The sequence below is a fragment of the Mesoplodon mirus genome (assembly GCF_964341445.2).
Source record: "Mesoplodon mirus genome assembly, chromosome: 3".
NCBI classification, from domain to species: Eukaryota; Metazoa; Chordata; class Mammalia; order Artiodactyla; family Ziphiidae; genus Mesoplodon; species Mesoplodon mirus.
In genome coordinates, this window is record NC_138978.1 from 22926688 (window position 1) to 23070866 (window position 144179).

The following is a 144179-nucleotide window of genomic DNA, read 5'->3' on the forward strand; positions in this document are numbered from 1 at the left end:
ATTTGGATCAATTTTATGGAGTTAATTCGTTACAGAGTTTTGGTACATTTTGAATCTCTTGAGTTGCAACCTTAGCATAAAAGTCAGCTATAACATTTCCTTGATATTCATGGTCTGATCTGTATAAGCTTCAACTTTTCTGACAGCAACTTGTGAAGGCAGTAATAGTGCACAGGATCTCAGCAATTTGAGGTCCATTTTTTTTTTTTTTTTTGCGGTACGCAGGCCTCTCACTGTTGTGGCCTCTCCCCATTGCGGAGCACAGGCTCCGGACGCACAGGCTCAGCGGCCATGGCTCACAGGCCCAGCCGCCCCGCGGCATGTGGGATCTTCCCGGACCGGGGCACGAACCCACGTCCCCTACGTCGGCAGGCGGACTCTCAACCACTGTGCCACCAGGGAAGCCCTGAGGTCCATTTTTTATAGGCATGCCATTTGATGTTAGGAATTCCCTGTTTCTATAGTATACCAAAATCATGGACTACTCCAAAAGCATACTCTCTATTGGTCATACTTATTTATAGTTTTATCTTTGGCTAACTCACAGGCTTGAGTCAGGCCAACAAACTCTGCAGGTTGTGCTGAATTAAATTGGAGAAGAACTTTCCTTTCTAATAATTCATTTGGGGTAGTAACAACATAAGAGCCTGATATTTTCCTGCAGAATTTTTGGCATAGGAGCCATCAACATAGAGTATTAATTCTGGATTGGTTAGTGGGGTTTCCTGTATATCTAATCTAGGAGTCAAATTTTGAGGAACCAATTCAACACAGTTATACGTCTCTCCTTTGTTGGGTAAAGGTAGGAGGGTAGCGGGGTTTAAAGAATTATAGCAAAGAATGCATAGGTTTGAAGAACACAGGAAGGAGCAGAATCTCATAAGATGTTAGTCTCCTGACTGAGAAGTGCTGTGAATGCTCAGTATTTAGTAAACTTTCTACAGCATGAGGAACCTGTAGGTATGAATCATTTCCCTGAAAAAAGTTCCGAGGAAGACTCTACAATTTTTTGTTGCTGCAGCTACTGCTTTTAAACAATTTGGATATGCCCTGACTGCTGGGTCCAACTGTAGGCTGTAATAGGCTATAGGTCTATTTTTTCCTCCATGTTCTTGAGTGAGGACTCCTAAAGCCAGATTGTCCCATTCATGGATGAACAATACAAAGGGTCTAGTACATTTGGGGGGCAATAATGTGGGAGGGTTTTGTAAAGCCCATTTGAGTTCAGTAAAGGTTTCCTTATGTTTTATTTCCCAAGGAAGAGATTCCTGAGTGTTATTTTTAGTTCATAGAGTGGGGAAGCCAATAAAGAAAGATATGAGACTCAGGACCTACAATATCCTGCAAGTCCGAGGAATCCTTACAGGTCTAGGATAATTTTGAATGGTATTTATTTACTTTTTAAATATTTACTTATTTATTGATTTGGTTGTGCCGGGTCTTAGTTACAGCAGGTGGGCTCCTTAGTTGAGGGAGCAGGCTCCTTAGTTGTGGCATGCGACCTCTTAGTTGTGGCATGCGACCTCTTAGTTGTGGCATGCATGTGGGATCTAGTTCCCTGAGCAGGGATCAAACCTGGGCGCCCTATACTGGGACTGCAGTCTTAACCACGGAGCCACCAGGGAAGTCCTGAATGGTATTTATTCTTTCTAAAGACAGAAAGATTCCTTTTGCAGAGAAGTCATGACCTAGATAATGAACCATCTCTTGTGGTAACTGAAGCTTATCTTGAGGCCTTATAGCCTTTATAAGCCAGTCATTGTAACAGATATGTTGAATCGATTCCTACGTATTAAATCATCTACATAGTAAATCAAGGTAGAATTTCTGAGAAATTGCAGCAGAGTGTTTAAATCCTGATGTTAAATTTGTGAAAAGTGTGGGGGAGCCTCAGTAAATCCCTGATGCATTATCGTCCGATACGACTTGATTTCTCCAAGTAAAAGCAAATAAATATTGACTTACTTTGTCCACAGGGATGCTGAAGAAAGCAGAGCATAAGATCACAACTGTAAAGCATTTGGATTCAGTTGGTATATTTGCCAACAAAGTACTTGGGTTTGGTACCCCTGGAAACGTATCACAGTGGCTCTTACTTATGGCTCTAAGGTCTTATACAATCTCCATCCCCATCTACAGGGTTTCTTTAAAGGCAAGATAGGAGCACTGCAAGAATTGATACAGGGGATAATTACCCTCTGACTTAATAAATCTTCTATTATAGGGGTGACCCTTCATAGGGCTTCAGGCTTTAAGGGGTACTGAAGTGAGTTAGGAAGCAATTTAGAAGAATCATTCTGAATTTTAATACTTTTTATCCCTGATAAAAAGTATCAGGGATTTCAGAGAGATCTATAACATCTATACTTCTATGGAATTTAGTAGTCTCCTCTGGACAATCAATTTGGGCTTGGAGAACACATAATGCTTCAGTGTCTGATGAGTCTGGAAAGTCTAAGGTTATTTCTCCTGAGGAAAATTTTATTTGGCCTTGTAATTTAGAAAGCAGATCTTTTTCTCCCCCCAAAACAAACAACTTTTTATTGAAGTATAATTGATTTACAATGTTGTGTTAGTTTCAGGTGTACAGCAAAGTTATATAACTTTTTCAGATTCTTTTCCATTATAGGTTATTACAAGATATTGAATGTAGTTCCCTGTGCCATATAGTAGGTCCTTGTTGTTTATCTGTTTATATATAGTAGTGTGTGTCTATTTATTTATTCCTCCCCTCCCCCCTCCCCCTTTGGTAACCATAAGTTTGTTTTGTCTGTGAGTCTATTTGTTTTGTAAATAAGTTCATTTGTATTTTTTTTAAAAATATTTATTTATTTATTTATTTGGTTGCACCAGGTCTTACTTGCAGCTCGCAGGCACCTTAGTTGCAGCACGAGAGCTCCTTAGTTGTGGCACGCACGTGGGATCTAGTTCCCTGAACAGGGATCGAACCCAGGCCCCCTGCATTGGGAGCGCAGAGTCTTATCCACTGCGCCACCAGGGAAGTCCCTGTATCATTTTTAAAGATTCGGCATATAAGTGATATCATACTATACTTGTCTTTCTTTGTCTGACTTACTTCACTTAGTATGATAATCTCTAGGTCCATCCATGTCGCTGCAAATGGCATAATTTCATTCTTTCTTATGGCTGAGTAATATTCCATTGGTGTGTGTGTGTGTGTGTGTGTGTGTGTGTGTGTGTGTATACATACCACATCTTCTTTATCCATTCATCTATTGATGACATTTAGGTTGCTTCCATGTCTCAGCTATTATAAAAAGTAACTAGCTATAGAAAGCAGGTCTTTACCTAGGAAATTCACAGGGGTAGTACTGCATGATAGAAAAGTATGACTTTCAGAGAAAGCCAACAGTTATGGGTTCCAATAAAGGAACTCTTTGAACTTGACTGGAAACTCCCACTACTATGATATTTTTATTACTCTGAGGAGGTTCTTCATGTATCACAGTGGTTTTAAAGTAAATAGAGTTGGGGGGATGGGGGGAAGGGAGTTCCCTGGTGGCCTAGTGGTTAGGATTCGGGGCCTTCGCTGCCATGGCTCAGGTTCAACCCCTGGTGGGGAACTGAGATCCCACCAGCCTCATGGCACAGCCACAAAAAAAAAAAAAAAGAAAGAAAAAGTAAAGTTGCTCTGGTATCTATCAACATGGTAGAAATTTCTCCATTTTAGTTTAGTTTAATTTTCATTCTTGAGTTAAAGGAATTATTGAAAGTAGCTTACTGGGCAATTTCTTGGAGCCTTATCATTGTTGACAGTCATCACAAGAATCTGGGAGTTGAGAGCTCTCTCTTATAGGGCAACTGGATTGCTAAAAGTGGCCTGTTTTTGGACTTCCCTGGCAGTCCAGTGGTTAACACTCCGCGTTTACAATGCAAGGGGTGCAGGTTCGATCCCTGGTAGGGGAACTAGGATTCCATATGCTGTGTGGTGCAGCCAAAAAAGAAAAAAAAAAAAGTGGGCTGTTCTTCCAATGCCCCTTTTGATTACAGTATTTGCAGGTATCTCTACCAATAGGGGCAAAACTTGGAGTAGGAATGGACCTCTTGAAGTTGGGTCAAGGTTGTTACAGTTGTAGGGCCATGAATTTATTTTCTTGATAGCAGCCTTTTTCTGTTCTGTTGTTCTTTCAAAATGTTCAGCAAGGGCTTCCCTGGTGGCGCAGTGGTTGAGAGTCCGCCTGCCGATGCAGGGGACATGGGTTCGTGCCCCGGTCCGGGAGGATCCCACATGCTGCGGAGCGGCTGGGCCCGTGAGCCATGGCCGCTGGGCCTGCGCGTCCAGAGCCTGTGCTCCGCACTGGGAGAGGCCACAGCAGTGAGAGGCCCGCGTACTGCAAAAAAAAAAAAAAAAAATGTTCAGCAAGATGTTGAAGCTCTGGGAGAGAAGTGGCTTCTGATTCTAATTTATGTTCCCATAAGAAACCATTGAGTTCTGGGTTAAGCCCATTAACAAAATGAGCACACAAGGCAAAACCAGTCCCCAGGTCTTTGAGACCACAATATTGTCTAAGTACTACTTCTAAACTAATTCAGAAATCTGCCACTGGTTTTTTTTTCTAAAACAGGATTGTAATATGGCCCAGTCAATTCTCATAGGGAAAATCTTGGGAACTTCTTCAAGAAGCCGCTGACTTATTTTCTTGCTCTTTTTATTCTACCTCTGGAGGCATGTTTGTTGGGGCCTTCAAAATCTTAGGCAGGGTCTTTCCAATATATTTCTTGAAGCCTATTTTGAGCATTTCCTGGACTCAGTGTTAATAAACTGGTAAAAATCAGGTAGTCCAGGGTCACAGGCACCAAGAATTTTGAAATTCTTCTATAAATTTATCAGTGGTTTAGTCCTTTTTAGGGTCTGGAAAATCATTTCCAGTGGTTCAAAGCTTGGCTCAAGACCAGGGTTTAAATTCTACTGATCCCTGGTTCATGAGAGTAACTTATTTTAAAGGACATCTGATATTTAGGGGGTTTGGGGGGAAAGGGTAAAAGATCAAAGGGGTTAGTGGGTTCAGAAATAATCAGGTTAAGGAGAATAAAGAGGAGCTGAGGGATTAGCTGCAGGTCACTCAAGTCATTCATGTCGATCAGAGCTTTGGTCTTAAGTTTTTCATTGGCTTGTGGTAATGATTCCTTTAGAAGAGGCTATTTTAGAGTCATTTTGTCTTTTGGAGGCTTCCATACCAATCGAAAATGCATTCCATTGGGTTTTTTTAAATATTTATTTATTTATTTATTTATTTATTTATTATTTATGTATTTTGGCTGCTCTGGGTCTTAGTTGCGGCATGTGGACTCTTAGTTGAGGCATGTATACGGAATCAAGTTCCCCTACCAGGGATCGAACCCGGGACCCCTGTATTGGGAGCGTGGAGAGTTACCCACTGGACCACAAGGGAAGTCCCATGCACCCCATTGTTTTTGAAAGGTTTGGGATCATATCTTTTCAGGGGTACCCCTAAGGTGGACTACCTTATCTAAGTTAAAGTTTCCCCAAAGTGACCACTGTAATTCCAAGTTACCCTATGTAGGGTGCACTCATTTTTCCAAAAAGGGACAAGATCCTGGTCATTAAGTACATATACATAAGAAGCAGGAGCTTTTGAAGGAGGTAGGGAAAGAGTTTTAGACCGGGTGCAACTAACCTTTGCCTTTATATATTTTTTGGCAGTGGCACGTGGCTTGTGGGATCTTCATTCCCTGACCAGGGATTGAACCCATGTCCTCAGCAGTGAAAGTGCAGTGTTTTAGCCACTGGATCACCAGGAAATTCCCTAATCTTTGCCTGTAGATTCCCTAAAAATGACTGTATCTATAAGAGAGTGTGGGAATTTTACTGCTATCTAGAAACCCAGGGAATCATGGGTTTTCTCCCTTTACAGACAGAAGAGTGACCAAAAAGCTTGAAGACGACACCAGTATGCACAATAAAGTCAGAGAGCTCCAGACACAAAGAGCAGAGCTTGGATCCAAGAGAGACTTACCCTAGAACTCCATGGTCAATGAGAAAACAGTGAGCACAATGGGCTTGTTAGGTACTGGCACCTGGTTACTCACCAGCCTCAGGGCTTGTCAGGGGATAGTCTTCAGATCCCACTTATGACACAAGAAACTGTGAAAAAATCAGATCAAATTAAAATGTTAAGAGTTTATTGTGCACACAAAAGAACAGTTCACAAACTGGGAGACTTCAGACTGAAAATGGCAAGAAGCTCAAAGGCATGTTTATAGGATGGCTTATAACATGAGATTGAGGAAGTTGTTTACCTTTTACAAGGATTGGTTATTAAACAATGGGGGTTTCCAAATGGCAGGGGATTGGTTAAAAGTGATTATCTTATACCATTTTAGGAAGATACTAAATTTTGGGTATGGTTATCAGAGGCATTTGCAAGAAATAACCTAAATTTAGTTTTGCTAACATTCATGAAGTAAGCTAGATTAAGTTTTGCTTACATGGCTTAACTGGCTTTGTCTGCTTGAGGGATTTTTAGGCTTAGTCTCCATTTTAACAGACCCAATTCAACATAAAAGGCCCTTCCTTACCACCTCAGCCTAAAGTAATTATTTGGTGATTCTCTTTAGCCACGAATAATTGGTACAGGAGGGGGGAGGGGGGAATCCCAAAGAGAATCCACTTAAAACAGGGACCAAAATTCCATAGTTAAGAAAGATAAAAGGACTGATTGTAGGGAGAGCCAATCTGGGACAAAGCTAAAACAAACAAAAACATACACATATACATCATAATACAATAGATAATAATTATACACAAGTGTCATTACTTTAATATAAAAATATGAAAGAATGGTGTTTACATGTTGTATAATTTATTCTTCATTTACATAAATGTTATTTAAAAATAGGACTAGTTAACAGTGACAATAACAGGACTAATTAAATAATGTATGAGAAATATGTAATAATATCTTTATGCATTACCCTCCTCTGATACAGCAATTTACTTTTTTTAAACAATTGAATATTTAAATTTTATAGGCTATATTATTCTGTATTCTTTTTTTTTTTTTTTTGCGGTATGCGGCCCTCTCACTGTTGTGGCCTCTCCCGTTGCAGAGCACAGGCTCTGGACGCGCAGGCTCAGCGGCCATGGCTCATGGGCCCAGCCACTCTGCGGCATGTGGGATCTTCCTGGAGTGGGGCATGAACCCGTGTCCCCTGCATCGGCAGGCGGACTCTCAACCACTGCGCCACCAGGGAAGCCCTATTCTGTATTCTTAAGACATAAGAACATAAGAATTTTTTAAAGGAGAATGTAAATTCAATAGGATTAATTAAACAAACATTGCTATATTTATTAAAAAATAACAATGGCATGTTCCTTTCTGCCTCATGATACAGGATCTTTTCACTCCTTTGGTTTCCTTTTCCAATAATACTTCTCTGAACTGCCTGCTGCCTTTAGGACATCCTTCTTTTCTTTTATGTAGTGGTAAAACTGAATACATCAAATGTGAAATTCTCTTTGACTTGCAGTTGTGCTCTTATCAAACCCACATTACACTGATTCATGGTGTCCGTCCAATGTGATGACATCAATCTAAATATCCTCTCAATAAAAATATTTGAGGGTGGAATACTTAGGATTTTACTTTCTAGCAACAGCAAGTTTTGGGACTTGCAGGAATTAATTTCTAGCTCTCCAAAGATGTCCATCCATTTTTTATCTACAGGCTTATTTTCGTAGACCAGCTGTTTGTCAATCAGGTCCTTTGCATCTATAAATTCATCATAGAGGTTATCCGTGTCTAAAATGTCCATCATTTTTAAACATTCTGAAGCACATTGAATGTCCTTGTAAGTTAAACCTCGCTTTCTCAGGGAAAATGGTTTTAAAGCACAGAGGTAATTTGAACTTGTGAAATCAAAATTGGATTCCAAATGAGTTATTGTTCTAGTAAAGAAGTTGAGAAAATCCTGTTTAATTTGGTTGCCGTTTTCTGGTGACATTTTTTTCAGTTCTAAAGCAGTTTTCTTTCCAAAAAGTGAGTCATTTTATCGCTGTGTGAGTTTTTGTCACAATTTACACATAGTATCAAATAATGCAGGTGCAGACAGTTTATCCTTTTCTAGGCTCCTTATGGACTCTTCAGAGATCATCAAGCAGATCTGGAGAAAAAGCATATAAATTTCGATTGTACTGTAATCCTTTTCTCCATTCTCATCTTCAACGTACTTCCAAATTAGAGGACATTCTTCTTTTCCCACACTTGGAAAATAGGATTCTATAGTAGGCCAACATTTTAACATCTTTCCTATGGCTGGCAACAATGACAGCCATCTTGTTGGCATCTGTCTAAGGAGTCTCTCTCCTTCCATTTCTACAAAGTCAAAAATCTCATTAAGTGCTTCTACATGTTTTGAAGAAACTGAAAAGTAACCCAAAACCTTCATTATGAAAGCCTCAATGTCACAGGAAAGCAAATCACACCCTTTTTTAGCAGTCTTGTGTACAGGCTGTGCAGGACATTTAGCAGGTAAGATATTTTCATTGTCTTTGGTAAGAAGTTTATAGACTGAATGGAATTTGCTGAAATTTACATCTGCACTATCTGCTGAATATGCAGACAGGTGAGCAAAGTCTAGTTTGTATTTGGACAGGATATCAACAATCTTTTGTTTTGTACTTTCTGAGGTTTCATTAAAATCTTCATAGAAATCAAGAAGACAGTTTGAAAATCCATTTTTCAAATTGAGGTACCTGAGAGCTAGGGGGAACACTTTTTATTGTCATGATTCAACACATCACTTGATATACCATAGAAAGCATGATACCAGAAAGCTGGTAAGATCTGACAGGATCAGCTCTATACTGTAAGAGGCCAACATATCATGATCAAAATCGTCCCTTTTGTTCACCCACAAGACATTTTAGTTGCAACCTCTGAATCAGGATATGCAACTTTACTCAGCTTCACAGAGCGATCAAGACAGCAATAGGACAACACATGTTCATTTCATGATATTCCCAAGCTAATTCAGCAGCTGCTATTTTCCATTGAGCACTGGTGTGTTTTTGGGAGACAAAAACACTTTGTATTGATTCAAAAGTGCTTGTTTGTCTCATCCCGGATTTGTGGGATTCGGTCCCCATATGCGTCTTCGCATCCCCTTCTCCACCATGGCCAACCCCGAATTCTTTTCTCCATATTGTGCAGTATGCCCTGTTTGGATTATTTACCTCCCTAATCCAGTAGTAAGTGTCCTTCCATCTGTCATTAAAATAACATAGCCATTTAGTCTTCTTTCTTGGTATTGTCTGGGTCATGCTGGAATTGGTATGGAACTCACTCTCATTTTCATTATCTGAACTCTTAGAAAACATGGTCACAATATTCACAAAGTTAAAAATTACACTAGCACTATCTCCATACAGAGCAAACAGTTAATTGGACTGTTAACACTCCTGACTAGAACTTAAGTTGCTCTGAGAGAAGGCTACTATGGATAAACTATGTGAACCACACAAATGGTTGCCAATATCACTGGTCAAGGGAAGGCTGACAATCACCATATTCATCTGTGGTTAACAGAAGGCAGACTATCATTGTATTCATAAAAAAGGTGTAGTCTTCAGCCTCTTTTTCGGGGGGCCATAATATGGCTTTTGCGTCCCTCCTCTCCCCTGCTAACCTTTGCACTCACCGCTGAAAACCAGGGCATTTTTTTTACCCAGGAGGGATTTCTTGGAATATGGAACTTTCAGGGACAGTTGCAATCTAGTATGGTTGGTCACCAAAAATAAAGTTCATTACTCTCCCATTTTCATGAGTGAGAGCCTTCTAGTACTTTCAGATCTGCTATTTTGACTTTAGCAAATTAGGTTTAGCTAGACTTTCTGAGAAGTGTAGTCTAAGGTAAATCAGATAAAAATGGTTAATCAAATCTTTCTGACGGTAGTTTTTCTGAAAGTTTTGTTTGGATAAATCTGGCTTACCTTGAACTTTGCAGTATCTGGTACAGCTGTTCCACAGTTTCTTTCTTTAGCTACAGGGAACAGTTCTGAGACCAGCTGGGAAGTCAAGGTTGGCTGTTCCTAATGATTTAGCTGTGCTTGCTTTTGCTATTTCTAATAGGTCCATTCTACCTACAAAGAAAACACCAAACGCTCATTAATTCTATAGCATACCCCAAAAAGGTTAAGAATGACAAATTAAGGATGCACTTTATTATAAAAGCAAGATAAAGATGCTCACTTATGTTTATAAAATACTCCACAGTCTTGTTATCCCAGTAAATGTAAAAAAGGGTGGAGACAGAAAACGCAAAAGAGAAAGGAAAATTAATACCGTTCCTCCCGCAGTCATTAGTTAACTTATTAAAAGCTGAAGGCAAGATTTGTTAAAGCTGCTCAGAGGGCTTCCCTGGTGGCGCAGTGGTTGAGAGTCTGCCTGCCGATGCAGGCAACACGGGTTCGTGCCCCGGTCCGGGAAGATCCCACATGCCACGGAGCGGCTAGGCCCGTGAGCTGTGGCCGCTGAGCCTGCGCGTCTGGAGCCTGTGCTCCGCAACGGGAGAGGCCACAACAATGAGAGGCCCGCGTACCGCAAAAAAAAAAAAAAAAAAAAGCTGCTCAGAGCTGGTAAACTAATGTTGTCATTAATAGACATTTAAAAGTTTCCATTAAGAACTGCCTGCACTAGATTCCTCCACCCTGAGCCATTTAAAGCCACAATTAATCTTTAACCTCGAGGGGTATGAATGATGTCCATTTAAAAATAGGCTATGGATTGTGATTGTATGGTTTTGTCTGCTAATCAGATAATACCGCCCCCACGGGCCTCTCTGGTGGTGCAATGTTTGAGAATCCACCTACCAGTGCAGGGGACACGGGTTCGATCCTGGTCCGCGAAGATCCAACATGCCACGGAGCAACTAAGCCCATGTGCCACAACTACTGAGCCTGTGCTCTAAAGCCCGCGAGCCTCAACTACTGAAGCCCGGGCGCCTAGAGCCCATGCTCCGCAACAAGAGAAGCCACCGCAGTGAGAAGCCCGCGCACCCTAAGGAAGAGTAGCTCCCGCTCGACGGAACTAGAGAAAGCCCACGCGCAGCAACGAGGACACAATGCAGCCAGAAACAATAAATAAATTAAATAAAATAATAAAATAAATAAATTTATTTTTTTAAAAAATAATACCGCCCCCAACCCAAAGCTACAGAGATTCCATACATCAAAAGAAATCAAAGAAATTAAATGACACAACAACCTTGGTTCCCTAGCCTACTCATATACTGTCGCCCTACATGTAAAAAGCGGTGAACCTGTGCGCCTCTCTTAAGCACAAATAACCCACCCACCTTTTTTACTTACAGGAAACGGGGTTCTGCTCTGCGACCTCTTCCTGGATCTCTCCCTCCAAGTGCTGTGTTCTTTCGGGTACACTACAGGGTCAAAGCCCTAGTACTGTCACCCCCGCGTGTTCGAGAAGGTCCTTCTGTAATACGACCTTCCCCGAGAGCGGCACTTCCTGCAGGATCGCGACCCGCTCCGCGAAGAAGACTGCGAGTGGCGCCCGTACTTTCTCTGGTGGCGCCGTCCGGACCGAGACCGTGACCTGCGCCTTCTCCCGGGCGGGCTCTGACTCCTGGACCACGACCGACTCCAGCGAGACGCTGGAACAGGAACGAGAGCGTCTGGAAGAGCGGGCGAGCCCGGCCACAAGTTCGTTCACGTAGCTAAGACATCGTTGATGCCGGCTCTGAAAACGGTCACTTCCCCAAAACCCAGAGTATCTCCTAAACCTAATCCTATCTCCCAACGATTTTCCCCGGGAGGGGATGTCTGGTAATCTGGAGACATTTTTGGTTGTCACCACTGGGGGAAAGAAGGGGATGCAGATAAACACCCTACAGCGCACAGGACTGCTCCCCGCCAAAAAACAGAATTATCTGGCCCAAAATGTCAGTAGTGCCTAGGGTGAGAAACCCTACCTTAATGCAAACGGAAAAAACAGGTCAAGTCTCAGAAGAGGGTCACCGCGCCGGGACCCTCTGGGTCGCCCAAGTAGCCCGCTTCCAGAACCGGGAGGTCCCCGCCTCCCGGGAATGACCCCGCCACTCACGGAGGCGAAGCTACGGCGAGGACGGGTCCAGGCTCTGAGAAAATAAACGGGACTTTAAAACCCCGATTAGTGCCGTGGGGCCGCGAACCCGGACCTACCTTTTGCACCACACGGGACCCATGCCTGAGATAACTGTGTGAGCGACCCCAGCAATAGAAACTTTACCACCTCACTGAAGACGGATACAGAGCCCCAACAAACGCCTTCTTTCGAAAGCTTAGGAGAAAGCAACTTCTCACACCTACCCTGAAACGCTGGACCCAAGCACCACTTCCGACGTACACATGTGAACGCAGCGCTGCGGAAAGTCCCCACAGCCGGCAACCGGAGCATGCTCAGAGAAGTCGGCGCGGTAGGCGTGGCTCTCTCTGGCCCTCCCTCAGCGAGTCCTACTCTCTCTCCGCGCCGCTCCCTCCGCCCCTTTTCCGCATGCGCAAGCGAGCTCCTGGGGCGGTGCTGCTCAATCCGGGTATCCGGAGGCCTGTGGCTGTTTTGTTTTCTTGGCTGGAGCTGGGCAAGTGCGGCGGCCCGGCGCGGCGCGACACCGGGCTCTGGACCGACTGCACGCGCGGGGCTGGACGTAAGTGCCAGGCAGGAGTGGGGGAAGGGGAGGAACTGCCGCAGGCTGGATGAGGCCGGGACCCGGGAGTGTCTGCCCGGCTGATGCTGCCTGAGTCTTTGGGTCCACCCTCTGGGAAGCTGCAGGCTCAGGCTGTGCCTTGCTGTCCACTTCCTGGCCACTTCCTGCTGACTCGTGTCTGGCCGGCGGCGGGAGAGGACGACCGCCTCCGCAGTCCGGACAGCGCCCTCCCCGACACGTCACAGGATCCCTGAAACTCAGCATGCCCCCCTACTTTAGAGCTGCAGAAACTGACACCCCGGAAGGAGTGTAAGCCGGCTGGTTCCCTGGGCCAGGGAGATGGCGGAGCCACAAGAGCTAGAACTAGTTTCCACATCTTCCCAGTCGCAGGCCACTCTCTACACCTCAGATCCCCAGAATCTGGAGGGCGGAGTTTGGGCACGAGTTGTGCGGGTAATAAACCAAAGAAAAACCGATTCGGGGCGGCGTCATTGGGGTGAACCGAAAACAACATACTGGCTTGCCGTTCCTCCCAGGGAAGAATGAAACGAGTGAATTTTCAAAATTGGACTTGTCCTAAAGGCATATTAGCACTGGGTATAATCACAGTTTTAAATTTAATTTTTAAAAGGGAGTTTCCAACTGAATTCATTGCTCTTTTTTAGGATATGTTTTTGAACAACCATGGTTGCTGGCTACAGAGTAGCTTCATGGACAGGTTAAGATTCACTGTAGGAGTTTGGATGTTTGCTTGATTATTAACAATTTACACTTAATGCAGGCTTTTTCATATTCTGAAATAGAGATCCTATGGATGTGTATCAGACCAGGTTTGTATGGCCCAGCTCTAAGGAATGTTTTATGTAAATGTCGTCTATGGTCATTTATCCATGGTAATATAGCAGTGCGTTTTCTTTCTTTCATTTCTTTCCTTCCTTCTTTAATTTCTTCCTTCCTTCCTTTCTTTTTTTTTTTCTTTCTTCTTTCTTTTTTTATGGTCTGAATTAATATTGACTTCAATTTTGTACTTTCTTTTGGCTGGAAAACATGTTAGAGTCACAGATAGAGCTTACTAAAATGAAATGGGTGTTCTTTACATAGAAATGACGCCAACAGACAGACTTGGAGAAGGAAAAAATAATGAAGTGAAGGGACGTGAGGCGGGTGCAGTGTTTAATTTCTTAATTTGAGTGTGAAGAAACATGTTCTATGACAAAATGTGTAAATTGCTAAGAGAAATATTTTTCATCTGAGGCCATGCTTTAACTCAGAACTAAAGTTTTGTCACTTGTCTCTGCTATGCTAGCGCTACTGGACTGTAAATATCTAAGTCACATAATAACTTAGTTTGGAATTAAAATTAATAATCAGTGTCAAATTTTTTCAATATTGGGATGCCCACTTTTGTTTACATTGCTTAAAATATACCAAAACCATCTTTTAAATTAAAAACAAAAAACTTAAATGAGTCCACATTTTGTTTTCCAAAGTTATGTGGAAATTCATCAAAAGCTAAATCAAATATTCTGAAGTATATGTAGCCAGATAAAGTATTTGTAACTTCACTTTTATTAAATTATTCCTAAACTGTTAATTATTTTCTAGAAACATAAGTCAGGTTTGAAGCAAGTCAATAGAAGTACTTTAGTTGGTTTTGTTTGTTTGTTTGTTTTTTCAAGTGACCTGAAAAAAATGTCTGGATTTCTAGAAGGCTTGAGATGCTCAGAATGCATTGATTGGGGGGAAAAGCGCAATACTATTGCTTCCATTGCTGCTGGTATCCTAGTAAGTGTCCTTGATAATTTGGGCCTTCGTTATTTTGGTGTGTTTGTTTTTATGTATTTAAAGCTCTGTGTGATGTCTTTAAGTAAGTGCTATTTATTTTATCTTTGCTACTGAATTTTTTAAAATAAATGTTAATATTTTGTTTTATTTACGAGAGGGTTTAGTTATTCCATTTAAAGAGTTGACATTATGGCTTGAAATTTGATTAGATTATTTTACTTTAACTGCATGAAAAAAATTGTATAGTAAGACAGTATATTTTATACACTTACTCATAGCATGGATTATGCGTCCTCTTACTGAGTACATTAAATTACTAAGAAGTGTTTAAGAAACAATCAGGTCAAAACCATTCAAGAGATATGATTGCATTTCTCCATGATCCAGCGTTAACTTTCTTCTCAATCTCATTAGAAAATAGAAAGAAAGAACTCATAAAAATATATTGCTTAGAAGTAATTTATAGTATAAAATTCTTATTTACATTACAGATCCTTCAAGGTATCTGATATTTGTTTTGTCCTCTAATGTTGTCATATGCTCTAAACAGTAAATTTTAAACAAACAAAACTCTAAGTTTCAATATGTCCTCTTTGCCTAGTCTCTGACAGTTATAATCTATGAAAAATAATTATCCTATATTTTTCCAAAGTAATGTTAAAATAGAAAACTACTGTAGAAATTCTGCTCTTAAAAAAAAAAAAGCTTTGAATTTTAGTCTATGAAGAAAATATCTTGAATACATTGAGCTAAGGGTGAAAAAAAAACAGTGAAAGAGTACTTGCACTAGCTAATAAAAAAGTCATTAATGGAGTATGGATCTGTCTGTAACCTGATAAAAATAATTTGATTAGCCTAAAATAGTTATTTTAAAATGATTCCCTGAAGATGGCAATTCTGAGAGCGAACTAGGTCAGGGTTGCAAGTGGGGATAGAGAAGGGGGTTACTTTCCAAACCTTCTAAGCTACTTGTCAGTATTTGCTTAATGTCATCTTATTGTAAGTTTCTGCTCAGGTGATAAAAAATATTTGTGCAGTTTTAATGTTTTTTCATTATATGTTTGCCCTTGATAGTGTCCAGAACCAAATGCAATTAAAATAAATTATAATTTGGTATTCAAATTGAATTTAGCATAATCTCTGAAACCATCTGTAGACTGCACTATAATTCATCAAAAGGGAAAGCAGTACTGCATAGCCGTTGTTTATTTCACAACACCAAGAGGCTAGCTAAAATTTATCAACGATAATTATTCCCTATATTATTTTGAATACTTTTTTTTTTCATTTTCAATAATATCTTCCTGGAGGCTTATAATATATCGGCAACAGGCCACTCCTCCTGTCAGCTGGAGTCTGAATCACTTTTTTCCTTTCTCCTGCCATGAAATATTGTAACTTTTAGTTCACAAAATTAGATTCCAGACTTTAATATGACAACATAAAATAATGACTGAAGTAGACTTAGAAAAGAAGTGTTAATAAATAATAATTGCTGTGGGACTTTAGGGTATCTAATCTTTCATCAGATACTAAGCCATATACTAATTATATGCAAGAAACTGCTGGAACATTTAAGAAAATTTTGGACTTTATTAGAAGGGATCTGTTCACTTAGATTCTTTGCTTGGTTCCTTTCTTTGCTGGAAAGCAAGATTCCTTGCTTTCTTTTTATCCAGTAAGATATGAAATAACTGTAATTTCTCATTTTTATGGTTTGTTTGTTTTAGTTTTTTACAGGCTGGTGGATTATCATAGATGCAGCTGTCATTTATCCCAGCATGGATGAGTTCAACCACTCCTACCATGCCTGTGGTGTTATAGCAACCATAGCCTTCCTAATGTAAGTGTCATTGTTAGTGACATGACTTACGGATTGTCACAAAAGAAAAATGTTTTACATACAGTTGAGTAGAGTTAAATTTTTTAAGTGTTACCAAATTAACATACGGGACATGGTTTAAAAGTCAAATCATAGGGCTTCCCTGGTGGCGCAGCGGTTGAGAGTCCACCTGCCGATGCAGGGGACACGGGTTCGTGCCCCGGTCCGGGAAGATCCCACATGCCGCGGAGCGGCTAGGCCCATGAGCCATGGCCGCTGAGCCTACGCGTACGGAGCCTGTGCTCCGCAACGGGAGAGGCCACAACAGTGAGAGGCCCACGTACCGCAACAACAACAAAAAAAGTCAAGTCATAGAGAAGGACTGATGAAGAAAAGCAGGAGGCTTCTTTTCTTCCTTCCACCTCTCCTCTCCCACTTCTGTCTCCCAGCTTCTCACAGCTATCCTTTTATTTCTAGGTTGCCAGTGTTTATAACTTTACTTTCACGTCAGAAACCATATACTTTGTCTAAGAGTTTGTTTATTCATCCACCCAACAAATATTTATTAAGCTTTTATATTCCCAGGCTCTGCTCTAGGTACAGTAAATACAGTATATAAAACAGGAAAATCCATGCCTTTATGGAATTTATACCTTAATGAGTGAGGCAGATTGTAACTAAAGAGAAATAAATTAAATATATAACATGTAAGATAATGATAAGTGTTAGAGAGAAAAAGCAGAGGGGGGGATATGAGATGTCAGCAGAAGGTGCAGAAATTTTAAATAGAGTCAAGGAAGGCCTTACTGGAATGTGATTTTTAAGTACAGATTTGAAGAAGTGAAGGACCTGATCATGGATATACGTAAGAGAGGATCATTCCAGACAGACGGAAGAGCAAGCACAAAGGCTGTATGGCAAGGGGACCAGCATGGCTGGAATAAAGGGTCAAGGTCATAAAAGCCAGAGAAGTCTGCGGAACTGTCCAGACTGAGGAGACTAAAGAGACAGGAAAACAAAATGTCCCTCATGGTTCTGGACCGGATCCTTTTACTATTTAGAGCATTATTGGGACAACCGGGGAACTTGGATGAGGTCTGATGGTTAGCTAATGGGAATGGATCATTGTTAATTTCCCGATCTTGATGGTTGTATTGTTCAGTAGAACTGTCTCATTTATAGGAAATATATACAAATTTCTGGGGTTATGGGTCATCATGTTGGCAAGTTTCAAATGTTTCAGGAAAACAAATTTATTTGAACTATACTTGGGACTTTTCTATAAGTTTGAGATATGTATAAAACTGGTAATACCAGAGAACAAAAGGGGTTGTTCATTCGAGGATGTGCCTAGTGGTGAAGACTGACGAGGCAGGGTCATGGCTGTCCCACAGAGAGCTGTGAAGTGTATTCAGGTGGCTCAGCAAGGAAAAAGAAGAGCCAATAGCCACTAGCCCAGGAACATCTGCATTGTTTAAAAATATGAAACTTGTTTTAAAATGTATTTGTTTTATGTACCAAATAACTTACAAGAGATCACTGAAAATGATTGAGAGTATTTTAATCATTCTTTTTAAAACTTAGATTTGAATGAATAAATTAAGACTTTATGTTGTGGTGAAAAAATTAAGGTTAATGTATTCAGTACCTACTCAATCCCTGTGCTAGGCACTGAGACTAAAAGTGAGAAATAAGATAGACACAGCCCCTGTGTCTTTCTAGCAGTAGACACTCACACACAGTTAAATGGAGATACACACACACACACACACACACACACACAGTTTTCTAACTTCTTAACTTGATGTCTTGTGAACAGTTTCCCATGATATTTTAAACTTTGCAGAGGATACTTCTAAAGAAAACAAGGCTATCTCAATTTAGTATTCTGTGAAAGTCAGCAAAAGACTTCTTATGTCTGGAACGTGTAACAGGGATTGAAAAAACAAGATTTTACCACTTGCATCTCTTCATGTTGAGTATGTCTGATGTGTACAAATGGAAAACTAGATAGGACCAAGCTAAAGATCCTTCCAATCTTAGCAAGATATAATTTTGAGAATTTCACTGTCAGATTTTAACAAGCATCAGAATCACCTGAAGGCTTTGTTAAAATTCAGATTGCTGGGGCCCATACCCAGAGTTTCTGCTTCAATAAACTTGGGGTGGAGCCGGGGAATTTTCTTTCTAAAGAATTCCCAGGTGATGCTGATTCTGCTGGTCTGGGGACTATGGCCACTGCTTTACAGGATATCTGGTTGAGGGGACTTGCCTAAGGTGTATAAACGCATTACTCAAGACTTACGAAGACTTACCTTAAATTTGCAGAACTAGCTTATTGTACCTGGTAATTTGATGTCATGGATAATTTCCTTTTAAGAGTCAGAGACCCTGATCTCTTGGTTTTATTGTATTCACACAGGATTAATGCAGTATCGAATGGACAAGTGCGAGGTGATAGTTACAGTGAAGGTTGCCTGGGTCAAACAGGTAAATAGGTGCAAACAACATCTTACTATACACCCTTAAAATGAGAATTATACATGGAAGGGCCACTTGTCTGACTCCTTCAGATCAGAGATAGGTTATAGGTTCCAAGGAGAGGTTATAGGTTCCAAGGCCTAAGGTAAAAGTCACATTTGATCAAAGATTGCCGAATAGTATTTTTAAATATATGCACAGTTTTGAATATATAACCCTGTGCAATAATATGTGGATATAAATGTATACAGAGCACAGTAAAGAACAGTATATAATAAAGAATACGTGTGCAAAATAGAATTTCTGCTACATGAGGCTGTACCGGGACTTCCCTGATGGTCCAGTGGTTAAGACTTTGTGCTCCCAATGCAGGGGGCCTGGGTTGGATCCCTGGTCAGGGAACTAGAGCCCACATGCCGCAACTAAAGATCCTGCATGTTGCAACAAAGATCCCACACACAGCAATGAAGATTCCACGTGCCGCAACTAAGACCCAGCGCAGCCAAGTTAATTAATTGATTAATTAATTTTTTTAAAGAAGCTATACCATATAAATTATTTTCTTCCCTTTTTTGCCAACCTTACTTGATTGAATTAGCATTTTGAAATAGCTTAGGGTCATAGTTTTTTGGTGTGTTTTAAAATACACAACATAAAATTTACCATCTTAACTATTTTTAAGTAGACAGTTCAGTAGTAGGTGCATTCATTTTTGTTGTGCAACTCTTAATCTTGCAAAACTGAATAGAATAATAGAATTTTAGTGCTTAGATTCACCTAGGCCTGCCCTGCTCAACTAAGGAACTCATATCCCCTGAACACCATGGCCACGTACCCAAGGTAGGCAGAATACAGGATATGTGTAGCACAGCTTCCTATAGGGTCCAATTTAGTCAAAGATTTGAGGGGACAGATATTTATTGGGCAGTTTAAATGGTAAACTTAAAATATTATATCCATACAAAAATAAACCTGGATATAGGCAAATTTCAGGTGACTATTTTTTTCTTTCCCTAATGAAACAGGAGAAACTGCAGTAGTCAGCTCTGGTCTATGCTTTCAGACTCGCCTTTGGTTCACTCTCTTTGTAGATCAACTTAAGTAGAAGAGATACAGAAATACCGATGTACCACAACCTTGTAAACTCTAAACAAAGAGATGAACGTTAGAGTTAGTGTTGGTAATAATAAGCCAATAATAGCTCGAGCTAAGACTAGATAGAGTATGGCAATCACATCCATAAATAAAATTTGTTAGCTAGCACAGCTTTGGGGGTCCAGAGCTAGTTGTATTTGTTTTAGTATCTCATCTGTGAGTAACAGCTTATTATTTCAGAACTATTTTATGTTTTGGGTATGAAATCAGAAATTTATAACATTCTATTTGCTGTGCTTTATTGAGCAGGGCAGTGTTTTTATTAAAATGTATTTGTACTAATTAAACAAACTCATCTCAGAATTCATTTTAGGCCATCTGATGACTCCATTTATTTCATATCAAATCTTCATAAATATTGTATAATGTGATTTATAAGTTGGTTGTCTTTCTCTGTTAACATAATTTTAATGCAGCTTAGTCCTAAGTGCCAGCCACACTAAATTTGAATTTGCTTTGCTGCCTGACTTGCCTGAAAGGGAAATACGGTAGTGTTTAGGTTCACATATCACTGAATATGAATTTTTTGTTAAGTATACCTATGTTATTGTTGAAGGTTCTCTTCGAGGGCTTTAAACTTTGGAGCACAATTTCTAAAAATACTTGGAGAATGAGCTTCTAAATATGGTGAAACATATTTCGTGAGATTTATATAGGAAGGGAGAGTAAAGTTTTTCTCAGTGTCATAGTTGGGGAAAGTAAGCATAGGCACTTAGAATATACAGACCAACCAACCAACAGGAAAAGGGCCAAGGTCCACACTGATGATACTCAGCACATTTTTCACTGTTCTTGCTTTAGACTTTAATGGCAACTACACATTTTTTTCTCTTTGGGTTTTTGTCTTCTTTTTGAAAAGTTAATTGAACTGACTGCTGCCACTTGAGAAACAATTCTGTTAAAATATTATTTTCCTTAAGGTGCTCGCATTTGGCTGTTCATTGGTTTCATGCTGGCCTTTGGCTCTCTGATCGCATCTATGTGGATTCTTTTTGGAGGGTATGTTGCTAAAGGTAAGAGAAAACGCAGTTTTTATTTTACTTCAATGGAATACTGAAATTTTGTGTTAAAGTTGGTTTTTTTAGAATAAAGCTTTTTTCATACTAGCAAGGCATTTGTGCCTGGGAACTCTCCTCCCCCTATCGGTATTTGTTTTGTTTGTTTGCTATGTTTTTAGTGTGCCTTTCTTCTGTATTTTCTCATCTAGAGCCTGGAAGGAATGGGACACAGCTCTATACTTTGTTCCTCTTTGCCTTCCAAAAACCTCAAAAGCAGAACACATACGTTGCCCAGCTATTTGGCAAGTTTTGACTTGCTGAATAATATCCAGGCAAAGCTCTAACATCCTAGAATTGAAATTTATTGAACTAAAGCTCCCTGATAATATGATAGCATCTTCTTTTAGACAGAAAAGCAAATTAACACTTAAGGCGTGTCTGCTATATAAGGCCAGTTTAAGGCAAGCTAGGAAAAGACCTGCTTTTGGGTCCCAGGCTGAAATTTCCTTGAGGAACCCCAGAAAAACATGAAATCCATTTAATGTTCTGGGTAAAATTGACGATGCTTATCATAGTAAAAATATAATATTAATGATTTGCCAAACTAGACCAGCAGAGATCTAAGCTAGCTCATATTTTAACATTTTATTTCTTTGAATAAAATGTAATTCTTGGATTGAAATCATTGGTTTCCTGATTTTTTTTTTTTTTTTTGCGGTATGCGGGCCTCTCACTGTTGCGGCCTCTCCCGTTGTGGAGCACAGGCTCCGGACGCGCAGGCTCAGCGGCCATGGCTCACGGGCCCAGCCGCTCTGTGGCATGTGGGATCTTCCCGGACGGGGGCACGAACCCGTGTCCCCTGCATCGGCAGGCGGACTCTCAAACCACTGCGCCACCAGGGAAGCCCATGGTTTCCTGATTTTTTATTAAAATTGTTTTAATCTTACAGATAGGAATGATAGGCAATTTTAAATATTTATATTTTGTCTTTTATTTATATAATTTATTATAAAACCATGTTCCTAAAAATGTAGAAAAGAAAGAAAAGAAAAACTATAATAATCTTTCTACTCTTAAATATTTTGGTATATTTCCGTTGGTATCTTGCATTTTTTAAGTAGTTATAATCATAGTATAAATATAATTTTGAACCTAGCCTTTTGCATTTAACATGATATCATAAGTAGTTTTCTTGCTGCTATAAAATCTATCACCATCATATTTTAGAAACAAAAATGTTACTTTTTTATCATGTGAAGTGCATAATTCTTGTTCATTGTAGAAAATTGAGAATATAAAAGAGCTCAAAGAGGAAACTAAAATTACTGATAATCCTTCTTTCCTAGATACAACTATTAATACAGAGCCCCTTTTTGTAGGAATGTGTTCATCTCATAGACTTTTAAGTTATTTTCCTAAAGGCTTCTGAAGCCAGGTTATGCTTTGAGAATTATTAGCAGCAGATCTGGAATTTTATAAAGTGGCCTTTATATAGGATCTTTATGAGTCATTCTAGTGTTAATAGTTATTTAATGTAGAATATTTAATGTGGCCTTCTAGTAGAGAAGGCCTATACAAACCAGTGGCTATGGTAATCAGATTAATTTAAAACTATTATGAGAAAAAGTTGCTATTCATCTATTCATCATGCCTCAGTTTGTCAATTAGTCAGTGATGATTAACAGTTCCAATAGTAGAAATTTATGAGAATTTCAACTTCAGTTGAGGATAAAATGGGGACAAAATGGTCCTCTGGCAGTCTTGCCCATCTTAGTTAGGGGCTGCTTTCTCCATCCAGGTGTTTAAGCCCAAAACCTGGGTGGTTAAGGCCTGTCAAGAATGACACCTCTTTCTCTCACATCCCACACACCCCAGTCCATCAGCAAATCCTGTTGATTCTGCTATTAAAAAAAAGTGGTCTTGCATCTGACCACTTTTTACCTTCTCCATGGCTCCCACCCTGGTTTAATCCATTATAGTCTGTGGCCTGATTTCTTAAAATAGCCGCCTCACTGGTTTCTGTTTCTCCCCTTCCCCCCTTTAGTCTACTGTCAGCACAGCAACCAGAAGGATCCTATTGAAATGTGTCAGCTCAGGTCACTTTTCTGCTCAAAACCCTCCAATGGCTTTTCCTCTCACCCAGAGTGAGAATCAAAGTCCTCACCATTACTGAGAGGCTCTAGAGGATCTGCACCTCCCAGCCTTCCCCTCGTACTTCTCTGATCTGTCTCCTGCTTTTCTCTCTTTGGCCCACGTGACCATTCCTCTAATGTACCAGACCACTCCCACCCCAGGGCTTTTGCACTTATTCTGCTGCTTTTGCATGGCTCCTGCCCCCACTTCCTTCTTCGTGTCCTTATGCCAGTGTCACCTTCTCATGTGGTTTTTCTGGCCACCTGTATAAAATATCATCATTCACTACATTTCCTATACCTTTCCTGCTTTTTCTCCTTATTTATTCTTGGTATTCTCTAGCTCCGTGAAGGCAAACACTTTGCCTGTTTTATGTACTGCAGTATCCTCAGCACATTGAACAGTGCTGGCACATAATATGTACTCAGTATTTGTTAAATAAATGAAGGAGGCTACCAGCGCTATACTCTGTCGTATGTATTGTGTCATTTAATGCCCACACCAACCACAGTTACCAGAAAAATCAATTATGTTAGGCAGGAAAACTGATATTCACCAGTTTATCAGAAACAATGTATTGAGATCATAAACCTCTAAATATTACAATTACTTTTACAGAAAAAGCCATAGTATACCCTGGAATTGCTGTATTTTTCCAAAATGCCTTCATCTTTTTTGGGTAAGTTTGTTTTGCATTCTTCATCCTATCTTTTTTTAAAATAATGGTTTATTTTATGTCATTTACTGTATTTAGTTGCTTAATTTCCCCCGTCTAGTGCCCCTTCCCCATGTTAGTGTCATAAAATATGAAGAATGAGACTGAGAAAGATATTTTTACTACATGGGTTGGCTTGCTGCCCACCTTGGGAACATACATCGATTTTTTAAATTGCCACCACCTCCCCTTTAACGAAGAACTGTGATTTGTGTAGATTTAGTTACATAACACTGGCACTGTTCATTTAAAATCTGTATCTCTAACAGTTGTTTTTAATGAAAGCCTGCTTAAAATCACTTCTCCTTAAAATTTTGTTTCTGAAGGCATTTTATGGTTCTTACTATCCTTGGTGTCACAAGAATTTGTGCCATTTGAGGGGTAGAGGAAAAGCCCTGACATTTTTTAATCCTTCTGATGCAATGACAAATTAAAAGATTGCTAAGACCTTAATACTTTTATCACTTATCTTTTCTAATGTTCATTCTTTCCTGGACACTTAGGGCCTGCCCTTTCCCCTATCCCTGGCCTCCCACTCAACCCCTCCCCCCCAAAACAGCAACAACAACAAAAACTTCTCTTTATCCTGTGTATCAGGAGTTCTTAACTTCCGTTCCATGGGTAGGCTTCTGAAAATTGGGAACCACCAGGTATTTCTGTATGCAAGACATTGGTTTTTCTGCTTGTTTCTGGGACGAGAGTCTGTGGCTTTCATCAGATTTTCAAAGATGTCCTTAATCCAAAAAAGGTTTTAAAAAAAACCTTTATATCCTGTATCTTCTTTATATGGTGTATATTCTAGGACAGTCTATTCTAGGACTTTTCCTTCCCTGTCCCTTCCCACCCACCTCCTAAAAGGAAATAGATGCCCCATATCTATGTGAACCACTCATGAAATGCTAACAGGTGCCCTTTAATAGTCAGCAGTTAGTATTCACACTTTTTCCATTCTACCACAAAACATTTTTACAATTTTATAAAATCAGTTTAGAAATAAGAAAAATATGAACTTACATGTGGCAAGATACACAGCCTCTTTGGGTCATACCTTGCATCTTGAAACTAGTGGAGAAAACCCAAAGAGTTTTTTTAAAATGTTAGGCCAGGGCTTCCCTGGTGGCACAGTGGTTGGGAGTGTGCCTGCCGATGCAAGGGACATGGGTTCATGCCCCGGTCCGGGAAGATCCCGCATGCTGCGGAGTGGCTGGGCCCATGAGCCATGGCCGCTGAGCCTGCACGTCCGGAGCCTGTGCTCCGCAACGGGAGAGGCCACAACAATGAGAGGCCCGCAGACCGCAAAAAAAAAAAAAAAAAAAAGTTAGGCCATTGATTTTTGTGCAGAAAATAATAATGACCAAAGTTTATTGAGCACTTTTTATGGGCAAGGCATCATCTTAGTGTTACATGTGTGTTCTCAGTTAATCCCCAACACAACTCAGAAGGTCGCTCCATTACTATCACCATTTTATATGTGAGAAACAGGCACAGAGCTCATGTTTGAGATCATGTGGCTAAAATTCAGGCTATCTGACTTCAAAGTTCAGTCTCCAGCTACTATGAGGGTGAAATTTGAAATTTGGAATGAATTTAATTGACATTTTCTCCTTTTGCTGAATCTTCAACCAGTTGCTTAGTATAACACTGTACTTGAAAAATACAAAGTGAACAAACCTCACTCCCCAGGTTATGCAAATTTGGTAAATATGGGTAAGTTTGTTATTTTATAGGGTAAGGTAGCATGTGTTTATGAGAGGGACAGTGTTGATATTTATGATTCCTTTTCCTTTCAAGCTGCAATGCTGAGGCTTGGGCATCTTTAAAGAAGGACCAGGCACCCTGAGCTCACTGCTCCAGTATCTCCACAGGGTTAGAGGTGCTTGGGGGAATTCAGTGGCCCACAACTTCAGCCAAAGGAAGGCAGTGTAACAGGGTCAGAGGCAGGAGTTAGAAAAGCTTCAGGATGGAGTGGTGGGGAGGGGATTTATGAAAACCAGCCAAGGAAGGGCAAACAGCAGCCTTCTTTATTTTAATCATTATTTTCTCTGGCAGAGGTAGAGGATAAAGTAAGTTCCACCTTGAGATGCTGTTTTTGGCAGAGAAGTTACTCTGTCACAGCAGGGAGGAACCAGAGGATAGAGAGAAGATTTGTGGGAAACTTTTATCTTTTCCAATGAGGGAAGAAACATGTTAAGTTCATATGGTAGTTGTCACGTTTCACAAAACCTTGGAAACCGATCAGTGACTTGTCATTGTCTCAAATTAGTTATAATAAATTACTTTTCTATGCAATGAGTTTGGTTAATTTCTCATTTATTACTATTCTATCTATTAAGTCTAAAAACTAATTTGGTTTTGTGAAAATACTGTAAGCAAATCGAAATTAAATTCAACTAATAGACACCATTGTTAGAATAGTTGTAGCAGGTTGCCTACCATTTTGATTTATAACAGAACAGTTCTCAGCAACAGCTTAGAAATTACTGTTTCAGAAACAGATGTCAGTACCAAAGGTGACCATCTGACAATGTAGGAGGGACTGGCTCTTGCCCAAGAAACTATTGAGATTATAGTTTACATCTGGTGACTAGTGTGCTGAAGTTACCACATCTCTTTTAAGCTCTCTGGAGAGTAGGGTCCCTAATACCCAACTTTGGTTTTTCTTTTTTTGCAGCAATAGGTTTGATATTACCTGGAAGAGCAGAGATCAAATCACTTTTTAGAGGTTTATGAAATCCTTTATAAAGAGAAATTCATATACTTCCAAGAGAGGGTATAGATGACTTCCTGGTTGCACTTTTTTTTTCCTGGTTGCATTTTTGTTTTCATCAAAAACCACTCAGGTGTTTACCTTTATAAAGGACTATGAAACCTGTTTTTTTTTTTTATTTTTTGGCCATGCTGCTAGGCTTTTGGGATCTTAGTTCCCCCACCAGGGATCGAACCTGGGCCCCCTGCAGTGATAGTGCAGAGTCCTAACCACTGGAGCGCCAGGGAATTCCCTATGAAACCTGTTTTAAATCAACCATTTTGATTGAGGGTTTAACCTTCAGTATACACTGGAGATTGGAAAACAGATATGAAAACCAGCAGATGCCATTGAAGCGTCCACTCCTCTCTTCATTTCTCCCTTGCACTTACTCCCCACATCCAAGCCCTGATGATGAGTCTGCTTCTGAATTGTTTTAAACCTGTTCTCTTTTTGTCTATTTCCATTGTTATGTTTAGTCATCCTCATCCCTTCCTGAGCACTTCACATCCTTGACTGATACCTCTCTTGGATCCAGTTTTCCTATGTCAGGTTTCCTTCTAAAACAAAGCTCTAAGCCTGTCATTTCCCATCTTAAAATTTTTCAAAACTCGTAGCTGTCTACAGAAGAGGTCACCACTAATGACCATCCAACCAAATTCTGCCCACAATTCTGTTTTATTTAGCCTATACAGTATTTTTTGTTTTATTGAGCTGACATTTAAAAATCAAGAGATTTCATCAAAAATTGGAATTTGGGGCCTTTCTTGAAAAACTGGAGGATCTAACAACCTTGGGCCCTGCTCAGCAACAATCCGCTGGAGCTAAAGTTGTTTCTTTTAATGGGGGATGCATCTATGCATAGTCCCATCTCATGCATTGCCTGGGCCTGAGTACCAGCTACCCCTTTAGTAGATCACAGTCTGGTGCCTGCCCCCTTGACTCATCTAAGGCACCGAAGGCCACTGTGGGCAATTTGCCACCCTGGTCAATTGGCTTACCAAATCCGTCCACTGCCGTTCCTCATCCTCCTTGATTCTTAAACTATACTCTGGCCATATTGGACTCTCCGCTGCTTTACTACACCACAGATATTTATATTGAGATATATATATATGTGTGTGTATACATATTCTTATGCATATAATTCCACTCTGCCCTCTTAAACTGAAGCCTTGAAGACAACTATAGATACTTCCCAAACTAAAACCTAGAGTGTAAGCTCTGTGAGGGCATTTCCTGACACATCCATCTCCTGGACTTGTCCTGAGGCCCCATGGTCTTTTATTCCTCTTTGCCTTTTGATCTACTTTTCCTTTTCCTCTCCCTGAAACATCTTCCTTCATCATCCCACTAGCTCCTGTTCCTCCCAACCTCCCATTCAAACTCCTGCTTATCCTTCAAAACTCATCTCATATTACCTCCTCTGTAAATCCTTTTCTAACACATTCAGGCAAAATAAATTCCCATATGTTCTCTGCTCCCTTAACATGTGATATATATGTGTCTCCCCACCCCCACCCCCTATACTACCACATTGTGTCATCAAGAACATGAGCAACTTGAAGGCAGGGACTGTATCTTTACTTTTATAGCCCTAGCTTCTAGCACCTAGCACCTCAACTTAAAAAAGCCTTGTTGGCCGGGGGAAAATGGCAGCAGCCGTGTGGCTGACAGGGTCTTGGTGCTCTGGCCAGGTGTCAGGCCTTTGCCTCTGAGGTGGGAGAGCCGAGTTCAGGACATTGGTCCACCAGAGACCTCCCAGCTCCACATGATGTCAAACGGCAAGAGCTCTCCCAGAGATCTCCATCTCAACGCTAAGACCCAGCTCCACTCAAGGACCAGCAAGCTACAGTGCTGGACATTCCATGGCAAACAACCAGCAAGACAGGAACACAAACCCACCCATTAGCATAGAGGCTGCCTAAAATCATAATACGGTCACAGACACCCCAAAACACACCACTGGACGTGGTCCTGCCCACCAGAAAGACAAGATCCAGCCTCATCCACCAGAACACAAGCACCAGTCCCGTCCACCAGGAAGCCTACAAAACCCACTGAAACAACCTTACCCACTGGGGGCAGACACCAAAAACAACAGGAACTACGAACCTGCAGCCTGCAAAAAGGAGACCCCAAACACAGTAAGTTAAGCAAAATGAGAAGACAGAGAAACACACAGCAGATGAAGGAGCAAGGTAAAAACCCACCAGACCAAACAAATGAAGAGGAAATAGGCAGTCTACCTGAAAAAGAATTCAGAGCAATGATAGTAAAGATGATCCAAAATCTGGGAAATAGAATGGAGAAAATACAAGAAATGTTTAACAAGGACCTAGAAGAACTAAAGAGCAAACAAACAGTGATGAACAACACAAGAAATGAAATTTTAAATTCTCTAGAAGGAATCAATAGAATAACTGAGGCAGAAGAATGGATAAGTGACCTGGAAGATAAAATAGTGGAAATAACTACCACAGAGCAGAATAAAGAAAAAGAATGAAAAGAATTGACAGTCTCAGAGACCTCTGGGACAACATTAAACACCAACATTCAAATTACGGAGGTCCCAGAAGAAGAAGAGAAAAAGAAAGGGACTGAGAAAATATTTGAAGAGATTATAGTTGAAAACTTCCCTAATATGGGAAAAGAAATAGTTAAGTCCAGGAAGCACAGAGAGTCACATACAGGATAAATCCAAGGAGAAACATGCTGACACATATTAATCAAATATCAAAAATTAAATGCAAAGAAAAAATACTAAAAGCAGAAAGGGAAAAACAACAAATAACATACAAGGGAATTCCCATAAGGTTAACAGCTGATCTTTCAGCAGAAACTCCGCAAGCCAGAAGGGAGTGGCAGGACATATTTAAAGTGATGAAAGGGAAAAAACTACAACCAAGATTACTCTACCCAGCAAGGATCTCATTCAGATTCGATGGAGAAATTAAAACCTTTACAGACAAGCAAAACCTAAGAGAATTCAGCACCACCAAACCAGCTTTACAACAAATGCTAAAGGAACTTCTCTAGGCAGGAAACACAAGAGAAGGAAAAGACCTACAATAACAAACCCAAATCAATTAAGAAAATGGTAATAGGAACATACATATCGATAACTATCTTAAATGTAAATGGATTAAATGCTCCCACCAAAAGACATAGACTGGCTGAATGGATAACAAAAACAAGACCTGTATATATGCTGTCTACAAGCAACTCACTTCAGACCTAGGGACACATACAGACTGAAAGTGAGGGGATGGAAAAAGATACTCCATGCAAATGGAAATCAAAAGAGCTGGAGTAGCAATTCTCATACCAGACAAAATAGACTTTAAAATAAAGACAATTACAAGAGACAAAGATGGACACTACATAATGACCAAGGGATCAATCCAAGAAGAAGATGTAACAATTGTAAATATTTATGCACCCAACATAGGAGCACCTCAATACATAAGGCAAATGCTAACAGCCATAAAAGGGGAAATCGACAGTAACACAATCATAGTAGGGGACTTTAACACCCGACTTTCACTAATGGCCAGATCATCCAAAATGAAAATAAATAAGGAAACACAAGATTTAAATGATACTTTATACAAGATGGATTTAATTGATATTTATAGGACATTCCATCCAAAAACAACAGAATTACTTTTCTCAAGTGCTCATGGAACATTCTCCAGGATAGACCATCTCTTGGGTCACAAATCAAGCCTTGGTAAATTTGAGAAAATTGAAATTGTATCAAGTATCTTTTCCGACCACAACGCTATGAGACTAGATATCAATTACAGGAAAAAATCTATAAAAAATTCAAACACATGGAGGGTAAGCAATACACTACTAAATAACCAAGAGATATCTGAAGAAATCAAAGAGGATATCAAAAAGTACCTGGAAACAAATGACAATGAAAACATGACAACCTAAAACCTATGGGATGCAGCAAAAGCAGTTCTAAGAGGGAAGTTTATAGCAACACAATCCTACCTCAAGAAACATCTCAATTAAACAACCTAACCTTCCACCTAAAGCAATTAAAGAAAGAACAAAAAACCCCCAAAGTTAGCAGAATGAAAGAAATCATAAAGATCAGATCAGAAATAAATGAAAAAGAAATGAAGGAAACAATAGCAAAGATCAATGAAACTAAAAGCTGGTTCTTTGAGAAGATACACAAAATTGATAAACCATTAGCCAGACTCATCAAGAAAAAAAGGGAGAAGTCAAATCAATAGAATTAGAAATGAAAAAGAAGTAACAACTGACACTGCAGAAATACACATGATCATGAGCAATTACTACAAGCAACTCTATGCCAGTAAAATGGACAACCTGGAAGAAATGGACAAATTCTTAGAAAAGCACAACCTTCTGATACTGAACCAGGAAGAAATAGAAAATATAAACAGACCAATCACAAGCACTGAAATTGAGACTGTGATTAAAAATCTTCCAGCAGACAAAAGCCCAGGACCAGATGGCTTCATAGGCGAATTCAATCAAACATTTAGAGAACAGCTAACACCTATCCTTCTCAAACTCTTCCAAAATATAGCAGAGGGAGGAACACTTCCAAACTCATTTTATGAGGCCATTATCACGCTGATACCAAAACCAGACAAAGATGTCACAAAGAAAGAAAACTACAGGCCAGTATCACTGATGAACATAGATGCAAAAATCCTCAAAAAAATATTAGCAAACAGAATCCAACAGCACAGTAAAAGGATCATATACCATGATCAAGTGGGGTTTATCCCAGGGATGCAAGAATTCTTCAATAAATGCAAATCAATCAGTGTGATGAACCATATTAACAAATTGAAGAAGAAAATCCATATGATCCTTTCAATAGATGCAGAAAAAGCTTTCGACAAAATTCAACACCCATTTATGATAAAAACCCTCCAGAAAGTAGGCATACAGGGAACTTACCTCAACATAATAAAGGCCATATAGGACAAACCCACAGCCAACATCGTCCTCAGTGGTGAAAAACTGAAACCATTTTCTCTGAGATCAGGAACAAGTCAAGGTTGTCCACTCTGACCACTATTATTCAACATAGTTTTGGAAGTTTAGCCACAGCAATCAGAGAAGAAAAAGAAATAAAAGGAATCCAAATCGGAAAAGAAGAAGTAAAACTGTCACTGTTTGCAGATGACGTGACACTATACATAGAGAATCCTAAGGATGCTACCAGAAAACTACTAGAGCTAATCAATGAATCTGGTAAAGTAGCTGGATACAAAATTAATGCACAGAAATCTCTTGCATTCCTATACACTAATGATGAAAAATCTGAAAGAGAAATCAAGGAAACACTCCCATTTACCACTGCAACAAAAAGAATAAAATACCTAGGAATAAACCTCCTTAAGGAGACAAAAGACCTGTATGCAGAAAGCTATAAGACACTGATGAAAGAAATAAAAGATGATACCAACAGAGGGAGAGATACACCATGCTCTTGGATTGGAAGAATCAACATTGTGAAAATGACTCTACTACCCAAAGCAATCTACAGATTCAAGGCAATCCCTATCAAACTACCAATGGCATTTTCCACAGAACTAGAACAAAAAATTTCACAATTTGTATGGAAACACAAAAGACCCCAAATAGCCAAAGCAATCTTGAGAAAGAAAAACGGAGCTGGAGGAATCAGGCTCCCAAACTTCAGACTATACTACAAAGCTACAATAATCAAGGCAGTATGGTACTGGCACAAAAACAGAAATATAGATCAATGGAACAGGATAGAAATCCCAGAGATAAACCCACGCACATATGGTCACCTTATCTTTGATAAAGGAGGCAAGAATATGCAGTGGAGAAAAGACAGCCTCTTCAATAAGTGGTGCTGGGAAAACTGGACAGCTACATGTAAAAGAATGAAATTAGAGCACTCCCTAACACCATACACAAAAATAAACTCAAAATGGGTTAAAGACCTAAATGTAAGGCCAGACACTATCAAACTCTTAGAGGAAAACATAGGCAGAACACTCTATGACATAAATCACAGCAAGATCTTTTTTGACCCACCTCCTAGAGAAAGGGAAATAAAAACAAAAATAAACAAATGGGACCTGATGAAACTTAAAAGCTTTTGCACAGCAAAGGAAAACATAAAGAAGATGAAAAGACAACCCTCCAAATGGGAGAAAATATTTGCAAATGAAGCAGCTGACAAAGGATTAATCTCCAAAATTTACGAGCAGCTGATGCAGCTCAATATCAAAGAAACAAACAATCCAATCCAAAAATGGGCAAAAGACCTAAATAGACATTTCTCCAAAGAAGATATACAGATTGTCAACAAACACATGAAAGGATGCTGAACATCACTAATTATTAGAGAAATGCAAATCAAAACTACAATGAGGTATCACTTCACACCAGTCAGAATGGCCATCATCACAAAATCTAGAAACAATAAATGCTGGAGAGGGTGTGGAGAAAAGGGAACCCTCTTGCTGTTGGTGGGAATGTGAATTGATACAGCCACTATGGAGAACAGTATGGAGGTTCCTTAAAAAACTACAAATAGAACTACCATATGACCCAGCAATCCCACTACTGGGCATCTACCCTGAGAAAACCATAATTCAAAAAGATACATGTGCAGTAATGTTTATTGCAGCGCTATTTCCAATAGCCAGGACATGGAAGCAACCTAAGTGTCCATCAAGAGATGAATGGATAAAGAAGATGTGGCACATATTACAATGGAATATTACTCAGCCATAAAATGAAATGAAATTGAGTTATTTGTAGTGAGGTGGATGGACCTAGAGTCTGTCATACAGAGTGAAGTAAGTCAGAAAGAGAAAGACAAATACCGTATGCTAACACATATATATGGAATCTAAAAAAAAAAAAAATGGTTCTGAAGAACCTAGGGGCAGGACAGGAATAAAGACTCAGACGTAGAGAATGGACTTGAGGATCCGGCTAGGGGGAAGGGTAAGCTGGGACAAAGTGAGAGAGTGGCATGGGCATATATACACTACGAAATGTGAAATAGATAGCTAGTGGGAAGCAGCCACATAGCACAGGGAGATCAGCTCTGTGCTTTGTGACCACCTAGAGGGGTGTGATAGGGAGGGTGGGAGGGAGACGCAAGAGGGAGGAGATATGGGGATATATGTATATGTATAGCTGCTTCTAAAGCAGAAACTAACACACCATTATAAAGCAATTATACTCCAATAAAGATGTTAAAAAAAAAGGCTTGTTGAATGAATTAGATAAAATCAGACATATAATGGTTACATGCTAAACATTGGTTAACTTTTTAGGAGGGACATATGTCTCCAAACTCAGAAGTTAAGGATGCAGGGAAGCTAGTGGTAAATAGCACAGCTGAGCACAGTGAAAGAATTTACTACCTTTGAATGATCGGTTTCTGTTCTGATACATCCCATGGGTTTTTTTCCATACAACTCATCAATTATTCTTTGTTGTTAGTTTCCCACAATTCTAAATCTCACAGTCTTTCTTTTACCAAACTCATCTAGTCATGTGATGTTTCTTATTTTATTCACAGAGGACTCATTTTTAAGTTTGGCCGCACTGAAGACTTGTGGCAGTGAAAACATCTGATTTATTACTGCAGAGAAGTCCTGCATGGGTTTGGTTTTTTTTTTCACTGCTCACTCCCAGTCTTTTGTAATGCCATTTTCTAAACTTCTTTCTGAGTGTAGTCTCAACTTAAATTTGTATAATACTAAAATCATGAGAACTCCCTATTTAAACAACAACAACAGCAAAATCTATTGTGGTATGCATTTGATTAACTTGTAAAATGTTAAAGAAAAATATTTCATATGAGAAATTTTTATTACGTTTTATCATGGTATAATTTGTAAGAATAAAAATAAATCACAAAAGAAATTATGGAAACATCTTATATGAGTATTTGTCATATCCAAGGTGCAAAACTGCAGTTAAAGTTCTCTGAAGTTTTAATGTGTTTATTTAAATGTGGCCTCTTCTGTGTCAAATGTTAAATGAAATATAAACATATTGTTGTTTTTAAAAAACTATTCAGTGGTCAGAATTCTTTCTTAGTATACTTTGTGTTTGGTTTATATGGTTATGCCAAAAATTCTGTAAATATTTCAGTGTAAGTAACTATTGAGCATCTCCCAAGGGATGAGTGAACATGTTGAAAGAGAGTAGCCCCACAATCCTGCCTCCAGTCTCCTCAAAAGTGTCCCTTCAGTGGTACTGATTGGGGGGGGAGGGACGGGGGTGAGTAATAACTCAGCTGTGATACCTGGTCCTGGTGGGACGCTGACAGTCACTCCACAGCCACCATGGAAGGAAAGAGGAAGAGGATAGGGACTTGATACTGGTCTTTACTCACATGACTAATTCTGATGTCGGTTTGATAATAAATTGGATTCCATTTCATTGTATTTCTGTACTGAACCACTAAGCTCAAGGTAGACCAGCAGGGTCAATTATAATGACAGATGTTAACTACTGGGAATTCTTAGTCTGTTCCTCTTTGGAATTCTGTTATCCCCCAGGCTCCCCACTTTGGCAAAATGGGAATTTTTTTTTTCTTTAATAAACCAGCTAACTGTGGGATACATGTTCTTCAGAGCTAAAGCTTGAAATGTTTTCTTTCATAAAACTTGCTACAATTAGCCACTCATTAAATGCCAAATATCACTTAGATTTAAATTGTGGTCCTTTTTTTAGTATTTATTTATTTATTTACATTTATTTGTTTGTTTATTATTTATTTTAATTTTATTTATTTATTTGTTATTTATTATTTATTTAGCTGCGTCTGCGTTGCGGCACGTGGGATCTTCATTGCAGCACACGGGCTCTCTAGTTGAGGCATGCGAGCTCAGTAGTTGTGGTGCATGGGCTTAGTTACCCCGTGGCATGTGGGATCTTCCCTGACCAGGGATCGAACCCTCGTCCCCCGCGTTGGAAGGCAGATTCTTTACCACTGGACCACCAGGGAAGTCCCAGTCGTCCCCTTTCTATCTCAGCCATAGTTTTCTCCCAGTGTGTACAATTTGAATGTTGCCTGCTCATCAACTATGCAAAGAAATGGCTGTGTTGCTGTCATCTCACAGCAAATCACTCCTGGTGAGGTTTTAGATCCACAGGATGTGAGAAGTGGAGGCGATCTTAGGGGTTGAAGTTCACCTTCTCTTCTTACAGATAAGGGAACCCAGACCATGGCAATTTAAATGATTTCCTCAAGGTCATAGAACTAGTTTTTAAATCTTGAGGCAGTGTATCTCCATCTTTGGCCACGAATGTCTTCCCCACAGTTAAATTCAGGATATGCTCAGGGAGTAGGAACTCCTTGTAAAACCACTGGAATAAAAGCACAGTGTCTGCAAGGGCTAAATCTAAGTGAGTTCTTAGTTTTCCCCTGTTTTATATCATCTGCTTTGCTGATGTAGATGAGTTAACTGATAGCTTAATACTTTATTAAGCGCAAGAAAGAATCTAAATTGTCAATAAAATTGAACCAAAACCTTAATTTTGTGAACTGTGTGTCTGCACCTAAGAAAATAATGATAGCATCATCTTTCATGAAACCAAACATAATTATTTAAAATTATTATAATATAAAATTATCCCGTATGTTTTTAGTCCTTTATTTTTAATATCAAATCTATCTCTGGCCTGTTTCATTGTACATGAGACTTTGCTGTAATGAGTGTTTGTCGCACACAAAAAAATGGGCAACAGTGAAAAGAAGTTGTTTTCAAACAGCCCTTGTTTTTCTTGGATGCTTTCGCTTAATATCCAACAGCCAAATGTGGAAACTGTAAAAGGAAAGCAAACATTTTTATTACAGATGAACCCTTATCATATGCTTAATATTGTACACATTGATTCTGGCTTGATCTTTTGAAACTTATGTTGCCCAAAATGTTGTTTCATCACAAAGGTCTTAGAAGTTCTTTCATAAAATCTGAATTGGAAGATCTCTTAGATAGGTAGATCTCATTTCATATAGCTCTTTACATGGATCATTAGTGGTCACCTGGCTTTTGTTTGAACACCTCCAGTGACAGGAGACTCACTACCACATGAAGTAGTTTTGCAGACAGTTCAAATTGTTAGCAATTTATACTGCATCGCCCACTGGGCCTAGTTAAATTCTTTGGAGAAGCATAGAAAAAAATCTTTTCCCTCTTCTACATGACAGTCTCTCAAGTGTTTGAAGATTGTTCTTAGGTCTCCCTTGGGTCTTCTCTTCTGCAAGCTAAATAAATCGATCCTCAGTTCTTTGGTTGTGCCATATGGTACCCTGCCATACAACATCACTGCGTGTTGAATAGCCTTGGATCACAGAATTCTAGAACCAGAAATCAGAGTAGCTAAAGTTTATGCAGTGTTTTCTATGGATCAGTGTGCTAACATTTCACACATGTTACCTCCCTTAAATCCTTCCAACAACCTAGTGAGATATCTCCATTTCAGAGATCACAGAGCTAGAGGTGGTAGAACCCAGATCTGTCTGACTCCAGAACGTCGAATTTGATCTCATTTCACAAATGAAGGAACTGAGCCTCTGCTCCACCCCACAGAAGTAAAGTGACTTGCCCAAGGGCACCAGCCTGTGGTGGGTGAGCTAGGACTCAATTCAGATCTGCCTCCCAGATAAGGCTGTTTCCACTGGGCCTCTCCCAAAGGGGAGGAATCAGCAGGCTCCTGATCTGTTTTCCTACTTTGCTTTAAAAACCGGCTCTCCTCATTTTGGCAGAACGAGCATTTTTTGGACCCTTACTGTGTGTCTAGAACGTCTATTTTAAATCAGAAGCAGGGGTGACACCAGTGTGAGAGGGCTATGCTGTTTTGCATAAAACAGCAAGAGGAACTCAACACATTTTGTCATGTTTTTGTGCCAAAACAGTGGTTGTGTTTAAATTTCTTGGCAATACAACCATGTAAAAAATAAACTGCAGGGCTTCCCTGGTGGTGCAGTGGTTGAGAGTCCGCCTGCCGATGCAGGAGACACGGGTTCGTGCCCCGGTCCAGGAAGATCCCACATGCTGCGGAGCAACTAGGCCCGTGAGCCATGGCCGCTGAGCCTGCGCGTCCGGAGCCTGTGCTCCACAAGGGGAGAGGCCACAGCAGTGAGGCCCACGTACCGCAAAAAAAAAAAAAAAAAAACCCTGCAAATACGTGTTCAGAAAGCAATGGATGACCTTGAGTATACTGCAGTCATTTCAGAATCCATCCTACATGCTTAATCCTGTCATACTGCTCACCCCTGAAACATTCATTTTATGGCACCATTTCCCCCATGTAAACCTTGGGAGCTTCCCATCACCTGAAGGATGATTCAAGTGACTCTGCCCACCATTCATCCTCCTCTTCACCAACTCGCCCCTGAGCCAGTTGCTTCATGCTTCTCCTGTGTTTGCTCTCAATCCTCCCCTTTCTTGGAATGTCTTTCACTTTCTGTCACTTAGCCACGTCCAGCAAATCCTGACCTCCCCAAGCTTGTGACCTCTGCCTCTGTTGGTTCAACTAGCAGCTACTGCCCAGGTTACTTATTTAGTGCCTAATAGATAGAGCTGTGCACAGGTAAAGATCCAGTTCTAAGTGCTTAGACCCCTGTTTTCTCTGTTTGCATCCACACAATAATCAGAACAGGGGCTTGTCCATGGGAGACTCGCAAAACAAAGTTCCTTTCTTCATTTTAATAAATGGATGTCAGTGGGTCCTTGTGCCTCGGAAACATGAAATAAAATCTATGGTTTATGAAATTGAAATTAAAAGTTGAAAGAATATATCCTCTTAGTGAAGGCAGAAGACATATGAAAAATTATAAATTGGATTTTTGTAAATCAGTATCTGGGTGAGGATCACTGTAATTTCCAGGAAGACAAAGGATTAGTACATGCAGCTCCTTAAGACCTAGAACTAAATTTTATTTAGATTTGTCTCCCCAGCTCTTCATACAATATTGATCACATATTAGATAATATATTTATGGAATTAATAATGAGTGAATGAATGAGTACATCTTAATAAAATCATCCAAGGATGGGATGGGTGTTCTTGGGGGTGGTGAGTGCCCCATCCCAGGAAGTGCTGAGCATGGTCTGGGCAACCAGTGAAGGAATGTCCCTTCCAACCCCCAGTAGTCTGCTTCTATGACATACAATAAAGGGCATTCCATAATGTTTAAAATGTCTTTTTGGATAGTTTACCAAAAAAAAAAAAAAAATCACCTCTGGATTTATCAGCTTTGGAAGTTTATATTCTTGCTTTTTAAATGCAAGCTATAAGTGTTACACTGCTGAATAAATAGTTCTACTCAGCTGTAAAAAAAAAATACATCAGAAGATGAGGGGAGAAATAACCATTCTCCAGTAGCTGCCCACAACACATACATGCTGTGTCTTTGGAGCCAAACAGACACCGATTCAAATTCCTTCTGTTCCATTTACTAGCTCTGTCACTTTGGACAAGTTACTCCTCATCTGCAGACGGGGAGACTTATTCTTACGCAGGGTTTTTGCGAGGATAAAATCAGATAATGTTGAAAAGCATCCAGCACAGAATCGGAAACAATAGGCTTGCAATAAATGATAGCTGTTAGGCTTACACATTCCTTTGTGGTTGTCTAAACCCCTAGTAATAAACTTTCACATTCACATGGCAGTTTGCATTTTACATAATGTGGTCACATATGTTATGACCCCACTTGGTCTTCAAAACAATCCAGTGAGGTAGAACGAAGGTTACTGTTCTTATTTTACCAGTGAGAGAGGTCAAGGGTCTTGCCTACATCAGACCTTGCAGAATGGTGACTAGAATCCAGGTCTTCTTGTTCCAGGGACACAATCTCCATTTCACCTGCTGCTGCAAGGGGCTAGTGTTGGGAGAGGGGGTGTTCCTCAGACTTCCTTCATTTGTTCAGCAAATATTTATTGCAACTCAAATAATTCAGCTGGATATTTGTCCTATTTGTGGTATCTCTCGTTAATGAGCAGAGTGCTTAGTATATAATAGTTGCTCAGTAAGCACTTGTGGAATGAATGGATGGATGAAGCCAGTTTTCTGAGTCTTTTCACTAGATTACCCTGCTTCTGCTAAAGGGGCAAGAACACTTGCAGGGGACTGGGAGAGACTAGCTGTTGGGAGAAGCCATATAGAGAGAAGCTGGTGCAAGATGAGGCAGATTACACACAACAACGTGGATGACTCCCAGAATAATTACACTGAGCAAAAGAAGCCAGACGAAGAAGAGTATATGCCGTGTGCTTCCATTTATATAAAATTATAGAAAATGTAAGCTAATCTATAGGACAGAAAGCAGTTCAGTGGTGGCCTGGGGATGGAACCGGGTGGAGTCAGGAGGGAGCAGTTTCAAAGAGTCAGGAGGAAATGTTTGGTGGTGATGGATATGTTCTTACCTTTATTGCGGTCATGGTTTCATAGGTGTATAAACATGTTCAATGTATCAAAATGTATGCTTTAAATATGTGCAGTTCATTGTCAAGTATACCTCTAGAAAGTTGTTTCAAGAGGAAGAGGAGGAAAGAGAGCACAGAGATGAAGGAAAGGGAGACGAGGTGGGTTTTCTCCATAGGTTCTCTCTGTTTCGCCCCTACAGACACAAATGCCAAGGCCTATAGTAAGGCTGGTTCTCTGTCCCTTTAGTGGTCAGTATCTTGGCCTGCTGGGTGGAGAAAGGGTTGGCCTCGGACTCAGAAGAACTGCTTCCACTCACAAAGGCATGATGCTGGGCGTTAGCCTGCCCTCTATCGGCCCCCACTTCCCATTTATAATTTGGCACTATGGGTCCCTGCTTGCCCAGCCAACCTCAGCATCAATTGGAAGATTACCTAAGGTGACACACATCAGAATGCTTTGTGAACTGTGAGTGTAGGTTAAAGGGAGGAGGGCAGTGGGGTTTCAGGGAATGAGCCCTGACCTCCTTTCTAGCCCAGTCATGATAACAACACTACAATGTCACAGAGACCCTCAGCAGCAGCTGAGTTGTTTGAGCTTTATGTCCCCTGACTAAATAACCCCAGACACCTATGCTGCAAGTTTTCTCATGTCCACTAGCTCTAATTTCTTCAGCTGTGCCACTCACTCCCTGTGAGAACTTGGGTACTCATGGCTCCACTTGGAGGTCTATCAAGTGAGGGGATTGGACTCTCTGGCCCTTGTGGTCCTTCTGGCTCTTGCACTGCAGGATTCCATCACCTTCACGTCGAACTGTTCGCCCGCCCACTTTGGTGACTCCAGGTGGGGAGGAGACATGTGGCCAGTGACAGTTCTCGCATCCCTGACCCTCAGTGATTTTGAGGCATCAGGGAAATGGGAACATTTACTACCTCCTCAGCCCCCCACCAACACACACACACACACACACACACACACGCATGCACACACGCTCACACACACATCTTGGATTTGTTTGTTTGTTACTTTACTCTAATAAATGCCAAGTTAACATATATACCCAGGTATCTTTTTAAGTTCATTCACTCAAAACCTTAGACATTAATAGGTTAAAACTCTTACCTTCCAGAAAGCTTGGTCATTAAAATAGTTAACCACGTGAGGTGACTTCCATATCTTGAGGTTTAAGAGTATACCTGTTTAAATTCATAATTAAATGTTACACACTTAGATGATTGCATTTGTTATCTCAGAATTAACCAAAATATTATAAGTCAACTATGGTATCTCAACAGAAATCCTCTTTTCTTCCACAACCAGGAGATAGACAAATTGAAGCACTGTCCTTCCTGGACCAGCTTAATTAATTCTATAGACATCTTTCAAAAGGAACTGGCAAGAGCAGTTACATCCAAAGGATTTAGGTTACGCAGGAGGTATATGACAGTCATGGATTAACACACTTCCCAAGATGGAACAGAAGGACCCTGTTAGACGGTGCCCCACTTAAGAGCTGATCCATTTAAAATGCAAAAGCTACCATGGAGAGCGACTCAAATAGCCACCCCTGCAGGTCCATCCTCACTGGTTCCAGTAAAGTCCCAGTGACCTCAGCTCAAGATTCCACTTGTTAGGAAAGTAGTTTATGACAACTTGCTTCTGTGCCTGTTCTTTTCACCCATCCCTCCTCCACCCAGAGAGCTCGGGCTCTATGCCTTCCCCAGTCGCTCAAAGTCTGCCAAATTTCCAGTACATAAAGTAGTGTTTACCTTTCATGTGAAGCAGGGAAATGCCATTGATAGGTTTATCTGTGTATTTTTAATGATGATTAGTCGCAATGTATTAAATAGTAAGATTAACAAGAGTAGGTGTGTGCTTATTCATATTTTCATCTTATAGTGCGTGCCTTTAACTGATATTGGCGTGTGGAGTGCAATCAGCACACCTCATTTAGCTAGAATTACTCAGAAATGATCCCTGTCGCCTACATATATTTTCCAGATAGCTGAGGCTTACTCATCTGATGCAAATCCTCTAAAATTATTATATTTTCTTGTCTTATGAGACAACACTGAACACATTTAGACTTTTAAAAAAAAATCAGAACTGTTCCTAGGAACATCCTTTTATGAAATGTGCTGTGTAACATGGAGAAGGGCTACAGCTGCTGAAGGTTACTGGCCTGTTCTCCAGCAGCCTAAGCTTCTCATGTTCTTGTGACTGGTTTTAGGAAATTCTCTTCTCCTGCTAGGTTCTCTGCTTTCACTTCTAACTTCTTCCAGGGTGCCTTGCCTCTAGAAACCTGTCCACGTCTAATCAGCTATTTCTAATCTGCCTGACCTGGGAAACCCCGTAACTATGCTTGATAAGATGGTTTCTTAAATAAGTGCATATATTATAGATGGGCTCCACGCAATGGGGTCTCTTCACATGTTAAATGCTTGGCTTTAGGGGGTCAATTTGTTGCCATCTTGGCCTCTTGGAGGCCTCTTTCCGCTTCCATTGTCCAAATCCTTTTTTATCACTGGCTCCCTCATGTGGAAAGCAACATGTGAAGAGGAAAGCTGGTTGGTCTTAACTCTTAAAGGAATAATAAGAGTGTCTTTCCTCTATTCTCTTTCTTGGCTTCAGTGAAGCATAGGAAGCCTCCACACACTGGGCAGAGTGGTAAATGGTGTGAGAGGCCAGGTGTAGGGCTGCCAGATAAAATACAAGATGCTCAGTTACTTTTGGATTCCAAATTGGGTGCCTTGTGTTTTCACTTATTAAATCTGGCAACCCTATTCAGGGTTGGACTGCTACCATGAATAGAATGTAAAGTGATGGCTGGAGACATTTTTCTTATCTGTATTTAATTAATCACCTCAGACTCTGTCCAAAGCTGAGGCCAATTGTTACATTAAAGCAATTCTAGCCAATCTCACTCTCTAAAACTCCAAACAGTACTTTCATACATGTTTCAGAGCTGAAAGGATGCCATATGATTAGTTACTATAATCATTTCATTTTACAGAGAAGCCAGCCAATGCCCAAAGTGACAAGCCCAAGTTCACACAACTCCTTAGTGTCTACTTATGCTACTTTGTCTCTTATTTGGCATTCACTCCATGCTTAGAGATACAATATATGAAAGTCTAACCAATAAAAGCTGTTTGCTTGTAGAATAACAGTGAACAGTTCTGTACAGAATACATGTTTTCACCTAGCATGTAAGACTGGCAAATTGGTATCTCCCCAAGATTCTTTGCAGGTCTGTCATATTGCAGAAGCAAAAAAACATCAGTCCTCTGTTTACAGATCTCTAATGCCTTCCCATCTCTCAGAATGATCAGGCTCCTTGCTACCACTCTATCCTCAACCCCTGCCACTCTCCCTGTCACTCCATCCACATCAGCTACACTGACATCCTTGCTGTTCCCCAAACATGCAATGCATGCTCCTGCCTCAGTGCCTTTGCACTTGCTGTCCCTTTTCATGGAATCTTCTTCTCCCAAATAAACTCATGGTATCTCCCTCGTTTTTTGCATTCAAGTCCTTGCTTAAAAGTCAGCTTCTTAGATAGGCCTTCCTTACCACCCTTCTAAAAGAGCAGCCCACCTTCACAATAACTCTACATTCCCCCTACCCTGATTTATTTCCCTTATAGTGCTTATTACTATCTGACATAGCACATATATTTTTTATTTTATTTATTTATTTATTTTTCTGTTTATGGTAAAAGCCCTCTCCCCATCTAGAATGTCAACTCGATGAGGCCAGGGAATTTGGTTCACTGCTGTATCCCGAATACCTAAGAATAGTGCCTGACTCATAGCAGATATTGAACAAATATTTGCTGAATGAAATAGTATTTAGGTGTTCTCAGGGAGTAAAAGGTAAGCTCTGTAGCATAAGGGTCTCCTTGGTCTTCTGTGCAAAATTTGATGAAATCACCAGTCCTGGGCTCAAGAGGCTGCAGTGTCCAGGTGACTTCTGAGGACCTTTCCAATTATGAAAGTTTGTAATCCTGTGTTCCTTTATTTTTTAATCAAGGTCTGGGCTCTTTGCCTCCTTTGGCTGGAGCTGAGGGGGTGGGTTCAGGGGGAAGGGGATGGGCACATACACGTCCAGGGATGGGGCAGGTGCAGTCTAGGCCCAGGCCCTGTGCCCTGGACAATGGTGGAAGAAGGGTGGTCTCATACTGACCTGTCAGAAGACCAGATCCCACACCCATAATGATGGTGAAGCTGAATGCCCCGGAGTCGGTGAGTATCTGGTAGCCAAGCCTAGAAATGACAAAGCAGAGGTGGTCACATTTGGGCATCAGGCTGCAGAGGTCACTGGGGACAGAAAAGACTGCATCAGTAGTGATGCTGTCAGGAAGGGCCACCAGGAGAACAAATGTCCCCTCCCTAGGCAGTACATTCCTGTCATTCTCCCACAAAGCTATGCAGACATGTAGAGGGGAAGAAGGGATTTCAAGATCCTCTTTGGCTTACTTTAGTTCTCAGACCCCATGAACGATGAACTAGAGTAGAAGTCAGAAAACCCAAGTTCAAGTCCCAGTTCTGTCACTAGCTGCACGACCCTAGGCACTTAACCTCTCACAGTCCTGAGTTTCCTCATTAGGCAATTAAAGATGAAGGTTTTATTTCTATCAGGGCGAGATGGAGTACAGCTTGGCCATCAGACCCATCTCCCCTGCCTGCCCCCTTGGACACACTTGCCTGTCCTCTCTCCTTCAAAGCAACCCCAGGGCTTCACTTTAAACTATTAAGCGGCCCTTGGAGGACACCTGTGTGACCTTGCAGTAGGCAAAAATTTCTTAAACATGACACACAGGAGCTAAACATAGAGGGAACAATGATAAATTGGACTATGATAAAATTAAAACTACTGTTCATCAAAAGATACCATTAAGAAAGTAAAAAATCGAGAGACTTCCCTGGTGGCGCAGTGGATAAGAGTCCACCTGCCAAGGCAGGGGACATGGGTTCGAGCCCTGGTCCGGGAAGATCCCACATGCCGCAGAGCAACTAAGCCCGTGTGCCCCAAATACAGAGCTTGCACTCTAGAGCCCGTGAGCCACAACTACTGAGCCCACGTGCCACAACTACTGAACCCCGTGCGCCCAGAGGCCATGCCCTGCAACAAGAGAAGCCACCGCAATGAGAAGCCCGCACACCGCAACAAGGAGTGGCCCCCGCTTGCCACAACTAGAGAAAGCCCGCGCACAGTAACGAAGACCTAACGCAGCCAAAAATAAATAAATTAAATAAATTTATTTTTAAAAAATCCCACAATTTGTGAAAAATGTTCTATCCAGCCTCCAAGCACAGCATCTGACTCATTTACATTCGCTCACCCAAATAGGAAATCGACAAATATTGTTTGTGGAATGAATGTAACGTCAACTGACTCATCCAATGACACAGAGCTAATAAAGCAGCTGATCCACACTTCCCAGAAAGCACTCTAACTGCCAGCTCAGTCCTTTCCCCATCTTTCCACCACATCCAGATGCCCCTCCTACGGAGGCAGCAGCGTCAGTAACCATCACAAAGAAAGGGGCCATGTGTTGGGTGTTTACTCCATGCCAAGCACTGTCCTGAGCCCTTTAATTATTATATGTTGCTGAATCTTCACAGCAGCCCTGGGACATGGATCTTATTATCCTATTTTACAGATAGAAAACTGAGACTTAAAGAGAGTTTGAATACCACGCCTAAGGTCACACAACGGGTAAATGTGACCTTGGTCTGTTTGTCCCTGAAGCCTGTGCCCTTTACTTCCAGCAGACCAGAGGCCACCCTGAGAGGGGTCATTGCTGTCACTGTGCCCTTCCCTTTGCCAGGTTCCCGCAGAGGAGAGAGGACTACTTCTTGGTCCTCGGCTGTCTCATCCTGATGAGAATGGACTTGCAGAGGGGTGCTGGAGCCAGCTCACACAGATACACAGGCCGATAGTTCTCAGCTCTTCTCAACTCCACATTCAGGGGTGTTACCTTGATGGCTTGAAATTGGCCACAGGGAGAAATCAGCAAATGCACTAAGTCAGGGCTTTGTTTCCCTGGAGAGCCAGTTGTTAGTGCTTTAGCAGCACACTGCTGGTTGACAGCTTTGCTTTGTTTTTTTGGTTTTTGTTTTTTTTTTTTTTTTTTTTGCTATAGGCCAATAGTTCTCAAACTTGAGCTTGTCTGAGAATCACACAGAGGACTCGTTAAAACAGACTGCTGGGCCTGCCCCCAGATTTCTAATTGTGTGGGTCTGGGGTGGGGTATGATTTGCATTTCAAACAAGTTCCCACGTGATGCTGATGCTGTTGAGAGCCACTGTTCTAGGAGAGCCACAGAATCACAGAATTTGGGGGATAGAAGGGTAGGTGGTCCAGAAGGTCCAGGTCGGCAGCCCATGAGCAGAATTTGGCCCACACAATGTTTCTAATGATTTTGAATCTTTTGCCAATGCTTGGGAAGTACATGCAAAACTCTGGATTTCTGACTTTTGAAAAGTCGTTAGATCTGGCAACACTTATCCTGGGACCTTGCATGGTATTAGCTGCCTGGCACTGAAGAGCAAATGCCCATAGTTCCCTCCCCTCACCGGTCTCAGTTTTAACCTGACCTGCCTGGTCCCTACAGGTATCTGAGTGTAGGACCCTGCTAGATCAACCCCTCATTTTACAGAGGGGAACTCAGGAGCCCGGAGAGAGGAAAAAGCTTCGCTGAGAGTCACACAGCTATTGAAACAGTGGCAGGCACATCATTGGAGTCCATTACAGAGATGCACTGCTTCACACAGACCATCCCCTCCCCACCCCCAAATGGCATCCTCCTCACCCCCAAGCAGCTCATAGAGGTATATCTCACCTGCTCATAGAGGATTCCTATAATTTGGGGCTATGGTCGTCTCTGTTGTTAGAACTGAGGGATGCAGACCTCCATGATTTCTTTGAAATACCTCCACAGCGATGAGCTCTCATCACCCACCGCAGGTGCTCATAACCTTTACAGCCAGGTTTCAGCCACATGACCTTGGACAGCTAACTCCCCCAAAGTATCATTTCTTAGGGAAAACTAATAATACCTCACCAGGTGGTTGTGAGGATTGAATGAGATGATGACGTAGTGATTTTAGCATAATGCCTAGCATTTAGAAAGCAGTCAATAAACAGTGCTGATTGTCATCAGTAATATCATTATTGTTATCACTAACTCAGTTCATCTGGAAAAATCTATCCCTGTGCCCAAGTCACTCTTTCATTATATGTGAGTCACATTCAGAAGATAAACAACAGGCCCCCACCGCAAAAAAAAAAAAAAAAAAAAAAAAAGGAAAGAAACAAGAAGATAAACAACTTCCAGAAGGTGATGACCAGGGTTCTGATCATTGCTGTCCATTGTCTGGGGGACACAGGATCTGACTCTGGTCCAGAGACCCATGGTCCCACCTCACTGTGTGACCTTAGCCAAGCTCCTTCCCTCTCTGGGTCTCAGGGATGGGCTGTACTCAGCATTTTCCTACATTAACATATCAAATCCTCTTAACCACACAGTACCTGGCCTCAAGTAGCATCCAACACCCCTATGAGGAGAGGAATTATCATTATCTTCATTTACCATCGGGTGACAGAGGCTCAGAGAGGTTAGGTAGCATGGCCCAGCTAAGAAGAGGTCAAGACCCCATGGCACACTTCACCACAACCTAAACTACCAGGGACTGAAAAACAAGCTCAATTGGCTTGAGCCTGATTGCCTGCTCTGTCTGCATTTGGGGAGGACTCAGGACTGTCTGCCTTTGCCCTGCACCTAAGCTGCCTGCTTTAGAAAGAAGTGGCCTGGACAGGTGATAAGTCCATACACAGTAGGGGCTGGGCAGAATTTCAGAATAAATTGGCCAACGGATATTCACTGGGGCCTCTGAGTGCCCGGCCCTGAATGTAACGCCCCCCCCTTCCCCGGCCAAGGGCTCTGGGCACACTCCTTCCTGAGTTGGATGGGGTGATAAGGGGCTGAGCCAAGTGACCTACGTGGAAACTTTGGTCCACTTGACCTGAAATGCCATCAGCACAATGTTGGTGACCCCTCCGAGTAGACCCGGCAAGCCAAAGGTATATTGCACGCCGTAGGCATCATGGAGGTCCAGCGTTCGTTGAAGACACACCTGGGGACAAACACCATTATCAGCAGATCTGCATGTGGGACTGACACTCCTTACCCACCCTTTCACAGACGCTTGGCATCCAGGGCATCCAGGGTGATGGGCATCAGGACTCAACTAAATAAGTGCTTCTCAGATTTGAATGTGCACTCACAGCACCTGGGGAGCTCCTTAAAATGCAGAGTTGGATTTGGTGGGTCTGGGGCCTGAGATTCTGCATTTCTAGCAAAGTCCCAGGTGACACCAGTGCTGGTCTGTTGTCCACACTACTCACCTTTGGGGCTGATGATTCTGTGTTATGCTAGGGACCCTCCTGTGCACTGTAGGAGATTTAGCAGCATCCCTGGCCTGTACCCTCTAGATGCCAGGAGCACCCCTCTCCCAAGTGTGTCAACCAAAACTGTCTCCAGATATTGTCAAATGTCCCCAGGGGCTGATTGAGACCCACTGGTCTAGACCAAACCTAACTGCCATCCAAGAGACCACATGGCTGATTAACAGGAAAGAATCTGACCACACCTCTAGACGCCCAGTCAGTGCTCCTTCCGTTTCATCACTTGGCCTCCCAGATGGCCGGGAGCCAACAGATGTGGATACCAATGGAAATTTGATCAGGCTAGTTCCCTCCTCAGAATCCTCATGGTCTTGGGAATAAAAATTCAGACTCTTGAACTCGCCCAGAAGGTATTCCTGAGCACCTGCCATCTCTCAAGGCTATGGTGAGAGGCACACTCCCTGATGAACTTTAGGCTTCAGCCCAATGAACATCTTTCTGTTTCCTGGTTGGGCCACATGCTCTTCTCGCCATTGAGCCTTTGACCACACTGTTCCTTCTGCCTGGAGTACATTTCTTTCCCTAGCTAATATAAGTTCTTTGTCAATACTTGGGTGAGACATTCTCTGCTCTGGGAAGCATTTACTAACCCATCTCAGGCCAGCTTAGATGTGCTCCAGTAGCAGTTAACACACTGTGTTGCATTTATTTGTCCATTTCCTTCACTACACTATAGCTTGTGAAACAGGATGACTGTTAAAACAAATGTGTTGAATGAATGAGTGAATGAATGAATGAAAAAATCAGTGAATCATCTTTGAATCCTTCCCGCAGTGATAGACTCAAGGAACCTGAGGCACAGAGAAAGTGACAGACACTGAGCCTCATGATACTTGTGATACATGTTTTTTGGCCACGCCGCGCGGCTTGTGGGATCTTAGTTCCCCCGCCAGGGATGGAACCCGGGCCCTCAGCAGTGAAAGCTCGGAGTCCTAACCACTGGACCGCCAGGGAATTCCCGTGATACACGTTTTGCTGAATATGCCCTACTTCCATCAGAGGATCTCAAAACCAGAGGAGATAAAAAGACAGGCGCTTCCACTCCAAAGATGAAAAGCAGACAACGCCATCTTTTGGTCAGATCGAACTGTTGGTAAGTTCTTCCTTATTTGGGATTGAAACTGCCTCCCTGAATATCCACGGTTCATCCAAATTCATCTTCTTGTGTCACCCAAAAGTCTATTCCTTTTTCCTCCATCAGGTCTTCAAACCTATGAAGATCTGTTGCTCCTAAATATTTCCCTTAGAAGTGTGTGATAACAAATTGGCTATAATGGAGCATTCTGATGTTACCAGTATATGTTGAATATTGAAGGAAGAAAAATCCATCCACTTAGAAGAAAAACTAAATAATCAGAAGTGGACGTGACCTGGATTATCAGCCCAGCATCCCTCTTTTGAGTGCTGCCCTTCCAACCCCCACTCACATGGTTCATGGACAGCAGACTTGCATGTATGATGTGCCCTACCTCCCACCCAGCCAAAGATGGACACATTATCCAAGCTAGACCAAGGAGCCCCTTCTCCAAAGAATTTGCAACTGGGGCCAAGAGATTTCACCTGGCTGCTCTCTTGAAGAGAAAGACGACATTCCACCATGTGGAGTAGGAGAAGAAGAAGGAAGTCTACAGAGTGAGAATAAAGCAGATGTTCAGGAAAAGCAAAAAAAAGAAGAGCAGGGACTTCTTGTGTTCCCCACAAGACTCGCATCCCTGGTGCCAGCCATTCCTGGGCTCCCAGCAGCATTCCTGTCCTTGGGTTCGGTGATACTCCAGTAGCCTTCTAACAAATCCCCCTTATTCCTAAGCAAGCTTGAATAGGTTCTGATACTTGCTCCCCAGATCTTAACAAATGCACCATCCAACTTGGGTGGGTCCCTCACCCTAGCTGTGAAGCTAAACTAATGCAGCCCTTGGCACTACAAGATGGCCCGCCATGTTCTAGGGGCCTGGACCCTGGTGGAAGCCAAAGCAGCAGGTGTTCATTGCCCAGCTCCTTACCTGCAGATACATGGCTCCCCAGATGGAGATCAGCCCAGCCACGAGACCCAGCACCATGGCAAGCCAAGGAGAAGGGATCAGGTAAGAGGGGGCGCCCACAGCCACACCTCCTGCCAGCACCGCATTGTGGATGTGAGTCTGCAAAGGAATAGCTTGTGGGTGAACGAAATGACACAGAGAGGACAGCATCTCTCTAAATTACTTGATAAGCCGGTAGCAAGACAACAGTGTAACGTCTTCCCTGCTTCTCTGATCCCGAAACTAGCCCCTCCCCTATGCTGAGAGTTCACCAACGGTCTTATCTCACCCCACTTCTCAGGCTCAGGGAGCAGTCACCCTGATTGGGAGTCATTTAGCCTGAAAGTGCAGTTACTCAGGATCCTAGCCATGCTCACACTTAGTTGTGATGTGTCCTTGGGCGCTTAACCACTCAGTGCTTTAATTTTGTCACCAGAAAAATGGGGTTTTGATTGTATCTACTGATATGGTTATTGTGAAAATTGAGTTACCATATATAAAACTCTGAGCCCAATGCCTGGCATAGAACATGAGTAAATGCCCCCAAAATATAAACCATTATTATTGTTTTTTACTATTATTATTATTGGCTACTTGGTGCCTATGTCACCCTGTATTATTGGACCCCATCCCAAGAAGCTGGCCCTTGTTCCTGGGTTATGTCTCTGCTATGACCTTCACTTCCTCTAGAACTGGGGCCTTGCCTTGCTCTTAGGCTACTGCTCTCTGCCCCTCTCAATTCTACCCAGATCTTGGAGCTCTGGGCCCTGGGACCAGCTTCTGGGCTTCCCTGACCTGATGCCTACACCTGCCTCCCTGGATGTCGCTACCTTGTCTGATCCTAGACTCCCTGTGACCATGGAGCTCACCTGTGGGGACCCTCACCTCCCCTTAGTGCTGTTAACCTGTCATCCTTGGCCATCTTCTCTCCCCTTCACCTCCGCCCCCTAACCAGCCCCCACATCTGTCTAGACTTTCCCATCATGTCTGGCTGGCTGACCTCATGCCCTGATCATCATGGGACCTTGTTTTGTCTTTAGTCTACATCTCACCCACCTCTCCCCCGAAAACTCACACACAGACTCACAGCTACGTTGATAATAGCAGCTAATATTTGCCCAGCACTTATTAGCTCTGGGCATGAAGCCCTTTACATGCCTCATCTCTCAATTCCCACTTTACATATGCGGCAGTTGAGACTCAAAAAGTTTAAGTGGCTTGGCCAAGTTCAGATGGCTAGGGAAACAAAGTTCTTTACTTCTGATTCCGTTTATTCCATTCTTGAAATTTCTTGGGGGAAGGTGAGAGGATGACTCTTTCTACCCCAGTTTTTCTCTGCTGACTCTTGCTTATGGGAGCTGGCTTTAGTAACTAGCAGAAATGGGGTTCAGACTTGGGTTTGTTTGATGTCAAGGCTGATAGATTTAATCACTCCCCCCAGAGGGCCTTTGCTCATTTGACAGTCTCCTATGTTCCAGGCCCATTTTGACAAGGCAGTGCTGATGGGCTGATGCCCCACGATGCTGCAGACAAGACCCCATCACCCGATATGTTCTTTCCCGACCTGTGGGGCTGGCACTGAGGCCGGCGGGTGGGGTGTGAATATGTGTGTCAGGCCTAGAAGACCCAAGTGCTGCCCAAGGGACAGCCCCCCTCCTCACCATGTTGATCTTCCCTTGAGGGTGAACCAAGGCTGACACTGAGATGGCTGTCACCATGCTGACAGCAAGGGCGTAGTAGGTGTTGAACAAGGCCTTCTTTTTTTCGTCCGGAATGTCCAGCAGAGCGGAGTTGAAACTCGGCCAGAACATCCACAAGAAGAGGGTGCCTGGAGGCCAGAGAGGGTCAGTGGCCGGAACCAGTATTCCTGCTCCAAAGCCTGAGCCAGGGGGACTTCAGGCAGGAGAATTCTGGACCTGGCAAGTCTCATCTCTGTCACTTTCTTGCTCTGTGACTTTGGACAAATCATGTCTCCTCTCTGAATTCTTAAGCTGGTAGGGCCCAACTAACATACTTTTTAGGTAAGAAAACTAAGGTCTAGAGAGTTGAAATCACCAAACCCCAGGCCTCCTGACCCTGGCCTGTGATGGCTTAAATGCTTATTTAAAAAAATTAATGGTATGCTTTCATTTGGCCCAATGGCCTGGTATTCAGGTGCCTGCTGGTGATCTCACTGCCTGATTTCCTTCTTCTAAGCCTCTCCCAGCCTCTAAGTTCATCACTTTTACTGGAGCTCTTCAAACTATTGATACACCATGATTACTCCTCTCTTCCCACCCCCATTCTTCCCTCCACTCCTAGGCCCGGCTTTCTTCACATGTCCAATTCTCTGCTTTATTGGATAACCTTCTTTAAACTGAGATGTAATGAGCCTCTCCTCTCCTTTGGATATTAGTGAAGAGAAGTTCCCTAGAGGGGAATTCAAAGATGTGAATTCATCAGATACTACTTGAAGAAATGGATCATTACCGAGGGGCTTCAGACACCCAGAGAAGGTTGGAAAAGGAGAGAGAATTTTCTGGAGAGCCCTTTTGGAGCCTCTTGCCCACCCCAGATCTGAGCCCACCCACGCCACCTTGTTCTCACCCAGCATGGCGAACAAACTGGGGCTCGTTGCCGTCTGATCTTTGTCCTCCGCTGCATTAGGCAGAGGCTTTGGGAGGGAGCAGGCCACAGTCAGCCCGAAACAGGCCGCAAACACGTGGATGTACATCATGCTTATGTGGTTGTCCATCTGCAACAAAACCCAGTGGGAACAGTGAGTGTCAGCATCTTCTGCCCACAGGGAGGGAACCTCCCGTGTTCCTTGGAGAAAGTTCTGGCTTCATGTAGGAGGCGTGACTTGAAGTCAGGAGACTGACCCTGCCCAGCAGCCCCCCTTTCAGAGGAGTCCTGTGAGTTGCTGTGTATTTATTCCTGACAGGCTTCTGGTTGGCTTTATTTATTCAGTTGGCCGCGTCTTGCATCTTGCAGCCGTGTCTTAGTTCCAGGACCAGGAATTGAATCCAGGCCACAGCAGTGAAAGCGCCGAGTCCTGACCACTGGACTGCCAGGGAACTCCCCTCTGGTTGTCTTTAAACACCTTTGGCTGAAGTCCACTTAGGTGGGGGAAGAGCCACACGGACATGTACCCCACTGCTTCCTACATTTTGGCAGAATTTCAAATTTTGCATAGAGTATGAGTGATATGATCTTTGCAACATGAAGCAGCCAGAATTTTTATAATACTGAACTAAAGTGTTCAGAAAATTCCAGCTATATGTTAATTTTGCTTTACGAATATCAAATTTAGTAACCCTTCATAACTCACTTCGTGGGCTACTGGTAAGTCCTGTCAGCTGTGCCTTCAACAAATATCCAGATTTGGCAGAATTTTCACCACCATGCTCCACTGACCCCCACCTTGGTTTAAGCCACCATCAACACTTTCCCAAGTTTTTGCAATAATCTTCTAACTGGTCTCCCCATTTCCACCCTTGTCCCCCAACGGACTCTTCTCCACGTAGCAGCCAGAGAGACCCTGTTAAAATCTTAGCTCATGGCATATTTCTGCTCAGAATCCCCCAGTGAGGGGGGTGGGAATTCCTCAATGTCTCCCTCAATGTCAAAGTCAGCGTTCTTACTACGACCTACAAGACCCTGCATGATCTGCCCTCCCACATCCTCTGAGACTGCACCTCCTGCTCAATCCACACACACTGTCCTTGCTCTTCCTCAAACCCACACTCATGCTTCCACGTCAGTACCACTTTGCACCGTCTGTTCCACTGCCTGGAGTGCACGGTGGAGGGAGTGGTCCACCCTGGGTACAGGCAATAAGGGGACACATTGTCTGTAGAGAATTTAAAACAATTAAAGCAACTAAAAGTCCATCTGCTTTTTATTATCATCATGTGCCAACAATTCTAAACAGTGTCACTGACACAATCCTCCTCCTGAAAGAGGCAGACCACTCCCACGGCCCTGCCCTCCGTCTGCCACTGTCCTCAGATACCCACGTGACTTGCAAACCTGCTGCCTTCAGCTCTTTACTCAAAAATTATTTGCCCAGTGAAGCCTTCCTTGGCCAACCTCCCTAACACTTTATCTTCCCTCACAGCTATTCCTGTCTGCTTTCCTCATTTTATTTTTTTCTCCATAGTACTTATCACTATCTAACACACTGTATCTTTTGCCTATTTTATTGTTTATTGGCAGTCTTTCCCTCTGGAATAGAAGTTCTACGACAGCTGCATTTTCCCACTGCCTAGAAGAGTGCCTGGTACACAACAGGCTCAGAATAAATATTTGTGAAAGGAATGAATGAATGGTAAGGAACCCTCAGTCGCACATAAAAATGAAAGTCTGTGGAATTCCCTTGTAAGAACTGAAGAAGTCTTGCATTTTTTTTTTTTTTTTCTGTACGCGGGCGTCTCACTGTTGTGGCCTCTCCCATTGCGGAGCACAGGCTCCGGACGCGCAGGCTCAGCGGCCATGGCTCACGGGCCCAGCCGCTCCGCGGCATGTGGGATCTTCCTGGACCGGGGCACGAACCCGTGTCCCCTGCATCAGCAGGCGGACTCTCAACCACTGCACCACCAGGGAAGCCCCGAAATCTTGCATTTTTAATCTCTTTCAGGTCCCCCAGGAATCCAAAAACCACATCTGGGAATCGTCAGCTTGGAATACTCCTTTCTTGAGTTGCCTCTACTGGGAACAGCTCTGGTTTCTGGCTCTAGTTTCCCCTGAACCCTTCCATGCAACGAACCCAGGCTAAATTGAAGTTTTTGAGGAGAAGCAGTGAACTCTCAAAATCAGTGCCAAACCCTCCCCCGGACCATCTAAACTAAAACATTGAAGCTGCAGAGAAGAGAGGAGATGGCTTTGAATTAATGCAGCTTTTTAAAACAACCACTATGAAAACCATAACAAAGCAGGAAAAGGCTTATAATGCATTGCCCACGGTGGGCTTTCCATCTCTGGGAATTGACCTCTTTCCTTGACAGTTTTTACCGTGGGAACCACCTTCATAGCATTTGCTTGCTATGTTTAAATGTTTAGCATAGACCACACTTTTACAACCCCATTTTGGCCTGTCTTTAATTTTTTTTAATCCCAGAAGCTTTATCAAGTGGAGACAGAGCCCTCCCCTTTCACCTGCTCAGCCCTCATCCCCGAGGTGCCTCCTCACGGCACCATCACTCACATTGAAGACTTCCTTGCCGACCATCCTTGTGGCACTAAAGGCTGTCACCTCTATCAATGTCATCAACAGCAGCTGCAGCAGGTTGACCTTCCCCAGGATGACACCCACTGAGATCAGCACAGATGTAGCGCTCATGGTGGATATCTGAATACTGGGGAGAGGGGGCAAGACAGGGATGACTGAGAAGGAAGGATGCCTCCCATTCATTCATCCACTCATTCAGCAAACACTTGTTGAGGACCTACTCTCTGCCTGAAACTTTTCAAGAAACTGGGGATGGAGTAGGAGAGCAAATAGACAAAATTTCCGCTCTCATGGGGATGGAGGCTGCCGAGTCTGGGGTCTCCTTCCTCCCCTCCCCCCCTCAGGATGGCAGCCACACTCTGATTGATCTGCATACACTCATCTGTACTGAGGATGCTCCGAAGTTCTCATAGGAATGTCTGATGGTTCCCACGGGACCGCTTCTGGGATCTGACTACTAGGATTCTGCCCTGGGCTTCTCTTCTACTGTCATCACTCACAGATGCTCAATAGAGGGCGCTCTTCACCTGCCCGCCCATCCTTCAGGCACCACCACCTTCCTCTCTCCTTTTCCCTGTAGTGGAAAGAGACTGGGTTTGGAAGTAGGACAAGCCTGGCTTCCAGTTCCAGCTTTTCCACTTGAACAGCTATTTAATCTCACTGAGCCTGTTTCTTCATCTGTAAAATAAGAAGGATGATAATACTTATCTCACGGGAGTGTTGCGGGGATTAGAAGGAATAGTCGTGCATGTGTGTCTAGCACACCATGACTGGCACAAAGAACTAACTCAGTGCTATTACTGATTCCTTCCTTCCCTTGACAAGTGAGCAAGCTTAGTGCAGGGATTCAGAAGGAGAAAACAATTTTTGTTTTCAAGACACTTATGATTAGCCTGGGGAGACAAAGCAGACATCATGACCCTGTCAATTAAAACCATCTGCAATAGCATGAGGCCAGAGGGGTTCACTGGAGGGAGAGAGCAATGTGAACTGGACTCATCAGGGAGGGCTTCCTGGAGGAGGTGGCACTGAGCTGGACAATCCATTGTGGTTAAACCAACCCACCCTCCTCTGGCACTTTGCTGAGACCACCCCTCCCCCTGGGAGTTGATGATGATGATGCTACAACCACCACCACCGCCATAATAGTGATAGTAATAATAATAATCTATTGAGCATTATGTATAACAGGCTTGCAAGTACATCACCTCATTTAAATTTTAATCCTACAGGTAGCCCTCTGTAAATGGTGCTAGGGTACCATTCAGTACCTCCATTTTATAAGTGAGGACATTGAGACTGGAAGAGGTGACTGTTTTGGTAATGGCCACACAGCTAGTTAATGACAAATGTAAGGTTCAAACCCACCCATCTGGCCTGGATCCAAAGCCTGTGTTCTGAAGTCTGGACACAGACTTCCCACTGTTTGCTGCCAATGTAGTGCCCTACTTAAGGCTCAAGGACTTCAGAGGGAAAGCCAGAGGAGGCCAAAGGTATGGGGAAGGAGCCTCACAGGGGCCAGGAATTATTTGAAATGAAGGGTCACTCAGTGCTTCACTGTGGCTGGCCATGTTAGCTTTTGGGTGAGCACTCATTTAACTGGCAAAAGCCTAATTCAAGAGATTCTGTGCCAGTGGGAGGATTTCAGACCTCAGGGGCCAGCTGGGACCAGGGAGGTATTGAGACAGTGAAGTACGGTGCTTAGGACAGTCTTGTTCAGGCTGCCAAGGTTGGAATCCTGGCTCATCACTTCCTGGCTGTGTGGCCTTGGGCAAATGACTTAACCACTCTGTGTTTCCATGTCCTCATCTATAAGAGAGGCAAGGCCTACAGAGCTGTTGGGAGGGCAAAGTGAGTCAAGCAAAGTAAGGGGGTTGGTTATTGCTATGATAGGCCCTCCAAGACCTTTTAACATACCGCCTTAAAAATATCACAACTTTCAGCGTTCTTTTTATTTTCATCTTTGTTCCAATAACCATTTACTAAGTCCTTACTATGTGAGGAAGACAAAGGAGGATAAAACTGAATAAGACAGGCCCCCGCCCTGAAGGGACTGGTCATCGGTGACTCAGGGCAGAACCGATTCAGTGCCAGGTCAGGCCTCGGGCGGGTGAGGTGGCAGGAGAGGGAGAGGGCCTGTCTGAGAGGCAGGCCTGGACACCGCCCACCAGCCCAGCCAGAGCAGGAAAGGTCAGGAAGGAGCCCATTGTTCAAATCTGTGAAGCCAGCCCCATTGGGGGTCACAGCTGGGAGGACCCAAGTGGTCAGGGCAGGGCAGGGGCGTTCACTCGGGCTGTAAATGGCCTCTTCTTGTCTTTCCGGATTGAGTCGAGAGCAAACAGATTCCTGCAGGCAGGACGTCAGAAGAAGGGGGCAGCCTGGAGATGCCTGGAGACTCAGGCTCAGGAAGCCGAAGGCTTGTGTGACCTTAAGCCAAGGCAGCAGAAACACCAGACCAGGACCACCCTATTGGAGTTCCCCCAGAATGCCCTTTGTCACTTCCCAGGTGGTTACTGGGGTTATTGAATCCCCATGGGGATCAGCTCTAAAATGGTTTAAAAGAAAAAAGGTGAAGAGATTTTTTCAGGGCCCGTGGGGAGCTGGCTACACTGGGTTTCTTGTCAGGACCACTCTGCAGTGTGTGGGAAAGGTTACAGAGTTAAAACTGAAGCCATTTCCACCAGTTAGCTATGTGACCCTAGGCAAGTGTCTTACGAGCTCTGAGAGTCTAGTTCCTTGCCTGTACGCCACATCAGACCCCTACTTGGAAGGGCTAAACAAACATTGTTTGTGAAGGGCCCAGCACAGAGCCTGGTTCATGGAGAGATATTTAACAGCAGTGCCCAGAGGTTTAGTAGGGTCTCAGAGGGGAGGGTAGAATGGCCTTTAAGGCATCCCCAAGATACCTAAGGTGGGATTTACCCATCATCTGGGCAAGACAAAGTTTCAGAATTGGATAAAACCAAAAAACAATTTTTAAAGAAATTTTACCTGGTTCCTCCTATTAAGTGTGAATGACTTTTTTTGCAGGTATGTACAACTTAATGTATGTGTGTGTGTGTGTATATATATATATATACTCTTGTTTAACTATCATACAGGATAACATAGAGAATGTTTACTGCACCACATAAATTTCTTTTGTGCCCCTTCCTAATCAGTAAACACTCGGGTAACCATTATTCTGACTTCTAGCAACACAGGTTAATTTTGCTAGTTCTTATAAAGGCATCTAAATAAATCAAAGTTAATTTAAAGAAACTAAAGACAAGCCTATTTCTTGTCCACCAGCATTTGAGGACTGAGAGTACTTCCTTCTTTTCAAGAGACTCTCTATCCGAGTGTGAGATTTCTATTTCTTTTTGTCTAATCTCTATTAATTTTTTCTTTGAACTAATATTTATTGTATAAGTTTATGAAATCAAAATCAATAAAAAAGAAAGGATACAGGGTGGGCTGTAGATCTGGGCCCCTTGTGATGTCACAGAGCAGGGTTGTCAGATAAAATAGAGGATGCCAGTTAAATTTGAATTTTAGACAAACAATGAGTAATTTGTTATTATAAATAAGTCCTGAGTATTGCATGGTGTCGGTGCTAGAAAGAGAAGGGGACAAGCCAGCTCTTCTAGAATCTGCCCTCTTGGGCCCAGACCCCCAAGGACCCAAAAGTGATCCAGCGGCCATCCAGTTACCTGGAAAGATTGAGGACCATCTTCCTAAGGGAGAGTTGGTTCAGGAAGCCATCCAGCAGGACTGTCAGCTGCACCCCGAGGGCCAGCATGAAGAGATTGAAGGCCACGCTGCTCCAGCAGTGTCTCCGCAAAGATGTGTTGAGGAAACCCAAGCCAAGGACTGCCATGATGATAACATCCTGGAAGTCTGCTCAGGGAAGAGATGTTGAGAAGGAGGAAGAGAAGCAGACAAGGTGGAGGGTTGTGTGAAATTGGAGTTTTACAGAACGGCAGCTGGAAGGGACATTAAAGATCATTGAAGAGTGCTTAGTCAAGTTACTTCCCCTCTTTGAGCCTCAGTTTTCTCATCTGAATAATGGGGATAACACAGACATACCATGCAGGTTTGAGGGAAGGTTTAACTGAGCTAATGCAGGGCCTGGCCCATAGCGAGTGCTCAGTAAATGCAGCAATTATTGTTATTATTAAACACAATGATATGAACACGTGTAGAGCATCAGGACAAGTCCTTGCACATAGTTTACACTCAGTAGAGGTACTGACTCCTGCTTTTGAGAATCCGGTTCAACCTCCTGATCATGTGTGAGAGAAAATAAGGCCACAGAAGCTGGTGACTTAGCTCAGGTCATGCAGAAGAGGGGGCAGAAGCGGGTCTAGAGGTTCATAGGCAAGAACCGAAATTATCTTCGCAGAAAACGGCTCTCTCCCTTTGACCCCTGCTGAAAGGGACCTGGTGGGGCAGCAGAAAGCACCAGAGCCACATGGGTGACCCTCCCCTTTTCCAGCCTCAGACCCTGCACAGGAGCTGCTGTGACAGATGAGCGCAAGGGACTTAGCTAATATTCAGGAGGGGACCAGCAAGAGGAAACGGGCGGATGCTTTGAATTAATTCCAGGTTTGCAAAATGGATAACAGTTTGGGCTCTGGAACCAGATAAGCTTGGGGTCATATCAGGGCTCTGGCACTTTCCAGCTGTGTGGCTTAATCTAGTTATTTAATGTCTCTGAGTTTTAATAACAGCCGACATTTATTAAGTGTTTACCAAATGCCAACACTGTTTTAACCATTTCATGTAAACTATCTCATTTAGTTCTCACAAGCATCCTTCAAGGTGGGTGCTGGTTTTTTTAAAAAATATTATTTATTTGTTTGTTTGTTTGTTTGCCCCGGTTCTTAGTTGTGGCCGGCGGTCTCCTTAGCTGTGGCATGCAAATTTATAGTGGCAGCATGCATGTGGGATCTAGTTCCCTGACCAGGGAACGAACCTGGGCCCCCTGCATTGGGAGTGCGGAGTCTTAACCACTGCGCCACCAGGGAAGTCCCGGGTACTGTTATTATCACCATTTTACAGACAAGAAAACCGAGGCACAGAGGGGTTAAGTAACTTGCTCCAGTTGGGATTTCAACCTAGACGGTCTGCTCTGGAGCCTGTGCCTTGAGCTACCACACTATCTGCCCTCCTGCTTTTCTCATCTATTAAATGGGAAAAATTATCATACCTCTCTCATCATGTTGCCAGAATCAAACAATATGAGGCACATAATTGCTCAGAATAGTAAAGACTATTTTATCAACAACCCCAACTATGTTCATACGTGTACAAATGCCTGGAGGGAGATCTTGAAGGAAGTTTTTGCCCCATGGAGATTATCTCTGGGTTTAGGAGAGTTTTTGTTTTTTAATTTTCAGTGTTAAAAATTTCTACAACCAGGGCTTCCCTGGTGGCGCAGTGGTTGAGAGTCCGCCTGCCGATGCAGGGGACACAGGTTCGTGCCCCGGTCCGGGAAGATCCCACATGCTGCGGTGTGGCTGGGCCCATGAGCCATGGCCGCTGAGCCTGCGCGTCCGGAGCCTGTGCTCCTCAACGGGAGAGGCCACAACAGTGAGACGCCTGCGTACCGCAAAAAAAAAAAAAAAAAAAAAAAAAAAAATTCTATGACCAGCATGTGGACAGTAAGTAATTTTTTTTAAAGGAAAAAGCATGGGCTTTGAGGTCAGACAGTTCTGTTTGACTCCACCTCTATCGTTCCCTATTAGGTTAAACCATATTAAATTGCCAACATTTGACCATTTTGACCTTTAAAAATGGCAGTTTTGGGCTTCCCTGGTGGCGCAGTGGTTGAGAGTCCGCCTGCCGATGCAGGAGACACGGGTTCGTGCCCCGGTCCGGGAAGATCCCACATGCCGTGGAGCAGCTGGGCCTGTGAGCCATGGCCGCTGAGCCTGCGCGTCCGGAGCCTGTGCTCCTCAACGGGAGAGGCCACAACAGTGAGAGGCCCGCGTACCGCAAAAAAAAAAAAAAAAAAAAGGCAGTTTTTATGTTTCAACCTCTTAGCTGCACGGCCTTGTGGGTTGCTTACTTTCCTCATCAGCTAAATATGGGCAATTATCCCCCGCTCGGAGGGGGCTGGGAGAGCCAGAGGAAGTAATGTTTTGTTCAAGAGCTTGGCACCATGCCTGGCACATGGAGAAAGCTCAGTAAATGGTGGTTATTCACCACCAGCGCCATTATCACCATCACAGCAATAAGAACTCACCTGGTCTCCACCCTTGGCTCTGATAACAAGGAAGCTCTCATTTCCAGATCTCTCCAAAGCCTCTTCAATTTACATTTAAATTCACTTTCATTGAAAAATATACATACCTAGAATCTTGCACATAGGACTTGGGTGGGTGTTGATGAGCCCAGGTCAGTCTGACAAACACCGGGTTATAGGAAACCTGGGCATCTCCATGGGATCTGGGGACTTGGGGAGTGGGTGAGAAGTGAACAATCAGGAGGATTCAACTTCTTTCACCTTTTTTATCTGACATAAGGGAAGGGGAGGCAATGTTTCCATCTCCTGCTTGCATCCCCTTAGGAATGGGGGTGGAATGGGGGTGGGCAGGGCATATTTTGTATAGGGGCTCGTCTTGGGATCCCTCAAATTCCTTCAGGAGCCGAGCAGGAAACTATGTATATAAAGGGTACAGTGTGTATTAGGGAGTGGTGAGGGCTATGGCCAATTGAAGACTGCGAACCCCACTTTAGATATTCAAATTCAATCTTTCCTTAAACACTGCTGTTAAAAGACTAACAAACAAACAAACAAACACATCCACCATCTTGCAGCAATGCTATATGCAAAGGGTCCAGACTTATCGAAGATTCCATGAGTAGGGGGATGCTTGCATTTTCCTCTCATTCTACAGAAGGGGACCAGAGACAGCCTGTGACTTACTTAAGGGCACACAGCATGTCAGTAGCAGAGCCAAGCTCTGGACTCCTGGTGCAGTACCCTCCCATCAGGCTAGGCTGTCTCTTGCTCTTGTTTGCCCGCAATGCACTAAAGGACCTTAGGCAAGTCCCTTGTCCTCTTTGGGCCTCCGTTTCCCTATCTGTAACACATGGGAGTCAGACTTGATACTCTGTAAGGACCTCACCGCTCTGGTGTGTTCAGAGGAGGGGGTCAGTGGGTGGGGAGAGGAAGGGCACCAGGATTATGGCAGACGTGGGACTCTAAAGATAGAAAGTCAGAACCTCTTGGTTGGGGAGCTTTATCAGGCACAGCTGCCACGCCTGCTGCCAGGTATAGGCACTCAGGACCCTCCTCCCAAGACCCCACAGTGTCCTTGAGGGTGGGGTTGTGCTTCGGCCAGGGGGATGAAATTAGGGTGGCAGTTTCTGGGAGCTGTTGACAGAGCACATTCACCCCAAACTGGTCAGTAAATAACATTTGATTTCAGGGTCCCATTACTCTCACCCCATGCATCCTCCCATTTCCTCTCCCAGCCTCCCAGGGCTCTGGCCCACCCCTGCTCCTCCCATGTCTCACGACCTGGACCCCAACTTCAGCGCTGGGCCCCAGCTCAGGGCATCCCCACTGGTGTCAGCCTCTGCCTCTCAGACCCTGCGCTGAGCCCCTCATCATCTGCTGGTCTGATAAGCTAATGATGCTAAGGTGTCCAGGGGTGATAAGGAGAGGACTGCTGCAGGGGCCCCAACAGCCGTGCCCCAGAGGGGAGTTTTACATATTGTCTAAGGCAGGCCTTCAGAAGTTTATGAAAGTCCCATGACTTAGAGAAAGTCTAACCTGGAAGTCCTGCAGGACAATAATTACCATCACTGTAACAGCGGGTACATATATGGTGCCCGGCACATACCAGGCACTCTTCCAAGTGCCTGCCAGCCTTAACCTTCAACAAGCCCATGCAGGAGGTACTATTTATTATCCCCATTTTACAGATGGGGACAGGGAGGCACAGAGAGGTGCTGTAATTAGCACAGGTCATACAGCTAGCAAATGTTGGTGGCAGAGCTGAATCCCGCCTCTCTGGGCTTAACCACTATACCATCCTGCCTCTCCATATATTCTTCACTCTTCCATAGTGTCAAACGAAGAGTGTGGGCCTCTGAGTCAGGTTGTCAGAGTTCAGAGTCTGGCTCTACTTCTGTGTACCTGCTTGCTACTCTGTAAAATGGTCTGAAACAATAGCACCTGCTCAGAGGTTTGCTGTGAGTACTGAGCTCGCTGGCTCCTTCGAATTGCTTAGCCTAGCACTGGGTGCATGGTAAGTGTTAGTAACTATTATTCCACGCCTGCCACTTGTTAACTGTGACTTCAGGCAAGACTGTTGCCCCTTCCTTCGGCCTGGCTGCCCCTGGGAGTCTCACTCTGTGTCCCCACCCACCCTAGCCTCTCCCTCTGGCCTGCAGACACTTCAGCATCGTCAGCTCTGAAGCCAGGCCCAGCTTCTGTCCCTCAGGCCCTGGGCTCGATCTCCACACTGTGCTCCCCACCACTGACTGGGGGGACCTCTGCAGCCCCTGTCAGGGACCATCCACGGAGCCCCATGCTGCCTTCCCCTTCCCTGCAGCAGCCTGGGAAAAGAAAAAGAGATCGCCCAATCAAAGGGACAGTCAAGGCTGAGATATAGAAGGTACCAGGATTTGGGGGTATTTATATGTCACTGGCAAAGCCGCTCTTGTCTTTTAGTAGCTCTGCTTACTGCTTCTAAGGAGTATGGGGGCAATTGGGTGGTAGCCACAGTGTAGGGCCCAGGATGGTCCCCCAATGTGGCAGCTTGCAAGCAGGCTCTGTGTGATAGGTTGTCAGAGTAATGGCCCCCAATGAATCATGCCTTCCAGTACAGACCCCTCCCACCTGAGTTGAGCCTTGTGATTGGCTTTGGATAATGGGACATTAGCAAACCCCATACAAGCAGAGGCTTGAAAAGCACCTGCGCATTGGGGCTTGCCCTCTCTTACTGTGGTAACTCATTTGCTGCCATGTGAAAAGTCTGGGCTAGTCTGCTGGAACCCCATGGGATAGCTGCCAGCCAGCACCAACTGACGAACGTTTGAATAAGGTTATCTGAGGCCATTCAGCCACAGTCAAACCTCCGGGCTAGAGATGCATAGTGACCCTAGGTAAAACTGACAGAAGAGCTGCATCACCAAGTACAGCCAAAATTGCTGAACCATGGAATCATAATCAGGAGCAAGTTAGATGATTTCTGTTTGTTTTTTGTGTTTTTTTTTTGCGGTACGCGGGCCTCTCACTGTTGTGGCCTCTCCCGTTGAGGAGCACAGGCTCCGGACAGGCAGACTCAGCAGCCATGGCTCACGGGCCCAGCCACTCCGCGGCATGTGGGATCTTCCCGGACCGGGGCACGAACCCGTGTCCCTTGCATCGGCAGGCAGACTCTCAACCACTGCGCCACCAGGGAAGCCCGATGATTTCTGTTTTGAGCCACTACGTTTGGGGGTGGTTTGTTACACAGCAATAGATAATGGATGCACTTGCTTCCCCCAAGCATCTCAGAGGCACCTGAATCCCAAGCCCAGAATGAACATATCATTGTTCATTTACCCCACTATCTGCCCCCCTCCCCTTGTGTCTCTCATCTCAGGAGTGGGTCCTTCATCTGCCAAATCTCACATATGAAGCCATCCTTGACTCCTCCCTCGTTTTCACCAAGAACAGCTGATTTTATCCCCTAAATAGCTCTTGAATCTGACTCTTCACTTCTCTATTGTCCCTGCCCATTTGGCCTCATCACAGGTCATCCAGGCCAGTGGTCATCAGAGTAGGGATCACACCCCTCAGAAGATGCTCCAGACAATCCATAGGGGCTGCTGGAAGAAGAGATATTAGCACTCTAGTTCTATTCATTTTTACTAACAAAATTAAGAAATTAAACTTTATTCATAATAAAAGATAATACTCTTTATCAGTCTTGGTATGTGTTCATTCTTCTAATCCTTTTGACAACTAAATAGGTACTATCATCATGTGACTGAGGTTAACACAGAGGCAGAGAGAGGTTGAGTGATTTGCCCAAGGTCTCACAGCTAAGAGGTGGCAGAGGCAAGATGTGAATCAGTCGAGCTCCAGGAGTCCTCAGACTTCCAAGAGCACTAGAGTCACTTAGAGCGCTTGGTAAAACACAGATTGCTGGGCCCCACCCTAGAGTTTCAGATCAGTAGGTATGGATGGGGGCCCAGGTATTTCTAGCAAGTTCCCAGGGGATGCTGAGGTGGCTGGTCTGGGGACCACATTGTGAGAACCATTAATCTAGGCTCTTCTACCCCTAAAGGCACTTGGTGAAGTTTGCAACTCTGCAAGCATTTAATGTTCAGATGAACCCAGGAGCCTCCTCTCACGTGCTCAGGCTGTCAGACAGCTTAGTCTCCTAGCTTCAGAAGATGTTCTAAGGGAATATTGGGCCACTGAGCAGGGGGGTGACATGTGTTTCTCGATATTCGTCATGTTGCAACTAACGACAGGGATTTGTTTTTTTTTTAATTTACCTCTATATTATGGAAAATTTTAAGCATACACAAAATCAGAGTGAGTAGCATGATGAACGTCATGTACCCGTTCCCAGCTTTGATGATTGTCACATGGGGTCAATCTTGTTTTTATTATCCTTGTTTCCTTTCTTCTTTTTTTTTTTTTTGGCATGAAGCAGACCCTAGACATCATTCCATTTCAATATGCTTCTCTAACAAATAGGGCTCACTATTTGTTAAATTGTTAAACCTGTTTCTAAATAGGTTAAAACCCACCTACTATGCTATTATCACACCTAACAAAACTAACAATAATTTCTGTATATTATATAATATTCATGTTTTATTCCAGTTTCCAGATTGTCTTAAAAATGTCTTTTTTAAGAATTGGCTGGTTTACATACGACCCAGAAATCCCATTACTGGGCATACAGCCTGAGAAAACCATAATTCAAAAAGAGTCATGTACCACAATGTTCATTGCAGCTCTATTTACAATAGCCAGGACATGGAAGCAACCTAAATGTCCATTGACAGATGAATGGATAAAGAAGATGTGGCACATATATGTAATGGAATATTACTCAGCCATAAAAAGAAATGAAATTGAGTTATTTGTAGTGAGGTGGATGGACCTAGAGTCTGTCCTACAGAGTGAAGTAAGTCAGAAAGAGAAAAACAAATACCATATGCTAACACATATATATGGAATCTAAAAAAAAAATTGTTCTGAAGAACCTAGGGACAGGACAGGAATAAAGACACAGATGTAGAGAATGGACTTGAGGACACGGAGAGGGGGAAGGGTAAGCTGGGACAAAGTGAGAGAGTGGCATGGACATATACATGGACACTACCAAATGTAAAATAGATAGCTAGTGGGAAGAAGCCACATAGCACAGGGAGATCAGCTCGGTGCTTTGTGACCACCTAGAAGGGTGTGATAGGGAGGGTGGGAGGGAGACGCAAGAGGGAGGAGATATGGGGATATATGTATACGTATAGCTGATTCACTTTGTTCTAAAGCAGAAAGTAACACACCATTATAAAACAATTATACTCCAATAAAGATGTTTAAAAAAAAAGAATTGGCTGGTTTAAATAACTTATCGTTTACAGGGACTGGATTAGATTAAGTGGATTGACAGATTGCTATGTAGTTTTAACTCAATTAACCTTCACAAAATGGACTAATGGCTCAAACAACTCCTGTCAAAAAACACAGATTGAAGGCAGAACAATAATGGCAGCCAAACATACAGAAACAAAAGAGCAGAGTGATACTTCTCCTCGTGCAGATTCTCTGTCAGCCACATTCAGAGTTTAAAAGAAAAAGTCAATCTAATCATATCTGACAAGAAGTCAAGCAAGATAATTTGAAATTGTTAAGAAGACCCCGAGGAATGGATTGCCATCCACTATCATTTATTCATTTATTTTTTTTTTTGGCTGCATTGGGTCTTTGTTGCTGCACGCAGGCTTTCACTAGTTGCGGCAAGTGGGGGCTACTCTTCATTGCGGTGTATGGGTTTCTTACTGCAGTGGCTTCTCTTGTTGCAGAGCACCGGCTCTAGGCGCGCAGGCTTCAGTAGTTGTGGCTCACGGGCTCAGTTGTGGAGCACGGGCTTAGTTGCTCCGCGGCATGTGGGATCTTCCCGGACCAGGGATCGAACCCGTGTCCTCTGCATTGGCAGGTGGATTCTTAACCACCAGGGAAGTCCCCATCCACTATCGTTAACAGTAACAATGGACCTTGCCTTAAGAGTGACTGACACCATCATGATCAGTAATTTGAAAATATTTTATATTTACTTTTGATTTCTTTCAAATTTTCTAAGCTGTGTACATGTATAATAATGTACAAAATGTATTCATGTAGCAGTACGTATAAATATGGTGCATGCTTGAATAATGGTGTGCATGATCAGAAAAATTTGAAGCCCCCTGGTCCATACTACACTACAGCCTCCACACTGGCCTTCTACCTCAAGTCATGCTCCCTTCCCCATCCCCATGCCAGCCCTGGAATGGCTTTCTCCATAACCCAAACCCAAACTGATCACACTCCTGCTTCCTATTAGATCAAAAGAATGAAGGGCAAACTTCTTACTCAGTGCAATGGGTCCACCACACCCTGCTTCCCTATTTATGCTCCCACAGCACTGCACTGTTAAACCCCAGATTGGTGCAGTCCGATGAGTGGACACACAATGGTTCCTACTGCGCTCTTGACCCTCCATTTTCACGTGGTAACTCCTACTGAGCCTCCAAGTCCTGACTGGGCAGTCACTTCCCTCCAGAGGCCTTTCCTGACATAACCGTCTCACTGCCTGGGTTGTGGGCCCTCCTCTGTGCTTCCATACAAAGTGAGCATCTGAGGACACATATCTATTATATGTTAGCAGCACAGCCTAGGGGTAAAGAAGAGGGACCCTGTACCCAAATGACAAAGTTTAAATATTGGCTCCTACGCCTACTGATTATATGACAAGAGACTCAACCTTACTGTAAAATGGGGTTGTGAAGCATCATGGTTAAGGGCATGGAAACTCAAACCAGGCTGCCTAAGTTTATTTTTTTCCCTTAATTTAGTTTTATTTATTTATTTATTTAATCTATTTAATTGAAAAAAATTTTTTTAACTTTTATACAGTAGTATAGTTGATTAACAATGTGTTAGTTTCAGGTATACAGCAAAGTGATTCAGTTATACATATACATGGATCTGTTCTTTTTAAAATTCTTTTCCCACTTAGGTTATTACAGAATATTGAGCAGAGTTCCCTATGCTATACCGTAGGTCCTTGTTGTTTACCTATTTTAAATATAAGGCTAACTAAGTTTAAATCTGCTGTGCTATTGCTAACTGAACAACATTGGGCAAACCACTCCATGTCTAAGTGCCTAGTTTCCTCACCAGAACCACGGAGATCATAATAGTACCTGTCTTGTAGAGTTATGGTAAAGCATTTAGAATAGTGCCTGGTACCTAGTAAGTTATCAATAAATATCATCCCTGATTAGCATGCGTTTGGATCTCACATGGTTTGTAATACAGGGTTGAGGGAATGAAGGAGTGAATGGATTGAATTACATTGTACCGGATTAAAAAGAATTAAAGTAAATTGAAATGAATTAAAATTGTGCCCAGGTCTCACTTGTCCAGCACTGAGAGCCCTCTCTGGGCTATAGCCCATTAAGCAGTATAGGGACTTCCCTTCCCAAGTCATCTCCTTCTCCTTCTTGCCACTGCTGAGGGCCCAGGGATGCCTTCCCTTTGCTTCCAGTTAACTAGTTAATATCAATTAGAAACAAGCAAGCGCTCAACTAGGCTCAAGTTTCAGCTTTGTCCCAGGGACTTCACTCAAGGAGGCCCTTCCATTATCATAAACAGCATATTGACCCACAGATATACTTGAAAACTCATCTGAACTTTTAAAAAAAGCAAAAGCCACACCACTGTGGATGTCTGTCTTGTTTAGAGTTGTTCTCATCACAGTCTATGAATATTTTTAGCTGCATATAAAATAACAACCATCCTACATTCCCCTTCAGCCAGAGCTTATGGCTCTGGATTTGCAGGCAGAAAGCAGACTTCCCATCCCCTAAGTGAGAGGAAAGCTTCCAAAAGGAGGGTGGCACAGAAATGAGAAAAAGAGACAAAAAAAGGAAACGAAATCCCCCAAACCCAACAACAACATGAAATTCATTGCTTTTAGGGAGAGAGAAGCGGGGGTGGGGGAGCAGAGAAGCAGAGAATTGTGAAGACCATTTGGCAAAGGGAATTCTAGGAACACAGAAAAGGAGGCCCCTCCCTCTGCCCTGACAAATAAAGGGAGGCTTCACGGAAGAGGTGATGGTGACACCGGTCCTAAAGAAGAGACTGTATTGTTGGCTGGGTCTTTGCGCAACGAATGGAAGAGGATGAGGGAACCCCTTTCCTCGGAGACTTTGTGGAAAGGAGCTCCTAGGCCCTTGGAGGACCACAGACCTCCTCTTCCCCTGCCCCTGCTATTTGCCTCTGTGACCACCTCCCCTCTGGACACTCACCTCGATAGGTCCTCATGAGCTTCTTCTGTTCCTTTACAGAAGTTTCATAAGAGGTGAAAAAGAAGAAGACGAGAATGAGAGTCACCTCCAGCATAAAGGCCCACAGAGTCAGCAGGCCCCGCACAGACTTTTGGTACTTAGAGCCCATCCTGTGTCCGTCTCTGTGCGTCAGTTCCACCAGCACCGGGCATTACACCTCGGCTCCACACCCACTCGGGGGAGGGATAGGGGAGACACCCGCCAAAGGCCTTATCTCAGGCTTCAAGGCTGGCCCTGCTGGCCTGTCTATGGAGTTAACACAGGGGCAGAGGGGCAGTGACAGGGAGGAGGAAAAAAATGCATTTATTCCAACATTAACTGATTCATTCAATCATTCATTGATTTTTTCATTCAACAAGTAGTTGCTACATTCCTACTACAGTCACTGTGCTCAGTTGAAAAGAGGGCATTCGTTCATTCAATCCCCAAACATGAGAATCCTTCTCTATCCCTTACTTCGTTTACCTTCACTATATCTTGCAAGAATGGCAAAGAATAGATCAACTCAACACCTCTATTTTACGAATGGGGAAACTAAAGCTCAGATGGGGCTTTGGATTGGCAAAATTTCTCTTTAAAACCTTACCACATGTCAGGGAGGGCACCAAGTGGGCTCTTAAAAAGGACATATTGAATGAACGAATGAATGAAAGCAAAGAGCAATGCTAAGCCCTGGGGAGGACACAGGACCCACAGAGGACTAACTCCTCAGAGCTACACAGTTGAAATTATTTTTATTTGAAACTGTATTTAAATTGACCTGTTTCTAAATCTCTTAAGGACAGGTGGGAGAAAAGAAAAGAGGCCTGGGTCCAGCTCTAGTAAAACCCTGGTGAGGCTAAAATTGTCCCCCATTCTGGTCACCTGCTCACAGAGCATCCCAGGGCTCCGCCTGGGGCATGAACACTGCAATGCATTTGAGGATGGCCACCGGCCTTAGCACGCCCAACCCACAATGGAGGACAGTCCCCTGGAATAGGATTTAGGGCACCTGAGATCTAGTTCTGACCCTGCAGCTAACTTTTCCTGTGGTCACATCCATTTGCTCAGCAGAAGATCTAATACATAGTAAGCATGGAGAAAGGGAGGGAGGGAGGAATCAAAGTTTTTTACCTTCTGCACTGGCCAGCCACTGGCCACTGAGTATAGACTGAATTTATGGGAGCCCAGAGACTAAAACTTGGCTAGGAGTAGCAGGGAGGCAGATTTTGACCCAACATGAGTGGATACTTTATTGACCATTCATGGGGTAGTGAGCACCCTGTCACTAGGGGAATGCAAGCAGAAATTGATGATTGCTTGTCAGAGATGTCTGGCATGTGATTCATATCTGGATCAAGGGAGATTTTAATCACCCGGTAGAATCTTGTCTTTTTGTTTTTAGATGAAGAAACTGAGACCCAGAAGGTCACACCCAAGGTCATACAGTCATTGACATCAGTCACTTCTTGCTCAGCACAGCTTTATTTACAGAAGTGAAAAAATTGAGAATAACCTGAATGTCCAATAGTAGAAGACTGGTTAAGTAAACTACAGGACACACAATCTGCCACCCATATGATGGTTCTGAACATGGGGGGAAATCCAGAGGAAAATGCTTTTAAGGTTTCTCAAAAACGGCACAGAGGATATGTTATTTGGTGAAAAAGGAAATTACAGAACAGTGTGTAAGTATGATCCCACTTTTGTAAAATAATAATGACACAGTATGTTAAGACATGCATAGGAAAAAAATGGCTGCAAACCACTACCTGGTTACTTTTGCTTTAGGTATTTTCGGGAACTAAAATTTACTAAGCACTTAGCATGCTAGGCACTGTCCTAGGCACTTTACATGTATGAACTCAGTTAACTAGCCTGTGAGATGGGACTATTAGCCTTTACTACAACAGAGGAAGCTGAGGCACAGAAAAGTTAGGTGACTCGCCCAAGTTAATGGGGCTAGTAAGTAATAGAGCTGGGATTTCAACTCGGGCAGTCTGACTTGTGCACGTGGGTGTTTAACCACTTAACTTTAGCCCAGATAACTTCTCAGTCTTCTTCCACTTCTAAAAGTCTAGGAATGTAGGATTCTAAGACTTCTGCTATCTCAACAGTAAATAAGGGAGTAGGTGCCCTGGTCTCTAGAGATTAGCCCTCATGGTCAGTCCTGGTTCTGATTTCTGGTCCTTTTCTGGCCATCAGCACTTCTTATGAGCTGGGTTTCCTTAAAGAGGGACTCGCCTGTGAGGGGGATAAGTGAATGTGACCCCTGTTGGCATGGGTCCTGTACCAGCAGGTTGTAAGCCAGGCAGCCCAGGGAAACCAAATGTCAGGCAGGTGAACACCAAAGATTTCCAGTGGTTGCCAGCTCCTGTGCCTGGAGCCCCTGATGGTTGCGTTTACCAGCTAGCAAATTCAGTGATGACAGCAGCTGGTTCTCACAGGGGCATCCTAACCCACTGTGTGTCCTGATCCTGCCTCAGTGAGGGACTGACCACTTGACAAGAGGACCAAGCTCCTCAGTGAACAGAAAGGCTTTTTTTATTAAAGGGAGGGGAGCCCCACAGGTGGCCTCTCCCAGAAGACTGGTCAAAAGGGGAGTTTTCTGTCTTTCTCTCTAACTCTTGCAGAAGACCCCTGTTTTCTGATGACAGTTCCAGATAGTCTGACTCCAAATCTTCAAGGCAGGGCCCCTAGTACAAAAAAGCACAGGCGATCTAGGCCAGAAATGTCATAAAGCAAATCAAATGTTAATTGTTTACTCTAGGTGGGAGGTGAATGGCTTTTCACTGAACATTTCTTTCAACTTTTTTGGTATATGTTTGAAATTTTTCATAACAAAATGTTGGGGGGAAAAGGTTCTGTGTGCACCTGCCACTCCCTATGCCAAAAGCACCCTTCCACCGAAGTATCTGCATGCTCCTGCCCTCGCTGACTCAGATCCAAGCAACAGGAGACCAGGGACTTTTGACTGTTGTATCCTCAGCACATGATGCTTAGTCCATAGTAGGTGCTCAATAAATATCTGTTGACTGAATAACAGCTGCCATTTCTGGAATGCCAAGCACTGAACCCAGCATTTTGCATACATTATTTCATCTACTCTTCCCCTCAAGCCTGTGAGTACAGGCATCACCACTCCCATTTTACAGATGAGAAAGCTAAGGCTCAGAGAGGTGATGTGAGCGCCCAAAGTCACAAAGCTAATAAACAGCAGAGTCGGAACCCAACCCACATCCATCTGACGCTATGGCTTGTGCTGTTAACTTCTTTGCAATTCTGCCTTCTATTACCTAAACAACTCACAGTCTCAATTTCCTTATGAGTCAAATAAGATGAGCTGTTTTGCTTTCCTCACAGAGTTATTATAAATGTGAGACTATGTAAGCATGCTTGGCAACCTGTGTTTTTGAAATGAAGGTGAGCAAGTGGTGCCATGACTGTGGCCTCCTGTTCTGAGTGACCAGGCTTCCTCCGGGTGTGATGAGTCAAGTCAGAGAGACTGCAGCTTTCACGTGTAATCATGCGTTTTCTGTAAAAAACAGGACTCTATGAGAATACTCACCACGCCCTCCTCACCCGAGTCAAGTACTGTAAAACTCAGTCATGAGCTGTGACCAAGGAGGTAGGTAAGCCCTCCATCTCCTCTCTGGAAGCTTGTCCACACCAAGGGTGTGATCCTGCTCTGGGCATGCCTGGTTAAAGTGTGGCTAAGTCAATAATTTATTCATTTAACAAACATGAGCATTGGAGTCAGGCAACATGGGTTCAAATCCTAGCTCTGCAAATTATTAGCTGTGTGACCTTCGGTAAGACTACCAATATCTCTGAGTCTGTTTCTTTACCTGTAAAGTGGAGAAAATCAGGGTCGATCTCACAGGATGGTTGTGAAGATTAAATGAGGTAATGCACATAAAGTGTCACATGTGTGGAAAACACTCCATAAATGTTAGCATTATTATTATGGCACAAGCTTGGCATGTTTACCATAGAAAACTTCAAAAATGCAAAGGTGCATAAAGCTTACATAAAGCACCCATGATTTCATCATCTCCCCAAACCAGCTCTACTTCTTTGTGTATATATCCTTTCAGATTTTTTTCTATTCATGTGAATTTATGCCTTGTTTCTTCCCCTACGAAAAAGGGATTATATAGCAAATGTTTAGTAACTTGCTTTTTTCATGAACAGAATATCATAAGCGGTTTCCAAGCCAGGAAAAATCTTTCTATAACACTATCATGGTGGATAAGAGCCCAGGCTCTGACACCAGACTGCCTGGCTTTGAATCCTAGCTCTATCACTTACTGTGTGACCTTAGGCAAATGACTTAACTTCTCTGTGTCACAGTTTTCTTTTCTTTTTTTAAAAAATAAATTTTTTTATTTATTTTTGGCTGTGTTGGGTCTTCATTGCTGTGCGCGGGCTTTCTCTAGTTGCGGCGAGCGGGGGCCACTCCTCGTTGCAGTGTGTGGGCTTCTCACTGTCGTGGCTTCTCTTGTTGCGGAGCATGGGCTCTAGGCGCACAGGCTGCAGTAGCTGTGGCATGTGGGCTCAGTAGTTGTGGCTTGCAGGCTCTAGAGCTCAGCCTCAGTAGTTGTGTGTGTCACGGTTTTCTCATCTGTAATATGGCACCAGTAGTAATCTCTTTGTCATAGGATTGTTGTGAGGATTAGATCAAAATTCATATGATACTTAGAGGAGTGCCTGCACGTAGTAAGTGCTATGTGTCATCATTCTCCATGGCACACTGATTTCCACAGTAAGAATGTGTGATCATTTGTTTGACCAGCCCCCTTTGTGGGATAGCTGGGCTATTTCTAAACTGTTTCTGTTCTAAACATACTATGAACATCATTCATTAACAGGGTTCTCTGGGGGATACAGACACACGTATAGGAGGTGGCCATCCAATGTCTGGATTTTTCTCTGACTCACGTGGGACAGGAACAAAGCTCAAGGGAGCTGGGCCAGCCGTGCCTGGCGGGTTTGAGGGGATCGAAGCTGCTGAAAGAGGTGGGTATGCAATTTCCTCACATGTGAAATAGGGTGTGATGATCTCTCTCCAGGCTATTCTGAGCTATTTTGAGCTCAGTTGAAGCTCACATGCCAATCCCAACCCCTTGGCCATCAGAAAGTCCCAGAAGAGGAGGAACAGCCCTGAATTCCTGTCTGGCCCTTGGCCTTTTTTTTTTTTTTTTTTTTTTTGCGGTACGCGGGCCTCTCACTGTTGTGGCCTCTCCCGTTGCGGAGCACAGGCTCTGGACGCGCAGGCTCAGCGGCCATGGCTCACGAGCCTAGCCGCTCCGCGGCATGTGGGATCTTCCCGGACCGGGGCACGAACCCGTGTCCCCTGCATCGGCAGGTGGACTCTCAACCACTGTGCCACCACGGAAGCCCTGGCCCTTGGTCTTTTGAATGAGAGCAAATGATTTCCTCTTCCCCGTCTTACTCATCTGTAAAATGGCCACTGCTGATCTCCCCTGCTTCCTGATTGGTGGTGGCAGTGTGGGGAACTGGGGAGCTCTGTGTCAGGCCTCATCTCAGCCCAGTTCTGTGCCCTTAGGATCCCAAAGGGTCCTTTCAGGTTGCAGAGGTGAAAGGCTGGAACTTGGCTAGAGCCAGAGGGGCTTGGGCTACGGTCGGTCAGGAAAATACAGGGTCCAGCTGGGACAGGAGGTGTGAGAGGAAGGGAATGGAGAAGGGCAGACTTACTGTGGCGTGTCCTAGGGCTCTTGACAGGGAGGCCTTTCCCATCATCCCACTCCAGCCAATCATTAGATCAACAATCCTTACCATCAAGAGCCATGTACAGGCACCAGAGCATCAAGGCTTCATATTGCTCAGCTTGTGACTCAAGCCAAATTCCTTTACCATACCAACTGCATGACCTTGTTTTCTCTGAGCCTCGGTTTTCTCATCTGTAAAATGGAGCTAACATGTTCTGCTTCTAAACATAGGGCTTGAAGTGTCTCCCAGAGGTGATCTTGGCACAGGGTGGGGAGGTGACTCAACTCTGGACACCAGTGAGTTGACATCTGAATTGGGACTGGAACCCAGACCTCCAGATTGCATCATCTTGGGCCAACCCTGGGATTCTCTCTGCCCTTCCTCTGCTCTCAGATAGTCTGTTGCCCAATAGTAACTCCCAGCCACACACTCCAGTAACACCCAGCCACTCCACACTTCTCCACAGCATGGAATGCCCTTGTCAGGAACCTGTTTGATGGCAGGCTAGACAGTGAGCTCCAGAAAGCTGGCATGTGTCCCCAGTGCCTCTCTCATCTTTTCTCTGGATTATTCACCTACCCATTCCACAGTGTGCCGTGGCACTGTCCTAGACGACAGGGACCCAGTGAGGAGTGGAAAAGACCACAGATATGGCCCCTAACCTCACAGAGTTGACTGTCTTAGTCCCTGGCCCAGGTAATCTGGAACCTTGCAGTCATGGAGAGGAGGGCTATTCAGGTTGATGAACCCCATGGAGTCTGGAGCCATGACCTCACCATGTACCTATGCCTTTCAGCCTCCAGTCATTGATTTAGGTTCCGCCTGTACCCTTCTCCATGAACCAACCTGCCCTGGCAACTGAAGTCTTTTTCTGTGGTTCCAAGCAGAGCATTTCACAGTGATGGACAGCCTTGGTGAAACTTTGAGCTCACAGAGTATGTTATCCTTGGCTGCCTGGTGACACTTTATCAATGTGCTGGAATAGAGGTGAAGGAAGGAAAACAAGTATACTGTTAACAGAAATGACTTGCTGTTACCTACTGCATGCCTGGCCCTGAGAGTTCAGCATCTGGTAAGCCTTCAAACAAACCTGAGTGAAAACAGAGGCTCTGAGACATACAGTAACTTGCCCAAGCTAGTAAGTGGCCAAGCTGGAATTTCAATCCTGGTGTGAAAAAGCAGATATTCTTGCCATTTCTCTAAACTGCATCTCTACAGGGTATGAATCCAAGCCCCAAGAAGCTTTTCATCTAGGTGGACGGACAAGCCTCACCCAAGAAACCACAAGTTAGGAACAATACTGACAGAGATACTCTCTGTAGGAGTAAAGGCAGGAAGGAGGGAAGATAAGGTTGTACTAGTGGGTTTAGGACAGTGAGTAGATGAGGCTTGCTTGCCTGAGGAGGCCTGGAAAATAGGGGTGGGTCCCCATTGTGACCATCTTTGGATGCCATAATAAAGAGAATGGGTTTTCTCTTTCAGGCACTGGCTGATCCTTGAAGGTTTGTGACAGTATAAAGTAAAAGAGCAGCAGTTGAGGATGACGCATTTGGTGTAAATTACAAGTTCCTTCTTGGGGCGGGTTTTTATTTCAGGGGGTGATCACAGGGCAGGGAGAGGTCCACGTATCCCAGGACAAAAGACGGCATCTGCTTCCTGTAAGTTTTTAAAATGTGCTGTAAGACCATCTAACTGTCCCACTGTTGGTGAGTGGTTAAGTTGGTACAGCCACTTGACAGGAGATTTTGCAATCATCAGAAATATTTAGGAAGGGTGCATTAATTATAGCATGTAAAAATGCTTACGTTAGGCAAAGAACAGAATACAAAATTGAATATCTAATATGATCACTATTCTGCTTAATAATAAGAACAACAGTAATAGTAATAATATATCATCCATGGGGGAAAACTGGAAAGAAAGGGGAATATATAGAATGCTAACAGTAGTTGTGTTAAGGTGATGAGACCCATGGGTGTTCCCCACAACCCAGCAACTGTGCTACATTTCCCCAGTTTTCTTTAATGACATGCATTCCTCTTTTCGACATACATTCATCTTTTTCTTTCTCTTAAAAATTTTTTTGTTGTCTTTTCTAATTGTTATTTTGCCATACCTGCGTTGCAGGGGTAAATGAACAAATAGATGCAGAGCACCTAGCACGGTTCTTGGCACAAAATCGGGGCTCTAGGAATGTTAGGTGAGAACGGTCGCTGGCCCGGCATCCCCGCATCTCCAGACCTCTGCCCAGGGGCAGAGACGCTCCCGAAGCCGACGCTCGCCGGGTGCAGCAGGTGCGGTGCCCGCAAAACCCGCCGCCCAGCCCGCCCTGTGTACGTGGAGCCCGGGCCGCACCGCCCCACACACCCCCAGCAACCTCGCGCGACGTCGCGCGCACCCACGGCGCCGCCCCCTGTGACACCACCTCAAGGAGGCAGGACTGCAGCGGCCCCGCCCCGCGCCTCCTCCGATAGGCCGCCGCGCTGTCACCACGTCGCGGGAAGCTGGCGTGTGTGTGTGTGTGTGTGTGTGTGTGTGTGTGTGTGTGTGTGTGTGTGTGTGTGTGTGTGTGTGTGTGTGTGTGTGTGTGTGTGTGTGTGTGTGTGTGTGTGGCTTTGTCATTCGTACCCCCGTCGCTGGTGTGTGTGTGTGTGTGTGTGTGTGGTTTGCTTTGTCATTCGTACCCCCGTCGCTGGCAGGCGCGGCCGGCTTGGCCGGGCACTCCAGGCTCCGCAGAAAAGGCCCCCGGCGCTGTCCGCGGCGCCTCCCGGATGAGAAGGGTGCTGTGAGCCCCTTACATAATGATGCGACTGACTGGATCACAGTTCAGCCCAGATACGCACATGCCGCAAACCCAGGCCTCGAGATTTCATAGGGTGCTAGTGATAGCCTACAATGAAAACAGCACCGTATGCTCTAATGTGGATTATAATACAATGAAATGCAATCCAATAATAATGAAATGTACCTTCTCAACAAGGCATAATATAGGATGTTATATTTATAGGGCCTATTTATAAGCCTCTATTTAAGTCTTTTCTGATAGGCTCGGACTCGGGCCCAGACACCGTAATGATTGGCGTACTCTTCTGTCCTTCAAAGAGGCGGGTTCTAGAGTCCGTTTTGCCACAGAGGGCCCTGGGATTGGCCGGCAGCGGCGTAGTGGCGCCTTCGATTGGCCCCGAAGGCCGTCCGTCGGAGCGGGGGAGGCGGGGCAGACGGCTGGCTGGTGCTGGGGCGGGCGGGCCCCGGAATTGTCATTTCTTTGTTTCCGAAGGCGGAGGAAGCGCTGAGCCCACACCTCCTCGTCCCACCCCCTCCCCCCGGGTGCTGGCTCCATGTCTGTGTGACCGGCCCCAGGGGTAGAGTCCAGGCCCGACGCGGGGCGGGCCGGCGGCGGCGGCTGAGGTGAGAGGCGGCGGCGGCGCGGGCACCCGGCCCCCCAGCGGGAGGATGAAGCGGCGGAACGCCGAATGCAGTAAGCTCCGCCGCCCCCTAAAGCGGAACCGGATCACCGAGGGCATCTACGGCAGGTGAGCGGCGGCGCCCCCTCCTCCGCCGGCGCGGGCCCCGCGGCCCCCGGCCGTCTCTGGAGGGGCCGAACCCCGTTATGTAACCCCGACTAGGCCTCACGCCCTTGCCGGGGGCTCCCCGGTGGAGCGCTGCCCATGGGGCCCCGGGCGGCCCGCCGGGGTCCGCCCCGAGGGCGCGGGGCGTGGCGAGGGCCGCCGGCAGGGCTGGGCGGGCGCGGCGGGCGCGGGCTGAGGGAGCCGCCGCGCCGCCGTTGGGACTGTCCGGGCCCCGCCGGGGGGGAGGGGCGGTGACCCCCTCTCCATCCGCGCCGCCGGGCCCTCGGAGCTGCTCTAGGGGCTGACGGGCCTCCGCTGGTCCCCCAGCCCGCTCCGGCCCGGGAGTCAACGGCCTGAGTCGGGAGGCGTGTGGACCATATGCACTGGTGCGGGGGAAGGCTGACAAAGTTGGGAGCAGACAGTGGCCCCGCGGTCCCTCTGCGGACTGGGCAGGTGGCCACGTTGCCCCCTTTCGCCTTTTACTTCTTTTATGGGATCTCAAATTTGGCACCGAGGGCTGAAGCCGATACCCCCAAATCATGGCCTGTGGCCCGCTCCAGACTCAGAAGGAGTGATGATCATTTTCTCAGCAGCATTATTTTGACAATTCCAAGCAGATAGTTTTCTTCGAACCCCTTTAAGGATTTTCTCCAAACTCGCGTGGTTTGTTGTTGTTGTTTTTAGTTTGTTTTAATTCTCCAAAAACAAAGCAGTGTCCCTTTAAATAGAAATTGAATTCAGGACTGAGGGGTAGAAGGACAACAGGTTCATGGGGCAACTTAGTGAGAATCCCAGCTTCCCTAAGCAAAATTTGTGTAGGACTGTTATTTTCTGGTTCTCACAATGTTAATTCTGAATGGTACCTGCCTTGATAAAGAAATGATTTCAGAAGAGAAGTAATTAGTTTACAAAGGAGAATTCTCAGGATGTGCGTATAAGCTTAACTGGTGTTTTACAGTTTAGCTCTTCTAGCTGTGGGACTTAGAGAAATATGTGAGGTAGCTGATAACACCCAAGTTGCCTTAGCATAGCTGTACACCTTGCACATGCTACTGTTTACACATTTAGAATGATTCCTTTCCACAAGCAGCTGACTGATGTAAACATTGGGTGTTTTTTTTATTTCAAGATTAAAAGGGTTAAGAAGTCAGTTGAAATAAAAAGTTTTTAGATATATCCTTATGTAATGAGCCACAGATCATAGGAAGAGTTCATTCATTGAACAAATACATGTACTATGTGCCAGGCCCTGTTCTAGCTAGTAAGGGTGTAGCAGTGAGTAAAACAGGCCAAAATCCATGCTGAATCAATCAAACCGGACCATTTAAACTAAAACTGTAAAAGCAAAAACCATTTTTCCTACAGATTTAATGGGTGGGGGAAAGTTCTCTTCAAGTTACACACACTATAATTCTTGAATAAAGGAAGGGTTTTCCCCCTGCCTATTGAAAAAGATTTTAACAATTTAATATTAATAGTGACACAAGAATAGAAAAAGCGTATTAAACAGAGTTGGTAGAGCAAGGACAACCGTGCTATTTGAATGGCTGCTATTTACAGTAACATATGATGATGTAGTGAGAAGATTGGGAATCCCATATTGTTTACATGTTTTCTGTTGTATTTCAACTTCTCTGGTATTTGAACAAATATGCCCAGTTTAGTACCTGACCCATAGTAACCACTCAATCAGTGTGCATCAATGTGAAGAAGTAAATTTATTGTCTAATGAAGGTCTATTATTTTACTGATGAACTTTTGGAATTTGAATTTTCTTACCCTAAAGGTTGATAGTAAATGCCCTATGCAAGTTATTCAGAGTTTCATCTGTAAAAGTTTAAAAAACCAACAGTACTTCAGCTCTCAAATATGCTTACTCTTCTCTGTTTGGCATTCTTTAGGTTAAACGTTAATAAAAAACTTACATATATTTCTACTTTCTTTTCTCCTGGAGCATCATATATCAAATGAGTGTTTCATTCACTTATCTGTTTCTTAGTTTATATTATGGAGTATTATTGTCTGAAGAACAAGACCATAGTGTTGGGTTTTTGGGTTTTTTTTTACAATTTTGTTTTAAAAAGATTTAGAAAATTTCCAATTATTTCTAAAGCAGACAGAATGACTGGGCTAGTTACAGATTAGGTGTTTGAGGATTTGTGAGTATCAAATTTCTGTTAATCATCACATTTAAGTCTACACTAAATTGTTTTTCACACCATTGCCCATTTTGTTTCTCAATGTCTGGCCAAGTTTTATCTCATTAAATAGAGAGCTTTGTTTTTTTCTCAGGCTCCGTTGACAGTTTTGATAACCATTATCTACTGTTTCACAGCATAACTTTTCATGGACTTATTATTTTCATGTTCTCAGTCTGCACAGCTCTCTGAGCTTGGCGTAGCAAGGAGGCAGCTGTGGTGAAGAGAGCACTGGACTGGGAGTGTCAGGAGACCTAGGTTCAGACTCAGTGTCCGAGCTCTGCTGTGTGGGATAGGCAGGGCATCCACCACTTTGAGCCCCAGTTCTTTCACCTGTCGAGTGAGTTTTGAGGACTGAGAGGAAATAATGTACAGTTTGTGAAACTCTATAAATTCTAGCATGCTTAATACAAACATTATTTAGCATGTAGTTGTTATCGCAGTTTACCATATTTGTTTTATTTTTAAGGAGTCAGGAAAGACCATATGTTTGGTACAACTATCAAACAAAAGTTGAGTAGTCAAAACAAGGGGTCAGTTTCTGCTTGGTCTTGCTGAAAAAAAATCCTGTTGCTGAGATGCTTTTAATCATGGGCTCCAGTCCAGCAACTGTGACTGAGGTGATTGTCAAATGATATCATTATTGTCATTATAATGGCTGTGGTAGAATTCTGTTTCAGGGGCAAGGTAGATGGAAAATGGATTTTAACATTATGTTAATATTACCTACATTTATATACGTGCCCATCATTTGAAAACTGAAATGTATAGAAATATGTTATTCCAGTCAAGTTAGTAATCAAAAATAAGAGGAAGGAAATAGGAATGGTGATTATTTTCTTTTACATTATTATGAGCTAAAATCACTGTCATTTTCAAAAAATCTGAGCCAGTATAGAGCCTGACAGAGAATAGGAATTCAGTCCTCAGTAAATGTTGAGCAAGTGAATTAGTAAATAAATGAATATAAGCCAATCCATTCTACTCATTTAAGAACCTGCATTGTTTTGGTAATTATGGAGGATACAGGATAAGACATGGTTCCTTGTCTTTCAGGAGTTTACAGTCTAGGAGGCCATAATAATGCCCAATTAAATTTGTACAGTGGTTTTGAGGTTCCAAAGAACTTTGAGTCCTGTTCAAGTAAGAATATTTTAGTTGAATTAAATTTTCCCTTGCTGTTTTAGTGGTTCACCTGATGCATTAACAATTTTGCCCTGTACTATTTTATGATGAAGTACACAGTTGCCACTATGTGAGGGAATATGTATTTTCTAACTCAAATAAAATAGATGTGAAAGTGCTTTGGAAATTATGAAAAAAAGTTATTAATAAGAGAAAGTAAAATGAATAACTCTACCTAACTATAACATTTCAGAGGTCCTCAGGTTTTAGGGCAGTGACTCTCTCCCTGTGTCTGCCTTCACACACGCACCAGACGCTCCCAAAAGTAATATCTAATTACTCCATGCAGTGATTCTCCAGGTGAAGCGGGGTTGGAGTGCTATGTAGATTTTAAAAGGCTTAAGGGAATTCCGGGTGGTTCATTCACCTTTCATCTTGCCAGGCTCCCTACTCCCCTCTGAGAATTAATGATTTTATAATAGGAAGATGAAGAGATAAGGTGCGGTGAGTAAAAGACAGAGGCAGAAACATTTATGTTTAAAGTCTCTGCCGTTAAAATTGTTCCTTACCCAAGTAAGTAATATAAGAATTTTAAGTAAGGCAGGTGTTTTAAGCTTCAGGAAATTATTTTATAGCTTTGTTACTGGTGGTTGAAGGAAGCACTCCTTCACTGGTGGATTTATGGATACCTCCTGTCATGGTGTGCGGGGTTCTCCTTGTAGTATGTTGCCTGAAGCTTAAGCAGTGTAGTACTGTACCTGACTTTTACATTTTAGGACTCGGGACTTCCCTGGTATATACAGTACCTTTCCCCATCCTTATTTCAGAGAAGAGTTTTCTGGCCTTTGACTTTCTAAATGGTCAAAGTTTACATACTTCTCAGCTTCCTAATTTCCTTTTTCAGACCCTTGTCTAAATAACCTGATCTCCAGAGATTTCACTTCTCTGCTTTTCCTGCCCACGTTAATGATGTTTCCTAAGCCTGGTTTTAGACTCCTTTGGGCTATGCTTACTAAAGCCACTGGAGGCTGGCATGACCCTTGGCTGCCTTGAGTGTACATGTGTTCTGCAACTGAAACCCCAGATACCAGTGTTGCAACCTCACAGCCTAAAAGCATTTTGGTAATCTTGGTAGGCCTTAACTTCAGCTATGCTGGACTTGACATAAAAGTGATAAATGCAGTATTGTTTTAGAGGGGTATTGGGTAGGGGGGTAAGTGCAATGGAGAAATTAGAAATTGAAATGTTTTCACTCACCTCTAGTGAGGTGTTGAGCTAAACCCTTGTATTTGTAGTTTCTGTGAAATACATTGAAACAAATCTGCCACACTGGAATTTTGTACTTAATTTTTGCTAGTAGTATACTACCTTAAAAAAAAAAGTACTTTCCTCCTGTTTTCATTTATGATTCTTCTCATCTGAGCATTCTTGGCAGTTTCATTTCATTAGATGTTTTGAAAATCCCTTTAAGTTGCTGCTATGTGTTGAGGCAGGGAAAGGAGGGAATGTGATCTATTCCAGATTATTGGCTTAAAAGCGTCCTGTTTTGTTAATGATACTCTCCTTTTTCTTCACATTGATACCTCGTGGCTTTTCTTAAACCTCACTAGATTTGGAGACTGATTTTAATGGTAGACTTAATAGCTTATTATTTTCACTTTCTTGTTATATACCTATATATTGTAGACCCAATCCATGTTCTATAAACACTTTTATTTCCAGAGTCTTTTTCTTTGGCCATTTCTCCCAGATTTCCTCCATATTAACCCTTTGGGTTTTATGTGTATGTATGTGTGTTTTGTTTTGTCATTTTCTAGGCTACCATCCAGGTGATATCCTTAGGGGGCTATAACGAGATATAACATGTATCTTGTGGAGTCTGGAGGGTCAGATAGAAATTTTATAAACTTAGTTGAGATCAAAGTGAAATACTATAATTGGATTACTTTTCTTCATGAAATTTAGTGTGCTCTTCAAATATAGTTTTTACTTTATTCTCTAGGCTTCCCAGATTTGGGTATAATTATTTTACTTGGATAGTTTTCAAGAAATAGGTCCAGAAGAAAAATAAGTTCTCTGCTCAACAAGCTGCATAAGTAGAATGGTACTTACCAACAGTAGAAACACATATCCTCTGCTGGACTTTCTTTTTCCCATCGTGGATTTCTTCAAATACCTGAAGAGTGACTATTTCCTCAAGGTCTCTCACCTTCAGGCATATGCATTCTGGTAATGGAAACTTTAAAAAATGTAATCAGCTGTTAAAGTATATTCTTTGAGGCTTTTTATCTTTACTTTGGCATTTAATTTAACTGACATCAAATTGGCCTCAGCTCATCAACCTTCTAAGATGCCTGTCATCCCCAGACTTTGAAGCCCCTTCATAGCACTGGCTTTCATTCCTTTGTATTTTTTCCTCTGCTGCCCTTAAAGATGATATGGTCACATTGACTCACGGGGTTATAACATCAGAAGTAACTTATCCCTCACCCCATCTCCTCTGTTGCCATTTCTGTTTTAGAGGTTTTGCATTTAGTGGATTAAAATGGTGCATCTAGTCCACTTCAGGTGTATCCATAGAGATCACTGACTTATTAAGGGTGCTTGGGATCTGTTTCCTACCCAGCACAGGGGAGGTGGCTAGAAATAATCTCGTTCTGTTTTTAAAGTATATTATTATATATTATTATATTATATTATAATTATATTATATTATTATTGCTCATCTTCAAAACACTTTTAAAAACCAAATAAGCTGGGCTTCCCTGGTGGCGCAGTGGTTGAGAGTCCGCCTGCCGATGCAGGGGACGTGGGTTCGTGCCCCGGTCCGGGAAGATCCCACATGCCATGGAGCGGCTGGGCCCGTGAGCCATGGCCGGAGCCTGTGCTCCGCAACGGGAGAGGCCACAACAGTGAGAGGCCCGCGTACCGCAAAAAAAAAAAAAAACCAAATAAGCTGCTCAGTACTCAAGTCAGTACTTTGCCATCTTGTAGTGAGGTCACGAGCTCTGGAGAAAATGGGGGCCATGTTCATGGTCAAACAAAAACTCCTGTCTCCGATGCGAGAAATACTAAGGCTGGAGTCTTCTGTCTCAGATGTAATAAGTATTATTTTCTTGTCTTTTTCTAGACTTGACAAACTATACCTTATGGTTCATTGTGTTTCTGGCTTTTTAAAAAATTAGTTGTCTTTTTATTTTTAAGTTACACGTTTCTCTTTTACAGTGACCATTCTATGAGTATGAATATTGTTGGAAAGCAGTCTTGAATTGTCCCATCTTTTGTGCCATAGCTATTTCTGTAAAGAGCATTTGACTTTAACATCTTTTTCTGCAGAGCTTCATAGTGTGTTTACAAATTCATAGTTTATGAATTAAGGTACCGAGTGTTTATTCTTTCATAAAGTACGTCTGCTCATTTTTTAAAAACTTGGTTCTCTTGGAGAATTAAAGAATTATGTAACTTGGGGCCTTCCCTGGTGGCGCAGTGGTTAAGAATCCGCCTGCCAATGCAGGGGACATGGGTTCGATCCCTGGTCCGGGAAGATCCCACATGCCACGGAGCAACTAAGCCCGAGCACCACAACTACTGAGCCTGTGCTCTAGAGCCCGCGTGCCCCAACTACTGAAGCACACGCGCCTAGAGCACATGCTCCGCAGCAAGAGAAGCCACTGCAATGAGAAGCACACGCACCAAAATGAAGAGTAGCCCTCGCTCACTGCAACTAGAGAAAGCCCGCGCGCAGCAACAAGGACCCAACACAGCCATAAATAAATAAATAAATAAATTTATTTTAAGAAAAGAATTATGTAACTTGAATATGTATACACAAAGGGATATAAAAAAGGGAAATAATATTTATCAAACATTTAGTAAGAGATGAGAAAGTCCAATGTGATGGATAAGCATATGGGCTTTAACAGCATATGAACTTGTGTTTGATTAATGTCCCCGACACTAGTTATTTGATCTTGAACAAGTCATCTACCTGCTTTAACCCTCAGTTTTCTCATCTGTAAAATGAAGATAGTAAATAATATTACCTACTTTATAAGATTGTTATAAGGATAATTGAGATAAGTCATGTAAAATACTTAACATAGTGCCTGACACAGAGCTGCTCAAAAAGTTGTTTGCTGTTACTACTATAATTTTATCTTCATTCTGTTATTTAGTTCCAGTAAGGATATTAGCTTCAGTTTCACAGGTGAGGAAACTGAGATTACAGGAGGTTTCACCACTTGATAGAGACCTCTATCTGCCTTACCCCAAAGTCTGTCCTCTTTTTGTTTTACTTTTTGTGCTACTTCACCCTTTCTGAATGGTGTTTATGTGTAATAACTCTTGTGGTCCTCTCAAACTCTCTACTACATGAAGGACAGGTGTCATTATCTTCATTTTTCAGGTGAAGAAACAGGTACCAGGAGTGTCTTGTGCAAGGCCATTAATCTTTTTTCCTTCTCAAAATGAGAATCTCTTTTCCATTAAATAATCCAATACAGATGTGACAACAATGCAAAATGTGATCCTGGACTGGGATTGATTGATCAATGGGTCTATCTATCTATCTCTTGCTATAAAGGACATTAGTGAGTTCATTACTGAAATTTGAATAACTTCTGTAGATCAGATAATAGTATTGTATCAGTGTTAATTTCCTGATTTTGATAATTCTGCTGTGGTTATATAAGAAAATATTCTTGTTTTCAAGATTTCGGGAGTAAGGGAACATTATATCTGCAAATTATTTTCGAATAGTTCAGGAAAAAAACTATGTATACATATATAGGGGGAGAATGATAGAAACTTGATAAAATGTTTTATCATTTGCGAAATCTGGGTAGAAAGATATAAGGGAGTTCCTTGTATTATTTTGGCAGCTTTTCTGTAAGTCTAAAACAATTTCAAAATGAAGAGTTAAGAAAATAAAAGTAATACCTGCTTGTTATAAAAAATTAAAGCAGTATGACAATGTCTAAGTATAACATAAAAGAGCTTAGTCCTCTTGCTCTGGAATGAGCACTATTATATAATTTATAAGTATGGTTTCTTCTTTGATCCATATAAACAAACATATATATTTCTTTCTTAACAAAAATAGAATTCTGTTTTACACAAAAGTTTCTTGGTTTTTCTCCTTATTTAATCATGTCCATTTCTTTACATGGAAATTTATTTATAATTTTTTAGCAGCAACACAGCAGTGCATGTAGAATTCACTCTGTTCTCTGTGGTCTCCTGACTCCCATTCCTGTGCTCTTTCAACAGTGTCTTGCAGCCTATTAGTTCTCTGTTCCTCAGTTTTCTTTCCTATAAAATGATAATAACTGCCTTGCTTATGTCATAGTTGTAAGGATAAAATGAGATAATGTGAAAGCTTTTGGAAGAGTTACACAAGTGCGATATAAACATAAGGTATGATTAGGTAGATGATTATTGCTATTAAAGATATGAAGCATAATACTTGATTCATTTATAAAATGAATTTCTAATGTTAGTACAATGTTAACACAATTTTTTAGGGCCTGTGGGTTGTCTTCTTTCTCCTGATGTCTTCTTTACCTCTTTTAATCCCAAACCCCATAGAGTCCACACTATTGAAAGTGTTTTTGAAGCAGAAATTCTAAAACTTTAAACTTTCCAGTTGCATTAGGTTACAGTACTTGTTCCTGATATCTTAATAGTCATATAGTACTTTAGAAAAATACCATACAACACAATTCTTAAAAGCTTTTTTTTTTGCGGTACGCGGGCCTCTCACCATCGGGGCCTCTCCCATTGCGGAGCACAGGCTCTGGACGCGCAGGCTCAGCGGCCATGGCTCACGGGCCCAGCCGCTCCGCGGCATGTGGGATCTTCCCGGACCGGGGCACGAACCCGTGTCCCCTGCATCGGCAGGCGGACTCTCAACCACTGCGCCACCAGGGAAGCCCTTAAAAGCTTTTTTAGTGATTTCCATTCTAGGGTTTTTTTTCTTTTTTAATTGGACATATTTCACACTGTTAGATTTGTCATTCCAGTGGCTGTGTATGTATATAAGCATGAGTGAGTGAGTGAGTGTGTGTGTGTGTGTGTGTGTGTGTGTGTGTGTGTGAGTGAGTGATTGACTCTAGAATGGTTTTCTTTGCAGTCTGCAGGAGGCCCAGAATAGAAAAGAAAAGTACAGAACAGCTTAGGTCTTCTCAGCCTGCTCCCCTTTTCTGGATTTTACACAAGGATGTGGTTGCAGAAATTAGCAGTGGTTCTAGTCTTGAGGCTCATGCACAACTTTCTGTAGACCACTATTCCTCAAATTTTTTTGTCTTGGGACCTCTTTATACTCTTAAAAGTGATTGAGAATCCCAAAGAGCTTTGGTTTGTATGGGTTATACCTAAAAATTTTACTGGATTAGAAATTAAGACAAAAATTTTAAGTAATTACTAGTTCATATAAAAATAACAATAATAAATGCATGAGAAGTGTGGTGTGGTTTTACATTTTTGCAGATTTCTTTAACGTTAGGCTTAATAGAAGATACTTTGAGGACCCCCACTGTAGTCAGAACCAGTGGCAGGAAGGCTAAATGGAGTGATAGTCTGGCATCCAGAGTAAGGCTGATAAGACTTCTTTCTTCCTAGTGGAAAAAGTGAGAACAGATTGGGAGCAGGTGCATGGTAATCCTTCAGGCAGAAGCTGTATTTGTTATCTTCGTTGGTGTTGCTTTGTTCAGACACCCTTCTTAGTCACCTGTGCATCATCTTTCCCTCTACCTTCACTCTAAGTGTGTGCTTTGATAAAAGCCCTACTGTTGGTCCTAAACATTCTTATGCACAGCAGGTCATTCATTCAACAACTATTTGTTAAGTTTCTCTGGTGTGCAAGGTTCTGTGCTGGGCATTGAGAATAAAGCAGGGAACAAAATGGGCAGCTCCTTTGTTCTTCTTGTGGACTTTACATTTAAACAATTAGTTATACAAAATGTTATTTAATTATAACATGATTCTTGTGGTACAGGATGCTATATGAACATATGATGGGGTAACAGTCTTTACTGTGGGGTCAGGGAGGCCTTTTTTGAAGAAATGACGTTCATGCTGCGTGCTGAAGGATAAGTAGTAATGGAAGTGCTTCATTTAGTTAAAGTTGTATTTAGGTTAGGATCTTGTCTGTGACTCAGAAAGAAATGTAGAAAAATGGGAGAATTAACCCTGAACAGTTTGAATGTTCCCAGTTGAGGGATGGACAACTAACAGTTTGGAGATAAGTACTGATGATCTGAGTAGATCGTTGTCTTCTTTTTGAGAAATTGTGGAATTCAGTGGAAGTTCTATGACTATGAGAAGTTTATACAATAAACCAATACTTCTCAAATTTTAATGTATGCACAAAGGGTCTAGGGATCTGGTTAATACACAGCCTTAGATTAAATAGGCCTGGGGTGGTCCCTGAAATACTGCTTTCCTAAAAAACTCATACATGATGCTGATGCTGCTGGTCCATGGACCACACTTGGAGTAGCAAAACTGTAATTACATATAATAAGACTCTAGCAGGATACCACCTGAACAAGAGGCTGGGCAAACATTCTGGAGGTGATGTCCAATAGGGAGAAGTATTCAATAGCAGTAGAGACAAAGCAGTTTGTTTCAAGAGGTATCATGCTACATACTGAAAGGTAAAAGGGATTCACAGTTGCTGTTACGGAGAGGACAGGAAAGCTTGGGATTGTGATAGATAACTACTAGCGCAGCCAGTGAAATATTCCACAGACTCATTTCTGTGGTGAGGCCCAAGTGAGCTAAATGGCCATTAGTCTGCCTAGGGAAAAGGTCAGGTACTGAGGATTGATGGCCACCCTGTGGTAATTATATGAGCTCCAGAAAATGATCTAAGTGACAGGCAGCTAGAGATACTAGAGAGAAGGTGCACTCTACATGGAAAAAGAAGAATGTTCAATACTACTTCTCATTAATCATAGGTGATGAATCCATAGATGGAGGGTATTGCTAAATAGATTCAATTTTGAAAAATGGTTGTAAATGGCAAGGGTAGGGATAGAATGGGGAATTCTATTGGGAATGGAATGGGAAAAAAGAATCTTATAGTTAATATCCACTGTGAAAGAGTCACCACCATTAAGCCTAATGTTTGCATATCTCTTCTGTATTTCACTGGCACCCAGAGTAGAAGCTAATCAGACCATCAGAAGACATTATTGGTCTGCCCTTGTTTCAATATATTATTATGGAAAGTATCTTTTTGTTGCAATTATGCTTTAAATTTTTGTTCAAGATATTTTATAGTAATTAGTAAATTTATTTGGATCAGAGAATTAAAGTAACAGCAAGTTAGCCATAAGTCATATTATGAACTATATATATAAAAATATTTTATATTTAATCATATTTTTTTCATGGTTTAAAAGAAATATTTTGGAATGTTAAGGGTTTAAAACCCTGTCTAGGGACTTCACTGGTGGCACAGTGGTTAAGAATCCGCCTGCCAACGCAGGGGACATGGGTTCAAGCCCTGGTCTGGGAAGATCCCACATGCTGCAGAGCAACTAAGCCCATGCACCACAACTACTGAGCCTGCGCTCTAGAGCCCGCGAGCCACAACTACTGAAGCCCGTGTGCCACAACTACTGAAGCCTGTGCGTCTAGAGCCCGTGCTCCACAACAAGAGAATCCACCATGATGATAAGCCCGTGCACTGCAATGAAGAGTAGCCCCCGCTCGCCGCAACTAGAGAAAGCCCGCGTGCAGCAACAAAGACCCAATGCAGCCAAAAATAAAAATAAAATAAAATAAATAAATTTATAAAAAAAAAAACAACCCTGTCTAAAATTTTCTCCCCCTTTAGAATGTCATCTCTTGGGATTTGGCAAAATCTTATGACCTTCAGAGTATGGAAGGAAAGGAATTAGTCAGGTTTTCTACACTGATGAGCAGTCATTTTAGTTTACTTGTCTTTTAACTTTTGTACATGTACCTATAGAAGGATGATAGGCATAATTTACTGATATAGAAGGCTCAGTGAATACTGAATCAGGCAACTGTCTTAAACTTTCTAAAACTCTTATTAGATTGAAATGAATCTATAAAGTTTAAAACTAGTCCTAGAGTAGAATCAACTGTTAATTAAGATTGCCTCTTGATTTTAGAGGCAGGCCCACCTAGAAGGGGAGCCTGAGGAAAGCTGAGGGTATAGCACGTGTTTGTGAAAGATCAAGTTTCCTTAGATATCTGTACTTCCAAACTGTGACTCCATAAGAACTGGGTGTCCAGGAACATCAGAGGTATGAAAGCAGCTGTTTGAAAAGAAATTAAATATATAAAAAGGAACCCCCTTGAAGTTACAGAATTGAAAATGAGTAGTCACTGTAACAAAGATGATCGTTTTTGTAATGCCTTAGGTTTAAATGATTGAGTTATTAAAAAGTATTCAACAGGTTGCCATTCTTAGGATAATGCTTTCTATACAGTGAAATGGTATGTTGCCAGCTAGATTAGGATCCTGCCATGCTTGGGAGCATTTGGGGCAGAGAGCAGTTGGTAGAACTCTGTCTTCTCCACTTGGGGAATAGTGACAGCTAGACATGATGAGGCACCCACCATGTCTTATTCGGCTACATTCCAGACACAGCCCCATGGGAAAAGGATTCATCAGAGAAGTAAATACATTTCCATGACATTTCTTAAATGCCTTAGGAATATGGATGAAAGGCTATTATTTCTTCTTTAAAACCTAGAAACAATTCTAGAAACAAGGAAAAATCCTTTTACTTTTAAAGCCAAGCTTGGAAATCTAGTTTCAAACTAGATTTGTGCTCCTGAATGCCTGCGTGGCTCAGTCGTTCTTTCTAACAAACTATGCCTTACTCTCCACTGGATCAGTGATGGATTTAATGAATGAGAATGAGAGCTCTGTCCTCATCTGGCTAACATGACTCTAATGAAATGAAACTAAAAGGTGGGACTTAAGATTCAAGCTTGTGGACTTCCCTGGTGGTGCAGTGGTAAGGAATCCGCCGGCCAATGCAGGGGACACGGGTTCGAGCCCTGGTCCAGGAAGATCCCACATGGCCATGGAGCAACTAAGCCCGTGCGCCACAACTACTGAGCCCGCATGCCACAACTACTGAAGCCCACGCGCCTAGAGCCCATGTTTTGCAACAAGAGAAGCCACCGCAGTGAGAAGCCCATGCACCGCAACAAAGAGTAGCCCCCGCTCGCTGCAGCTAGCGAAAGCCTGCGCACATCAATGAAGATCAAATGCAGCCCATAAATAAATAAATAAATAAATGGGAAAAAAAAAGATTCAAGCTTGTGTTGTGGTTTGCCTTGGGTTCCTTGATCCTACAGCAAACCTCTTAATCAAAACTTATTGTTGTGCCCAAAGAAGTTCTACCAAGAATTAGTATTAGAAATTGACCCTACTTGCAAATTATGTATCATTATGATACTGTAACATTAAGGGTCATATATGTCTGTTCTTGACATCTTTTACCTGTGTGGCTTTATAGGGCATAGAAAGAATCCTCAGTGCTGGATCCTGCTTTTGTTAATTTTACCCCCAAGAATATAAGTTTTTTTGTACCTTATTTTAATATATTTCAAAATTATTTATTAAAAGTTTTGATTTTATTGTTCATGTTGTATATTCAGACAGCTAATTTAATCAGCAATATTGGAATGCTTGTATTGCAAAACACCATGCAAGGCTGTTGCCCGAGTCAAAGTGAATTTTAGGTACTTCCCATCTGTATATCTTAGAAAACCTTTTAAAAAAATACCTAAATTTAACCTGCTCCAGAATTGACCAGATTAAAGACCTAGAATTAGGGGCTTATTAATAGGTAGAGTCTGAAAGCTTCTATTATCTATGATACAACTAATGAATTGGAATAATGGGCTTTTAGATTATATGAAAAATATATTTTTTAATCCAGGTCCTTACCTTGCTTTGAGATATCACAGTGGTTAGATATGTGTTCTGACTGGCTTATCAAGGTGTGTTTCTATTTAACATAAGTCCAGAGGGAAGTGGGAGCACACATTAACATCTCAGCTAGAGCAAGGCTGGGATCTTTCAGGGTTTTTTTCTTTAATGTACATTTTGGTACCCTCACAGCCCTTAGAAGTGATTGGCATCTGCTCCCTAAGTTAATTTCTGTCTGTTTTGGGAAGTCATTTGGTTGTTGTTTGGTTAATTCACATGAATACTATAGAGAGAGGCAAGAGGAGAAACGGGGGGGAAAAGACAGAATTCTTCAAGCATGTAGGGATGTGCATCAGGAATTTCAAAGACTCTTCAAACAGATGTTGAGGGGTGGGGAAACAGCAAATTTCAAGCCACTCAACCACGACATTTCTTCTAATGAAGAACAGCTTGAAAGCTGTAATTTTGAGAGTGTTGCAGTATTTTGAAGTCAGATACTTAGCACATTTTAAAATAGTGGTGAGATTTAAATGGGCCTTTTCCATCTTAAATGGAATTAAGCATTTTGGGTCATCATCTTATTTTGATAGTTGTGGGTCTCAGAATGAACACCAGAGCTTTTAAAATTTAGGTGGGCCATGGCAGCATCTCTTTTTGCCCTTTATCTCCATTGTTTTCATAGTATAGGAAGATATTTTTTGTCTCTTTTTATATAAAGCAGTGAATTTTCTTTTTCTAGCTCTTCACAAATGACCTTGAATTCTTTTATATTTTGCAGTACGTTTTTATACCTGAAATTCCTGGTAGTGTGGGCACTCGTCCTCCTGGCAGATTTTGTCCTGGAGTTCAGATTTGAATACCTGTGGCCATTTTGGCTTTTCATTAGAAGCGTCTATGATTCCTTCAGATACCAGGGACTGGTAAGTTTATTAATATATATATTTTTCAAGTGTAAAAGATTTATTTACCCTTCTAAGAAAGTCGTCAATAACTGATAGTGAAAATGTTTAAAGTAGATTTTATTAGCAATACTTAGGTGACTGTATTGAGTAATGGGGTCTCTGGACTGAAACTAGCCTTTAAGGCTATTTTGTCTAAACCCACTGATCAAATCATTTTACTCCCTCCTCTACCATTCCAGTGAAAAGAAGAGGAGGGAGGGAGGATTTCAGGAGGAAGACAGAGTAGTGGATAAAGCAGTAATTGCCCAGTTCTACTCTGAAGTACCTCTGGAGCCCCTATCACTGGCTTTGTGACTGGGTTCGAGTTACAGCAATGGTTCTCAGACTTTTTGGGCTCCAGATCCTTTACACTCTTTAACAACTATTGAGGACTCCAAAAAGCTTTTATTTATGTAGGTTACATCTATCTATTTTTACTATATTAGAAATTAAAACTGGAAAAAATTTTAATACTCATTTAATTTAAATTAAAAAATTAAATTTTTATTTAAAATAAAATAAAATTTAAAATAAAAATTGAATACTTAATTCACTTAAAAATAGCAATAATAAACCCATTACATGTTAATACACATTACATTTTAAATGAAAAATAACTGTATTTTCCAAAACAAAATAATTAGAAGATTGATTACATTTTTTAAAATCTCTCTAATGTCTGGCTTAATAGAAGACAGCTGGATTTCCATATCTGCTTGTGAACTCAGGTGATTACAATATCACTTATTGTGTAACTTCTAGAAGATACCACCATACTCCTGAGTAAATGAGCATGAAAGAGGCAGATAATGCCTTAGTATTACTATGAAATTATTTTACCTGGAAGACTCCCTGAAAGGATCTCAGAGATCCTCAGGGATCCCCAGATCATGTTTTGAGAACTACTGGATTAGAGCAAGGGCATAGGCCTGGGCTTGCTCCCTTGGTTGACCTGTAGTTCTGTTGTGTTCCAGAGCCACATCTTAAACCTGTACCTCTTCTACCCAGGCCTGGTGCTTTGGTCAGAGCAAATCCATGCCTTGAAAAGATGGTTTCGAGCTCATGTCCTGTTAGTAATAGATAATGATGTGTCCAGAGGAAGCTGCATTGTTAAAATTATTAACATCAGTGTAATTCTTGCCACAGTTGTGTTTCATCTGTGCTCCAACAGCCTATCCTTTAAGAATGAGTCTCTTTAGTAATATTTTGTGAGGAGAGAGGAGCCTTTTCTGTGTTAAAATTCTGTTTCTTTTAGGTAACCCACCTGTGGAGTCCAAGTAAACTCACTGTGAATCAACCTCAGTTTGTTCTGGTCCAGTTCTTCATGATTTGAGGCCATAAATAGGATTACTCTTTAATGCTAAATTAATGACTACTTTTTATATGGGTGATTTCAAATATTTAAAATTTCCTTTTGTAACTTGTTCTGTAGTTATTGCATAGCAGTTTCAGAGATTTTGTCCAACGTGCTTTTAATAATCTGTTTGAAATTAACATGTTCTAAGATATGTTTTTTATTTTGTTTTTCCCTTTAGGCCTTCTCAGTATTTTTTGTTTGTGTAGCATTCACGTCAAATATAATATGTCTGCTGTTCATCCCCATACAATGGCTTTTTTTTGCTGCTAGTACATATGTGTGGGTTCAGTACGTATGGCACACAGGTAAGTTTTAATGGTTTCTTAGATAGATAGAAATCTTAGATTCAAACTTTTTTAATGTGGTGATTTCCTTGAATAAATTATTTAGAGTTGAGTTTATGTGAACATTTTTTTTAATCCTTCAGTTTTTTTTTAAACATCTTTATTGGAGTATAATTGCTTTACAATGTTGTGTTAGTTTCTGCTGTATAACAAAGTGAATCAGCTATATGTATACGTATATCCCCATATCCCCTCCCTCTTGCATCTCCCTCCCGCTCTCCCTATCCCACCCCTCTAGGTGGTCACAAAGCACCAAGCTGATCTCCCTGTGCTATGCTGCTGCTTCCCACTTGCTATCTATTTTACATTTGGTAGTGTATAAATGTGGACATTTTAAAGATCCCTTTTCATAATAGATTATAATATACCTTTAAAATGTATTTTTTTATTATTGAATCAAAACTTTAAGCCTTTATGATTTGATATTTTGATTGTAGACATTTCAGTTACCAGCTCTCATTATGAAGATATCCATTTTTTAAAAGAAGTTGAAGCAGTTTTTATTTAGGTGGACTTGAAGACAGCCATGTGCCAAATAGGAAAAATGTTCCTTCAGCTTCAGTATTGAAAGGAATGTCAGAAGTCATTTAGTTGAACCCTTATTTGGCATAAGAGTCCCCACAGCATCCCTGGCACATGGTGGTTTAATCTCTGATTGAAAATCTAGTGACAAGGAACTTACTATTGTTGTTTTGGGGCAACTGGAATAGAAAATTCTTCCTCCTACTGAGCCAGAATTTTCCTCCTTACACTTTTGACCCAGCATGTCTTGACTGTCTTGGGACTCACTGATCACTTAGAGGATATAAAGGGCTTTCCCCAGAAAAACACATGGGAATATACAGAAAAAAATTTTTTTTAATTTTAAAGGGCTTACAGACCATCCCTCTAGTCCAAACATTGGACCCCTGCATTAGAGCCACACTGAATGAGCGTAATCTTCCATCCATGTTAACATTTCTTTAGAGCCTTAAAGACACTGTCATATCCTCTCGTCTTCTTTTCTGTAGACAAAGCATCTCCGATTTCATCAGCTTTTCCTTGTATGTTATTTTAAGCACTTGCACCATTCTGATCTCCCTAGTTCTTAGTGGCTCTCTAAACCAAAATGTACTATTTCAGGTATGTTCTGACTTGAGTGGAGCTACGTAGCCACCTCCCTTCTTAGAGCTATTCTTTTGCTATTACAAACTAAGATGACCTGAGATGTTTTGATAGCTCCAGTCCACTATGAAGCCTGCACATGGGACGCATGGGGATGTGATGATTGGCTCTCAGATTGTCACATTTCTCTGCAAAGCTGCATGAAGCTTGATTCCTAGGCCCAGCTGCAACCTGTAGAATTTTGACCTCTGTTGGAGCACCAACTGATAAAAGCTCTCTGGAGCAACATTCATTCTCTTCTCTAAATGCTATAAGGATGATGTTGTCCCATGGTAGAAGACACAGTTCAGCTCTGTTATTTAAAGTATCCACTTTGAGCATTGTTTTCTCCATCTTTAGCACTCTCTCATATCTGACTGAATTTATAAGCTAGCATGCTGGTTCCTTAGTCTGCTTTCCTCTAGTTAAAGTGATTTTCCCATATACCAGTTTTTACTTGTATTTCCTTGTCCTGGCCCTCAGTTTCGAGTGAGTTGCCATTTATACTTCTCATTCTCTCTAGGTCTCAGCTTCTTCTCTGTCATGTGAGGGTGGAGTAATCTAGACAGTGTTTAAGGGAGCCTTCGAGCTCAGATAATCTGACTCTGATGAACTATAATGATTCCATAAATTACTTTAATAATTTCTTAATAGTTGAGAAAAAACTACTCATATAACTGTTAATAGAACCTACTGGAGTTCAGTGGGTGACCCACAGGGCAGCAATGAAGCTAATGTTATAAATGATATTGGCCTCTCTTTAGCTCTAGGCGCAGAAATGCATGTTGGAATACCTACGTTATGAAGTATGTTTTAATTTGGAATGATTAGTGAACAAACAAAACTAACTTTGTGTTCTTATTAGGCCCAATAAATATGAGTGCAATGTTTATAGCTTGGGATTAATTCCTCTTTCAGTTGTTAAAATTTTAAATTTTTCTTAAGAATATTAGGAATGGTTGATGAAATTATATATTGCCACAGAAGAATGAAAATATTATATCATTAATTTTTTTCCTTGCTATTAAGAGGGAGAAAACAGGATATAAAACTGTATGTACGGGACTACCCTGGAGGTCCAGTGGTTAAGACTCCAGGCTTCCACTGCAGAGGACACGGGTTCGCTCCCTGATTGGGGAACTAAGAGCCCACGTGCCGCACAGCATGGCCTAAATACATACATACATACATAACAGAAGCCAAAAGAATACCTAAAAAAAAACTGTATCTACAACATGACTATTATACTAGTTCAAAAATATTTTCAACGTGGTTTGACTTTATTTATTTTATAGGTGTAGAAATATGGATAGTTTATCCAAATTTTTCTATTTTTTCTGTAATGTGCTTATTTTGTTTATGATAACTTTAGAAATTAATATAGGGAGTACAGAATATAAATTTTTTAAAATGCATTTTGAAGTGAAATTGAAAATGCATTATCCTAAGGGTTGCAGTTTGTCTTCCTACATTGTGAAAATACCCTTTTTTCAGTACATTAAATCTGTAAGAATGGTTGAGACCATTAGCTGTCTTCACAGAGCTTTGAGTGTCTTCTTACCTTATGGACTAGGTCTGTGGGGATTTAGGTTCTCCCTAGAAGCAGATTCATTGTTATCTCTGTGATTTGGACCCAATTTGTATAAACTCTGGGCCTCACTTTACTCTTCCATAAAATGAAAGTTGGATTAAGTGATCATCTTTCTAGTACCAAGATGCTATAATTTTTCTTGTGTTTCATCCCAAAGAGTCTTAGAAAAAAGCCATTTAGTTCTTCAGGTCACTGAGTTTTCCCTCCAGTTCTGTCTTCTGTAACTTGCTAGCTTTATATGGTCTCAAAGGAGATCTTTCCAGAGTTAGTGGATCTCATGCCTTTGTGGTCTATCTTCATGAAATATCCCATTATTGTCATGTCCTGACATAGATGGACATAGCCTACAGACTTTGATTCTAAAGCCCAGTGAAAATTATCTCATTATTTGAGTTTTATTTATTCTATTGCAAGTTGCTTTTTCCTACAATGAAAATTGTTTGTAACTATAAAAGGAATATGAGCTCGTAGTTAAGAAAAAAAAATTTTTGAGTAATACTTAAATGTCAGAAACATTTCTTAGTGCTGTAACTCATTCTTACTTAAGAATTTGTATCTTTTACATATTTTATGGTAGTACAGATCTTCATCCTTTTGAAAAGCTGCATCATATTTCATTATATAGATTTATCATAATTAAACAGTTCCTGTTGATAGGCATTTAATTCTAAATCCTAATTTTTGCTATTGCGAATAATACATTGAATATTCTTATACATTTTTCCCAGGGCTCTTTTGTATTTCTGTAGGGTAAATTCCTGGAATTGGAATTTCTGGGTCAAAGGTATAAGTATTTTTAATTATACTGCCAAATTGCCTTCTAAGAAAGTTGCCCCAATTTATATTACTGCTGAGTATGAGAAGGAAGCCTTTCACATATCTTCCCTATACTATTACCCATCTTTAAAATTTTTGCTTTACCTGATAGGTTACAATAATAAAATCTCATTTAAAAAATTTTTATCTCCCTAATCAGTAATGAAGTTGGCATCTTTTCACATGTTTTTTAGCCATCTATATTTTTTCTTTTATGACTTTTAATTTTTTTTTCTTCAGTTGACTTTCTATTGATTTGTAGGAGATCTTTGTATGCTAGGGCTATGACTTCTTTGTTTTACATATATTGTAAATATTTTCTGCCAGAATGCTTGTTTTTATTTTTGTCTATGATTCCAGGCATCTTTTGTCATATAAAAGCTTTCAGTTTGGATTATATTGCTTTTTAATTAGTTCGAAAGTCTTTTTTTTTAATTAATTTATTTGGTTGCTCTGGGTCTTAGTTGCAGCAGGTAGGCTCTTTAGTTGTGGCTCACGGGCTCCTTAGTTGTGGCATGCGAACTCTTAGTTGCAGCATGCATGTGGGATCTAGTTCCCTGACCAGGGATCAAACCGCAGGCCCCCCCTGCATTGGGAGCACGGAGTCTTAATCACTGTGCCACCAGGGAAGTCCCGAGTTTGAAAGTCTTAAAGTTACTGTAGTTGAACCAGTCTCCCAAACAACCCATCTGTTATATTAGTTAATGTTTAACTGATGCTTGTCTCTCTGCTGCTTTCCCACAGAAAGGGGAGTGTGTTTGCCCACAGTATCCCTCTGGATACTCTTTGTTTATATTGAAGCAGCAATTAGATTTAAAGATCTCAAAAATTTTCATGTAGACCTTTGTCGTCCATTTGCTGCTCACTGGTGAGTATTATGTGTATTCTTAATCTGTAATCTAATTCAGTGTTTTCAATGTAGAATGGTAATTTCAATTGTAAATTTTTTCTCAGAGATATTACATGAATCCGGAAGATAACATAACATGGTGTGGTAAAGAACATGAGCCCTCTAGTCAGGCAGATGGGTGTTTGAATCCCAGCTCTGCCCCCTAACAGCTTTGTTGCCTTTGTCATGTCACCCTCTCTAAGCCTGAGTTCTCTTACCTATATGTTGGGAAGCTGTCTCATGGGGTGTCATGGGAAAGATGAAATAAGGTGATATATGTAAAGTGTTTAACTTAATGCCAAGCACATAGGTGTCTGATACATGTTATCTATTTTTATTGTAATCAGATAATGATTCCAAAAAGTCTTAGTGAAATATATGGCTATTTCATGGAGCTTAAATGAACTTACAGTTTCCTTTGCCTATTTACAAAAGTAAGAGAATATTATTAATAATTTTTTAAGGAATATTATTTTTAACCTTAAACCATGAAACATATTTTAAAATGAGCTTGATTCTTGTTTATATCTATTGCGGAAATAACCACGTAATGTATATTTCTTTTAAATACACCAATTTTTGCTAATATATATGGCAGAAACTTAAACAAATAGGAATCAACAACAAAAAAATAGTTTCCAATATGTTTAAAGTCTTTTCACAAACAAGTGAATTAACTAAACCTGGTCAGTAAAACTTGTCACTTTAAATTTGTGGTGTGATCACATTTAGACTAATTATAATTGTTGTTTTCATGTTAATGAAGCTTAATATGAGTTTCAGCAGTGTTTTCAGAGACTTTGAAATGATATTAGACAGACTGATGAGTTGAATGAAAATATTTCAACTTTTTATCCCAGAGATTAGAGTTGTAAGTACAGGTGGTTTAATTTGTTGGTGCAAACCAATTGTTGGCACTGATAACATCAGGTACTTAGTTAAATGATTCTTGAATTTATGTTTGATAGAGTGTTTATGTATGAACTAATTTTCCAGGAATAGCTGGTGACAGTACCCCTCAGGCAGCAAAAAGATTAGTCACCTGAATTTGACCCTGCCTTCTAGTATTAAAAACCAAATGATGTCCCTTTGATTTTTTAACACTTGTAATGTTTACTTATGACCACTCATAAAATCTCTACCCTGTTAGTTCTTAAAAGCATACAGATGCCTAAGTTCTAATCATGCATAAGGCAGTTCAATGTTAATCAAAGACATTAGCCGCTGTATCCAGCAGTCCCTACGGTAACTCCTTGAGTTCATTTGAAGAATGCCAAAGTCTGATGGGCAGCCTCTTACGGTCCAGCAGTCCTGCTGTTCCCTGGGGGTTTGTTCTACGTGCCAGCTGCCTCTGATTTCCACAGCACGCATTACACACTATGTATGTGTTTACTGAATGCTCAACTATCATCATCATCTAGAATTTATTTCTTAATTTCAGTCATAGGTGTCCTCATGTGCTTCATGCACCTGTTGTTTGTTTTTAACTTACAATTACCGGCGGGATTGTCTTCTTTCTAGTATTGGGTACCCTGTGGTGACTTTGGGCTTCGGCTTCAAAAGTTATGTAAGCTACAAAATGCGGTTGAGGAAGCAAAAGGAAGTGCAAAAAGAGAACGAATTTTACATGCAGCTTCTTCAGCAAGCCCTCCCCCCAGAGCAACAAATGCTACAAAAGCAAGAAAAAGAGGCCGAGGAAGGTAGGTCTTTACTCTAAAGTCATTGACTCAATAGGTTAGTCATAATTTTGTCTGTCAGTATTTTTTTTTTTTTTTCAGAAAAGTTGCTAGGGCTCTGGAAAATTACCAAGGCTTTTCCTGTTTTCTGGTGTGCCTCTTCAGGGCTGTTGCTTTGTTTGGTCATGAAATACAGAATGTGCATGATGTTTTCTACCTAGTGTCTGAAGGCCATGTGCTTCTAAATATGTTTATTTTATTATTTTTATATATTTCATTTTTATAGCTTATTTTCTATTTTAATATTTTATTTGTTATAAATATTTTAAAATATTTATTCTCAGTAACAAAATAGTGTATATAACTATGTGTATTTGTAATTGAAGCAAACCAAGAACCAAAGTATAAGCAAGATAGAGATGTAAACATATAGAATTGTTTTATAAGTCAAAATCCTTCTGAATAGAGCAAAGATGGCTAGGTCTCACTTTAAATGGTTTGTATCATGCAACATGGATCTCAGATTGACCTTTTTCTAATACAACCTCTCTCATGAATATATAACCAATTCAATAGATGAATTGATAGCAATACCAGTTTTCTTTGGTTTGAGAAGGTCATGTTTTTAGTTGATATATGACAAAATCTTATTCTCTGGTGTGGTGCAAAATTATCTCTTCAAGTAGACTTTGACAAATTGGAATATGTAGACCTGATACAGAAAATTCTTTGTAAGTGGCCTAGTAAATGATAATAGACTTCTTATTACTTTAATGATAGAGTCCAGACAAAGGATAGATGCCCTGTATCCTAACATCACACCTTTTTGTTTCATTTAATCTCTTTCTTTGCAGTAAAATTATTAAGTTTGTTTAATCGAAGCATCTTTTAAAATGTGACCTTTTAAGAGTATGATGTGCCTGTGTCCTATCACCCCCATGATAGACAAGTTTGATTTGACTGATAAGTGAAGTATGGCTTAATTGTAAAATCCTCATACTATCTTCAAGGCCAAAACATTAATGGCTTGGTGTTTATAAATGATGGCGATTTTCTAAATGTGCAGCTTCTCAAACTTATATGGATTTGCTTCTTGAAGTTAGCATAATGTGGTGTGGTTGTTGTTTCTGAATGAGTTTGCAACTTAATATAGTGAGTTTCTGAGTGTAGATGATGCAGTTTATTGAATCAATCCATTGTGTTTTTTTACAACTAAATATTCCAGTGTGGGTTTTTTTTGCTTGTTGGTTTGTTTTTGGTATTGTAGCAGCCAAAGGATTACCTGATATGGATTCCTCAATCCTCATACACCACAATGGAGGTATCCCAGCCAATAAAAAACTCTCCACAACTTTGCCAGAGATAGAATACCGAGAAAAAGGGAAAGAAAAAGACAAAGATGCCAAAAAACACAACCTTGGAATAAATAACAACAATATTCTACAACCTGTAGACTCTAAAATACAAGAAATTGAGTATATGGAAAACCATATCAATAGTAAAAGATTAAATAATGATCTCGTGGGAAGTACAGAAAATCTCTTGAAAGAGGACTCATGCACTGCTTCCTCAAAAAACTACAAAAATGCCAGTGGAGTTGTGAACTCCTCACCTCGAAGTCACAGCGCCACAAATGGGAGCATTCCTTCCTCATCTAGTAAAAACGACAAGAAGCAGAAATGCCCTAGCAAGAGCCCAAGTGCACACAAGGACTTAATGGAAAACTGTATTCCTAATAACCAGCTAAGCAAACCAGATGCACTGGTAAGGTAAGTGTGTGTGCTGTGACCTTACCAATGCTTTCCATAAACTTGACTTAGGTCTTGAAAAACACACTTCCAAGTATGCCTGTAGGAATTGTTTGTGATCAGATACTGTGACAATTAACTTGGTGGTGTTTGACATTCAGCGTTTATTTCGCATGGGTTTGTTGGTCACCTCTGCCGTTGTCCAGAAGCATTGACTCCAGCCCTTTCCAGTGCTCTGAGTGGTGACAGTGATTACTTTCCACATTTGACAAATTTACATGTAACTTGATTCTTCTCATGGTTTTGAGAAGTACATCTTTAGTCCTTGACCTTTTCTTTTTGCGTATTCAAAGTTCTTGTGGCATAGACACAAAAAGAAGAGTGTGTGTCCTGTTCGTGCAAATCTTTGTCAGACAGATAGAAAAATGAGGGTGGGGGTGGAGAAAGTTGTCCTTTTACCACTTTGGACTTGTTCTTTTTTTTTTTTTTTTTTTTTCTTTTTGCGGTATGCGGGCCTCTCACTGTTGTGGCCTCTCCCGTCGCGGAGCACAGGCTCCGGATGCGCAGGCCCAGCGGCCATGGCTCACGGGCCCAGCCGCTCCGCGGCATATGGGATCCTCCCAGACCGGGGCACGAACCCGTATCCCCTGCATCGGCAGGCGGACTCTCAACCACTGCGCCACCAGGGAGGCCCTGGACTTGTTCTTGATTGTCCACTTAAAATATGAATTATCCCCCAAATAATTCTGGGAAAGTTAGGTTTGAAAAATAATCTCTTTCTAAAAATTCCGTAGGTAAATACAGTTGATCCTTGAACAACGTGGGTTTGAACTGCATGGGACCACTTATATGTGTTTATTTTTCAGTAGTAAATACTACAGCACTACATAGTCCTTGGTTGGTTGAATTTGCGGCTGTGGAAGAACCGTGGATATAGAGGGCCAACTGTAAATTACACTGGGATTGACCCCCACGTTGTTCAAGGGTCAACTGCACAGTGTTAGACATGGATTTTAATCAGAAATGTTCCTTTTTCCATCTTTAAGTTAAAGAGTAACGTTGTATTACCTTGACTGGCTCAGACTTAATTTTGCTGTATTTTATGTATTTTATAAAATATACATGTTCATCTTACTTCATATCTTTTTTCCATTTGGAAACTGAGATCTGACTTGGAGCTTTTTTATTTTTATTTTTTCTCCTTATTTTTTATTTTTTAAAATTGAACTATAGTTGATTTACAGTGTTGTGTTACTTTTTGGTGTACAGCAAAGTGATTTAGTTATACATATATATCTATATTCTTTTTCATGTTCTTATCCATTATGGTTTATTACAGGATATTGAATATAGTCCCCAGTGCTATACAGTAGGACCTTATTGTTTCTTTTATATATAGTAGTTTGTATCTGCTAATCCCGAATTCCCAATTTATCCCTCCTCACCCCCTTTCCCCTTTGGTAACCATAAGTTTGTTTTCTATGTCTGTGTGTCTCTTTCTGTTTTGTAAATAAGTTCATTTGTATCATATTTTCGATTCCACATATAAGTGATACCATATGGTATTTGTCTTTCTCTGGCTTACTTCACTTAGTATAATAATCTCTAGGTCCATCCATGTTGCTGTAAATGTCATTATTTCAAGGAGCTTTTTAAAAATACATAACTCAAGAGGGCACTTGTAACTCCTTCCCTCCACTAAGTTATCTTTATTCCTCTTCCTTTGGCTTGCTTCAGAGCAGGCAATTTATGAGGGAAGGTATTTCTAGTGTTATGAATTATATGAACTAGATTATTAATTTGTTTTAGTTTTCTTATTGGCAGCTAGATGAAGGGAAGTACATGTGGGTTCTGCTGCTGAAGTCGCTAGAGGTTTCAGAGCCCTCTGCCACTTCTGGAAGCATACATGCTGTTGCTGATGCCAGGCTGGCATCCACATCTGTTTGCTTTGACATTCTGCCCCATCATACCCTACAGAGAAAACACTCAGCAGAGAACTCTCTTCCATTTGCCCATGGGAGAAAGACCAATTAGTTGACCTATGTCAAAAGGAATATCCCACACATTTACTATATGCTGTAAATGAAACATCTGCCACCATCTTTTTAACATCCTTTCTCCTACACAATTTTAATAATAGCAGTCAAGTCAAAACAGTTTTCCTCTGTAGGGTGTTGCAGAGAGAGAGCAGTCAAGGCTCAGTCTTGTGATACCACCTCACTTGGGCCCCACTTGTCATGTTGGTTGACTCTACTACCTGATCTGCCCTTAGTAAAGAATTTCAAGGTCTCAGATGGCCCATTTTCCAGTCGTGGGTCCAGTGCTCCTGTGCCTGCTCCTGGGGTATATACCTCTTCTTGTGGTCACTAATGTGTCCTCTGATGTGCCTTGATCTGAAGGGCCCCAGAATATTACTCTGCTTTAGGCAATACCTGCTGTCAAATACCTAAATATAAAATGTTATATTTAAATAGTTTTATAAGCTTCTATAGGATTATTTTCAACTTTTACTATAATATTATAAAAAATAAAGAGATGATATAAATATCCAACAATAGGGGAGAAATTTAAATAATTATGGTCCATATATTCCATAGATTTTTAATACAGAAATTACAAAATCATATTTTTGAGCCATATTAAATAATATAGGGAAGTGCTTATGACATAATATTTCATGAAGAAAGTAGAAAGCAATCTTATTAAAAACATTTTGTTTTTCTAATACACACAGAGAAAGGATTTGAAGGGTTTGATTTCTTCTTCCTTGACTTCATGTATGTTTTGATGAATATTAATAAGACTGTAACGGATCCAAACCTGAGATGTTTGAGCTGTTAGCCATAGAGTGGATTTGTTATCTTCAGATGGAAAGGGCTGGGCTCAGTGGTCTCTAAGGCTCCTGATGCAAACGTACATGGGCTGACAGTATGTACATGAGTCCTTTGCTCCTGCAGGTACACCCAAGGCTGTGTATAGGTCCAGGCTGGCTATAAGGATAAGACTGATCATCCCTTTTATAAAGCTTTTTTTAAAAATCATTTGAAAACCAGTACTGTAGTATTAATAGTAAATTAATTGCAGCACATGCTGTATAGCTATGTCTTTCTCAATATCATGGTTGAAAACTACTATATTTGAGGAACCAATTCATTGATTTTGGGGGGAATATTCATTAGTACACCACCTTCAAAGAATTCTTGGAGATCGGTGTGGCTGTCAAAATAAGGTTCGATGGTCGTTCCCTGTGAAGGAGCAAGCAGTCCTTCAGGTCTTTTCACCATCTCTCCAAGCTCCAAGGATGTTCTCTAGTGTGCTGTACACCACAGGCTGGCAGACCACTGCACACAGGCCAAAGCTGGCCCACTGCCTGTTTTTGTAAAAAAAAGTTTTATTGGAACATAGCCACGCTCATTCATTTACATAGCGTCTATGGCTGCTTTATTGTGGCAGAGTTGAGTAACTGCGACAGAGACTCTATGGCCTACTAAGCCAAAGATGTTTACTCCTAGCCCATAACAGAAAAAGTATGCTGATATATGTGCCACATCTTCTTTATCCATTCATCTGTTGATGGACACTTAGATTGCTTCCATCTCCTGGCTATTGAAAATAGAGCTGCAATGAACATTTTGGTACATGACTCTTTTTGAATTATGGTTTTCTCAGGGTATATGCCCAGTAGTGGGATTGCTGGGTCGTATGGTAGTTCTATTTGTAGTTTTGGAATATTACTCAGCCATAAAAAGAAACGAAATTGAGTTATTTGTGGTGAGGTGGATGGACCTAGAGTCTGTCCTACAGAGTGAAGTAAGTCAGAAAGAGAAAAACAAATGCCGTACGCTAGCACATATATATGGAATCTAAGAAAAAAAAAAAAAGGTCATGAAGAACCTAGGGGTAAGATGTGAATAAAGACACAGACCTACTAGAGAATGGACTTGAAGATATGGGGAGGGGGAAGGGTAAGCTGTGACAAAGTGAGAGAGTGGCATGGACATATATACACTACCAAACATAAAATAGATAAGCTAGTGGGAAGCAGCTGCATAGCACAGGGAGATCAGCTAGGTGCTTTGTGACCACCTAGAGGGGTGGGATAGGGAGGGTGGGAGGGAGGGAGACGCAAGAGGGAAGAGATATGGGAACATATGTATATGTATAACTGATTCACTTTGTTATAAAGCAGAAACTAACACACCATTGTAAAACAATTATACTCCAATAAAGATGTTAAAAAAAAAAAGTATGCTGATAGATCCACTAAGGTGGGGGAAGGTGGGGAACTTGGCAGTAAGTGTTGCCTGTAGGCTCCTTCCCAGGAAAAGTTTGGGAACTTGCTAAAGCCACTCCAAAGTCCTCTTTTGGTTTAAGAAATACATATCTTGCAAAATGACCCAATTTCTGCCAGCTTGATTTCTGAATTCTTTACCCAAGTTATTTAGAAACAGACTTATAATATTGGTAGCCAAAAATATTTTTAATTCTGACGTGGAAAAAACTTTTAGACATAAACAAAAAAGCAATGAGAAAGATCAGTTATTTTAAGTACATGCTGGGTTAGAAAGGAATCCTGTAAATTAGAGTGAGGTTTGCTCAATTTTTTTCTTCGTGGTCAATTTTAGAATATTTTAAGTGTGAAAAAATTATAGAAAATTTAGGTGGAAAAAGGAGGAAATACATGACATAAATCACTGTTAAATTTTTGTTGTATTTTCTTCAACTAAATTTATATAGTTGTGGCCATAGTGTTTGTGTAGTTTTTTTTATTAATTTTTATTGGAGTATAGTTGCTTTATAGTGTTCTGTTAGTTTCTGCTGTACAGCAAAGTGAATCAGTTATATGTATACATATATCCCTCTTTTAGATTGCCTTCCCATTTAGGTCATCACAGAGCATTGAATAGAGTTCCCTGTGCTGTACAGTAGGTTCTCATTAGTTGTCTTTTTTATACATAGTAATGTATATATGTCAATCCCAATCTCCCAATTCATCCCACCCCCTCCTTCCCCCATTGGTATCCATAAGTTTGTTCGCTATGTTTGTGTAGTTTTTGTGTCCTGCTTTTTTCACCTAAATTACATTGAAATCATTTTCCCAATTTAGCCTAACACTGGTTTTCACTTGATGTGGAATATTCCATGGCAGGTCTGTGTGATCATTCAGTGGTCACTCTAAGATCCGGCAGGTCAGGCTGCGACACCTGAGCTGCTTTCCTGTAGTTTCAGGGCCTGCAAGCAGAAGAGCCAACACTTTTGTTTGTACTTGGCACAAAGCTCCCTCTCAAATACAGCCCAAGACTGTGGGGTTTCTTGTTGGGGTTTGTTACTTGTTTCAATTTCCTGGTTAAGGGAGAGAATTTAAAACTGAGTACAAAATGTAAAGTGATCCATATTCTGTAGAAATGTGGAAGCAAAAGTCTCTTCTTGGTTTATTTCCATCCCGCCTTTTCTTTCTTCGTTTTTTGTGTTCAAGACAGAAGATTAACCTTTCTTGTTTCTAGTGCTTATTCTTAATAAGATATCAACTCTTTAACGTAGTTGAATAATGTTTGGTGTGAAGAGTCAGGAAGGAAAAGTATCCACGGTTTGCCTAGTAGAGATGCATTTTACAGAACTAAGTAGAATTTAGAATGATGGTTTTTGCTTTTTTTGGAACTGCAAGAGATCTAAGAGACAGTTAGACCAGCCTCCCCAACCCTGTCTTCTTAGCAGAGAAGTAAACAAGCCCTACAAGAGTAAATGGCTAGTCCAAGTAACCCAGCTAGAGTGGTAGTTACCAGGACCGGAACCGAAATTTCTTGGCTTCTGCCTTTGCTGTTATACCATGCTGCTTAAAAAAAAAAAAAAGTTTTATCAACCTGCTTTATTTTTGTTTTTTAAAAAACTATTGTTTTTGTTTTTGTTTTAAATGCACATACAGCTAAAGCTGACATAAGGATTGGGACCAGAGCTAAATTTTATGCTCTCATGGCTAAAATCTATAGAAGAAATGCTTAGAATTTCAGAATTCATTTAATTTTACATTTTTCTAGAGATATGCTCTTTTAAGTGTTTTAAAAATTCTTGCTCTTGCCAAAGACACAGGGGTGTACTTATTTCTGAACAGAAGGGGGCCATCCACTCATACCCTTGAAAGCTTACAGGGTCTCTGAGAATTCAGTTCTGGTTAGGGCTACGTGGGAGTTAGTCTGGTTCAGATAGCCTAGAGCCACCCAGCAGGAAATTTGCCCTTTAGGAATAAATCTGGGGTAGGCCTAGCTTGACAGCAGCAGACCGAAGAGCCTTGAATTGGAAAATTTAGGATTGGGGATGTAACCATCAGCTTACCCTGAGGAAAGGCCACCAGTGACTGCTTTGAAGGCCTGAGGTGCTGGGGTGTGGGCGTGGCCATGGTGGTAAGTTCTGAGGGTGAGGGTGGGGGTGGGTTTTCTTCAGGGGAAAGTGGAAATCTGGGATATGTTTTCATATATTGAAAAGTCACTCTTTTTTCCTCTCTAAATTCATTTGGTTATTTTAAGCGCACCAAAATGTTATTACTTATAAGTTAGTTTGTTCATACAGTTCTGCTTATTTGGAGACTTGAGAGCCTTGGGAGAAAAGGAGAAAACGTGTATCAGGATTTTTCCAGTAGTCACTAAGCAAGTGTGATAGCCCTGACTCAGAGGGGAGGGAGGAGGAGAGGAGGGATGGAGAAGCACTTTAAGACATTTTAACTCATTCACTGACACTGAGGAGTGTTTAACTTACACTCATACCCAGGAACTAACTTATATTACTAGATCTGGGTCTTAGGGAAATATTTGGGGATTATATAGATTAATGACAACATACTTTATAAATAGTGTTCTGATCCATCCGTGAGTATATTGATTGTGTTTTTAGTAGCTGTGATATGAGTATTTGTGACTCATCTTTTTCTAGGTTAAGCTGGTAGGTGAGCAAAATGTCGCTGGTCTTCATTCCACTTTCTAGCCCATATAAGCCTTGTGTTTATGTTTTATGATTTTATGTTTTTCTTAAGGGGGACGAAGATAGCAAAAGCTAACAACAGCCATCTTTCTTCTTTGACAGGATTTGCTGGTGCCACAGATTGCTCAGGTGGTTTGACTAGCAGTTCTCAGTCTTTGTACTTCTGAATTTAATCTTGTCTCCAGACAGCAGCATTTGAGATTGTCGTGTAACCTCTGCTGTATAGAAAGCTCCTTGGTGTGGTCTCGCTGTTGGGGGAAAAACAACAGACAGTTTACACTACTTCCGATTTTTCATTTCCCACATTTTAAGGTGTCTACACACAATTAAAAATTATGTATCCATTGAAAGGAAATGGCCATATTTTTAGATACTGATTTTTAATAATCAGTGGGTTCAGTATGATTTTGGTGTGGATAGCTGTGCAAAAGAGCAAAGTAAAGAGAATCCAAAAAGCCCCTGTTTTGTCATCTTAGAGATTGTAGGCACAAAGCGAGGGTAGAATCCAAAGTTGAGACCTGACTATGGGAAAGAAACAAGACAGAGCAGTCAATTCCAGAGGAAGAGCCCACGAGCATTCCCTGAGACAGGTACTCCAGGGGGAGGTGGCCTTTTATGGACCTTTCCAGCCCTCTCCCAAGTCCCTAAAGAGTCCTACCTGGGAATTCACAGTAGTTTAAGTGGGGAAGGTTACAAAGGAGTCTCTTGAAAGGTGGAAACTCATCTTAAAAGAAGGTAATGGAAACACCCCAAGATTGATTGTTAAAGGGGCGGAAATAGCAAAACAGATCATATGGTATGAACCATTAACAAAATATGGTTAGGTATCATTCTTATATACACAGAAAATTATTTGAAATAGTATACACCAAATGGTCAATCGTAGCTGATTATAGGAGATGTTTACTTTCTACATTGTCTATTTCTACATACTTTGAATTTCTACACGGGCTTATTATGCCCATAAAAGAATGTAAGCTAGATGAGGGCAGGGACCTCCTTTTTTCTTGTCTGCCACAGTACACAGTGATTGCCACAGGGTAGATGCTCAGTAAATACTTGTTGAATGAATATTACCTTTGTGCAAGGAAAATACTAGATGGGGGCAGGGGGAGGAAAGATGCAGTGCAGTGCAACTCAAAGGCTTTTGAAGGTGGAAAACCTAAATATTACATTAAACCAGGCCAAGGACCTGCCATCCAGTGTCAAACTATTTGTTGTTCTTGAGTAAGTTGTTACTGATTTTATTTCTAAAAAATAGAAGGACTTTCCACTCTAAGCCCTTTTCCTTGGTATTTCCCAGGAAGTTTTAAAATTAAGTACTCTGTCAGGACTTTTTTCCAGGCTGTGAGGAGGTTTAAGAATTTCTGGAAGTTACAAGGGCAAGGGGAGAAAACTCCTCCAAGGGACTTTTGAAAAAGCCATTTGCTCTGCCAGTGGGTTGGTTGTTCCTCAGGGCCAAGGAATCTAGGCATAAGCCACATGTCAGCCAAGAACTCGGAGAAAATCTTAGTTTGCCTTGTCTTATTCATCTTTCCTGGTGGGTCTTGCCTTCTCTCTTCCCCCTTAGCTCTAGCCATTCTCTTTGTCTTTGTGGTAGCTGGAGAGAGAGCTTAGATCCCATGTTTCCAAACTTCCCTCCAAGGAAATCCCCCTGGTTAGAAAATACGTTGACTGCTTGTTTGTCATCTCTGGTGCCAGAGAGAAAATGGTATATTTGTTTATTTTCTTTTGCACTTAAATATATTTTGCTATGTGTCAGGAATAGTTTGTGGAAGAAAATCTGACCTTGGGAGACAGTGATTGGGGTTTGGGGCTTTACCCTGGCTGCTTTCCCTACGTGTGCTACCTGTCACCTGCCTTGACAATCATCTGTGCTGCACAGTGACTTGCCTGACACCCTCCTCGTGAGTGGTGGCTGCCAAAGTAGGCCTTTCCGCTTCCACAGGTGCATTTGACCATTTATTTGTAACAGTATCATTTCTAGCTGAGAGGTAAAATTTAGTAAAAATGCATGACATTTCAGAAAGAATTAGATTAAATATGTTGGATATAGCTGCAACTAAATTTTTTGGAAATTATTAAGTGAAAATAAACTATTTGGAAATTATTAAGTGAAAAAAAAGTAGTAGAGCCATATTTCTATTTATTAGTAAGTTCAGTGTCTCTGTGGAAACATGTTTTTGATTTATATTAGTCTAGCATTGTTTCTGAGCAGATATACATTGTTGGACCTGATTTATTTTCATTTTCTGCCATGCTCATAATATTTAAGGTACCTGTAGTTTTTATTTGGTTAGATTTGTTTATTATATTAATTCATAATATAGTTTGAATTTATTTTAACCATTATAGTGATTTAAAACTATAATATTCTGGGATATAAATGTGGTAATAGAAGCATGATAATTTTATACTTAAGCAGGCCTGTTTTGTGACTTGAAAACCAGGCAGCACTTTAGAAGCTAGGCATTAATGAATTTAAGCCAGCAGTTTACTTAATGTCTGCATATCCAGGTGATCAAAAAAGATCATAATCTATGTTGTATGGATAAATTATGAAATAACACAAATTATTTGGTGGGGGGAATCCACATTAGAAACATTTTTACGTTGAGTACTGAGAGTTTATTCTAACAAGAGGGATTTCTGATTAGCCAGCTAGGAAGTTTCCTCCCTAGAATTCAGAAGGAACTACTGTCAAATGTTGTGTTAAATTCTGAGTCAGTACCCCTGCTGGCACATAACGAACTGAGATTTCCAGCTAAGGGAATTAGGGGTGGATTCCCTGAAGGGGCGGAACTCCAAGGAAAAGGAACTGTATTCTTTAAATGTTACTCACGCTATCATTTAGAAACTGGCTATTTGAGTACTTTGACTGCCAGTGTGGGTATACTTCAGTCTGTGCAAATCTCTCTGGGATCTCTTAGACCTCTTTTCTAGTCAGCTGGGCCTCTCAGAATTAAAGCAAGTTTTAGTTTCTTTTTTATGGAAAGAATGACAACTCCTCTCTCTTGTAAGGTCCGTTTCACCTTTCTTGGTAGAGTGTTGTAACAGATTTGAAACAGAAACAGTATGATGAACTGGAAAGGACCACTGCCCTTACTGTCCCCCTGGCTCTAGAGAGGGTGTTGCGGACTCGGGCAAGTACAGGAGCGAGGCAGGGCACAGGCGTGAGCAGGGGGCTGGGGTTGGCATCGTTCGTACTCAGTACTGCAGCCGGCACGTGGGAGTTGGGAAGCGCCATGCCCTTCCAGACAGCCCAGCCAGGTGTTGCTGTGAGCTTGCAGGCCCAGTGTTGCTAACTCTTCTGATATTCAGAGGACATGCCAAAATAGGTGTCTTTATGTGAAATCTCACGGTTCCGCAACATTTATACTTACATCCTGTGGAGGAGAGTGAAACAAAACATGTTCATGGGCCGGATTGGCTCACCAGTCTGTAACCTCTGCACCTGACCCTTCCTGTTATTCTTGTATTTTGTTCCATCCCCCACTGACCCCACCAGTCAAAAACTGGACTCCTGCAGGAAGGACTTGTAGTTAGGGGCAATCGGTAATTCCCATGAACTGATCTGCCATGTATTAATGGGAACTTTTTGCCTTCTCCTGTCCTTGAGTTTCATGTGCTCCTGGAAAACATGCACCTGTTGACAGTGCCCCTCCAGAGTCAAAGACTGCCGCCTTTTTTGTTGCATCCTCACACCTGACCATGAGGCCTTCAGACCACTTAGAAGGAGAGGGGACAGCCTTATGGTAAGAAGGGTAGTGTGGGTCTCTGGTGTTCCTCAGACCATACGGTATAGAGGCCTCCTGTGTCTAAGGCAGGTGACTTACTCCACACCAAGGTGTTTTTCTGCCGTGTTCTTGGAGCATAAAATACACCGAAACGGGACATGGACACTGGTTATTCACAGATTTCACAGACCAGCCAGTTTAGAATCTGGACCTCCCAGCACCATCCCCTGTAACGTGTGTATACTGTCAAGGCTGATGTCAGAGCGATGCCTGCTCTCTTCTTTTACAGGGAGCCAGGGCAGGGCGATAAACTGCAGGTCTAGAATCTAGATTTAGACAAACTATTGCTTTGATAGGAACTGATGAATGGGAAGTACAGGTAGTTGATGTATATTTAGGAACTGAGGTGTCTTCTGCTTAAGAAAATTAAGTTCGCCTTCCTTGGAGTGACCTAAAAAGTTTAGGAAGTAAAAGAGTTGGGCTTTCCCTAAGGCTTTCAGATTATTCTGAAACTGGCCTGTGACATGGGCAAATCTAAGAGTAACAGTGGATGTTGAAAAGCCATGGAAAGCAAATTAACAGCTTCCTCTTTTGAAAGAACTTTTCTCCCAATCATAAAATGATAATTAAAATGTTAAAAATAAGCTGTTGATTACTTCCAATTTTGAAAATAAAGAAGAGGTGGCCACTATTTTTTTTTTTTTTTTTTTTGGTGGTATGCGGGCCTCTCACTGCCGTGGCCTCTCCCGCTGCGGAGCACAGGCTCCGGACGTGGAGGCTCAGCGGCCATGGCTCACAGGCCCAGCCGCTCTGCGGCATGTGGGATCTTCCCGGACTGGGGCACGAACCCGTGTCCCCTACATCGGCAGGCCATCTCTCAACCACTGCGCCACCAGGGAAGCCCCACTATCTTAACGTATATCCTCTCAGTCTTTTTTTCTCTTGCATACATACATATTCTTTTCACAAAACGAAGCTCATACTATGTATAATGTTTTGTAATTGTCTTTTTCACTGACTATATCATGAGCATTCTCCCATGTCATTGAATATTCTTCCTCAGTGGTTTTTTTTAATTAATTTGTTTATTTACTTATTTTTTTTGGCTGTGTTGGGTCTTTGTTGCTGTACGTGAGCATTCTCTAGTTGCGGCGAGCAGCGGCTACTCTTCGTTGCGGTGCACGGGCTTCTCATCGCAGTGGCTTCTCGTTGTGGAGCGCGGGCTCTAGGCATGCGGGCTTCAGTAGTTGTGGCACGCGGGCTCAGTAGTTGTGGCTTGCAGGCTCAGTAATTGTGGTGCACGGGCTTAGTTGCTCCGCAGCATGTGGGATCTACCCCGGCCAGGGCTTGAACCCATGTCCCCTGCACTGGCAGGCAGATTCTTAACCACTGCACCACCAGGCAAGACCCCAATGGTTTTTTAATGGTGGCATGTCAGTCAGACACATGAATATACAATTTATTTAGCCACTCTTCTGTTGAATATTTGTGTTCCTGCTTTTTTTTTCTTATTATAAATCATGCTGCAACAAACACACTTTTACAGAAATCTTTGTGTGTATCTCCAGTGTGGGAGAGGGATGATGTATTAACAGATATGAACATTTTAAAGACTTTTTTGATACAAAGTATCATATCTGATCACATCCTTTAAGGACCTTATTAAAAATACTAGTTCATGGCACCCATAGCTTTATTCTTAAAGGGCTTCAAGGTCAGTTTCCTATTCCGTGAATGGCCAGTGAAATCCTCTAGATTTCCTTTCCTTCTCTGTGTTCCTTAATGAAAATGAATGTGTTTGACAGATTAGGGAACAGAGACATAAGGTACTTTGTATTATGGTTTCACCTGGTAATCAGGTAATCAGGCTGTTGCTTATTTTTGGATACTTGTGCCTGGTGAGCAATTGTAGTAACCACAGTGAGACCTGAGGCAGCTTCATTTCCTTATTTCCAAAGTTGTGGTTCATAGGATATACTAGAGCAGCTTCAAGTCAGTGTAGGCCTCACTTAAGATGAGAGACATTCATGTTTTTATGTGAATGACCCATGCTACCCAGCCTGTCAGGGTGAATGACCTGGAAAGGGGGGAAGGGAAGGAGTTGGTGGAGAGGGTAAACAGTATTTCTTCTGGGGACAGAGCTTTGATTTATGAGCTCAGTTTCCTGCATAGACAGCTGTGTGGTCCCTGAACAAGTCTTGTCTTGTATGATTAACATATGCCAGGGGATCTCCTAATGCAATTAGGTACTTAGCGAGATAAAGCAGTTGCTCTTCATTCAGTCTTTTTTTTTTTTTAACATCTTTATTGGAGTATAACTGCTTTACAATGGTGTGTTAGTTTCTGCTTTATAACAAAGTGAATCAGTTATACATATACATATGTTCCCATATCTCTTTCCTCTTGCGTCTCCCTCCCTATCCCACCCCTCTAGGTGGTCACAAACCACCTAGCTGATCTCCCTGTGCTATGCGGCTACTTCCCACTAGCTATCTGTTTTACATTTGGTAGTGTATATATATCCATGCCACTCTCTCACTTTGTCACAGCTTACCCTTCCCCCTCCCCATATCTTCAAGTCCATGCTCTAGTAGGTCTGTGTCTTTATTCCCGTCTTCATTCAGTCTTTCCATGTGCACCTGCCTTCCTGATAAGCAAATGCCCCTTTACCCCTGTCTCCTTCAGCCACTATTTAAACTAAAAATCTGGCGGCCTGCTGTAGATAGGTTGTTTCCAGAGCCTCATATATCATAACGCTGACCCTGTTCTAATCTAAGCACTGAGGAAATGGACAGAGAGCGAGGGTTAGAGACATGGTCTTGGAAGGGTTGGAAGAAACTTTAGAAATACACTTCCAGCTTCTAATTTTAGAGCACCGCAAGTCCCTGGCTTCAGAGAACTTATAGGCTTTTTAGAAATAAGATGTATACACAGGAAAATATTAAAAACCAAAACAAATTTAAAAACAGCACAGGGAAATGGTTTAGTGCCAAACCAGAAACACCAACAGTAAGGGCTTTCAGATTTCAGGAGAGGGAAGTCAGCACCTCATGGTGGAGAGTTTGGTTTTTGTTTTTATTTTTTAACTGGGTCTTGAATGAGTGAGACTTGAAAATTGGAGGCCATTCCTCCAGGAGGGAGGGGTGGTATAATTAAAGGCAGAAGATGTCTGGGAACAAGGAGTGGGTCGTTTTGGCTGGTATGATGGGTTTGTGAAAAAAACTCATCTTTCAGTCACTTGGCTGTATCGTTTGAAGGTGACCTTCTGAAGCCCCTTTTCTTACGTAGTAAGCAGCACTCTTAAGTTCTATGTTGTCGTGCAAGGCCTACAGCATCTCTGTCACAGCTTCTTAGAGCTCAGAGATAACCAGCAGAGCTGAGGCTCCTTAGCTTCCTGACGGCCTCATGGGATCAAGCTGACAACCCATAGAAATATACACTTACGTCGTTTTCTGGAATGGGTATGGAGTCGTCCGTAGGTGAAGTCCTGGCTGAGAAAAGGTCTCCCTCTTTTTTGCAGGACTTGCTTCCTGGGGCAATTTCCTGCCCCAAAGTCTTAAAGTTCTTCTGTGTCCTCAGGCCTCAAAAAGCCTCAGGCTTTATAAAAACATGAAGGTACTGGCTCTACACATTGGAGACTTTTAAACTTTCAGTGAAGCCATAGCACTGTGGCTGTAATTCAAGTAATTCACAACGATAAGGATTACAAACACTTAGACATAAATATCTCCCTACCTTTTCAGATGCTTAACAATACCTCTTTCAACTAAAAGCTGACACTTGAATACTGTACTTTGTTTTACTACCAGGTGTGCTTCAAGATGCTCAAAGATATTTTTCCTACTTAGCCTGCCTTGAAAGACTCAGGTTTGAGCTTCATTCTTTTGGTCAGCTAGGAAATTACCCCTTATTAAAATGTAACTTTTTCCCTTAAAATTAAATAATTATCAACCATTTACATTATAGCTTACCCCAGTTGGGTGGAATGAGGGAGGAGATGAGGTAGAGTTGAGGTTTGGAGTGGGTAAGAGCGTTCCTCAATTTGGCAGTTTTGCTCTGAAGTCAGCTGGGCTGGCGAGTGGAGCCCTGAGGAAGGGCTGCTCCAGTGGCCCCACCTCTTGCGTGTGAGTTAGGTGCTCTGCTGGAGTTTAGAGGTAGCTTACAAGTTTAGAAGTTGATTTAAAGTTTTATCAGTAAAGTGGAGTAAAGTGGCTCGGAAAGGTGCCTGGACCTAACTGGTAACATTCTGAGTTGATTAGACCCCTGGCTTGTCTGATTGGGCCCAAATAGACATATTTATTGGACACATAGACTCCAGCTTTGCTGTGGGCCCTGTCTGTATCCCAAGTGGCAGCACTACTGGGCAGCCTTCGTAAGGGTGACTAGCGCCACGGGAGTTGGGCAGGGAGGGAGTATGTTTAATTTCCTGCCGAAGCCTTACCAAAGTTTGGTTAAGATCTGTCTTAGTTCTCTTTTTTGGATGAGTTTATAGTTCTGCTGGAGGAAAGTTCTCTTTTATCCCTTAATCTTCTATTGTGTAGGGAGGAGAGTAGGGTTTAGCTCTGATAAATGAGTTTGAGCTTGGGGGTGAAATTTTTTCCGCTTTCTTTTGATTCCTATTTACTGAAATTAGTTTCAAGGGTTATAAACTATTACTTCTGCCTCATTTTCTTCCTCACCACGTGCTTCAAATTTAGGTTGCAGCTATCGACGTTTTAGTAAAATCCCATGAATACATTTGAAGATTTTGCATTAACCTCTTAACACCATTTAATCAGTACTTCTTGGTGTTTCACAGCAATAAATTATACATCTGCATTTTACCTAGTAAGTATTGACCTTCAGCACAAAAGGGTTAAGTTTACCATTATGACAAGTAGTAGTTATCTGTCTAATAAATGCCCCGGCACTTGACTGGCTCGATTCAGTTCAAATTACTAATTCATGTAATTCTTTAAAAACGCATGTATACATTTTTTTATTGAGCATATGCAGAGATTGGTGGTACAGTACATCTGTGCAGTGTAATATTATGCAGCAATTAAGTTGTTTGTGAAAAGTTTCTAATAGTGTGGAAAGGTGCTTAAGATATGTAAACTATACATGTGATACTCTCTCAGCAATATGAAAAATGTTTACATGTGTTAAGAAGGAGAAAGAAAAAGACATACAGAAATGAAGTAAACCAAATGCAAATAGTGGTTCTGTCTGGATGAAAGGATTATGAGTTATTTACATGTTTATTCTTTATACTTTTCTGTTGTATGCAGTTTTTTATTTTGACTGGGTATCACTTTTGCAATAAAAACATAAATCCAATAAGGGGTTATAAATCATTTTACCACCTACCTCAGTTAAGATTTAAAATATAGTGAACATTCAACATTAGATTAATGCTTTCTGCAGAGAGACAATGAAAAATTTCCCCTAATAAATTTAAAAAGTTACTGAGAATTTACCATTTAGCACATTAAGTTATCTTACATGTTGTTATGCAGTTTCCTGTAGACCAGTGTTTCTTAAACTGAGGAATGCTGTGTTAACTAACAGGTTTGCTGCAACTGTTTGGAAAACAGTCATTCAGAATTTTACAGAACCAATGGCAACAGTTATGAAAATCCTGAAGCGTTTTAATTCTGTGCCTTGTGAACTTAAGTTATTTAATTTTTGAAAATAAGCTTTTTATTGAAGTATAACACACATCCACAAAAGTGCTCAAATCTTAAGTATACAACTTACGAATTTTCAAAAAGTGAACACACCCTTGTAACCATGTCACCTTATTTTTCTTGTATTGCGCTGCTATATGTCTTTGATAAGATTTTCGTAGTTCTACACACAAAAAATATTGTTTAGTGTTCTGTGGTCTCCAGAAGTTACACTCTAGATCTTTTTGCACACTTTGCTCTCCTAACTGTACAAACTCCTTGGTTTTTTTACATTTTTCAAGGAACTCTAAAGTTTCATTCAGAAATTGTTATTCTTAGTTCATGGTAGGAAATGTGGCTTTTATAGGTTAAAAACTGTAAAAAAGTAATAACTTCAAAATTCTTGACGTCTAGACTTCGCAGATTTAATTTTTCTTTCATTCCCAACTGCGGCACATGCTTTGCCCCAGTGGCTGGTTGTGGGGAACTTGATTCCTGGGCCTCTGCATATGATACAGCTTAGGTTGCTAATCTGAAGGAGCAGATCAAGAGCCAGTGGTAAGTGTGTCAGGCCTAGAAATCCTAGACCAAGCTGGGAGGAACTTTAGAGATCGTTTGCCTCAGATGGGGAAACTGAGTCCTGAAAGGTTATATGCCTTGTCCAGGGTCGCAGAGCTGGTTCCAGAGCCGAGTCGAGAATCCTGATCCTATACCCCGTTTCTAAACCATGCTAAGTCCCTAGTCTCTTCTTAAAGCTCATCCTTTTTACTAAAAATGCAGTCCTCGGGCTGTGAAACCAACTTCTCAAAAAAGATAAATTACCTAACACATTTTTCAGCCAAACTTCTTAATGAGGATAACCTGACAGCATCGACCTGTTTTAGAAAATATCCCTTGGGTAACTTCGGGTGAATGAGTGACGGTGTGGGGATGGTATAAATGCCAGTCGGTGATTGTTTAGAACAGTTCCGAGAGTACATTCAACCGGAATAACCCTGGCAATAGGGAAAGGGTGGCATGATGTCCATTTGTGGCGCTTCCCTGGGGAGCGAGCTGTGTCAGGAGACCCGGCAGCTCTTCTGGAACACAAAGTCTCTAGTCTGTGTCCCCAGGCACTGGACAGGGGGACTGGCTACTGGGCCTGGGAGGTAACCATTGATGTTTCATGACTTTTTGGTTTTGAGATTTTGTTTCAATTGGCTAAAGGTAAGACAGGTAAATAAAGCTGCTCTTTGGTTTTCTAAGGAATGCCAGGCAACCGATACATGTATTTAGTAAGTGTTGATCGCTGTGATTGATGGGCCCTGGGGATTTAGTCCTTCATAAAACATATCTGTAAGGACCTAGTCTATGGACCTGGCAGTTCCAAGGAGAGATCACCATTGCCCTCCAGAATTCTTGGTTCTGTTGGTATGTTGGATCAGTGAAATGCACAAGAGTCTCTTCAGAGCTAACTGACTTTTGCCTGCTGTACGTTTGTAGGAAAAGATGTCTTCTGAGTCTCACCTGGCAGTCATCCTTGGCCTGAACTTCAGTGCCGTTCTCCATGGTCTGATCTGCCAGGTCCCTTCTATCCTTTCTCGCCCTGTTCCCAGAGTACAAGCCTTCCTCAGAGGCCAGACTGATCGCTCTGCCTCCAAATGCCTGTGGCTGTTGCTACCTTTGAGCCTTTGAGCATGTTTTCCCCTTGTTTAGAATGCCTTCTCCTCCCCTTCTACTTCTCCAAATCCTGCCCAACTTTCGAGGCCCAACTCATTCCCCATCTTCTCTCCTCAGAACTCATGTGACATTTCTCTCCACGCCATGCTGTGGCTGATAGAGCCACAGTTTGGCCTGCTGGAGAAGAGTGGAGTCTAGAGCTAGGCTGCCTGTGTGACCTTGGGCTGGAACCTTTCTTGAATCTAGATTTCTTCATCTGTAAAAAGGGGACTAATAATTGCCAAGGTTATTCAATTTAGCTCATAGTTGTACAGATTAAATGTGTTCATACCATTAAAACCTATGGAACAGTGCCTGGCATGTAAGGCAATATTAGTTACTCCCTTTAGCATGTTTTTAACCATGACCTTCCTGTATTATGGTTTAATCATTTTAAACGTCTGTTTATTGGCCTCTAGTGAAATTGTAAAGTCCTCTCATGAAGAAGGGGGCTTAACTTTATATTCTTTGTTGACCCTTTTCAGTCCTACATGTGCATATAATAGTTCCCCAATGCGTATCACTTAAAGTGAAACTATTACTGCATTAAAGAAAATAGATGGAACAGGAGTAAGGAATTGAAAAGATAAGCTTCACTTCACAGATTGAGTTTTCTTATGATTCGTAGATCATGTAATTTGTTCCTTTTTTCATTGTTGTTGAGTCTAGTGAGCTCTTCTGTCACAGTCACCACAAGTGTGAACATCATTTAGCAAGGATGCTAGCAGTTTCAGGAGGCTGTCTCAGACACTGTTTTCTTCTAGGCCCATGGTGGGAGGGAATCTCAGGCAGTAGATTCTGATCTATCAGGGTATCTCAAAGCATGTGGGTCCTGAGCTGGTTGTTATTAGCATATCTCCCTTGCTGAGGGGCATGGGGAATTCACCAGTGGGGAGGGGACCATGCCCTTCAGGCACCCTCCCTCTGCCTTCCCCTCCTCCTTTATTAGCAGCTCAGATACTCACAAGCACCATCTTCACCTGTCAGTGTTCACAAATATTTGGGGGGAATCCAAAGTTACCCTGTGGTGGGAAGGGGGAGACCCAGGCAGAAGCACTGATTCAAAGGCTGATTGCAGACGGGAGTTGCGTTGATGTCAGCAGCTGCTGGCAGGGTGCTCCACCAGCCACCCAGCAGTCAGGGACTTCAGCCAGGGTCTCCCACAGAGCCCCGGGGGTGGCCTCTCAGCGATGAAGATGCTGTGTTTCTCCTTCTCCTAGGCTGGAACAAGACATTAAAAAGTTAAAGGCCGACCTGCAGGCCAGCAGGCAAGTGGAACAGGAGCTCCGCAGTCAGATCAGCTCCCTCTCGAGCACCGAGCGAGGGATCCGCTCAGAAATGGGCCAGCTCCGGCAAGAGAATGAGCTGCTGCAGAACAAGTATGTGCACCTTGTGGGCCTCTGGCCGTGAGTCAAGCAGCCTCGCGTTGCTCTTGTTTCCAGGGATTGGAGCACAAGGCTCATGACGACAGAGGGATCTAGCAGAGGAGTTTTTTTTAAAAACAAAATGTTTAAAATATTTAATGTAGGACCAGATATTCAACATGTTGTAAAATCTATAAAAACTTATTTCATTGCAACAAAACAGTTTATTAATATTACTATTCTGTCTTCTCTCATTTAATAACTTCTTCTCTTAGTTTAAAATAGTTATTGAGCTTTTGTGACAATATGAGTAAAATTGACAAGAAGTATTTCTGCCACAATTTGAAACTCTTGTTCCCTTGAGTGAAAATTTCCAGAGGATTAGACTCGATCTACTTTGATTTCTGGAACTAAAAAATGATGTTGAACTTGATTTTATTTGAAGAGGCAGACAAAAAGCTAGCTCTTCTGCATGAATTCTTTTACGCTTTCCATTAATTCATTCTGCAATTACTTCTTCACTCAATGTGGGTCTGTCTTTTTTTAAAATCTCCAAGCAATGTGTGTCTAGGGTAGTGATTACTATTATAGGTGCCGAGCTTTCTGGGCTTTTCCTTGAAAGATCAGTCCTTCATCATTTTCAGGGAATGTAGCTCAAAAGCTAGAGCATTATAGGCACATAACCTTTCCATTGCTTCTGACTCACGTATGTATGTGATGGCTCTAGCATTATTACATAGAGAACATCTTACCTTACACTGATATATTGAGAGAAACTCACCTCATATTGATACATAAAGCTGGGGGTGGTAGTAGCAGGGAAGGGAATGTGGCTGAAATTTTTATCTGAAATTAAGCATCCTGTGATTCTAACTACAAGATCTATTTTGGGATACTCTGAGAAAACATCTCCCAGCTGGAAAGGAAAGGCTGCAGTAGGCTGCAGCATATTGTATTCAGGCAGAGAAAGACCTTCCCCTCCCCTCAGTTTCAATGGATCTGGTTCAGCTCTTCCTTAGTCTCAGACTGAAGTTCTTTCAAGGTGCTTTGGGGCACTAGAATTAGTTCTTACAGTTATCTTTTCCTCTGATAGAAATTTGTTTTATCCTATTTTCTGGATTACCTTCTGTAGATCACTTACATTAATAAAGCAGAGGCTAGGTCCAATTCTGTATCTGGTAAGGCAGCTTGTTTATTGGCGTTTAGGAATTGTTAAATAATAATGACAATGTATTTTCCCTGGACACTCTGGGAATTGACATTTATGATTTGCTGTTCAAATCTCCTGTTTACTTTGGCCTCAAAATGATAAAGAGGAGCCATGTTTCTCCAGGGTTTATAGTGGACGTTTCTAATTGTAAAACTTTGTATGACAATCATTTCCATATAGGTTACATAATGCTGTGCAAATGAAGCAAAAAGATAAGCAGAATATCAGCCAGTTGGAGAAAAAGCTAAAAGCTGAGCAGGAAGCCCGAAGTTTTGTAGAAAAGCAGTTAATGGAGGAGAAAAAAAGGAAGAAGTTAGAAGAAGCTACTGCTGCCCGGGCTGTTGCATTTGCTGCTGCGTCTAGGTATGTTGATGTCACCGGAGTGCTTAATCCAAGGTTGGCTTTCCTTGGACTGAGAATGGGAATTTGATGCCTTGGGCAGGACTGGAAATACACAATCATGCATGGAGGGATTGCTTTTAAGTGCTGTTTTATTAGCTGGTTTAAACCCCATCTGTGCAAGCTTATGCTGTCATGACAACTTCATCCCTCAGTGACCTGCTGTATAAAGTAGGATGAGGGAATCTCCATGCCTTCCACACCTGGGAGGCAAAATTCTGCTCAGAAAGGGGTTTCCAGCCACTTTCTGTAAGACTGATAATTACTAAATGCTTTGATAATATTACTTTAATAATTATAATTATATAATAATTATAATTATTATATAATTATAATAGTAATTATTTAGTAATTATAATAATTATAATAGTATAGTTTATAGTATTTATTTATTATAGTATAATTATAATAGTAATTATTATTATTATATAATTATAATAGTAATTATAATAATAATTACTAAATTGGTCCAGGGAACCAGTCTGGACTTTTGTTCCCTTTATAGAACTATCATCATGCTCTACTCTTAGTTGTGTGTTTCTGGTGTTTTTAATCTTAAAATGGAAGAAAGATAGAATCTTGGTCCCCCAAGCACTGTGTCCTGACTGCTCATGTCTTTGTTGGACATTAGCAAATTGTCAAATGATCTGGAAAAGATGGGGAAGAGAGTTAAGAGCCTCTTTTTCTTTCTTTCTTTCTGTCTCTCTCTCTTTTTGGCTTCTACTTCACTTTTTCTTTTTTCTTTTTTTATTTTGACTGGTGAAGTTCATCTGCATGGTGGGGGTCAGTTATGGGTTTACAGATGCAGGGGAGGGTAAATTATTACTTATTTAATTTTAAGTTTCTATCCCTAAATTTGTGTCTATGTGATATAATTCTACTTTTTGCTTTTTTGTATTTGTCATGTTAATAGCCTTCTTTTGGGTTCTGGCATTTGTAGAATAATTGGTGAACCATCATTTCATCTTTTAGGAAACAGCAGTGGGAGAGAGAACTCTTTCTCCTGCGTGATCCTGCCTTCCCCCAGCAGACTCTGTACTGCAGATGGCTGAGCTAACTTGGCCCATTAACATCTATACAGATTCACAAGACCCTTTACTAACCTGCTTAGGATGTCGGGGGTGGGGGTGGGGTTGTTTGTTCACGCATTTAAAGATTTGTGAGCGTTCCTGAAGCACTTACACTTGCAGGAGATTTTCCTGAACAGTCATCTGGTGTGGCTTGTGCTCTCCTTAATTCATCCAGCAGTTACTCTTTCTTAAAAAATCCCTGAGGAGGATATGACAGTTTCTTAACTATATTGTTTAATGTCTCTTATGCCTGAGAATCAGTACATTGATTTCAGTCTCTACCCTTAATTTCTTTTGCTTTTGGTTAAGCTTATTGCCTTTGGTCTTATCCTTGGATGGTCCTTGTTTGCCATCATTTATGTAGAGGCTGTTTTTAATCTTAAGTATATCTCAAGGCTTTAGTCTCTCACTGGACCTTCCTTTTCATAGGCAAAGGACACCTACCTTCTCCACCAGGCTGTTTCTGAAACCTAAACAGTTCACCAGCTTTGGACTGGCCATTGCCATCATCTTTTTAAGTTTGTCCTTTTTATAGCCCTGAGAAGCACCCTAATGCTGCTCCCTTCTTTTTCTGTTTACTCCAGTCTTGTCCAAACTTCATGACTAAAGAAAGGTAACGTTCCCAGTGCACAGTCCCTCAAAAGTGAAAATGTTTTTTAACTCACTGCCCCCTGCTGGAGACAGCACACGTCTGGTTCTCTCTTGCTCAGCTTGTGTGCATTGTCTCAAGTCATATGGCCTGATGGGAAGCTTGCTGGATTGGCAAGGTGGAAAAATCTCAGTTCTTATCCCAGTTCTGTGACCTGCAAGCTGGGTGACCTTGAACTAGTATTATATCTAAGTAGCTTCAGTTTTCTTCTCTGGAAAATAGGATAATAAACCCTACCCCAGTAAAGAAGGAAGTATGGGTGAAGTACCTAGCTTGGCACCTGGCTCATATTAGACACCCAATTAATAATTATTTTAGATCATTTTTGAAATTATAAAGAACAGAGAGAATGAGCAGACTGAGCCAAAAGCTAAAACCTGACTCTGTGGAGTATAAGAAAAATATCAATCCTGCAGTATAGTTAAACCCATAGTCTTTTAAATCCTCTTTTTCCCTTCTCTTCTTTTTCATAAGGGGAGAGTGCACCGAAACCTTACGGAATCGGATCAGAGAATTAGAAGCAGAGGGCAAGAAGCTCACAATGGACATGAAAGTGAAAGAAGACCAGATCAGAGAACTAGAACTGAAAGTTCAGGTAAAGGAGGAGAAACAGACTTCATCGTGCTTGAATTCCTCTTCCGTGTTAGGTTTGTGCTCTGTGCTTCTGTGTGGAGATGGTGCCTTCTGATACAGGCCAAACCCCATTGCATCTGAAAATCTCTGTATGACCAAAGGAAGCTCTCGCCTGTCCAGCTCATTCAAGTCATATTTAGTTTATCTGGATTCTAAGACAAGCCCGAAATGTTAATGGTCCTTGACATGGTTTATACCAGAATTTGACTTACAGGAGATTCATTTCACTTTTTCAGGTTATAGGCCAGATTAGTGTGCTTTGGAACGTATGCACCTCTTCTTAGCCCTAATTCTCTGTCGATCGCCAGGGAATTGACCATTCTGGATGGCTCTGAGCTTCACAGATGGCCACTCTAGGCAGTGCATGGGGAGGAAAGCTGCCAGTGCTGTGGACATAGCCAGTTTGGGGGCTGTGTGTACCTTAGCCAAGTATTTGGTGGCGTTGGGTCTTCAAAGGGATGTTTAAGGCTAATGTCATAAGTTGTAAAGCTACAGTAATTTGAGTCATATGGAGCCCATAAGAAATTAGTGGCAGGTCAGTGGGGTAGAATAGGTGACCCAGAGACAAAGCCTAAATTAGTGTTCAGTGAAGGTGGCATCAGAAATGGATGAAGGGCTTCCCTGGTGGTGCAGTGGTTAAGAATCCACCTGCCAATGCAGGAGACACGGGTTCGAGCCCTGGTCCAGGAAAATCCCACATGCCGCGGAACAACTTAAGCCCGTGTGCCACAACTACTGAGCCCGTGTGCCACAACTACTGAAGCCTGCACGCCTAGAGCCCATGCTCTGCAACAAGAGAAGCCACCGCAATGAGAAGCCCGCACACCACAATGAAGAGTAGCCACCACTCACCGCAACTTGAGAAAGCCCGCACACAGCAACAATGCAGCCATAAATAAATAAATTTATTTAAAAAAAAAAAAGAAATGGATGGAACAGCAAGGGTTAGTCAGTGAAAGGCTGAGGAACAGCTAGACAACAGGAAAAAATAAAATGAGATGCTTATCTCACACCACACAAAAATAAATTCCAGAGGAAGAATTGAATGCAGGGAAAAAAGCCATTTTGTTTTAAATCACAAAGTGAAAAAAAAAATGAAAAAATCAATTGGGGAGGGTACAGATATTGCAACAAATATTATAAAAAAAGAATTAGGGCTTCCCTGGTGGTGCAGTGGTTGAGAGTCCACCTGCCGATGCAGCGGACACGGGTTTGTGTCCCGGTCCGGGAAGATCCCACGTGCCGCGGAGCGGCTGGGCCCGTGAGCCATGGCCGCTGAGCCTGCGCATCCGGAGCCTGTGCTCCGCATCGGGAGAGGCCACAACAGTGAGAGGCCCACGTACCGCAAAAAAAAAAAAAAAAAAAAAAGAATTAATGTTCTCAATATGTAAATAGCTCATAAAGATTGCTAAGAAAAGCTCAAATACACAGAAAGTAGGCAAACTATATGAACAGATAATTCACAGAAGAAATATAAATGACTGATAACAATGTAAGAATATATCCTCATCTATCACCAAAGACAGATAGATTAAAATTGGATATCGCTTATCTCTTATGAAATCAGCAAAGAATTTTTAAATGGTAATATCAACCTGGGTGAGGATACAGTGAAATAGGCCTGGTGGAAGTGTAACTTTCTGGAAAAGATCATGTACTTTTTAAAAATATTTTCCTCAGACTCCGGCCTTAAGGTAAATATTTAAAAGTCTCACCAATGATTGATATACAGAGATGGTCATCATAGTGGTATATAAATGCAAAAAAAAATGGAAATAATCTTAACAATGCGAGATTTGTTTAATAAATTATGGTACGTATACATGTAGGAATATTAAACAGCCAATACAAATTACATTTTCAAAACAGTTGAGATTATATGTTTTTAAAAAATTGTACGTATAGTTTGATTTCAATTATGCTGAAAAATACGTGTATACTTAAAAAAGACTAAAAGAAAATACATCAAATTTTTTGCAGCGTTGGGATTTTGGGTGATTTTTATTTTCTTCTTTGAACTTTTAAGTATTTTTTAATTGACTATAATAAGTTTTGATTTCTCTCTTAAAATGAAAAAAATTAAATATCAGCATATAGACACACACACACACACACAGGCTACATTATCTGATGTTTTAACTGGGCTTATTTTTCAGTATACCCTCTCAAAATAATTAACATTTTTACAATTTTTAGTGTAGGTTGAGAGTAGAGCTTTCGCACATTTGACTACAGCGTTACAGCAACATTTGTAGCCGGCAGCAGGGAAACAGTTCTTTGTGGTTCTGAATTAGGATTGTAAGAAAGTGTTTTATATATATATATATATATTTTTTTAATTTATTTCTTTTTGGCTGTGTTGGGTCTTCGTTGTGGCTACTCATCGTTGTAGTGCACGGGCTTCTCCTTGTGGTGACCTCTCTTGTTGCGGAGCATGGGCTCTAGGTGCATGGGCTTCAGTACTTGTGGCACACGGGCTCAGTAGTTGTGGCTCCCGGGCTGTAGAGCGTAGCCTCAGTAGCTGTGGTGCACAGGCTTAGTTGCTCCGCGGCATGTGGGATCTTCCCAGACCAGGACTCAAACCGGTGTCCCCCGCATTGGCAGGCGGATTCTTAACCACTGCGCCACCAGGGAAGCCCGAAAGTGTTTTATTTGGAGACAGAGTCCACAGTTATCTCAAAACAGCCCAGTACAATCATTGTTTTGTATGTGCACGTCACTGTATAAATACATTTTGCACTCCCTCTAAGGGGCGAGGTCTAAACCCATGAAACACCAGGATTCTGTGTTCTAGGGGCCAGGTCAATAATAGTGGGATTTTATTTGTGATTTCAGGCTAATTTGTAGACATCGATGCCAAAACTATCTTGTAACATTGCTGCTTTGATGATATTGATAGGAGCTTCGGAAGTATAAGGAAAATGAGAAGGACACTGAGGTGTTAATGTCAGCCCTCTCAGCCATGCAAGATAAAACGCAGCACCTGGAGAACAGCCTGAGCGCAGAGACAAGAATCAAGCTGGACCTGTTCTCCGCACTGGGGGATGCAAAGCGACAGCTTGAGATTGCCCAAGGTAGGAGAACAGCCCAGGTCACGTGGCATGGCTGAGAATGCCTGGGGACACGGAGAGCAGAGCTCCCTTAGAGCTCGAACCAAAGGCATTTCCGTTTCCTCTTCAAGTGGTTTGATAAGTGCCCACCATGGACATCTAGGAATCATCACATTAATTCATTCTGCGGACATATTTTGAGATGAGAACATACCAAGTGCAGGGCACACAGGGAGGAGTATGAGTTTCTCTGCTCAAGGAGCTCAGAGTTTTGTAGAAGAAATAAATAGAGAATTGCAGAGTCACCAAAAGATACTGATGTAACAGGATGTACAGGGCCTGTGGGAACATAGAGAGGCAGGGACTCAGCCAGCCTGGAGAGTTAGAGAGGGCTTTTTCTCAGGGGAGCTGATGTCTGAGCTGGGTCTTGAATGATGAGAAGGGGTTAGCCCAGTGAAGAAGCGGTGTAGTGGCGGTGAGGGGTAGAGAGGCATCTGAACAGAAGAAACAGCTCGAGCAAGGCCAGGGAAGCTAGGAGGGCCTGATGTGTTCAGAGCGGCAGCTGGCTCTGCTTTGCTGGAGCGAAGGTTGCAGATGAGGGAGTGGAGGGAGGAAAGTCTGGAGAGCAGGCTATTCCCTGGGCAGATATTCTGAGACTTACTATGTGCCAGGCACTGTGCAAACCCCTAAGGGGACAGACAGTAACAAGCAAATATATAATACCTGATGGGTGCAGTGAAGAAAATAAAGCAGTGGTGACGCAGGCTGTGTGTGTGTGTAGGGCTGCTGGTTTGACATGGAGGACATGGAAGAGCCTTTGAATACGTAGCATTTGAACAGAGACTGAGAGGAAGAGAGTGAGTGAGCCATGTAAGTCTCTAGGGGAAAAGCACATGTGTCGTGGCCACTGGGGCTGCAGCCTGAGTGACGGGGAGAGTTTTTAGGGTCAAAAGTAGCAGGAGCCACATTCTGCCAAACTTTTCAGCCTATGGAAAGAACTTTGGACTTTATTCTGAGTGACATGGGAAACTTTGGAAAGCTTCTGAACAAGCCTGACATGACCTGATGAAAAGAAATTTAGATTTTGTTCAAGAAATTGATAAGCCACCAATAGATTACTGAAAAAAATTTTCAAACAGTTGACTTAATAGAAGGAAAAGAATATTTCAGCAGGTACTTACAGAGCATTCACACTTGCTCTGCGTAAAGCATTTTACTAGAAGGTGAAGGGGAGACAAAGACGAACAAGACATAGTCTAGCTGGGGATCCGCTAACGTAGTTGTGCTCAAACTTTTTGGTCTTAGGGACCCCTTCACACTCTTAAAATTATTGAGTACCCCAAGGGAGGTGTTTTTCAAGTGAATTATGTCTACCAATATTGATGTATTAGAAATTAAAACCTAAAACATTTGTTAATTCATTAAAAAAATAACATAATAAACATATTACTTGTTAACATAACATTTTATGAAAACAACTATTTCTCAAAACAAAAAAAATTTAGTGAGAAAAGCGGTATTGTTTTACATTTAGCAAATCTCTTTAATTTCTGGCTTAATAGAAGACATTTCAATTCTCGTCTCTGTTTCTACATTCAGTCTATTGTTATTTCACTTGCCATGTTACTCCTGGAAGACTCCACTTAGGCTCATAGGGAATGCACGTGAAGAAGGCGGATAAATGTCTTAGTATTAGCACGAGGACAACATGGACGCTGTGAGAAGTGCTGCACTAGGGAAGGCCACGCACAAGGCCTGCTGCCACTAGGTAGAGGCAGATGGCTTGAAAGGCCAGCGGAGAGATCAGGGTGGCTTCCTAGGGAGGGACCATTGAGTGGACTTTGAAGGATGAATTCTGAGAGCAGAGAATGGCAGGGAAGAACATTGTTACCTGAGGGAATGGCGTTTAAGCAAAGGAAGGACAGTGTTGAGAATGTCCACGTAAGCAGTCCAGTGGCCTCTAGCTGGGGGACATGGAAGAAGAGAGTAGGAGATCAGCAGGACCGTGAATGAAGCTGTACTAGAGGATGTATCCCCTAGATTTTCAGGAGGAAGCAGGTGACGTGTTCCAACAGGGTTGCTGGAACCACGGAAGAAGAACAAAACAGATTAAGGAATGAGAAGAGAGGATGAGTTTGGTTTGGGATGCTTTGATCTGGAGTTTCCTACCGGACACTCGGCCTAAAGATCTTCATCAGTCAGTGGGAATTTGGGGCCTAAACCCCAGAGAAAAGGCCAGAACCCCAGGGTTGGGGGTGGGATGTAGAAGTTGTGAGAAGTCAGTGAAGCCATAGGAGTGGCTTGGGATGGCAGTGGCAGAGCAGGAAGAGAAGGGGTTGAGAATCAGGCTCATGAATCTGTGGACTCAGGGAAAGGCATTTTAAAAGAAGGTTCCTGGGAGTCCTGCTTTAAAGCCAAACTTCTGACCAGACGCTGGTGTTTTGCCTGCCTGGCTCAGCTCCCTGAGAAGGGGCTACCCTCTCTCTGCCTCATCCCTTTTACTTGGATTTGCAGACTTGAAAGAGGTTGTCTGCTGGAGTGAAGCAGCACCTGGGTCTCAGAGTAGCCGAGGGGAGCTTGGCTTCCCAGCACAGATTATGCTTCCTTGTTGGCCCAGAAATTCTCGTAAAGCAAAGAGAACTGTCTTTTCCAAAGCTCTGGGAATGTTTGTATGTTACTGATTAAAGAAATCAAACTTAAATCTTCATGGAAAAAAGATACAGTGGCTTATATACCAGATGCTGTTAGGTATTTTATTCATCTGAGGCTTACTTCGTTCAAAGGGAAGGAGGATATTTGATGCTTACTTGAAGCTGAGGGGACATGAAGGAAGCCAGAGGGGGGCAGCTCTTTGCTGCCACCTTCCCCACTAGTACCCTCCATTGTCATGCTCATGCTTGGAATATTCTAATAAGAACCCAACTTTATAATTTAAATCAAGCCCCTTGTTGGGTTTCTCCTTCCTACTTTCTATATCATTTGATTCATCTTGGTTCCAAAATGGCTTTCATCTACTATATCATTTTTTAAAATACGCCACCATGCTCTCTTACATTTTAAATATATTACCGTCTTCTGTAGGACTCAAAGTGAGTGCAACTCAAATAGTCTCTTCCTTTTTTCAGCGTTTAAATTTCTGAAGGGCTACTCCTAAGTGTTCTACCCCTAGTAGACCAGGGAGCATCAAAGCATGATGGAAATTGCATGGACTTTGGAACAAAGTGGTCCTGGGTTTAAATCCTGCTTAGTCATTAATAACTGAATGACTTTGGGCAAGACACATACCTTGCAGGGTCTCAGCTTTCCACTGGGCTGGGCACTAGGGATTAGGCAAGAACAAAAATGGGGAGACAGTCTCAGCCCTCGTGGAGCTCATGGGCCAGTGGAGATGATGGACACAAATCATCACCCAAATGAACACTCACCGGAGGCAGAAGAATGCAGTCGGCAGGAGTGCAGACTCCAGAGCCAAACTGCATCGTTTTGAATCCCAGCTCTGTCACTCAACCTCTCTGTGCCCTGGTTTCCTCATCTATAAAATGGATGATGATGATGATAATTCCCATCTGATAGGGTTGTTGTGCTAAATAAATGAGTTAGTCTACGTAAGCACTTAGAACAGTGCCTGGCACATACGTGTTAGCTATTGTCATTATTATCATTATTACAAAGAATAAAGCGACAGAAAGGAAAGTTTAGGGTGTGTTGAGATTCAAGGAGTTGGGGGCTGGGGGTAGGGTCTCATTTAGATGGAAGGAGCAGGGAAAGCTTTGTGAGGGAGCAGAAACAGAAACCTCCCGAGTTAACACAGAGAGCGTTGGAGAAGCACAGAAAGGGAAGCGGCCCTGCTGCAGGCAGGAGCTGGTTGGGTTCCTTGGTCTGATACCCCGAGATAGTCCATCCTCCCAGAAAAATGTTTCCGCGCGAGAGGTGGAGCCCTGGTTCAAAAGCAGCACCCTCTTCGGCTGCCCTGGTGACGGCCGAGCTCAAGATGTGGCTCCTGGAGATGGAGCTCTTTGCCTCGTCACACCTACCTAAACACAGTTCCTCTTGACACCGTGACCCGTAGGCCACATCTGGCCTGCCACCTTTTCTTGTACCACCCGTGGGCTCAGAATGGCTTTTGCAGTTTTCTATGGTTTAAAAAAAAACAAAACAAAACAAAAACGACAACAAGGACAGTATGCGGCTCACAGTGCTTAAATATTTACCATTTGGCACATTACAGGAAAAGTGTGTCTCCCCTTACAAGCCATCAAAGCTGGAGTCGAATCCATTTGGGATCAATGGGCCCAGGAGGGCATTGTGGTGGGTGAGTGCTCCCTTCTCACTAATGGTGGGTCTTTGATCTTCCAGGACAAATTCTTCAGAAAGACCAGGAAATCAAGGACCTAAAACAGAAGATAGCCGAAGTCATGGCCGTCATGCCCAGCATAACATACAGTGCTGCCACCAGCCCCTTGAGCCCCGTTTCCCCACACTACTCTTCCAAATTTGTGGAGACCAGCCCCTCTGGACTCGATCCCAATGCCTCTGTTTACCAGCCCCTGAAGAAATGAAGGCCAGCAGTGTGTTTTGTCCAGGCTTTGGTTATCGGAAAGCATCGCAAAGGAGCGTCTCTGGCAGTCAAGATTAAAAAAAGTTTATATTGTATTTTGTGGGACTGTATATGTTGTCGTTTTTAAAAAGGGGGGGAAAGATAACATCCAAGTCTGATTAGAACTGCCCACCAGTTTTTCTTGTAAGTTTTTAGAAGACCTCACAGAACTTTGCAGTTTATTTTTCTCGGCCAATACATTAAAACCATTCTTGGATTTCAAGTAGCCAATTTTGCCTTTTATGTATTCTTACAGTTTCCTCTTGAAGAAAAAAAAAAAGCAGAGTTTTTCCTTCTCAATCCTTTATTTTTGTTTTGTTTTGTTCTTAAATCAGCAAGCAAAACCTGCATATTGGACTCACGTGGGATGACAATGAAAACTTAGTTTTTAGTGTGAAAAAGGTTTAAATAAGCTAACGCAGCTTTGATGCTATAGCTGCATTAAAGCAGATGATTACTAAAGTTACAGAAAACAAAAATTGATTACCCCGCCAAGGACCAAACAAATTCAAGGAGTGTCATTTCAGCCGAGGGGAGAGACTCAGGTGATGAGACCAGCTGTGAGACTGTAACAGGGGTTGTGTCTGAAATGTGTATCTTCCCATCGGTGTGTTGAGTCCTAGAAAATTGCTAGCAGCAGTCTTGTTCACAGTGCCTTGGGAAAAGACATTTCAAGAGGAAACTTGATTTTAAACAATTTCCCCCTTTACCATCATCTACCTTCTCTCTGTGTCAAGCTCACTACGGATCCTGCTGTAGAACTGGTGGGTAGCTGGGCTGTTCGGTACCACTTCAGCCACACCTTCTGTTTCCTTTCATTGAAAGCACCACAGTGTTCTGGACTTGCCTCGAGGCAAGCTCCCTGGGAAGGGGAGCTGGGCGGTGTTTGTGTTCGAGAGACTGCAATGCCGGCTAATAAAAGCTGCAGTTCTAGGTTTGGTTTTGTTTTGTTTTTTTAAAATTCCCTTTAACTGTGCTTTCCACTTTCCGTCATCTTGTGTTTGACGATTTAAAAGAAACTTGACAATTCCTCAGCTCTTGTGCCAAGGAAGGTTTGTTGTTTGTTTGGTTTTTTTTTTAAAGAATTTAAAACTCAAAACTCTGCACAAAGATTTCAGTCTCAAGTGTATATTATACATTGGTAGAAAAGTGTTTGCACTGGCAACCTTTGGAAGTGTTTAAGAATCAGGGAGGGGTGGAGGGAGGGGCTGGGAGAGGGAGGGGCAAAGCAAAATTGTATTTGGAGCCTAGGAAAATTAAGAAACCAAATAGAATGGTTTGAGTTCCTTGCCATGGATTCTGGAAGGACATAGTTCTAAAATTTCCTGTTAATTGGCATGTATGTCTCATTTAAAGCAAATTAAGTAGGACAAGCAAGTCAGCAAAATAGAAGTGTTAAAAAGAATCTTCCTTTTTAATCACTGATCTTATTTTGGGATTAAAACCTTCTAGCTTTAGCCAGGTATGCATGTTGCTGCCATTTTGCATTTTTGAATCATCTTGTGTAATTGTCACCATGGAAGTGTTACTCAGAATTGTCACAGATTTTTTTCATCTTTGTGCAAAAACATGGAAAATTGTCACTGACGTTGTGTTGAGGTTTCCCCCATTTTGCTGCCTTTTGGGACACTATTTTGGTTAAATACTTGGTCTTGGCTGCATTCCTTTTTTTTTTTTTTCCTGTGGGGTTCAAAAGAATAAACATTTTCTTACAGATAAAACTAGTTTTCTGCCTTTTTAACTTCTCAGGAGGGCACAACAGGGTAGATTGTTGTGAATTATGGGCCTTAGATTTTCACTCTGGTTCTGCCCTCATTTCCGAGCCCTGACAGTGGCAGCGTCCCGGGCAGCGGGTGCCGTGGGGCGCAGGTTACAGGATTTGGGAGGAACCCATCCAGGCTCTCAAGTAGTTTTCGTTCCAGTCTTACTTCGGATGTATCCGTTCTCATCCTCCCTCCCTCCCTCCTCTTCCCCCTCTCTCCTCTTCCCTCCTTCCTCCCTCCCTCTTTCCCTTTTTCTCCCTCCCTCCCTTTTCCTTTCTCTCTGGCACCTGAGTAGAACCAAGGCTGCCTTGTTTTCTGGTACAATCCTCCTTTCCTAAAAAAGCAGGTTGGGGCTTCCCTGGTGGCGCAGTGGTTGAGAGTCCGCCTGCCGATGTAGGGGACACGGGTTCATGCCCCGGTCCGGGAAGATCCCACATGCCGCGGAGCGGCTGGGCCCATGAGCCATGGCCGCTGAGCCTGCGCATCCAGAGCCTGTGCTCCTCAACGGGAGAGGCCACAACAGTGAGAGGCCCTCTACCACAAAAAAAAAAAAAAAAAAAAAAAAAGGTTAGGGGTGGGGTTGGAAGGTAGTTGGTGAGAAATTTTTGAGAGCAAATTTCCATTTTCCAGAATCTTGTCAGGCCAGTTTGTGACCAATACCCTATTGGGTTTCCTATCTGCTACAGATCCTGAACTGATCTCCAAGGTAACCGCTTCTGTAGTCCTCCCTTGTTTCTAGAGGCTTTGTCTGTTTTCTTCCTCTGAGAAGCCAGCTGCCCCTTTCGGCCTCTGTTTTCCTCTCTTGGCCATTGTTACAATTGATCTTGGCTCCAGTTTCGGAAAATTCTGCTCTTGGCACCTCAGCCCGAGCCCTATTGCAGGATAGCCTTCCTGAGTCTCAGCCATTTAGGCTCTTGCAAACATACCACACTTAATACCGTGAGCAGAGTTCCCCAGGGGAAATGCCTTGGCTTGGCGGCTTGGCTTTTGCCTTGGCCCTCCCTGAAGGAATGTGTCTGCCCAAAGCATTCTCATTGTCATGTTCTTTTCCACCAAGGAGATTTTCAGTTGTTGTCTTTGTTACTCTAGGCCCATCATGAAATGGTTCCGTCTTAGTACAGTATCATTTATGACATGCCATAAAGCAGTGTTTGCCATTCTGGATGGTTAAATATTTACAGAAAGCGTGGGCTGAGTGTGTTTTGACTGGCCGAATAAGCTCTGTTGACGTCTCCCAACTTGACGTAAGGAAATAGCTGTTGTGTGCCCATTCCCTCTGTGATCATCTTTCCAAGACATCCTATAAAATGAGAATGAGCAATTCCTCAATGGCTCCCAGCCTAAAGAAAGGGAATAGTCCTTTATCCTGCCATCCCAGTTCCCCAGGCTCACCTGGCTGCATCAGTCAGGCTATGGCAAGCCACCTGGAAGGGCTGAACATCTCTAACAGCTGCTATCAGATTGCTTCCTGTGAAATTCACATTACACCAGAGGGAGACAGGTAAACTGGAAACCCACCCCAAAGCCAATTCAGTGAAGGCCAACTAGTGAACGGTTTTCCGGTGGGCCACAGCAACTAGACCTGTTTAGGTTAAAGGCCCTTTGAGCCCTGTAAATGCCTGGTTTTCTGTGACTCTCAGTGATGTTTGCCGCTGTGCTGGCGTCTTCACAAGCCTGCAGCATCTCCCCTCTTTAAAGGCCCTAGTCTGTTCTAGGCCAGGCAAAGCCCTCTAGACAGGGATGGGAGTCTGCTCCCAGCTTTGCCACCAGCACAACTTCCCTGGGGTAGGTGCTGTTTCCTCCCCTTTAAGAAGGAGTGTTGTTCCTGGCTGCCCAGCCTGCCGGAAGGAGTTGCTGTGGAAATCAGGGAGAGGAGTGCTCTGTGAACTAGCTAGGGCCTCTGCTGAGGTTAGGAGCTGGAGCTCCAGCAGGGAGCGGCCGTGAGGCCTGTCTGGCTGGGAGTCTGCATTCCGGGCCAGCTCCATCCCCGCAGCCTGACTCCCAAGTGGGGTCCTCAGCAGTGTGGTGCGCACTGTGGGCCTGCAGCATCAGCACCTGGGAGCTCTTCCCCAGGCCCCCATCTAAATCTGCACTTTAACAATGTCTCCGGGTGATTCGGTTGCATGTGACTCGTTTAGAAGCCCTGCCTGAGCTGACTTTGCTAACCCGAAGACTCTCAACACTGTCACTCTCCTAGTTCAGCTTTGAAAATTCAGAATAAGAGCTTAATTTTTGAGGGGCAAGCTGGAGATGAAGAACTCAAGGTGTTACACATGTTGCTTATTTTGTTTATTCTCTCTCCCCTCCCCACCATTAGAATGTAAACTCTTCGAGGGCAGAGATTTTCGTCTGTTTACCGCTTAACCCCAGAACCTAGAACAATGACTGCCACACAGTAGGTGCTCAGTGAATACTTACTGAATGAATAAAGTTAATTAATAGATTGGACATGTAACCTGAAATACAGTGTCTTAACTGAATCGGAGCATCTCTTTAATACTACTGTTAGAATGACAGTATAATCAGAACTGTTTCTAGGGGAGGATAAGATTTGAAGTGGCGTATTTACCATGACAGCTTCCATCTGCCTGTCTCTGGTTTCTGCTGAAACCTTGTTTTTCTTGTCAGATTTTCTCTACAAACTCCTGCTTGACTTTGCCAGGTGCAGAGATTTCCTAAACAGCTGGATGCCCTGAAAACCATCACTTCTCTGTCAGGGAAGCCTCGCTGCAGGGAGCCTGCTGGGGGCCTAGGCGTTTTCTATCCAGTTGGAGCCTCAGACCCAATTTCCCCAAGTGCCAGCACCGCTGCATCTTGAGTCAATGTGGGGCTTTTTCATTCTGACAGTAACTGAATTATAAAGCAGTTCCTCCAGGAAGGTATCTGGTGAAAGACTGATCCATCTGCCCAAGGGGAACACACTTCTTTTCTTGGCCCCCTCCTTCCTTGGGCTTACTTTGTTCCTGCTTTATTCCTACCTCAGTGTTTGCTTTTCATTCCTCTGCCTCTACCTGAAGTTCAAGACTTGCATCCCCTCAGGATGGGCTTGCTAGGGTTCTGGAATCACCCTGCCCTTATACCTCTGATCTCTGTCCTAAGAATCCAAGGCTTAGTTTCACACAATGTGGTGTGGCCTTTTAAGCCCCGTCCAAGAAGCCTGGATGGGTTTACTCTGGGCAGTGGTCCATTCTGCCCCTGTTCCCCAATTCTGCAGCTTCAAGATACCTCAGGGCTGAGAGGGAGATGGGGCCGAGTGTGGGCAGGAACCTTGAGGAGGTGTTTGTCCAGCACCAGCGCCTTCACCATTTCCTTCCCTTTTGTCCTCAGAGCTTGTGCTGTTTTGACACATTATCTGGTACCAGGCCTATACTTACCTAGAACAATGGTTCTCAAACTTTAGGGCTTATCAGAAGTGCCTAAATGGCTTGTTAAAACACAAATTGCTGGGTCCCACACTCAGAGTTTCTGATTCAAAAGAACTGAGGTAGGGCCTGAAAAGTTGTTTCTGACAAGTTCCCAGGTGAGGCTGGGTCCTAGGACCTCACTTTAAGAACCACTGACTTGATGGCCCTGTGAAGCCATCCCCTCCAGCTGCCACCAGAGGGCACATGAGATCTTAGCCAGAGGTCTTTCTTTCACCTCCAGCGCTGTCTCCACTGGACAGCAGAGGTTCTTCCCTAAAGATTTCTTTCTTTCTGATTGTACTTTTTGTTATTATGTATTAGGAAGAAGAAATATTGATCTAAAAAATAAGGTGGGTTCTCAAAGTCTGTCTCTGACAAGCATCAAAGGTCTAAGGGACCAGCCTTTTGAAGGTGTTGAATGTCCAGGCTTTCAAGAATTGGAACTCTGTTTCCACAGGAAAAGACTCCGGGGGGCCCCTCTCCCCCAGCGCATTGAAGTAGGAACTTTCTTTCAGAACGTCCTGGAATCATTCCGTATTCAGAACCCAAGGGGCAGTTAAGATTATAGGTGACTTTCATTTTCTTCTTTACATTTCACTGTATATTCCAAATTTTCCACCATAAACCTAATACTACTTTTATAATAAAAAATAATGGTTTTTAAAACACACTTTAAATGTAATTAAAAGCCAAAACAACAACTCAACATTTGAAAACTGGAGGTTTCACATCCAGATTTTTGTTTGTTTGTTTTCTGCTGAAAAATCTACATATCTTGGCATCCCGGGGCTGTCATCCCTCTCCATGCACTGCAGAATCTGGAGGAGAAGTAGGCCTCGGGTCTCAACCTGGTCACTCGTTAGAACCACCTGGGGAGCTCTTAAAAATGCCCATTCCCCAGGGCCCACCCCCAAAGAGCCTGATTTAACCAGGCTGGGAGGAACCTGGGCTTTGTTGTGTTTTGTTTAAACTCCACAGGGGTTTCTAATGTACAGTCAGGGTTGAGAAACGGAACTAGAGGATAATGAGAGGAAGCCTCAGTCCTGGCTGGGGTCTGGAGCCTCAGACAGGTGTTATGGGCGTTTGCAGGCCTGGGGCTGGGCCAGGACCGACGGTGTTTTTAGCTGGCCAAACTGAGCTGTCCGGGAAGCTGGTCTGTCTGCCCACCTTCCCTGCAGAGACTCTGGTCGGCTCTCTTCTGCTGTCCGGCCCCTAGGCTTCCCTTCTGGCCCTTGTCCTGGACTCCCCTTGCCAACCACATTTATCACAGTGATTTTACCCAGTTAAATTGTTAGCCCTCCAGTTTCCAAAAAGAAATTCTGTTAGCATCACCTTAAATTTGTTGTTACTATGTGTTCTCTTCTTATCTGAGGTTTTTATATTGCAAGCCATAGACGCGGACAGTGGCCAGTATAAATCCAAAAGGGAATTGAAGGGAAAGGTACGGGGCGAGCCTGTACAGTGTTGTCTAGAAGCTGAGAAGCCAGCTGAGAAAGACAGGAGTCAGCCAGTGCGGGCTTTCGCAGGCAGGAAGTGCTCAGTGGGGCCCGGGCCCTCCCCCTGGGGTAAATGAGTCTGTGACCCAGCCTCTCCTGAGCAAGAGTCTGTGGTAGATGTGTATGATTGTTCCCAGCCGTCCACTCCAGCCCCACTGAGAGGATTATACATCCACCCTCCTGGGTGCCAGCTAGTTTCTGGAATGTGAGTGGATGGCACCTGTGCCAGATCTGAGCAGAAGCTTTAAGTGAACCTGAGTGGTTCAGGCTAGCCTCTGGCTCTCTCTGCCAGGAGAACAGTATTTCCCAGAGAGGGGCCATACCTGGCTGGGAGCTGAGCTGAGTCAAACCAATCCTCAGGCCCGTGAACACAAAAAGAAGTTATTGGGGGCTTCCCTGGTGGCGCAGTGGTTGAGAGTCCGCCTGCTGATGCAGGGGGACACGGGTTCGTGCCCCGGTCCGGGAAGATCCCACATGCCGCGGAGCGGCTGGGCCCATGAGCCATGGCCGCTGAGCCTGCGCGTCCAGAGCCTGTGCTCCACAACGGGAGAGGCCACAGCAGTGAGAGGCCCACGTACAGCAAAAAAAAAAAAAAAGAAGTTATTGGCGTAAGCCACTGAGAGTTGGGGGCTGTTTGTTACCACAGCAAAAGCTGACTGATAGAAATTGTGCAAGCTTGAGTCTTCTGCCCTCCCCTTGGCTGAACCTTGGGGTGGAGAGCAGGAGCCTGCCCCCCTCCCCAGTTTCATGGTGGGGGCCAGAGCATGTGTCCCCTGCCCCAAGGTACACACAAAAATAGAGAGGTTGTTACAAAAAAGAAGCCAAGGTGCTGCTGGGCTGGGGGGCCGAGAAGCCCACAAACAGTCACCACACCTATAGTTCTAGTAGACGAAGCCCCAGGCAGTGGGTCCTAGCCCTCCCACCACCAGGCCCCTTTCATTATCTTCCTCTCCCATGAGCTCCACGTTTAAGGATTTTACCAAAAAACAAAAGTAATTATGTGTATTACTGATTACTACCAATACTGTATTCGTCTAGGAGGTAACTGCTCATAGGACTTCTGATCCACCGCAGGGGCCAGTGGAGCTGAAAAGCAAGAGAATTCTACCTCTCAAGTCACCTGTGCAGCCTTTTTGAACATCAAAAATAGCTTTGGGGGAGCATGTTACAACTTCCCAGGCCTCTATATAGCTGGGCCCCCGGGGGTGGGAACTGACAGCTTAATGTGCTCCCTGTTCGCACTCCATCACGGCCGCCACACTGGAAGCCAAAAATGTCCTGAGAACTGAAGGAATTAGCCCAGCAGGGGCACTGCAGGCAGCATGGCAGGCGGTTCAGCAGATACCAGGGCCTTTGTGGGGGAAGCCCTGTGCATAAGGCTGTCTGCCCACTGATGAGCCCTGACTCTGAATAAACTGAATTCCTTGTGAGAGCAGCGGGGGGTGATGTGACTCCCACCTGCTAGCATGCTTTCGGTTGGACAGAGCTTGGACCAAGTCACCTGAACTCTCTGTGCCTCACTTTCCTCATCTGTCAAATGGGGGTGATGAAAATGGTCCCCAAGTCACACTTGCTGTGAGAATTCAATGAATAGGTACCTGCCGGGCACTAGGCTGGTTCCCACTTCACCTCACCCGTCACATCACTAGTCCTCCCGCCTGTTTTAGGAAGAACATAAGAGAAGTAGGCTGGGGAGTTTGTTGCAAGGATGATATGAGCGAAGGCATGGAAGTCTCTAAGTTCATTTAAATGGCCGCAAGCGCACTCACGTGTGTGTGTGTGTGTGTGTGTGTGTGTGTGTGTCCACGCCTGAGCATTCACCCTCCCTGCCCCAAGGTGATCCCACCTCCCCAGGTTTCAGAGTTTAAACTTTTGTTTCTTTACTGCTGACTCCCACATCATTCATAATCTTCAGTTTAGGTCTCTCTCCTCAGCTCCAGACTTGTATTTCCAGATGCCTCTTGACAACTCCTCTGACTCAATCTGTTTAAACCGAGTTCCTAATCCATCCTTCCAGTTGCTCAGGCTACCCCCGGATCCTCCCCGACTGCTCTCTTTCTCTCACACTGCACATCTAACCTGTCAGCAAATCCGGTCAGCTCTCCCCCTGGAAAAACAAAAGATTTCCAGAATTTGACCTGTTCTCACCTCCTCCGCTGCTACCATCCTGGTCTGGCCCACTATCATCTCTCGCCCGGACTTCTGCAGGAACCTCTTCGCTGGCCTTCCTACTTCAGCCCTCGCCGCCCATGGT

General features: G+C 42.3%; 3 protein-coding genes across 4 annotated transcripts; 2 read left to right on the forward strand and 1 right to left on the reverse strand.

The window, feature by feature from the left end:
• The first annotated feature begins 12531 nt into the window (after window positions 1–12531).
• TMEM50A (transmembrane protein 50A) lies at window positions 12532–35223 on the forward strand. 2 transcript variants are annotated; one of them, XM_082612633.1, is made up of 7 exons: window positions 12532–12681; window positions 14361–14466; window positions 16197–16309; window positions 18711–18778; window positions 20845–20937; window positions 23674–23734; window positions 34087–35223. In XM_082612633.1, the coding sequence occupies exons 2-7, from the start codon at window positions 14374–14376 to the stop codon at window positions 34130–34132; spliced, it is 474 nt and encodes a 157-aa protein (XP_082468759.1). In that variant the 5' UTR covers window positions 12532–12681; window positions 14361–14373; the 3' UTR covers window positions 34133–35223. The 2 variants fall into 2 exon arrangements, with proteins under 2 accessions (XP_082468759.1, XP_082468760.1); XM_082612634.1 differs by lacking the exon at window positions 12532–12681 and adding an exon at window positions 13165–13278.
• A 1030-nt stretch (window positions 35224–36253) lies between these two features.
• Window positions 36254–70314, reverse strand: RHCE (Rh blood group CcEe antigens; the record flags this gene model as incomplete). Its single annotated transcript, XM_082613301.1, has 10 exons — window positions 36254–36343; window positions 41073–41146; window positions 44136–44215; window positions 47958–48091; window positions 50423–50560; window positions 52102–52268; window positions 53027–53174; window positions 55626–55776; window positions 59342–59528; window positions 70167–70314. The coding sequence occupies 10 exons, from the start codon at window positions 70312–70314 to the stop codon at window positions 36317–36319; spliced, it is 1254 nt and encodes a 417-aa protein (XP_082469427.1). The 3' UTR covers window positions 36254–36316.
• Window positions 70315–79198: 8884 nt separating this feature from the next.
• MACO1 (macoilin 1) lies at window positions 79199–136197 on the forward strand. The gene is made up of 11 exons (XM_082612337.1): window positions 79199–79450; window positions 94509–94650; window positions 96207–96333; window positions 100667–100790; window positions 102333–102511; window positions 103755–104256; window positions 123511–123669; window positions 125045–125227; window positions 127457–127577; window positions 130515–130689; window positions 135022–136197. The coding sequence occupies exons 1-11, from the start codon at window positions 79371–79373 to the stop codon at window positions 135222–135224; spliced, it is 1995 nt and encodes a 664-aa protein (XP_082468463.1). The 5' UTR covers window positions 79199–79370; the 3' UTR covers window positions 135225–136197.
• Window positions 136198–144179: the final 7982 nt, after the last annotated feature.

Coding starts and splice junctions, on each gene's coding strand:
- MACO1 (XM_082612337.1), top strand. CDS start 79,371: ATGAAGCGGCGGAACGCCGAATGCAGTAAGCTCCGCCGCCCCCTAAAG. Junction 79,451..94,508: donor ACCGAGGGCATCTACGGCAG/GTGAGCGGCGGC, acceptor TATATTTTGCAG/TACGTTTTTATACCTGAAAT. Junction 123,670..125,044: donor AATGAGCTGCTGCAGAACAA/GTATGTGCACCT, acceptor ATTTCCATATAG/GTTACATAATGCTGTGCAAA.
- TMEM50A (XM_082612633.1), top strand. CDS start 14,374: ATGTCTGGATTTCTAGAAGGCTTGAGATGCTCAGAATGCATTGATTGG. Junction 20,938..23,673: donor TGGAGGGTATGTTGCTAAAG/GTAAGAGAAAAC, acceptor TTACTTTTACAG/AAAAAGCCATAGTATACCCT. Junction 23,735..34,086: donor AATGCCTTCATCTTTTTTGG/GTAAGTTTGTTT, acceptor TTTTATTCACAG/AGGACTCATTTTTAAGTTTG.